Source organism: Papio anubis, chromosome 8 (genome assembly GCF_008728515.1).
Source record: "Papio anubis isolate 15944 chromosome 8, Panubis1.0, whole genome shotgun sequence".
Classification (NCBI taxonomy): domain Eukaryota; kingdom Metazoa; phylum Chordata; class Mammalia; order Primates; family Cercopithecidae; genus Papio; species Papio anubis.
The window spans coordinates 51,349,560-51,474,619 of NC_044983.1; the positions used below are offsets into that span (position 1 = coordinate 51,349,560).

General features: G+C 39.3%; 2 protein-coding genes across 11 annotated transcripts; one reads left to right on the forward strand and one right to left on the reverse strand.

The window, feature by feature from the left end:
- Positions 1–29,384: 29,384 nt before the first annotated feature.
- Positions 29,385–67,862, reverse strand: TMEM68 (transmembrane protein 68). 9 transcript variants are annotated; one of them, XR_002523807.2, is made up of 9 exons: positions 67,666–67,862; positions 56,708–56,752; positions 55,401–55,794; positions 48,715–48,882; positions 43,946–44,139; positions 42,524–42,657; positions 37,237–37,297; positions 34,223–34,362; positions 29,385–30,882 (listed from the first exon to the last, which is right to left on the reverse strand). XR_002523807.2 is itself a non-coding variant. In XM_003902765.4 (8 exons), exons 3-8 carry the CDS (start codon positions 55,723–55,725, stop codon positions 30,796–30,798), a joined length of 975 nt encoding a protein of 324 aa, XP_003902814.1. In that variant the 5' UTR covers positions 55,726–55,794; positions 56,708–56,752; positions 67,702–67,862; the 3' UTR covers positions 29,385–30,795. The 9 variants fall into 9 exon arrangements, 8 of the variants coding, with proteins under 8 accessions (XP_003902814.1, XP_009211313.1, XP_017817514.2 ...); XM_003902765.4 differs by lacking the exon at positions 42,524–42,657 and having other exon boundaries at positions 67,702–67,862; XM_009213049.3 differs by lacking the exon at positions 42,524–42,657.
- Positions 67,580–117,897, forward strand: TGS1 (trimethylguanosine synthase 1). 2 transcript variants are annotated; one of them, XM_003902764.4, is made up of 13 exons: positions 67,580–68,151; positions 77,517–77,581; positions 80,781–80,953; positions 81,295–82,123; positions 85,272–85,389; positions 87,682–87,768; positions 90,919–91,093; positions 93,569–93,875; positions 96,510–96,659; positions 98,932–99,075; positions 105,018–105,234; positions 107,268–107,346; positions 117,015–117,897. In XM_003902764.4, exons 1-13 carry the CDS (start codon positions 68,051–68,053, stop codon positions 117,135–117,137), a joined length of 2,568 nt encoding a protein of 855 aa, XP_003902813.2. In that variant the 5' UTR covers positions 67,580–68,050; the 3' UTR covers positions 117,138–117,897. The 2 variants fall into 2 exon arrangements, with proteins under 2 accessions (XP_003902813.2, XP_009211312.2); XM_009213048.4 differs by lacking the exon at positions 105,018–105,234 and having other exon boundaries at positions 67,902–68,151; positions 107,283–107,346.
- Positions 117,898–125,060: the final 7,163 nt, after the last annotated feature.

Consider the following 125,060-nt stretch of genomic DNA (forward strand, 5'->3'; position numbering starts at 1 on the left):
TCCTTTTTTTTTTTTTTTTTTTTTTTTTTTTTTTTTTTTTTTTTTTTTTTTTTTTGTAGCAGGGTCTCACTCTGTCACCCAAGCTGGAGTGCAGAGACATGATCACAGCTCACTGCAGCCTCGACCTCCCAGGCTCAGGTGATCTTCCCACCTCAGCCTCCCAAACAGCTGGGACTACAGGTATGCACCACCACACTCGGTTATTTTCTGTATTTTTAGTAGAGATGGGGTTTCACCATGTTGTCCAGGCTGGTCTTGAACTCCTGGGCTCAAGTGATCCTCCCACCTTGGCCTTCCAAAGTGCTGGGATTATAGGCATCAGCCAGTGCCCCTGGCCTGTTTTTTGCATATTTTGATTTGTTGAAGTTTCTTGTATGTGTAGGTATTGGCCCTTTGTCAATTTCAGACATTGTAAATAACTTCCCTCAGTCTGTTAACTTCATCCTTAATTTTGTTGTGAGCAAAACCTCTTTTTCTTTTTATCTTATGCTATAACCTTTTGAGGTTTTGTTTAAGAAGTCCCTTGCTACATTTTTTAAATTAACTTTACAGTTGTACTGTTCACATTTAGCTGTTTTATCCCTATAGAGTTCACCTTTGTAAGTGATGTGAGGTAGGAATCATTGCAAGTGATGTGAGGTAGGAATCAATTTTAGTTTTCTTCATATTTCTGCCAACACCTTTTACCCAACACCATTTACCAAAGTATCAGTTTTTCCCATTGATTTATGGTGTCTTTTATTTTACCTTGAGTACCCACGTATACATATGCCTTTCTGTGATCTTCCTATTCTTCCTAGTGACTTTGCTTGACTCTTCTTACGTCAACATCTTAGCATTTGGCCAAAGTTCATTTGACTTTACCTTGACCCAAGACTAAATAACTGAACACCTATCTGGCATCTCATGAATTTGTGTGTGATATTTTAGACTAAAACCTAATCAGTACAATAACATTAAGCCATAACAAAGACATTCAGATTTTGTATTGAAATATGCTATAGATTACATATAGTAAAATACATAGGTCTTAACTGCACAGCTTGATAACTTTCTAGACATGTATAGATCCTTTTAACCCATACCCAAATCAATATAGAGAACATGTTCAACATCCCAGAAGGCTACACCCATATTCTTACACTCAATAGACTCTAAAGGTAACCATCATTCTGACATCTGTCACTGTAGGTTGGTTTTGTCTATTTTTGACTTTCACATACATGGCTCATACAATTTTCAGCCTTTCATTTCTGACTTCTTTCATTTATCAGTAAGTCTGTGATATTTATCCATGTTGGTGCATAAAGCAATAGTTTTTTTTTTTTGCCACTGCTCGATTGTATAAGTATACTAAAACGTCCTTATACATTCTCCTATTGAGACACACTACTGTTGATAGGCAGTTTGGGGATTTTATGACTAAACTGCTATGAACACACCTATTGGAGAACATAAGCCCTCCTTTCCTATTTCAAGCAATGTGTGAATGTTCAGCTTTAGTAGATGCTATCAATGGATTTTTGATTCAGATATTCTCAATATCCAGATAAATATAGGTAACTATTTTAAATGTAACCAGGACTGAAAATTTTCTTTAAGTGCATTGTGAGTGGAAATATAAGTGTCTATTTTTATTGTAAGAGTAAAAGCACTTGATTTATGAATAAAAACTATTATAAAGAACTTTAAAATAGTTAAATAAATAAGGAAATCAATTGACAGCTAAGGAGAATGTTCAGAGACAGCACATCTACCAGAAAATTTTAGGAAAAACTTTTTCATAATTTGAGGCAAAAATGTTTATAAATATGTAAAATAAACAACAAATTATATTGAGTCTTATCCTTATAGATTATTTAGTGTACAAGTGCCATAACATTAAACAAAGTAACCGTTGGGAAATGAATTTATCTAGGTTAACCTGCTAAGAAATAAATCTTACAGGAGAAAAACATATTTGCAAAACATTTACAACTTGTAAAAGTGAATTAAAAACAGACCGTCAACTTTACAACCTTAAAATGGTATGAAGAGAAAAACTCCAAAATCATTTTTAACAATGCTATATACAATCAACTTCACTTTAACACGAAAATGCAGATTATGCTTCTTTGGCAGAAATACTATATAAATGATGTTGTGTTCTTTCTAGCACATCACATCACATCACATCAGGAGGCATATAATGTTGGTTTGTGTCATTAGTCATGGCGGTAACTTTGATCACTTAAGATGTCATCCACCAGGTTTCTTCCCTATGAAGTTATTATTTTTTCCCTTTATAATGAATAAGTACTTTATGGAGAGATTCTTTGAAGCTATGTGTATATCCATTTCTCATCAAACTGTCACTCACTAGTTTCTTTGTTCTTCAATGTGCAGGGCACAGGGAAAACTCGTAAGTCTTCCAAAGTGAGAAAGCTGCAGCCCCAGAGGGCAGCCACCCTCACATGACTCCACATGCTGAAGGGGGGCAAACTTCTTGTCTTAATCTTGATACTGGGAGACAGAAAGAAAATTCTCTTAGGATATGTAAACACGAATTGGCCTTAACTAGGGTTTTGGTTGGGTTGGGTTTGTTTTTGGGGAAGGTGGTAACATGAAGCAAATTGACATATTACATGTGGTCTCAAAAAAACCCAGGCTGAGAAATTAAAGTTGTTCCAGGATGGTAGTGTCCTCAGGCAATTGGCAGTAGCTAATCATCCATGGTGGAAAACAAACTTAAACTAGTCCTATCAGAATTCCTATAGACAAAGCTCCAAGGTAAGCTCACATTCAAAAGCATAAATCACCCGAGGAGGCCGGGCACGGTGGCTCAAGCCTGTAATCCCAGCACTTTGGGAGGCCGAGGCGGGTGGATCACAAGGTCAGGAGATCGAGACTATCCTGGCTAACATGGTGAAACCCCGTCTCTACTAAAAATACAAAAAACTAGCCGGCGCGGTAGCGGGCGCCTGTAGTCCCAGCTACTTGGGAGGCTGAGGCGGGAGAATGGCGTGACCCCGGGGGGCGGAGCTTGCAGTGAGCCGAGATCGCGCCACTGCACTCCAGCCTGGGAGACACAGTGAGACTCCGTCTCAAAAAAAAAAAAAAAAAAAAAAATCACCCGAGGAAACAAAGTATCATGAATTTCTCAACCATAACAATATTGGGCAGGATAATTCATTGTGTGGTGCAGTGCTGTGCATTATAGGATGTTTACCATAATCCTTGACCTATAGAGAGTAGATATAAGAACTACCCTCCCACCTCCCCAGCTGTGACAACCAAAATGTCACCAGACTTGGCTAAATGTCCCCTGGAGGGCAAAATCAAACCGGTTCAGAGGCAATGAATTAGAGCAATGAGATAAAACTCACAGTGGAATCAGACATTCAAAAACTTCAGATTTGGGGGTTTTCTGCATATTAAATTCAATAAGTGAGATGTTTCTACTAATTTAAAAGGGGCTTTGAAATATAATCTGGGTTAGCAGTCCCCAACATTTTTGGCACCAGGGACCAGTTTTGTAGAAGACAGTTATTCCATGGACGGGGGCAAGGGAGTTGGGGGGTTTGGCATGAAACTGTTCGACCTCAGATCATCAAGCATTAGTTAGATTATCATAAGGAATGCACAATCTAGAGTTCACAATAGGGTTCACACTGTTGAGAATCTAATGCCACTGGGGATCTGATAGGAGGTGGAGCTAGGGCGGTAATGCTCACTTCCTGCTGTGCAGCTAGACTCCTAAGAGGCCACAGACCGGTACTGATCCATAGCCCAGGGGCTGGGGACTCCCGATCCTGGAGCCTCATTCTGAAGGCTTCCGTGTATACACGTTAAATATATTTGTATCCCTTTTCTCCTGTTAACCAATCTGCCTCATGTTAGTGATTGTTCAATGTCTAGGGGGCCAAGGGCCTCAACCCCCACAGTTATGGTGCAGTAAGCAGGGTCACCAAGATTGCTCTGTTCTGAAAGGTACAATGAAGAGAATCTAACAAACTGGCAAAAAGGTAAGCATTTCTTACCAGTTCGGCTCCCAGACTCTCTCTCAGTGTAATCTGGTTGAGTGGACAGTAAAAATCAGTTTGTCTCCACTGCAAGGTTTTGATTAATGGGAAAAAAGGTTTCGTGTGACTTGTCCTGGGGTGTAGCTACTCTGGTGTACTTTTTGGTACTTTGTGTTATGGATATTCACATTATCTAATTCCTTTTCTCCCAGAAATAGTATTTTCTTTTGTCTTTGTCCTTCTGTGTCGTCCATAAAGACAGGTACCAGATAAAATTCCCCATTGTCTTGTTTTATGTCTTCGAGAGCTAGATTTGTGACCAAGCTAGATTTGTGACCACTCTCTCTTGGTCTCCACCATTCAGGGGATCTGATTTCCAGGTCATGTCAAGTGGCCAGCCTGAAAATGGCTAGGATCCTGAGATTATTTTTTGTTCTGAATGTGCCAAGCTCTTGGGAGAGTATGTCATAAGAAGTCCCATCCATAAGGGGGGATTTTGTCATCTCAATTTTTGTTGCCTAGTGAGTACTGAGAAAGTACAATTCAGGAGGCCCTACCCAGTGTCACAGATTAACACATCTATGAGTGGCAGCCTCCTCACAAATTTGTGGGTTACTGGAGGCAAGCACAATCCTTGACCATCTGTGGCAACAATTGTTTTGCTATCTTACCCTCTTTCTGGAAAATGGGGGCATCCTTGGGATTGCTTCTTCTCTGAAGAGGCTACTGGATTGGGTCACTATTGAAATTAAGTGCACCATGGAAAATCCAGTGGCCAAAAGATGGATCCTGTAAATTACACTCCTAAGTTTAAAAAAAAAAAAAGAGAGAGACCTCTAATTCCAAACAATTGATGAAAAGATCAAAATCAAATGATAGTGTCATAGCTAGTCTTAAAAAATATGTTCACTAATTAAAGAGCAAAAATATAATATAAAACAAAATTACATTTAAACTGCCCACTTTGGATTCCATGTGGGATTAATAAGGTTGCTCCATGTTGAAGTCCAGTAGTCAAAATTCCCGTTGTGGCCTGGGTACAGTTCCTGATAAGAGAATCAGTCACTTCTGGTTTTCATTTATTGATCCTTTTCCCTTCCATAAATAGCTTTTGATTGTGAGTAGACATTCAGCTGAGAAGCTGAGACCCTAGAGAATATGGCTGAACAGAAATGCGAGTTATACCCCATTTGTGGCTAGCGAAACTTTCCTTTCTTTGAGCTATCTTTGAGGTCGTTCTGGATCTTGTTCAAAAGCCAGAAGTATCATCTATTTGTCCTGGCTAAAATCTGGTAATAAGAGATTTGGGACTGGGCATGGTGGCTCATGTCTATAATCCCAACCCTTTGAAAGACCAAGGCAGAAGGTTTGTTTGCTTCATACTGTCTTTATTAGGTCTTATGATTGTTTGAGAAACTAAATCTCCTCTCTATCAAGGTGTAGGATTTTTGCTTTTTGAATTATTTAAATTTTCACTTTGGCTAAATGAATGGTTTCTTTTCCAGTTGTGTGGTTTTATTTTATTTTATGATATCATGTGTTTTAAACCTTTGATATTTTACAAACTCTCCAAAATCACACTTCAAATTCTAAATTGTTTTTTTTTAAACCACAATAAACTTTTTGAACATTAGGGCCCCTAAAAGTCCAAGAGAGACGTATTTGGCTTATTTGGTACATAAAATCATACAGGAAACATTGTCAAATGTGAAATTGTGCTTAACTTTCTTTGGGTTTTATTTATGTAAATGTCTTATTAACATGTGTTCCAAAATTGTATGAGATTCCTGCAATTCTGATATGTCTTAGTATATATTGTCCATAATAATTATGATTATTACATTAACTTGTTGTATGCCACAGAAATAACCGAATCTCTGTCAATTGTGTCTTTAACCATGGCTGTTCTAAGACTTTTGTCATCCACAGACAATTTTTGTGTTACTCTAATTCTTCTCAAAAAGCAGTCTATAATCAACTACAATCCAAAATTTGTTTTTTCTTTAAGGAAAATTACGGAAGAAATCTTACAAGTACTGTTAAATACAGGTTTCTGATAACTTCAAAGATCATACCATTGAACTAGGGAAAGAGACTTCCAGGACTCTAACTGAAATGCTGATGAGGATTGTTCATGATGAGGATCACTAACCCAACACTAAGCAGACAAGAGTTATTACATAGGACTGAATTCATACAGGACTGAAATAATTTTTTATGTCTTTTTTTTTGAAACACTGCTAATTATTTTTGTTTTGTTTTTCAGAGTGAAGAAAACTTTTTTCTTTTGAGCTATTTATAGCTTATGGTAAATTCGGTAATAGTATAGTTTTGTGAGCATATATATCCTCACAAAATATATATACATAGTATCGTTTTGTGAGCAATATTTGAATCATTTTTCTTTCTCTCTGCCTGCTTTCTCCAGAATTTGGAAACTGTGAGTATTCTTTTTTTTTTTTCTTTTTTTGGTCAGTGGAATTATTGAGTATATTTGTGAGTATTCTTAATTCACGGCAATATGGTTACATATTGCATAAGCTCAACATAGTTGAATATTGCATAAGTTCAATAAGAATCTGTTTTCATTTGTAACAGGACACAAATGGAGATGCTGGTTATTTTACCAAGGCTTTGAGTGGTTTGGCAGATTTTCAGACATAATCAGACTGCTTTGAGGAATTAAGGTTGACATTATAGAGCTGGTAAAAAGCCCCTTGGAAAGACTGGCCTGGTATCTTGTCTATGCAATTCCTTTACAAAGTTCCTGACCTGTGATATGTAAAGAATGTTACTTTCTGAAAGGCTCAGGAACCCCAAATTGTCTTGGGACCTCGAGAAGAGAGGAATTGATGCCATTCATACAGGTATCTGCAGACACAGATAAATCTTTGGCTTTGCTTGGGAAGCTTTCAAAAATCTAATCTGAGATTCCTTGTGGAAAAAAAGTTGCAGCAAAGCCAATTTTAAAAGAGCCTAATGAAGCCAATAACTGTTCTTGCTGTGGCTCACACCTGTAATCCCAGGACTCTTGGAGGCCAAGATGGGAGGATTACTTGAGTCCAGGAGTTTGAGACAAGTATGGGTGAGATGACAAGATCCTGTTTCTAAAAAAAAAAAAAAAAAAAAAAAAAAAAAAAAAAAATTTAAGTTAGCTGGGCATGGTGATGTGGTCTTATAGTCCCAGCCACTCAGGAGGCTGAGGTGGAAGGAGCCCGTGAGCCCAGGAGTTTGAAGCAGTAGTGTGTTCTGATTGTGCCACTGCACTCCAGCCTGGGTGACAAAAGAAGACCCCGTCTCTAAAATATATATATATATTTTTTTTACTTGCACTTTATACAAATAATCAGATATATAAAACTAAAACGTATTTTTGCAAGTAAATTGGTCTTGCTATGATTTATCCTTGGTAAAAATGGCAGCTGGAGAGAGAAAATTATATTTCAGAAGAAAATTATAGTACACCCATTATTAGATTCCAGTCTTGTTCATAATTTTTGGGTTTTTATTATCTGCCTTTGATTTGAACTGAATCCGTAATTCTTTCCTGGCTACAAGTCTCCAAACTACTGGTTTCACATTTTTCTGACTTGGATTCAACAAAATTGCTACTACCGAAAAGTTTTCTTGAGGCCCTGCAAGCTGAAGCTCATACCTTGTGATACAAGCAAGACAAACTAGTCAAATTGTCACTACCTTTTTCCAGTTTGACTGAAGATGCTTTTAGTCTAACCTCAATTGACTGCCCTCCAGACTCGAAGGAAACTGGCTTATAGATTGTTCTCAACATTAACCTTTGTTTTTATTATGTTTGAAAGACTAACTTCAATGACACAGATGCTTAATGGAACTGGCCTATTCCCAGAAATGGGAAACTGGTTTAATGGGATCCTTTACCATTCAGCTTTTAACTCAATTTTTCTCTCCACAGCCACCAACTCAGCTTTTAGTGCGTGACACTTCTAGGGAAGTTTCAGATGGGGGAATATTGGGGCTCAGAAACTGACAACCCAAAATATGGCGTTTTGACATGCTGGATTGAAGAAGCCTCAAAGTCCCTCTGATGTTACACCCCCTCAACCATACCACTGTCTCTCTCAAAACATAGGCCATTATCTGCCTAAGATCCAGACCCTCCAAAAAGAACAGTAATTTTTTCTTCGCCTCCTCATAAGACCAAGAATGTAACCACACCTGAAAAGCCTCTTTCACTGTCAGAAAGAGTGATTTACAAGTAAATCTCTGTTCCCAGATTCATGTATTCTCCCTAGAAATCCCCTCAACAGAATTATTATTCTTCACCCTTCCATAACCTGTTGTGCCAGGATGGTATATACACTTGTGAACCTCAGTGGGAAGTTGTGGGGCTTCATTCTGAAGGGTCCCATGTACATACACATTAAATAAATTTGTATGCCTTTTCTCCTATTAACAAAAATAAGTTTTCTAAAAACAAGAGACTATACATTCTGATCAAGCAGAATTTTTCTGAAAAAAAGCAAAAGGATAGAAATATAAAAGCAAAATATAATACTAAAATTATAAACTCTATAGATATGTTAAATAGAATGGACACTGCTAAAGCAAAAACTAGTAAACTATATAGCAGAAGAAACTGCTCAGAGTGAAGCACGGAGGAAAAAAATGGAAAATATGAAGAGGAAATAAAGGAGAATGGAGGGGAGAATGAGAAGGTTTAACCTATGTCTACTCATTTCTGGAAGAAGATAAAAGAAAAGAAGTAGACACTTAAAAATATTTGATTAATGCAAAAGACAACAGAAAAGAAATTAAGGAATATAAAATAGAAGGGAAAATTTAAAGGAAGAAAGTAACTTTACATACATAAGCCCAAATATACCAGTAATTATGTTAAATTTAAATGAATACAATGAAATACATCAGTTACAAAAAAAGACAAATTGTTAGACAGGACTACAAAACAAAACCTAACTATATTGCTTTCAAGCAATACAGCATTAATACAAGAATATAAAACAGCTAAATGTTAAATAATGAAATAAGAAGTTAACACTAACCTAAAGAAAGCTGGTATGGTTATACTAATAGCAAAGTTGATTTTAAGGCAAGAAATATAACAAGAGATAAAAAGTGATATTTCATAGTGATAAAAAAAACACTTCATTAGAAAGGTATACAAATTCTCAAATGTGAATGCACTAAAAACGTAGCTTCTAAATACATAAGGCAAAATGGAGCTAAAATGAGAAATTAATAGAAAGAGGAAATTGGAACAACACAGTTAACAAAAAGTTAATGACATATATAGAACATAGAACTAAATGACATATAGAACACTTCATTCAATTTACTCTTTCATTCAAGACTGAAAGAGTAAAAATTATTTGTAAGCGACCACAGAATATTTGACAATATTAGCCATATGCTGGACCATAAAGTAAATCTCAAATGATTTAAATCTTTCAAGTATGTTCATTGATCACAGTGGAATTAAACTAGAAGTCAACTAAAAACAAAGAACAATGACAACAAAACCCAGACAGAGGCACACACCTGTAGTCTTAACTACTCTGGAGGATGACCTGAGCCCAGGAGTTTAAATATAGCCTGGGCAACCCTCTGAGAAAGAAACAAACAACAATAGCCCAACAACAAACTAAAAATGTAATAATAATAATAAAATTTTTTTTAAAAAAACAGAAAATTCTTAAAGGTGTGGAAATTAAGCAATATACTTCTAAGTTACCCCAGTATCAAAGAAGGAAATAAAGCAAAAAAGAGAGACTATTATAAGAATTATATATTTTTAATTGAATTATTTTAAAAATGGCATAAAAATTTATGAGATACAGTTAAAGCAGTGCTTAGAAAGAGATGTATGACTTTAAAAGACTATATTATTGAATCCACCTATCTTAATACTAAAAAATAATTAGCGTGTAAAATATATACACATGTGATGAAAATAAATACCTAAGCACCCTGATGATTCTTTGTTATCTGTGTTTTTCTAATATTTTTTCATCTCCAGAGCTTCTACTCATGGTTAAGTGTTCACCTCTAGCCTAAGGAAAATTGAGTACAAATTAAACATGTCTAATCTGAAATTTTCACTACATTGAATATGATGGTCTAAAACATTAAATACTCATCACTGATAACTTTTGACATTAAACTGTATAGTTCTTAACTAGAAATGTCCATGTTTCCTATTAATCTTGACATCATAAATGTTTGTGATTACTAAATGTATTGTCTATGAAGAAAATGCCTTAAAAAAAACTTGTAACAAAAACATTTCTAATATTTTGATGTCAGAAAACACTTCAGTAAAATGGTAATACATTTTCAAAAGCTGATGGCATAAGAATACAGCCAATGAAAAGCTACTTTTTAATTTTTTTAAATCTGTATTTTTGACTTCAAGTATTTTATTTCTATTTCATTGGGTTCCAATCTTTCTATGTGTGGCTAAAAGACATCAGTGAATACAAACTAGCATTTTTATGCTTTATGTCTTTACTGAATAGGTTCCAATATGACGACATTGTTGGTGAGAAAACAAAAAACAAACATATAGCGGACAAGAAATAAGAGTCACCACAAACATCTTACTTTTTCAACCTAATGCATTTCAGAGTAAAACATAAGCAATTTTTACAATTTTAATTTAAACTTACAATCATTTTTGAATCTACCATACTATCAAATACTTGTGAAAATAAATAAAAATAAAATACAGAAAAAGAAAGAAATGTACAGCTTCAAATACATATATTAGAAAAGAAAAAAGGCTGAAAAATCAATAATCCAAGTGTCCACCTTTAAGAGTTATAAAGACAGGCTGGGCGTGGTGGCTCAAGCCTGTAATCCCAGCACTTTGGGAGGCCGAGACGGGCGGATCACAAGGTCAGGAGATCGAGACCATCCTGGCTAACATGGTGAAACCCCATCTCTACTAAAAAATACAAAAAAAAAAAAAAAAAAAAAAACCTAGCCAGGCGAGGTGACAGGCGCCTGTAGTCCCAGCTACTCGGGAGGCTGAGGCAGGAGAACGGCGTGAACCCGGGAGGCAGGGCTTGCAGTGAGCTGAGATCCAGCCACTGCACTCCAGCCTGGGCGACAGAGCAAGACACCGTCTCAAAAAAAAAAAAAAAAGAGTTATAAAGACAACAAATTAAACCTAAACAAAGCAGATAAAAAAATTATAGATAAGAGCAGAAACTACCGAAGAAAAAAATAAACATAAATAGGAAGAAAAACAACAATAGCAAAAAGTCTGAAAAGGACAATGAAACTAAATTTTCTACAGCAGAGATTGGCAAACAACAGCTTATGGGCCAAATCCACTCAATAACTGTTTTGAACACTTGTTTTTTTATGGTTCACGAATTAAGAATGGTTTTTACATTTTTCAATGTTTTGGGGTGGGGGGAATCAGAAGCAGAATATTTTGTAGCACATGAAATTCAAATTTCTGTATCCATAATATAGTTTTATTGGAACTTATGCTTATTTGTCTACATATTGTCTATGGCTGTTTTCATGATACAATAGCAGAGTGGTCACAACAGATACTGGAATGTCTAAAATATTCTCTATCTGGCTCTTCTTAGTTTTTTGACCCCTGACATATACCAATGCTTGAGTACATATACTTAAAAACAACCTACTGATTAATGACTTGAAAAATAAATAAATAACCAACCAATCAGTTTATAGACTTTGAACTTCACTGTATCAATTAAGATTAGTTTATAGCCCACAGCACTTAAAATATTAACTGTAAAGGACCACCTTTATAGAAGAAGCTTGACAGCCCCTGTTCTGTGGTATCAAGGCAGAAAGAGAAAGAAAAAGAGAGATTGAGACAGAGACAGAGAGACAAAAACATTACAAGACAGAAAGAATGAGAAAGCACAAATTACTAATACCAGGAATGAAAAAGAGGAATATCACTACAAATCTTATAAGATATCATGAACAGCTTCATGATAATAAATCAAAATTTTAGAGAAATAGATTCCTAGATAAATATCTTCTCAAACTTATCAGGAAGAAACAGAAAATGTCACCAAGAAGAAAAACCACATCTATTACAGAAAGTAAACTTGTAAGTAAAAACCTTCCAGAAAAAAAAAACACTCCAAGCACAGATTGCCTTATTGGTAAATTCTTCTATTTGTTTATGAAGAAGTATCAATGATACAGAAAAGCTTCCAAATTAGAGAAAAGTTCTTTTTTGTATTTTTATAAAATAATCTTGATACTAAAATCTGACAAAACATTAAAAGAAAAAAATTACAGTCAGATGTACATATGCATTATAGTTACATTGAGATAAATTACATATTTCACAATTTAATCATTTAAAGACTAAAAACAAAACAAAGTCAGGAATAAATTTTCAGGTTAAAAGAATCAAATAGTCATTTCATGTTAAAGAAGAGGTAATAATAGGATAAGCAAATAGTTGTTAGAGTCAATTAAATGGGATGACCAACACAGAAATATTTCATAGATACTGAACTGAGATTTAAGATCATCATGGCTGGCGGGAGGCAGGACTACATTCCTGCTCTGGACAAAGCAGTGTATGGGGGCCCGCATTGTGAGTTTTAGCTCCAGATCAACTACAAGAACAAACCAGCAGTCCCAAGGGGACCCACACACCCTGTGAAGGAAGCGGACTGCTCCTGCAGGACCTGGGAGACCGTCCCCCAAAATGTGAGTGCCCCAACCGCGGAAGTGGGCACACTTCCTACTGGAGAAGTTGAAGGTCTGTTTGCGGGAGAAGTTTCTGACTTTACCTGGAGCTGAGTCAATTTGGAGAGCTGAGCAAAATACAGGGGTAGAGGAAGCAGTAGATAGGCCCTGTGAGGGGAGCTCACTGGGTCCCCTAGCAGGCCATTCCTGCCTGACACCACAGGGATCCAATGGGAAAGGAGCAGAGGGTAAAACTACACAGGAACAAGGAAATGTCCAACTTGGTAAAAATTTGAACGGGGTGAGAAGCCTCCTGGCCAGAACTCAGGGGAGGGCAAAAACCCAGTGTGCAGACTCCACAGCAGGAGAAGAACCAAGCCCTTTTCTTTCACAGCTGGGAAGCAGAGAGCCTGGGGCAGGTTTTCAAGTCCATAATAGCTCTCAGCCTGGAAACAACTGGGGGCTGTTGGTGGGGGTTGGGGGTGGGGCGCTGTGAGAGTGAGACCAGCCCTTCAGTTTGTGTGGGAGCTGGGTGAGGCCTGGAACTGCTGGCTTTCTCCCACAGCCTGCATGCCTCAGCAGAGGCAGCCATAATCCTCCTACGTACACAACTCCTATGACCTGGGAATCTCACTCTTACTCCCCACAGCAGTGGCAGCAAGACCCACCCAAGGAAAGTCTGAGCTCAAACTTAGCCCTGCCCCCACCTGATGGTCTTTCCCTACCCACCCTGGTAGTGGAAGACAAAGGGCATATAATCTTGGGAGTTCTAGGGCCCCACCCACCACCAGTTCCTCCCCATACTACCACAGCTGATGCTCTTTGGAAAGCACTATCTCCTGGCAGGCGACCAACCAGCACAAAAATACAGTATTAAACCCCCAAAGCTAAGAACCCTCATGGAATCTATTGCACCCCTCCCCACTTGCCACCTCCACCAGAACAGGCACTGGTATCCATGGCCGAGAGACCCATAAATGGTTTACATCACAAGATTCTGTGCAGACAACCCCCAGTACCAGCCCAGACCAGGTAGACTCACTGGGTGGCTAGACTCAGAAGAGAGACAACAATCACTGCAGTTCAGCTCACAGGAAGCCACATCCATAGGAAAAGAGGGAGAGTGCTACATCAAGGGAACACCACTTGGAACAAAAGAATCTGAACAACAGCCTTTAGCCCTAGACCTTCTCTCTGACACAGCCTACCCAAATGAGAAGGAACCAGAAAGCCAACTCTAGTAATATGACAAAACAAGGCTCTTTGACACTCCCAAAAATCACACTAGTTCACCAACAATGGATCCAAACCAAGAGGAAATCCCTAATTTACCTGAAAAGGAGTCCAGGAGGTTAGTTATTAAGCTAATCAGGGAGGGACCAGAGAAAGGTGAAGCCCAGTGCAAGGAAATCCAAAAAATGATACAAGAAGTGAAGGGACAATTATTCAAGGAAATTCGTGGCTTAAAGAAAAACCATCAAAAATTCAGGAAATCTTGGATACACTTTTAGAAATGGGAAATGCTCTGGAAAGTCTCAGCAACGGAATTCAACAAGTGGAAGAAAGTAATTCAGAGCTCAAAGACAAGGTCTTCAAGTTAACACAATCCAACAAAGACAAAAAAATAAGAAGAAGAAGAAAATATAAACAAAGTCTCCAAGAAGTCTGGGATTATGTTAAATGACCAAATCTAAGAATGGTCAGTGTTCCTGTGGAAGAAGATAATTCTAAAAGTTTGGAAAACACATTTGGGGGAACAATTAAGGAAAACTTCCCCAGCTTTGCTGGAGACCTAGACATACAAATACAAAACGCACAAAGAACACCTGGGAAATTCATCTCAAAAAGATCTTCACCTAGGCATATTATCACCAGGTTATCCAAAGCTAAGACGAAGGAAAGAATCTTAAGAGCTGTGAGACAGAAGCACCAGGTAACCCATAAAGGAAAACCTATCAGACTAACAACAGATTTCTCAGCAGAAACTCTACAGGCTAGAAGGGATTGGGGCCCTATCTTCAGCCTCCTCAAACAAAACAATTATCAGCCAAGAATTTGGTATCCAGTGAAAGAAACTAAGCATCCTATGTGAAGGAAAGATACAGTTTTTTTCAGACAAACAAATGCTGAAAGAATTCTCCATTCCCAAGCCACCACTACCAGAACTGCTCAAAGGAGCTGTAAATCTTGAAACAAATCCTGGAAACACATGAAAACAGAACCTCTTTAAAGCATAAATCACACAGAAACTATAAAACAAAAATACAAGTTAAAAAACAAGAACAAAAAAAACAAAAAACCAAAGTACACAGGCAACAAAGAGGATGATGAATCCAATGCTACCTCACATTTCAATACCAATATTGAATGTAATGGCCTAAATGCTCCACTTAAAAGATACAGAACCACAGAATGGATAACTCACCAACTAACCATCTGCTGCCTTCAGGAGACTCACCTAACACATAAGGACTCACATAAACTTCAGATAAAGGGGTGGAAAAAGGCATTTCATGCAAATAGACACCAAAAGCAAGCAGGGGTAGCTATTCTTATATCAGACAAAACAAACTTTAAAGTAATAGCAGTTAAAAGAGACAAAGAGGGACATTATATAATGGTAAAATGCCTTCTCCAACAGGAAAATATCATAATACTAAACATATATACACCTAAAATGGGAGCTCCCAAATTTATAAAACAATTACTAATAGACTTAAGAAATGAGATAGACAGCAACACAATAATAATAATGGACTTCAATACTCCACTGACAGCACTAGACAGGTCATCAAGACAGCAACTCAACAAATAAATAATGGATTTAAACTATACCTTGGAACAAATGTACTTAACAAATATATACACAACACTTCATCCAGCAACAGAAGAATACAAATTTTATTCAACAGCACATGGAACTTTCTCCAAGATAGACCATATGATAAGCCATAAAATGAGCCTCAATAAATTTAAGAAAATTGAAATTATATCAAGCATTCTCTCAGACCACAGTGGAATAAAACTGGAAATCAACTTCAAAAGGAACCTTCAAAACCATGCAAATACACGGAAATTAAATGATCTGCTCCTGAATGAGCATTGGGTCAAAAAATGAAATCAAGATGAAAATTTAAAAATTCTGCTGGGTGTGGTGACTCATGCCTGTAATCTCAGCATTTTGGAGACCAAGGTGAGTGGATCACCTGAGGTCAGGATTCAAGACCAGCTTGGCCAACATGATGAAATACTGAATCTACTAAAAATACAAAAATTAGCTGGGCATGGTGGTACCTGCCTGTAATCCCAGGTACTTGGGAGGCTAAGGCATGAGAATCACTTGAACCTGGGAGGCAGAGGTTGGAGTGAGCTGAAATCACACGACTGCACTCTAGCCTGGGTGAAAGAGCAAAATTCCGTCTCAAAAAAACAAACAAAGAAACAAAAAAAAACTTCAAACCAAATGACAATAATGACCCAACCTATCAAAACCTCTAGGATACAGCAAAGGTGGTTCTAAAAGGAAAGTTCATAGCCCTAAATGCCTACATCAAAAACTCTGAAAGAGCACAAACTGACACTCTAAGGTGACACCACAAGGAACTAGAGAAACAAGAACAAACCAAACCCAAACCCATCAGAAGAAAGGAAATAACCAAGATCAGAGCAGAACTAAATGAAATTGAAACAAACAAAATACAAAAGGGAAATGAAAAAAAAAGCTGGTTTTTTGAGAAGATAAATAAAATTGATAGACCATTGGCAAGATTAACCAAGAAAATAAGAGAGAAAATCCAAATAACCTCACTAAGAAATGAAACAGGGGATATTACAGCTGACACCGCTGAAATACAAAAGATCACTCAAGGCTACTATGAACACCTTTAAGCACATAAACTAGAAAACCTAGAAGAGATGGATAAATTCCTGGAAAAATACAAGACTCCTAGCTTAAGTCAGGAAGAATTAGATACCCTGAACAGACCAGTAACAAGCAGTGAAATTGAAATGATAATTTAAAAATTACCAACAAAAAAAAAGCCCAGGACCAGATGAATTCACAGCAGAATTCTACCAGACATTCAAAGGAGGATTAGTGTCAATCTTTTTGGCACTACCACAAGATAGAGAAAGAAGAAACCCTCCCTAATTAATTCTATGAAGCCAGTATCACTCTAATACCAAAACCAGGATAGAGACCGATGTCCTTGATGAACATAGATGCTAAAATCCTTAACTAAATACTAGCTAACTGAATCCAACAACATATCAAAAAGATAATCCACCATGACCAAGTGAGTTTCATACAGGGATGCAGGGATGGTTTAACATATGCAAGTCAATAAACATGATATGGGTACGGTGAGGTGGCCCATGCCTGAAATCCCAGCACTTTGGGAGGCCAGGGTGGGTGAAGCACCTGAGGTCAGGAGTTTGAGACCAGCGTGGCCAAGATGGTGAAACCCCATCTCCACTGAAAACACAAAAATTATCTGGGTGTGGTGGCACATGCCCATAACCCGAGCTACTCAGGAGGCTGAGACAGGAGAATTGCTTGAACCTGGGAGGCGGAGGTTGTAGTGAATCTAGATCACGCCATTGCAATCCAGCCTGGGCGATGAGTGAAATTCCATCTCAAAATAAATAAATAAATAAATAAATGTGATACACCACATAAACAGAACTAAAAACAAAAATCACATGATCATTTCAATAGATGCAGAAAAAGCATTTGACAAAATCCAGCATCTCTTTATGATTAAAACTCTCAGCAAAAGCAGCATACAAGGGACATACCTTAATGTACTAAAAGTCATCCATGACAAACCTACAGCCAACATAATACTGAAAGGGGAAAAGTTGAAAACATTCCCTCTGAGAATTAGAACAAGACAAAGGTGCCCACTGTCACCACTCCTCTTAAACCTAGTACTGGAAGTCCTAGCCAGAGCAATCAGACAAGAGAAAGAAATAAAGGGCATCCAAATCGGTAAAAAGGAGGTCAAATTGTCACTGTTTGCTGATGATTTAATCATTTACCTTGAAAACCATAACCTTCATGGTTCATAAGCTCCTAGAACTGATAAAAGAATTCAGCAAAGTTTCCAGATACAAGATTAATGAACACAAATCAGTAGCTCTTCTATACACAAACAGCGACCAAGCAAAGAATCAAATCAAGAAGTCAATCCATTTTACAATAGCTGCAAATAAATAAATAAATAAATAAATAAATAAATAAATAAATAAAATACTTCAGAATATACCTAACCAAGGAGTTGAAAGACCTCTACAAGGAAAACTACAAATACTGCTGAAAGCAATCATAGATGACACAAACAAATTGAAACATATCTCATGCTCATGGATGGGTAGAATCAATATTGTGAAAACGACTCTACTGCCAAAAGCAATCTAAAAATTCAAAGCAATCCCCTTCCAAATACCACCATCATTCTTCACAGAATTAGAAAAAACAATTCTAAAATTCATATGGAAAGAAAAAAAAAGCCCACATAGCCAAAGCAAGACTAAGCAAAAAGAACAAATCTGGAAGCATCACACTACCTGATTTCAAACTATACTATAAGGTCATAGTCACCAAAACAGCATAGTAGTCATACAAAAATAGGTACATAGGCCAATGAAACAAACATAGAGAACCATGAAATAAACCCAAATACTTACAGCCAACTGATCTTTGAGAAAGGAAACAAAAACATAAAGTGGGAAAGGATACCCTTTTCAACAAATGGTGCTGGGGCAATTGGCTAGCCACATGTAGGAGAATGAAACTGGATCCTCATCTCTCACCTTATACAAAAATCAACTCAAGATGGATTAAGGACTTAAACCTAAGACCTGAAACTATAACAATTCTAAAAGATAACATTGGAAAAACCCTTCTAGACATTGGCTTAGGCAATGACCAAGAACCCAAAATGCAAAGATAAATACCTGGGACCTAATTAAACTAAAGAGCTTTTGCACAGCAAAAGAAGCAGTCAGCAGAGTAAACAGGCAACCCACAGAGTAGTAGAAAATTTTCACAATCTATACATCTGACAAAGGACTAATATCTAGAATCTACAATGAACTCAAACAAATCAGTAAGAAAAAAACCAAACAATCCCATCAGCAAGTGGGCTAAGGACATGAATAGACAATTCCCAAAAGAAGATAATACAAATGGCCAATAAACATATGAAAAAATGCTCAACATCACTAATGATCAGAGAAATGCAAATCAAAACCACCATGCAATACCACCTCACTCCTGCAAGAATGGCCATAATCAAAAATATCAAAAAACAGTAGAACAGGGAACACTTCTACACTGCTGATGGGAATGTAAACTAGTACAGCCACTATGGAATACAGTGTGGCTATTCCTTAAAGAACTAAAAGTAGAATAACCATTCGATCCAACAATCCCACTATTGAGTATCTACCCAGAGGAAAAGAAGTCATTATTCAAAAAAGACACTTGCACACGTATGTTTATAGCAGCACAATTCACAATTGCAAACTCGTGGAACCAACACAAATGCCCATCAATCAATGAGTGGTTAAAGAAATTGTGATATAATATATATATAAAAAATATATATCACAATTTATTATATATTATATATATCATATATATATGATAGAATATTATGCAGCCATGAAAAGGAATGAATTACCAGCATTTGCAGTGACCTGGACAAGATTGGACACTATGATTCTAAGTGAAGTAACTCAGGAATGGAAAACCAAATATTGTATGTTCTCACTGATATGTGGGAGCTAAGCTATGAGGACACAAATGCATAAGAATGATACGATGGACTTTGGGGACTTGGGGGGAAGAGTGGGAAGGGAGGCAAGGAATAAAAGACTACAAATATGATGCAGTGTGTACTGCTGGAGTAATAGGTGCACCAAAATCTCATAAATCACCACTAAAGAACTTACTCGTATAACCTAATACCACCTGTACCCAAATAACTTGTGAAAAATATTTTAAAAACAAAAAAAACTGCTTCATAGATATTGAGTTTAAACCTAAAATAATATGATAAAGTCTCTCAAGTACCAAAATAACCCTAATACCACAGCCAGCCTGATGTGTAGACGTTAATATATGCAATATGGAAGAGATTTATAGGTTCATATCTTATTATTTTAGTTACATTCACACAAATAGGCATCATCTCTGAACATAAAAAATGAGGCTGAGCATGGTGGCTCATGCCTATAATTCCTGTACAGGCTGAGGCAGGAGGATCACTTAAGACCAGGAGTTAAAGATCAGCCTGGGCAATATAGCAAGACTCTGTCTCTACAATAAATAAATAAATAAATTTTTAAAAAATTAATTAGCCAAATGTGGCATCTCTACAGCTGGAGTGACCCTAAAAAATAAATGAAAAAAAAAAAATGTGGTGGCACATGCCCATAGTATTAGCTACTCAGATGAGGTGGGAGGATCCCTTGAAACCAGGAGTTCAAGACTGCAGTGAGCTATGATTGTGCCACTGCTCCCCAGCCTGGATGATGGAGCAAGAGCCTGTTCTAAGCAAATAAAAATATAAATACATAAGTAAATAAAAAATAATCATATAAAACTAATTAGGTGTGTCTTCACCACATCTATTCAACAAATTATAGGAAGTTCTAGTCAGAGCTCATGAGGCAAGCATAAGAAAGAAAATGTATCCCGACTGGAAAAGAAGAAGTAAAATTGTTAACAAAAATGGTTTCCAATCCAGACCCCAAAAGAGGGGTCTTGGTTCTTGCACAAGAAAGAATTTGAGGCAAGTCTATATAGTAAAGTGAAAGCAAGTTTATTAACAAAGTACAGAAACAAAAGAATGGCTACTCCACAGGCAGAGCAGCAGCATGGGCTGCTCAACTGAGTATAGTTATAGGTTATAGTTATTTCTTGGTTATATGCTAAACAAGGGGTGAATTATTCATGGATTTTCCAGAAAGGGGTGGAGGATTCTTGGAACTGAGGGTTCTTCCCCTTCTTAGACCATATGGGTAGCTTCCAGACATTACCATGGCATTTGTGAAGTGTCATGGTGCTGGTGGGAGTCTTTTAGCATGCTAATGCATTAAAATTAGTGTATAATGAGCAGCAAGGATGACCAGAGTTCACTTTCATTGCCATCTTGGTTTTGGTGGCAGCTTTTATGCCATATTCTGTTTTATCAGCAGGGTCTTTGTGGTCTGTATCTTGTGATACCAATCCTGCCAACCTATCTCATCCTGTGGCTAAGAATGCCTAACCTCCTGGGAATGCAGCCCAGCAGCTCAGATCCTCATTTTACCCACTCCCTATTCAAGTTGGAGTCACTCTGGTTCGAATGCCTCTGACATATCCCACGCCAGCTTTTAAAAGGGGACCCTTAATCCCAAGGGTTGTAGCGGCATAAAGATCCATCTTCTGTGAATTCTTCAGGTTGAATAGGGGCAATGATATTCCTGCCTAACTACCAGGGTCTCTTGTATTCAGGGTAGAGAGGAGCTCAGTCAGCATCAGAATGGTGAGAGCCATTCATAACTCTGAGTCTTAACAAAAGGTGATATCTGGAAGATGAATGTCTGTTCCATTTAAGAAAACGTTTAGTAAGCTTATCCTGCATTCCTACACAAAGAGTACAACAGCAATATATTCCATAACAGTAAAGCAAAACAAGTAAAATTATCCCAAAGTAAACTAAATAAGGCTTTCCATGAGCTAGACAACTGATAGAACGAAGCTGATATGGAGTCACTAGCCAATTCCAATATGTGCCCAGAATTAGATTATTGATCCAGATTTTTACATTTCCCATCCCTCTTATTTCTTCTGAGCTGCAGCCAGAGATCACTGGTTGGTTCACAGGAATAAGCAGAGTCAGTCTAAAATGCAGAAAATCTCAAAATGGTTGAGACTAGAATCTAATTAAAAAAACCCATAGTTTTTGAAACATAATTTTTCTCTCCCCAGTCTCCATTTTTATTAAAAACAAACTGCAATAGGATGGATTTGTCTGCAAAATAAGTTTTAGTTTTATTATACTTGACCTGATTATTTGTATAAGGTGCAGCAAGAATAATTACTTGCCATGTAGGCTCTTTTTGAATTAGCTTTGAAGGAACTTTGTTCCATAAGGAATCTCAGATTGGACCTTTGAAGCTTTGAGCCCAGCGATGGGTTTATCTTTGCCTGCAAATACCTATATGAATTGGGTAAATTCCTCTTCTCTTGAGGTCTCAAGATAACCTGGGGCTCCTGGGCCTATCAGAAAGTGAAATTCTTTACTTACCACAGGTTAAGAATCCTGTACAGGGAATGCATAGGCAAGGTATGAAGCTAGTTTTTCCAAGGGGCTTTTATTGGCTCTATGAGTCAACTTTGATTCCTTAGAGCAGGCTGTTTCTATTTGAAAGCATGCCATTCCAGTCAAAGTCTTGGTAAAAATAAATACATAAATAAATAAATTTCTCCAATTGTGTCCTATTACAAAAGAAAACAGATTCTTATTGCACTTATGCAAATAACTGTATCGCCGTGCAAATACTCACAAATAGTTTCCAAATTCTGCTAAAATCAGGTGCAGTGAGATATGCTCCAAATTTTATTTACGGGACTATCCTTTACTTAACTGCTACATTTTAAGCAAAAAGTCATAAAAAGATTACTTTGACCTTTTATTAGTTTAGCCTTCACAGTTAACTCCTGTTTTGCTCAACATTTATGAATACATTGGTTTTCCAAGAGAATCTTGGAAGTTCTTTCCTCTTTATTTTAATAGCACACTTCCCAAAATTATCAGAGACTACATTTAAGAGTACTCATGACAGTGGTATAGCTAATTATAAACTGTCTTTGAAGGATGATCAAAATAAGGCAACAATTGTCTGTGGATGACAAAAAGTCTTAGAGCAGTCACAATCAAAGACAAAATTGATAAGAAAATTTGGTTACTACTTTGGTACACAACAATTTAACATAGTAATTATATTTATTACTCAAAACATATACCAAGTCATATCAGAATTACAGGATTTTCCCATAATTTTGGAACACATACCAATAACATACTTATACAAATACAACCTAAAGAAAACCAAACACCATTTCATATTTGACAATGCTACCTGTATGATTTTAATATACCAGAATAATCCAAATATGTCATTTTTGGACTTTAGGGGACTTAATATCTAAAAGATTAGTTAGGTAAGAAAAAGACATCACTTACAATTTGATTCTGGAAAGTTTGTCAAGTATCAAAGGTTTAAAATGCTTGTAAAATAAAATTCCATGTCACCATTAGTCATTTATTTAGCCAAAATGATGACTAAAAATTTTTTTAAAGGCAAAAACCTGTATTCATTGATAGAAGGAAGACTTCATTTTCCAAACCATCTCTTTTCTCCCCTCTTTTTATTGTAATTTATTCAAAAGGCAAACAGAAATCTTTCATTATCTTTTAATATTACACGAAAATTTTGTTTGAGAGAAAGCCAAATTTCACCTTTGCATTAGAGTACTATGAATGTCAAATCCGATTCTTAATAAAATCTTATAGACAAAGTATTCAACCTTTATCAGTTTGACCATGAGGTAAGATTATCATAAACCTTTTAGCAATTTTCTGCTAAACAGCAGATCAGGCCAGGTGTGGTGGCTCATTTCTGTAATCTCAGCACTTTGGGAGGCTGAATGGGCAGACTGCTTGTGCCCAGAAGTTCAAGACCAGCCTATGCAACATGGCAAAGCCCTGTCTCTACAAAAAATACAAAAAATTAGCTAAGACTAGGCACAGTGGCTCATGCCTATAATCCTACTACTTTGAGAGGTCAAGGTGAGTGGATTCCTTGAGCCCAGGAGTTGGAGACCAGCCTGGGAAACATGACAAAACCCCATCTCTACAAAAAATACAAAAATTAGCCAGGCATGGTGGCACACGCCTGTAGTTCCAGCTACTAGGGAGGCGAAGGTGGGAGAATCACTTGAGCTCAGGAGGTGAGGCTGCAGAGAGCTGTGATTGTGCCACTGCATTCTGGTCTGAGTGATACGGTGAGACCCTGCCTCCAAAAAAAATAAAAATAAAAATAAATTTAAAAAAATAAAGAGAGTAGATCAATATTCTTAAAAAAAAACCCTCTTGTGCTTTTATTTTGATGTTCAATTTATTTAAAAATTAAATAATATTCCTTTAACTTTAGTCAATAGGTTCATATACAGAATTTTTTTACAAGATTAACTTCACAGCCCTTCATTTCTAGTCTATCTAACTTAAAACAATCCTCTAACTTTCTAATATAGGCACATAGAAAAATTCCATATTCCCATGCCTTCTTATAATCTTGTACTAAAACACATTTTACTTTCCTTACCCACCTTGCATGTAAAACTATTTTGCTAGTAGTCTCAATTATATATGTTTCAGTATTAACTCTTAGCAACTTTTATTTTGGTAAAAACTCTGGCAAGTAAGTGATTTTATTTAGGTACCAGGTGTGGAGCCTAGGATACCAGACAGAAGTACAGATAAGGTCTGACTCTTTCCAGCATAGCTAGGGGGTATGGTTAACTCCACATGTCCCCTGCTTTATCTGGAATTTAGTGGCTCCAAGGCAAGTAATTTGAACAATTATCAAGTTAAAGAAGTAGTTTATGACATTAAGGCATTTATCAAATCTGTGACCTAATTTAGACCAAATGTCTAAATTTTGAAGGCATTTTTATTTTACTAATAATCTTTAAAACTGTCTTTATTGCCTAAAGATTGCTAAAGTCATATGAACTAAAAGGCATTAAAGTCTTTATTTTTCTGAGAAAATCTTTGATAAATAAGTGCTTATTTTTAAGGCAATTAAGCAGAGCTCTCATATATAAACATCACACACACAATACATATAAATACAGAAACAGAAGAAGATCCAGTACTTGTAAGATTTTTCATTTCCCAGTTTTTAAGTTTCTTAATTAGATTACTGGCTTCTGGGTACAGCCCTTCAAGAAACAGGACCAGGAAGCATGCAGTTTCTATGGCCAAATAAGAAGGCACAGCTGGAAGGCAAAAAGAGATTGCTGAAAATTAAGAGTTCAATTCTTATACCAGGTCCTGTATACCAAAAAGAGGGAATTAGCTTATCCTCCATGGGGATCTTACTTCTCAGTGGCAGTGGGTAGGGATGTATCCATACCTTCTAGGTGGCCAAGAGCATGCTTCCCTTATCCAAACATGCAAAAAGCTGAATTATCTCCCCATAATTGCCATTAGCCATCCCTAAAAGTATATTTTCCTACCTAGTTATTACCATTAAAGCTCTCTCATAATGCAAAGTAATTTCTGATACCCACCAACATCAAAGATATCAGGTAACTCAATGCAAAACAGAACAGAACCTTAGATTTTGAGAGGAATCTATTCACTTTCGATTCTTGGGGTTCCATGAGTAAATCAGAAGGTTTTCCCAAAATGGGGTCTGTGGCACCTCCTCTGCCTTTCTCCAGGAGTCCCAGGCTGTTAGAAATTACCTTAGGTCCTCTCATTTGGGTGTCAATAGTGGCAAGTCGATAAAATGGAGAAAAACAATTCAATCAACTGAGAAGAAAATAACTTTTTTCAGAAAAACAAGATTCAACCAGAGGGGGGGAAAAACCATAAAGACCTTTTAAATATATGTATAGCTTGAATAATCTGCTTTTACTTAAGCTGATGTTTAACCAGATCTCTTATTACCAGACTCTAGCAAGGACCTACAGCCAGTATTTCTGGCTTTTGAACTTTACTAAAGGTAACTTCCCAGGTGAAACAATAAGCCTTAACTAAGTTTATGACTTCACCATGGGTGTATGAGGTATTTTCAAAGTGGTGGTAAGCAGTTTTTACAAGATCTAGAAACTTCAAAGGTAGCTCAGAGAAAGGAAAATTCAAGCTGGAAAGTCAGAGGTTGTTGTTCATGAAGGTGAAGAGAATCAACAAATGGCAAAGGTCACACAAATATCAACCAGAAAGTACTCATTCCCTAAGCTAGGAATTGAACCCAAGTCACCATTGTGAAATGGCAAAGCCTTAGCTTCTGAGATACAGCACTGGGCAGTGTTTATTGCCCTTCCCAGAAGGAACCTAGAGTGGCCAATTCTGAGCTTACAAAGGCTTTTAAGAGCCCAAGATATTAGGTTGGTGCAAAAGTAATCATAGTTTTGGCCATTTCAATGGCCAAAAGTTTTGGCCAAAATTCAGTGGCCTATAATTTTTAGGGCAACTATTGACATGAACCCCAAAATTTTCACCCTCTAGATAGTGGAGACCAAGAAAAAGTTTCCCCATATACTCATATCCTGAAACAGCTACATGCAGTTATGTGCTACATAGTAACATTTCAGTCAACAGTGGTCCCATAAGATTATAATACCTTATTTTTACTGTACCTTTTCTATATTTAGCTGTGTTTAGATACACAAATATTGTGTAGCAATTGCCCACAGTATTCAGTAGTCACATGCCGTATAGTTTTGTAGCCTAGGAGCAACAGGCTGTACCATACAGCCTATTTGTGTAGTAGGCAATATATTTAGCTTTGTGTAAGTACACCTTATGATGTTCACACAATGACAAAATCGCCTGACGATGCATTTCTAGAATATATTCCCATCATTAAGCAATGCATGACTATACACAGTCTCAAAGAATCTCAAAATAAGTTTCCTTATTAAAAAGGGAAAAAATAGTAACTACAGAGAATGAACCTGGTGAATGCCATCTCAGCCAAGCGATCAAAGTTATTGCCACCACTAATGACACAAACCAACATATGTGCCTCCTGATGTGACGTCCTGGAGAGAGCCGCAGCATCATTCATGTTGTATTTCTAAAATAATGCATAGTCTGAATCAACTCATAATGAAATGTGAGGCAAAAACAAACTGAGGGCTTATCTGCAAAATAAATGGTCCCTCCTCTCCAAAAAGGTCACTATCATTGAAGACAAAGAAGGGCTGAGGAATCATTCCAGATTAAAGGTGACTGAAGAAATAGGAAAACTAAATGCAATGTGTGATCCTTCCTTGGATGAATCAAGAAGAAAAATTGATATAAATGATATTACTGAGACAACTGGTGAAATTTAAATACGGTCTATAGATAGTAGTATTATGTCCATCAAGATTTTCCTGATTTTTTTTTTAATCATTGTCTTGTGGTTTTATAAATGGATGATTTCACAGTCCAGGTAACAGTAAGGGGCATGGTATTTGCAATTTACTATCAGATGATCCAGGAGAAAAAGTATAGATATATATGTGGAGACAGCGAGGGCAACAGGAGTGTGAAAAGAATAAAACAAATGTGACATGTTACATTGGTGAATCTGGGTGAAGAGTATATGGGAGTACTCTGCACTATAATTGCAACTTTTCTGTAAGCTTCAAATTGTTTCAGAATGAAAGTTTTTAAAAATGAGTAAGAAAAACTTCCCATAAGTGGGCCACATTTACGCTTCTGGAGAGAGGCTCTTCATGCTTGCATCAGGTTCTGACTGTGAACACGCCTCAAAAAAGGGTCAAGACACATGAATAGAAGTGATAAGAAGGGAAAGAAAAATTATGGGAAAAAAAAAACGAATACACCTTCTTTCCATTACTTATGTTTCTTTTGTTTTTTCCTTTTTTTGAGACAGGGTCTCATTCTATTGCTGAGGCTGGAGTGCAGTGGCACAATCATTGCTCACTGCAGCCCTAATCTCTCCAGGCTCAACCTTCCACCTCAGCCTCCCAGGTAGCTGTAACTGCAGGTGTGCACCACCATGCCCAGCTGATTTTTGTGGGGTTTTTTGTAGAGACAGGGTTTCACTTAGGCTGGTCTTGAATTCCTGGGCTCAAGTGACCCAGCTGCCTCAGCCTCCCAAAGTGTTAGGATGAGAGGTGTGAGTCACTGCACCCAGCTTAAAAAAAAAAAAAAACAAGGCCGGGCGCGGTGGGTCAAGTCTGTAATCCCAGCACTTTGGGAGGCCGAGACGGGCGGATCACGAGGTCAGGAGATCGAGACCATCCTGGCTAACACGGTGAAACCCCGTCTCTACTAAAAAGTACAAAAAACTAGCCGGGCGAGGTGGCGGCGCCTGTAGTCCCAGCTACTTGGGAGGCTGAGGCAGGAGAATGGCTTAAACCCGGGAGGCGGAGCATGCCGTGAGCTGAGATCCGGCCACTGCACTCCAGCCTGGGCGACAGAGTGAGACTCCGTCTCAAAACAAACAAACAAACAAACAAACAAAAAAACTTATTTGATAAGGGGTCTTGTTATGTTGCCCAGGTGGTCTCAAACTCCTGGCCTCAAGCAATCCTCCCAAAGGGCTGGGATTACAGGTGTGTGCCATCATGCCCAGACATATTTCTATATTTAGTCATATTCTCTGACTCTTATAAATGGGAATTAAACTCAAATAGCAAAGATAAAGATCTGAAGCACTGACGTTAGTCTGAATATCAGGGTTTTAAAACAAAAAAGGTTTTAATTGCCGGGCACGGTGGCTCATGCCTGTAATCCCAGCACTTGAGGAGGCCGTGGGGGGCGGATCGCCTGAGGTCGGGAGTTCAAGACCAGCCTGACCAACATGGAGAAACCCCGTCTCTACTAAAAATACAAAATTAGCTGGGCGTGGTGGCACATGCCTGTAATCCCAGCTATTTGGGAGGCTGAGGCAGGAGAATTGCTTGAACTTGGGAGGCAGAGGTTGCGGTGAGCCGAGATCATGCCATTGCACTCCAGCCTGGGTAACAAGAGCAAAACTCTGTCTCAAAAAAAAAAAAAAAAAAAAAAAAAAAAAATTTTAACTAAAGCAGTAAAACTTAAATATTGTAAAAAATAATAGCTTTTGCCAAATTAGCAACAAATGCTGTTCTTTCTTTAGTCTTTATTAACAGAACCAGGGGCTTGCTCTATCACCCAGGCTGTGCAGTGGCACAATTGCGACTCACTGCAGCCTCGAACGCCTGGGCTCAAGCATTCCTCCCGCCTCAGCTTTCCAAGTAGCTGGACTACAGGTTCACGCCACCACTCCTGGCTAACTTCAGTCATTAAAACTCAATAGTTGACCCAAAACAAATTTCTCATTCATTTTATGATCATTTATTCATTCATTCTGAAATATTTCATCAATTTTGAACCAAACACTTCTCACTGCTGGGGGGAGGAAACTGCAAGTAATTATTAATTGACTCTTCTCATTGACCACAAAATTAAAATATATTTATTACACTGGAAAGTGAGGTTTCTTCATTGTGGTTACATAAAAGAATATGATTCTAGGTGAGAAATGTGTAAAGAGTACAAAAAAAAAATCAATTTAAAATGATTATTTAGGGTGGGTGCAGTGGCTCACACCTGTAATCCCAGCACTTTTGGAGCCTGAGGTGGGCAGATCACCTGAGGCCAGGAGTTCAAGACCAGCCTGGCCAACATGATGAAACCCTGTCTCTATTAAAAATACAAAAATTAGCCAGGTGTGGTGGCGCACTTGTGTAATCCCAGCTACTCAGGAGGCTGAGGCAGGAGCATTGCTTGAACCTTGGAGGCGGAGGTTGCAGCCAGCCAAGACGGCGCCACTGCACTCCAGCCTGGGCAACAGACAGAGCAAGATTCCATCTCAAAAAAGAAAAAAAAAAAAAAAGATTTTTAAAATGTCACATGTAATTTCACAAGAAAATTAATTGCAACTCAGGTTTATTTTCACATTGTTTAATTTTATACACATTTCACATATCATAAATACACACAATACAAAAAGCTATACAAAAACCCTAGTAATTTAACATTTAAAAAAGGAAGAGGGAGATACTGTATTTGATTTCTGACACTTTTCTGTTTAAATAATACTTAAATTCATTTTTCAAGAAGACAAATTGAAAATCATTAATTTTTCAGAGGGCTCTGTGTTCCCACATATTTATCATTCAGGCTGGGCATGGTGGCTCACACCTGTAATCCCAGCAATTTGGGAGGCTGAGGCGGGTGGATCACCTAAGGTCAGGAGTTCGAGATCAGCCTGGCCAACGTGGCAAAACCCCATCTCTAAATAAAAACAAAACAAAACAAAAATAAATAAATTTATCATTCAAGTATATTTTTATTGAAGCAATAAACCACTTCATTGGCCGCAGAGTCAAACTGGGTAAGCCTCAATAGTGAGCAAAAGTAGAGAACTCTGCTTTCCTCAGCTTAGAATCAGCTTCTAACACACGAAATGCAGAGCATAACAGTGATTTTTAACTGGCGTTATTAAGACCATAGTATAGGGGTGACAATGCACAGCACACCCTATATTGTTTGCTTATAGACTCTTGTTAAAAATATCATACTAAAAATAATAAGAAATTTTATTTTTCCTAATTTCTTTTTTATTCAATTTAAAAAATAATAATCTTTTTCATTGTGCTTGGCAACTGGACATGATATCTGAAGACATAATTTAAACACACAATGGAGAAAATATATACATAACTCCTAAAGGATTTTGACATTGTTTAAATTAATTATAATTTTGGTTCAATAGTTATCAATCACAGCAAATATAAATAACAAAATAATATCATTCACCATACGATCATGTTTTTAAAAAGTGAATTGTTGAGGCACAAAAACATTACATGACTTGCCCAAGGTCATGAAGGGAATGAGGCGCAGAAAACAGCACTTTTTTTCTAATTTAAACAACTATACTAACCCCTAGCTTACGCCATCTATCAAAATCAGCTCAGGGCAACAGATACAGAAATTTAATGCATTATCCAGGAATGTTTGTTTAACCTAAACTGCTGTTATTAATAAACTTAACTTTAAGAATCTATATGTTTAGCATACATTATTAGGAATTTACAAATAAAACATATTTTTCTGAATTATTAGGTGTGTAATTTGTTAGTATTTGACACAATAGCAAAAACAAATTTGACAATACAATTTTAAACCAATGAATTCTGTGAAAGATGCTTACTAACATGATTTTTTAAAAAAATACTAATTATAGGACCTACAAAATTCAGAAGACAGTACCTTAGATACAAACACTTAATATAAATATAAATGTATTAAATCATCTTCTAGTTGACCCTTTATTATCAATGAAAACGTTCTAACAAAGCACTCATAATGTTTCCTGGTATTCTCTGATGCTTATCAATCAAAGCTTGAACAGCATTCTTCGTCTATTAAGAAAACAAAAGTTATTGTTAGTAGATCTTAATATAGATTGATTTACCTCCCATCACCCCTAAGAATTAATGATTTCCTTCTCAGTATACCTGAAGCATATATATTTTTCTTTTTTTTTATAGAGATGGGGTTTCACTATGTTTCCCAGGCTGTTCTCAAACTCCTGGGCCCAAGCAATACTTCCACCTTGGCCTTCCAGTGTGCTGGGATTATAGGCATGGGCTACCGTGCCTAGCTGCAGCACATTTCTTATACTTATTTTATTAAGCCTTGAATTATAGTTGTTGTACACGTGTCTATTTTCTATACCACATTGTAAGCTCCTTAAGATACATCTTAGTATTTCTCCAGCATTAAGCACAGCAATATCTTGTACATGATAAACACTAAAGGGGACTTAAAGAAAAAATATTAAAAGGAAAAAAAGTAGAAAATTTTCAAGTAGGCAAATGGAAGACTTAGTTCTTTCCAGCTATTAGTAAACACTAATGTATATTTTCTTTTATCACCATATATACTGAATAATTATATCAGGGTCTCACTGTGTTGCTCGGGTTGGTCTCGAACTCCTGGACTCAAGAGCTCCTCCTGCCTTGGCCTCCCAAGGTGCTGGGATTACAGGCATGAGTCATTATGCCTGGTCAATTTTTATTTTTAAATTGGTTTATGGCTATTTAAAATTCTGATATATGTATTTACATAGTTCATGGTACACACATATATACTTTTTTAGACTTTAACCTTTAAAGAAGATTAATAAACACTAGGCCAAAGATGTATTTTAAAAATACACCCCTTTGGCTGGGCATGGTGGCTCACACCTGTAATCCCAGGACTTTGGGAGGCTGAGGTGGGTGGATCACCTGAGGACAGGAGTTCGAGAGCAGCCTGACCAACATGGTGAAACCCCATCTCTACTAAAAATACAAAATTAGCAGGCATGGTGGCATATGCCTGTAATCCCAGCTACTTGGGAGGCTGAGGCAGGAGAATTACTTCAACACAGGAGGCGGAGGTTGCAGTGAGCCAAGATAGCGCCATTGCAATCTAGCCTGGGCAACAAGAATGAAACTTCATCTCAAAACAAAGCAAAACAAACAAACAAAAAAATGCCCCTCTAAACCACAGTTTTCATACCTGTAAAATGAGAACTACTTCATACAGTTATAAGGATTACATGAAACTGAAGGGACATCTTCAGGTACTTAACATAGTGACTGGCACATAGGTTGTGTTCTGTGATGTGTATTAAGTGTACCTCTAGAATTTTATTCATTCATTCAAAAAATATTAGGTGCTTTGGAAATTATAATATTAGTGAAACAAGTCTCTAATCTCAAGGAGTTCATAACTTAAAAGGAAGAATCAAGTACAAAATAACTAAAATGTGAGATCATTGGTGATGGGTATCATCTGAAGTATGAAAAGAAAGTGTTCAGAAGTTCAGACCTGAGAGCCCACTGGGTGGGCAGTGAGCAGGGGAGGACACATGAACAGGGTACTGTTTCGTGCGGGTCTCCAAGGACCCATAATATTCTAATAATGGTAAAGGAAGGAGCATGAGGAGAAAAGAGTACAGGAAAACCACAGTAAGGAATGGCGAGTTAGCCAGTTTGGCTGGAGTTTCAGGTATTCAAAGGTGGGTGAGGTAAGGCTTTAAAATTAATTTCAATTAAATCATGAAGGGAGTTAAATACCAAGTAAAAAAGCATAGACTTTGAGTATATAAAGCAAAAAAGTATAGACTTGTACCAAGTAAAAAAGTACAAACTGGTGGCATGTGTCTGTAATTCCAGCTATTTGGGAGGCTGAGGTACAAGAATCACTTGAATCTGGGAGACAAAGGTTGCAGTGAGTCAAGATTGCACCACTGCACTGCAGTCAGGGTTACAGAGTAAGACTGTATCAAAAAGGAAAGAAAGAAAAGAGGGAAATCCCATCACATGATACAACATAGATGAACCTTGAGGACATTATGTTAACTGAAATCAGTCAATCACAAAAAGACAAACACCATGTGATTTCACTCATATGAGGTATCTAAAGTGGTCAAAGTCTTAGAAAAGGAGAATGTTGGTTGCTAGGAGCTGGAGGAAGAGGAAATGGGAAGTTGGTGTTCAATAGGTATAGCCCATTTTGCAAGAAGAAAAAATTCTAGAGATCTGTTGCTCAACAATGTGAATGTACTTAATAGTACTGAACTGTATACTTTAAAATGGTTAAGATAGTACCTGTACCTGTTTTCAGAATAATTTGTTTTACTATGTTTTACCATATTATGTATTTACCATATGTTTTACCATAATATGTGTTTTTACCATAATTTATATTTTTTTAAATAAATCAAACTATACATACACCAAAGACTATATAAAAATCATAATCAAAATATATTCATCCCATTTTATTTTTTGAGTGACAGTGTCTTACTCTGTTGCCCAGGCTGGCGTGCAGTGGCACAATCATAGTTCACTGTAACCTTGACCTCCTGGCCTCATGTCTTCCCACCTCAGCCTCCCAAGGTGCTCTGATTACAAGTGTGGGCCACCAAGCATGGCCCATTCATCCCATTTTCTAAGTGATTCAGTTAACATGACATGTATTGCATTTAACAAGAATAGGGTAAAAAAGAAAAAGAGGAGAACATGACATTTGTTGGATTTTTTTTTTTTTTTGTAATTATACTCTCTGAAAGTATAATTACAAGGTAGGCAGGCTTTTCTCCTCTTCATCTTCCTTCATCTCTTTTCAAAAACTAGTATTACTGACCATTCCCATTTTTTACTAAAACCTCACCTGCTGACTTCTGTCACACAAATTTACTTGTTCTCTTACCTCTCTGCCAGTTCCCTTTCAGTCAGCTCTGGCACTTCTTCCTTGGCCTTCTCCTTCAGTGCTACATCTCCTGCAGTCTGTTCTCAGCACTTTTCTTTCTCTCTCACCTGCCTTATAAAGCTCATGGCTTAAGTAACTGTCTCAGTGCAAATGACTGAAATCTCCATCATTAATTCTGACTTTCTCCCAAACTCCAGTCCAATATTTCCAAAATCATATGCATAGAAATATATTCCTATCCTATAGGTTACCATAAATTCTATCCCTGGCCCCCACCCATTAAATGTCTGTAGCACCCCCTCACACCCCAACTCCTGCCTGTAGTGACAATAAGTCTCCAGAGATTAGCAAATGTTCCCTAGCGGGTACAATCACCTCTGGTTGAGAACCAATGACCTAGACATGCTTGTAGAATATAAAAATAAATCAGCGACATTCAAAATATAATAATTGAAAATAAAAATCTGTCCTAAAACTAAAAAAGAAAAAGCAATTTACCTTTTCAGCTAATTCTTCCGCTGTTATCTTTGGGTCATACGGAATGGGGTCACCTAAATAGGTCCGTAACTTCACTGGAAAACCTCCATACATTGGAGCAAATGGATAGCGGAATTTTTCATAAAGCCACCTAAATAACCCTGTTTTAGAGTAAACACAATCATTTTAACTTGTTAAGTATTCTGATCATGTAATTGTAAACTTTCAAATTAATTATGTAGAATTTACAGGAAGGTGGCAAAAAGTATCATTTCTTGGCAATTCATACGATTTTTTAAAAAGAAGAGTTTTTCATCAATTATAACAAATATATCACACCAATGCAAGATATTAAAAATAGAAGAAATTGGGGGGTGGTGAGGAGATTTATGAGAACTCTCTGTACTTTCTATAAACCTAAAAATGCACCCCAAGAAAAGTCTATTAATTATTTTTTAATGAGCTTTTAAAAGTATAGAAATTTAACAAAAATAAGTAAAAATGAAAAATAAAAATAAAAATACAGTAATTTAAAAGGCAAACAAGTTACTATTATTGCAAAACAAAGGTTAAACTGCTACCAAACTACTAGAGGTGAAAAAGTCTAGAGACTCACAAATAAGAAACTTTGATAAATAAAAGACCAAAAAAAGGAAGAATAAATTTATGTAAATATGAGACTATAATGCAAAATAAACTAGGTAAAGACAAAACATTATTAATTAGGAAAAACACATCAAAGCAAATAACTACTAATACTAATGACCAAATATGAAATTTATCAGGATTAAATAAAAGTGGTAATAATGTAAAAATAAACTGATGGACTAAATTTTTTTTAAAATCTAAAATATCATCAAAGGAATCCAAAATAGGCAGGCCACATAGAACACACAGTCATGGATTGTACCAAAAGTTGAAAGTATTGCTTACACATCAAAACACAGAATACACCCTATCCTACAGGACACACACACACACACACACACAAAATCACTAGATACTAGTTTTTGGAATATTCAACTTTAAAGTGAAAAAAAGTGAAAAAAAAAAAAAGCACAGGCAAAATGAATAAATAAAACGTCTGGAATAATTTCTGATTTGTCACAAATTCTAAATAAATTAGCCAAGAAAAAATTAGAAGAAATAGGCCGGGCATAGTGGCTCACACCTGTAATCCCAACACTTTGGAAGACTGAAGCGGGGTGGATCACATGAGGTCAGGAGTTCAAGACGAGCCTGGCCAACATGGCAAAACCGTGTCTCTGCTAAAAATACAAAAATTAGCCAGGCGTGCTGGCACATGCCTGTAGTCCCAGCTACTCTGGAGGCTGAGGTGGGAGAATCACTGGAACCTGAGAGGTGAAGGTTGCAGTGAGCCGAGATCATGCCACCATACTCCAGCGTGGGTAACAGAGAGACTCTGTCTCAAAATAAATAGATAGATAGATGAAATAAATCCACCATGAAAGTTAAAGATCTCATCAATCTTCCTTTCCACTTTAAATCTGATAAAAAGGGAAAAAAATAAGACTTAAAAAACAGAATGCAGTATCAACAAAATAGCAATGTTATTATACATATAAGAAACAAGGGCAGTTTAAAGCTCTTCAGAAGGGGACTTATAAGTGGATAGGAACACTAATAATAATAGTGCTAGGATAAAAAGCAAAACAAAACAAATAATAATGCTAGGAATATGTAATACAATCAATTACATATAATATGCAAACCATAGGGTACAACAAGCTGAATATTTCAAAATAAGAAAACAGGTATTGCAAAGAAAAAGCACACCTAATCATTTTTTTATTATTATACTTTAAGTTCTAGGGTACATGTGCACAACGTGCAGGTTTGTTACATATGTATACACGTGCCATGTTGGTGTGCTGCACTCATTAACTTGTCATTTACGTTAGGTGTATCTCCTAATGCTATCCCCCCTCCCCCCACCCCACGACAGGCCCCGATGTGTGATGTTCCCCTTTCTGTGTCCAAGTATTCTCATTGTTCAATTCCCATATATGAGTGAGAACATGCGGTGTTTGGTTTTTTGTCCTTGCGATAGTTTGCCGAGAATGATGGATTCCAGCTTCATCCATGTCCCTACAAAGGACACGAACTCATTCTTTTTTATGGCTGCACAGTATTCCATGAGCACACCCAATCATTAATATTGCTATAACTATATTAAAATCTGATTTTTAAAATCTATAAATAAAGGATAGGTAAAAAGAACTTTCCAGTGTAAATGTATTAGGCTGCAAAATATTTTTAAAAAGAACAAGAAGTGACAAATAAACCAAAGCATATGCTATTTCCTTAGGTAGTTCATCTTAGTTCAATATCACATTATCATCCATTTTTAAAGCTGTAACTTCTGGGGTAAGTTAACGAGACTGTTGGGATAGTTTGTAAATGTATTCTAAACCTTGTCACCATGGTTTAAAACAATAAACTAGCTAATTCACTGTGAAGTTTTTTGTTTTTTTTTGTTTTTTTGAGACAGAGTTTCACTCTTGTTGCCCAGGCTGGAGTGCAATGGCACAATCTTGGCTCACCACAACCCTCACCTCCTGGGTTCAAGTGATTCTTCTGCCTTAGCTTCCCGAGTAGCTGGGATTACAGGCACCTGCCACCATGCCCAGCTAATTTTGTATTTTTAGTAGAGATGGGGTTTCTCCACGTTGGCCAGGCTGGTCTGGACCCCTTGACCTCAGGTGATCCTCCCGCCTCGGCCTCTGAAAGTGCTGGGATTACAGGCGTGAGCCACCGCACCCGGCCTCGCTGTAAAGTTTTTAAAAGCCCATTTGAAGAACTTCAGTATGTATATGATACTCTCAACAAAAATAGAGCATTAAGAACTGCCATTACTTAAAACTAGTTATCATTTGGACTTTAAACAGAAAAACGTCTAAACAGTATATCAATTTTCTAAAGATAATAATTCAAAAGGTTTCCTTGTAGGGTTCAACAGCCCAAATATTTTAAAAATTCCATTGTAATTCAAAACCATACAAATCAGAACTTACTTGTTCCTCCAAGTGATCTAAATCCTTCTCGAATATTTTGTGTAAACATAGGAATAATGGGCTAAAGAAAAGGAGAATTTGAATTAAAAAGTAAATAATCCATTCAATGTCTCCATTAAAGTAACTAATGCAAACTTTTTTTTTAAGAAAAAGAAAAGGCATCTATGGCCATGCCACCCTGAGCATGCCCTATTGCAGGATTAGGCCAGCAGCCCGTAATGCAACGGGGTTCTCTCTTTGTTCCCAGGCAGATCGGCAGGTCGAGAAATAATAGACACACACAAGATAGTGAACGCTGGGTCCGGGGCGTCACCGCCTTCTGGTCCCGTGGTGCCACCAATGCACTGGATATGCCAGCATTTATTATTAAGTTTATTGAGGGCAGGGGTAGTTTAGTGAGGGATTTAGGGTCATTTGATTATGACGAGAGATGGTCACATGGGGATGAAGTAATTCTTTAACATAACATCTGTATGCAGAAGTACAGTATACAGAGATAAGAATTTACAATATAGTGTGTGCATCAGTAATTTCTAACAGAGCACTGAAACAGAAACACAGTCTTTCTATAACCTATGATTAGCAAGATATTAATCAGCAGTAACAGTTGCAGCAAGAGCTGGTTACAAACAATCCACAGAAACAGGATGTGAAGCTAGACAACCGGTTAGACCAGAAATTCTCAGAAGGGAGTATGCCTTAACCCTAAAGAGGCCTAGATAAGCCGTGGCAAGATGAGGGTGTTTATAGCCCTATCTTATTCATATGGACAGGTGTCCCTCATGCATCCATTTATAGGCTTTCCACAAGGGTCACATTCCATTCCCTGAGCTATGAACATCTGCTTTTCTGGGATAGGAATCTTGGTGATGTGAAACCTCCCTGACTGCACGTCCATTCATAGGCTCTCTGCAGGGGGAAGTACATCACACGCTGTTGGCTCATTCTGGCAGTCCAGCCTGGCATTGTCTTTACACAATCCTGCATGCAATTTTACATTTACAATAATCAGGAGCATTTTATCTTTTATTCTGTAGCAATAGTTTCAGGGGGTCTCCCTACAATGCCCAATCTCGTCTGATCTCAGAAGCTAAGCAGGGTCGGGTCTGGTTAGTACTGGCATAGGAGAAAGAGAAAAGGCATACAAATGTATTAGCATGGGAGTGTGGGGGATCACAAAGTGATTATGCAAACTTTTGAGGGCCTGTTTGATATTATGAAAACAAAATATTTTTAAAATAAAAGCACACATGATTGGTTTATCAACTAAATTCAACTTGATCATTTGTAAAAATAGAAATTGGAAACACTACCCTCCAGTGGTAATATATATTTCATTGACCAATTTTCCTAACATTTCACATAAAACCTTGAAACTCAAAATAGAGATTACAGTAATCACTAATTTCACTAAATAAAATGAATGTGGTAAACTGAATTGGCTTTAGTGGGCTACTGAATAGTATGCTCACTGGAGAAAAGTTGCAAGCAGGGATTCTAAGGGGAATTTTTCAGGGGGAGTTGGGGACAGAGTCTCACTCTGTGGCTCAGGCTGGATTGCAGTGGTGTGATCATGACTCACTGCAGCCTCAACCTCCCAGGTTCAAGCAATCCTCCTACCTTAGTCTCCCAAAGTGTTAGGATTATAGGCGTGAGTCACTGTACCTGGCTCCAAAGGGAAATTTATGTATATTTAAAGGACAAGTTTTGGCAAGATGCTGTCATGGAATTGGTACAATTTTTTGTGAGTCTATTAAATCTAAAATACTCAACATCAATGAAAAGTAACTAGAAGACTCAACCACATAGACAAAAAGGAAAAGCACATATATTAAAGAATTTGGCCGGGTGCAGTGGCTCGTGCCTGTAATCTCAGCACTTTGGGAGACCAAGGCAGATGGATCACTTGAGCCCAGAAGTTCGAGACCAGCCTAGGCAACATGGCAAAACCCTGTCTCTATAAAAAGATGTAAAATTATCCGGGTGTGGTGGTACGTGCCTGTAGTCTCAGTTACCTGAGAGGCTGAGGTGGGAGGATTGTTTAAGACCAGGAGGCAGAGGTTGCAGCGAACCACGATCACACCACTGCACTCCAGTATAGGCAATAGAGCGAGACACCGTCTCAAAAAAAAAAAAAAAAGAATTCTCCATAATTGTTTGATGTTAGAGAATTTCTGCTAATAAGATGATTTTTATTTTCCAAAAATATCAATGATCCAGTATGTTTTTTAATAATGAAGACCTTAAATACATATAAAATAATGAAATATTGATACGTAAAGAGGTTATGTCACTGTGAATACTGAAGTAGATAAAAAATTGAAACACTTGAAAATATACATAAGATACTGAATTAAATGATACTTCAGAATAGATAAAATTTTGGTTGGGGGAATATTATATTACTTACAGTCAACCATGAGTAAATGCCTAATACCAAATTACCTGCTTAATGAGTGAGATATTTAAATAAGCTGATATCTGAAAAGTCATTCCTACTAAGCTTTGGAAAACAGTAAAATACAGTGGACCGAAGGAAAGAGACTACAGGCAAAGCGTTCATAAAACCTACTACACTTCACATATAACTAACCAATCATTTGATATCTCTCTCCTCTCACCAGAAGGAAGATGCCTAATATACTGCAGGGACATTGTTTTGTTCACTGCTGTATAGCACCTAGAACAGTGCCTGGAATCCACTAGGTGCTAAAAGAAAGTGAGACGGAGGAATTAAACAAAGAGATAATGCTGCTAAATGAAGTAATTTGTACTCTCTGAATACAAAAGTCAGAAGTAGACAGCAGCAATCTCAAAATCAGTTAGGAAAAGGGGAGAAGTTAGGTAAAGAAAAGCAGTCAGGGCTGGGTATGGTGGCTTACGCCTGTAATCCCAGCATTTTGGGAGGCCGAGGCAGGTGACTTGAGGTCAGGAGTTCGAGACCAGCCTGGCCAACATGGTGAAACCCCATCTCTACTAAAAGTACAAAAATTAGCCAGGCGTGGTGGCCGGCATCTGTAACCCCAGCTACTCGGGAGGCTGAGGCAGGAGAATCACTCGAACCCAGGAGGCAGAGGTTGCGGTAAGCAGAGATCACGCCATTGCGCTTCAATCTGGGTGACAGAGCAAGACTCTGTCTCAAAAAAAAATAAAAATAAAAAACAGCAGTCAAATGAAGAAATTAAAATTTGATGGATTTAACTCATAAAGCTAAAAACACAAGAAGATAAAGAAGATAAAATACACTGAATTATTTATACATATAAGTAAATATAGTTTATTTGCTTGTTTTTGTAGAGATGGGGTCTTGCTTTGTTGCTCAGGTTAGTCTTGAACTGGCTTCAAGGGATCCTCCTGCCTCAGCCTCCCAAAGTGCTGGGATTACAGGCATGAGCCTCCATACCTGGCCTTTAATAATAATAATAATTATTATTATTATTATATAAATATTATATAATAGTTATATAATTATATTATTAATTATTATTATCTGGAAATCACTACTAGTTTTGTAAAATAAAATTAGTTATGTAAAATAAAATATTAGGATGGCTGAAATCATAATGTTTTAAATAGTTATAAAATGTCTTTAGAGTTGAGAACCGAAAATGTCCAAGAAGAAACAGAAATATTTCAGCTCGTGCATATACCATTTGCCACTTCCAACCAGTATGGCTGGATTTATATCTACTGACTGGCATGATCCCAGAATTCTGTATTGATGTATGCATTTATAAAGACTTTTCTGTTGAAATATCATTCCTTAAATAGCTACCTCTCCAGAAGCTGGACATTTCTAGAGCCCACTAAATAAAAGAAAGCTTACCCTAGCAGGCTCAGTATTCCCCACTATAGTCTGGGAATATGGTTTCTACATTGGCACTCAAGCTTTCATCCTTAAAGCCACAAGCATTACTTTACCCCAACTTGATCTTGCAATATAATTATTCATTCCTCTTATTTAAGATGGAGTCTTGCTCTGTTGTTCAGGCTGGAGTGCAGTGGCATGATCTAGGCTCATTGCAACCTCCGCCTTTTGGGTTTTTAAGTGATTCTCCTGCCTCCGCTTCCCATGTAGCTGGGATTACAGGCATGTGCCACCACACCCAACTAATTTTTTTGCGTGTTTTTAGTAAAGACAGAGTTTGACCACGTTGGCCAGGCTGGTCTGGATCTCCTGACCTCAAGTGATCTGCCCGCCTCAGCCTTCGTTCCTTCTTTTATGCATACTTTGTACACAAAGGAGTTGCATCAGCAACCTAGAATTCAATTGTTTACATATATAAATGTGTCTATATGTATGTGTGTGTGTAAGAGCGGGGGGGAGAGAGACAGCGAGAGAGAGAAAGTATATATATATATTTTTTTGAGGCAGAGCCCTGCTATTGCCCAGGCTGGAGCACAATGGCACAATCTTGGCTCACTGCAACCTCTGCCTCCCAAGCTCAAGTCATCCTCCATCCTCAGTTATCTGAGTAGCTAAGACTATGCCCAGCTAATTTTTGTACTTTTAGCAGAGATGGGGTTTCACCATGTTGCCCAGGCTGGTCTCGAACTCCTGGCCTCAAGTGATCCTCCTGCCTTGGCCTCCGAAAGTGCTGCGATTACAGGCATGAGCCTCCATGTTCAGCTAAGAATGTATATTTTTAAAAACTATTATTGGGGTCTTGACATCTTAACTCTGTCACTAAAAATGTGGTAGCCATTGTACAAGTTACTTACCATGTTTAAGCCTCACTTTCTTCATGCAAAACATGGGGATAAATAATAATAATTATCTCTATCTCAAAGCTTTTTATGGATAAAGTGAGATAATTAATATAATTTTATTGAAACAAAATATTATTTTCTTTTATATCTGCTATTTATTTTACAATTAAATGGGCTAGTTTTCTCCTCAACTTATTTAGACATGAAATTAGCTAAAAAGTTCTTATCAAAGTCATAAATCTCAAGAATTCACAAAACCAGGGTGATTTGTATTATATCAAAAAGTCTGTCACTTTCAAATAAACCTTAATATTTTCTACCAATATTTTGTGAACTTGCCTTGACAATCAGGCTTTTTCCCCTTTAATTTCTATTACTATGTCACAATTTAAATGTGGTTAATCCTATAACAATAGCCTTAAATTTTGTTCACAGCTTATAATTTTGTGAGGTCTATTAAGGGATTTTCCAGATGGGATACTTGTGCCACTTACAACTATATATATATATATATTACTGAAAGGTTTCCCTCACGTATCTGGGAAGCCCCTTCAGTCTCGGATGTCAGCAGACTCACTGTGCAATGTAGTCAGGAATGGCAACAGTACCAGTTGCCTCGAGTTCTGAACTGTGTGCTCTGCTCTGCTGCTGCCTTGCTGAGTGACCAGATCCCTTCCATCCCTCCATCTCTCTGTGCCTGAGTCTCCTCATCTGCAACATTGGAATAATTATATGCATCACCTCCTTACTGAATAGGAGTACAAGATAGAGTTTAAAAGTGCTATGAGATGTTAGGGTAGCACAATATTTATCAAATGTATAAGATTTGTTTGTTTTTAAACTTATAGAAAGGTATTTCTTAAACTTTCTGAAGTTTTATATACAAATCTCAATTAAATTATTTAGATTATTTAAATTAATTATCTGGAAACTCGAGGATTAGAAAGAGTTCTTTTCTCTATATCATTTATCCCTTTCAGGCCTTCTTCCAAGCAATATGCTGTTGAAAATGTAAACTAAAGAATGAGGAATTAGAATCCCATGGCATATTTATGTGATTTTAAATCTATTTTTGTCATCTTTATCTTAAACTTTTGAAGCAACAATTCTTTGAAAATATAAACTTGAAAACTTAACCTTATCTTTGATTAGGATTTTAGCTTTTATCATTGTTTTCATATACATTATATTATTCTTAATTTTTGTATAACTGCATATATCCTTTTATATTCTCTATTATTCATATAGCCTAGGTTTTTGTTTTCTACGTCAGTGCTTAAGACTTTGAGAAATAAGTAAAATGTGCCATAATTCATTTTCTATACAACTAAAAAACTAAGTTACTGACAATATTCTTTAACTGGCCTGGAAAAAGAACAATACTCTATCAAACATAACTTCTTTTTCTGACAATCAAAATTAAACAGAAACCGAAGGAGAAACATCCCATAGGTAATAGATAAGTGTTTCATAGGCTAAAGTACAATATGGAGACCAAAAGGCTAGGAAATACTTTCCAAAGCCAAAATAAAAGAACAAAATGACATTCAAATTCTCCAGTCATGTTTTTTTTGTTGTTGTTTTTTTGTTTCTGAGAGAGAGTCTCGCTCTGTCACCCAGGCTGGAGTGCAGTGGTGTGATCTCAGCTCACTGCAACCTCCGCCTCCCAGGTTCAAGCAATTCTCCTGCCTCAGCCTCCCGAGTAGCTGGGATTACACGCATGCACCACCATGCCCAGCTAATTTTTGTATTTTTAGTAGAGACAAGGTTTCACCATGTTGGTCAGGCTGGTCTCAAACTCCTGACCTCGTGGTCCGCCCGCCTCAGCCTCCCAAAGTGCTGAGATTACAGACGTGAGCCACCGCACCTGGCCTATATACTAATTTTTAAAGTATTGCAGTGAAAGTGTCTAAGTTCTTATACACTTTGGCTCATTACTTAACCATGTATTTTAAATTTGACTAAGCTTTACTTTAATAATTAATTTTATACAACTTACCACTTTTGCATCAATTGCAACCTGAGCAAAGCCTTTGCGATGACCCCATACAATGTTGTAAGTTTCATCACTAATTAGGGCTTCTCGAACTCCACCTGGTGAGATAGCTAACAAGTGGCCACTCCTCAGAATTTCAACACATTTTTCTCTTGGTCCATGTAGAGCACAAAACACATCCAGTAATAAACTAAAGCCTGTAAGAAACATGAGTATGAAGATACGACATAATTATTTCTTGTTTGATTCTTCTAAAGCAAAAATCTTCACAAACTACATAGTTTACTATTTATACTTAAATCATAACTTTTACGTTTTAAAATCAACAAAAACTCGAAAGGTTAACTTAAGCTTGATATTGTTGGTTAAGTAACAGCTGCATCTTACTTATCACCTACCATTGATTACCATCTCATACTGACTACCTACTACTCTGGCTCAAATTCTTAAGTAAAACTCACAACAATCTTGACAAACAGGTATTCTTCCCCCACCTTTACAAATGGGAAAACTTGGGCTTACAGAATAATAGCTTGCTCAAAGTCACACATCTAAGAAGTGGCAGGGCAGAGACTCCAGAAATGGGATTCTGATGGGATTCAAAAATGATATCCCATCAGCAATCAGAAATCTAATCTTCCATTAACCCTATAAAAAAGAGAATCACTCAGGAGAATGTTAATCAAACTATGCTTAGCTCTGCCAAAAGTGGCAAGATCATGATCAAATCTATTTAAATTAAAAGTTAGATAATGCTAATTCTATAATTAAATTTTTAAAATAATAATAGCAAACATCATTAAAAGATTTTAATAAAGTGAGAGTGCTTGACTCAGGAACAGCTAATTCCAAGTCTTAATATTTTACTGCTTTTCAAATTACAACTATTTATGGATGAAAGAAATAATCCTGTTTGTAATTAAATATTTTAATCAAATCACATATTGGAACTTCTGAGGACTGATGTTAGTATACATTATTCCCTGACAATGGGAAATATAGGGATGCATTTGATGTTAAAAACTACACAGACTGGTCAGACACAATGGCTCACGCCTGTAATACCAGCACTTTGGGAGACAGAGGCAGGCGGATCACTTACAGTCAGGAGTTCAAGACCAACCTGGCCAACGTGGTGAAACCCTGTCTCTACTGAAAATACAAAAATCAGCCTGGCATGGTGGCATGTGCCTGTAATCCAACTACTCAGGAGGCTGAGGCAAGAGAATGGCTTCAACCCAGGAGGCGGAGCTTGCAGTGAGCCAAGATCAAGCCACTGCACTCCAGTCTGGGCAACAGAGCGAGACTCTCTCAAAAAAAGGAAAAATAAAAATTTGTCACTCCACATCATACTAAATGTTCGCTGATTCAACTAGATACATTCTGATAATGAATGAATGAACAGGGGAGGATTCATACATAATAAAACATAAATTTTCTATTTTTTTTTTGGAAACAGGGTCTTGCTCTGTCAACCAGGCTGGAACGCAGGGGCACAATAGTAGCTCACTAGAGCCTTGCTCTACTGGGCTCAAGCGATCCTCTCACTCAGCCTCCCAAGTAGATGGGACTCCAGGCACTGTGCCACCATGCCTGACTGATGTTTTTTTCTTTAACTTTTAGTAGAGACGAGGTCTTGCTATGTTGCCCAGGCTGGTTTCAACCTTCTGAGCTCCAGCAATACTCCACTTCAGCCTCACAACGTGCTGGAATTATAGCTGTGAGCCACAGCACTCACCCTAAAATCTCTCTTGTGCTGAGAATTATGATTTTATTCCTTCAGAAAGCAAAGAAGGACTTAAGGTAAATTAGTGTCAAAATATTTAAAAAATCATAAAGAGGGTAATTTTTTGAAAAAGGCAAATGCTAAAAATATTCACATTTTATTATTCCTAAAAACGAAAAAAAAAAAAAAAAAAAATAGAAGCAACCTAATGCTCCATAAGAGAAAAACAGTTAAGTAAATGTTCCAGTCATACACTAAACCTTTTTCTTATAAAACATGGTAAAAATGTTAATGCTAACATTAAATCTTAAAAAAAAAAACCACAAAATTGCCTATGTGACTGTAAGTAAAAAAAATAAACTAAATAAAAAATGATAACATTATGTTAAGATGGTAAAATTATAATGATGTTCTGTTTTTTAGTTTCCAAATCTACTGCAGTGATCATGTTAGTTTTTTACAGAAAACATAGCCAATACTGCTTATACACAAAGTACAAACGGTTTTTTAGTGACACACGGATACCCAAAGCATTAGCTGTTATAGGCAATGAAGTAGATCATTACTTAATTCACTGTTTGGTTGTGTTTGTCTGGTTGATATGTCAGCTTCTGCTTTTATTCCACAGAACATACTATCAACTCTCTTGGCTTGTTTCTGGTGATTCAGTGACAGAAGAAAGTAAGATTTAATCTCAATGAGTTTACTCAAGAATGATATTTGTAAAACTCTAAACCATTTGGTTAATTAATCTTTAAAAAAAAAAAATATATATATATATATATAAGGGTGGCCAGGCACAGTGGCTCATGGCTATAATCTCAGTACTTTAGGGAGGCCGAGGTGGGCGAATCACCTGAGGTCAGGAGTTCGAGACCAGCCTGGCCAACACGGTGAAACGCCATCTCTACTAAAAGTACAAAAATTAGCCAGGCATGGTGGCGGGAGCCTGTAATCCCAGAGACTTGGGAGGCTGAGGCAGGAGAATCACTTGAACACGAGAGGCGGAGGTTGCAGTGAGCCGAGATTGCACCACTGCACTCCAGCCTGGGCAACAAGAGATTCCTTCGCAAAATAAATAAATAAATACATAAACACATACACATACATACACATACACACACACACACATATGGCCAACCAGGCATGGCAGCTCATGCCTACAATCCCACCATTTTGGGAAACTGAGGCGGGTATATTACCTGGGGTCAGGAGTTCGAGACCAACCTGGACAACATGGTAAAACCCTCTCTACTAAAAATACAAAAATTAGCCAGGTTTGGTGACAGGCGCCTGCAATCCCAACTACTTGGGAGGCTAAGGCATGAGAACTGGTTGAACCCGGGAGGCAGAGGTTGCAGTGAGCTAAGATTGTGCCACTGCACTCTAGCCCAGGTGACAGAGCAAGACTCTGTCTCAAAATAAAAAATAAAAATAAAAAAATATATATACACACACACATACATACATATGACCTTTATAAACAGATTTTTTTTAATGTAATCTTCACGGCTGGGTGCAATGGCTCACACTTGTAATCCCAAACCTTTTGAAGGCCACAGTGGGACGATCACTTGAGGCAAGGAATTTGAGACCAGCCTGGGCAACATAGCAAGACCCCATATCTAAATAAATAAATATAAATAATGTAGTACTCAATCTTATTGTTATAAATTTTATCAGGCAAGTTACACATGATATATATATTCTTTAGGGTAGTATAATATTATGTGAAGACAAAAATACATCTTTTTTTTTTTTTTTTTTGAGAGAGAGTCTTACTCTGTTGCACAGGCTGGAGTGCAGTGGCACGATGTCAGCTTACTGTAATCTCCGCCTCCCAGGTTCAAGTGATTCTCCTGACTCAGCCTCTCGAGTAGCTGGGCCTACAGCAGGCCTATTAGCCACCATACTGGACAAATTTTTGTATTTTCAGTAGAGACGGGGTTTCACCATGTTGGCCAGGCTGGTCTTCAACTCCTGACCTCAGGTGATCTGCCCACCTCGTCCTCCCAAAGTGCTGGGATTACAGGCATGAGCCACTGTGCTCGGCCAAGACAAAATATATCATGACTTTTTATTTTTTTTAAACTAATTTTAATTTGCTATCAAACTGAGAGTTATCAAACTCTAATTATAACAAAATTAAACTGCAAAAATCAGTATTTCATGAAAAACTTCATTACATGAAAAATCAACTGAGCTCTAAATCAAAATATAAATTGGCAAAAATCACAATTTATGTTTTTAAAGTTACAGTTCAAGATACAACTTAGAAAAATAACAAGTAAATACCTGCTTAAAAAGGATAAAATTGGCCGGGCGCGGTGGCTCAAGCCTGTAATCCCAGCACTTTGGGAGGCCGAGACGGGCGGATCACGAGGTCAGGAGATCGAGACCATCCTGGTTAATACGGTGAAACCCCGTCTCTACTAAAAAGTACAAAAAACTAGCTGGGCGAGGTGGCGGGCGCCTGTAGTCCCAGCTACTTGGGAGGCTGAGGCAGGAGAATGGCGTGAACCCGGGAGGCGGAGCTTGCAGTGAGCTGAGATCTGGCCACTGCACTCCAGCCTGGGCGACAGAGCGAGACTCCATCTCAAAAAAAAAAAAAAAAAAAGGAAAAAATTACTAATTGGGTAGATATTCACTATGTAGTTAATGGGTACACTAGAAGCTCAGACTTCACCACTACACAATAGATGCATTAAGAAAACTGCACTTATACCCCCTTAATATATAAAATTTTTTTAAAAAGGAAAATTTAAAAACATTTTTAAAAAACATTATGCTGTATACCATAAAGTACAATTTTCACTTAAAAATAAACAATTTAAAAATTTATAAAATAAAAAATGAGCTAACATTTTTGGCCACAATGTCTTTATTTTTAGATATATTGCCTAAAAAGTTTCAAGTTTGTTACATACACCCTAAAAAGGCAAAAAGCTTTTTCAAATGACATTAGAGAGCTCAAGATAGAGATGATCACATAACTTGGTTTTGTTAATAAAACATTTTTACATTACTATCTACAGTGAAAGTTTACCTGGAATTTTAAAGACAAAGTGATCAGCTACTACTCGGCAAGTTCTGCCTTTGTGTATAAATATTTTGGCCATGAAATAGTAAAAATCTATAGGAATAGCTCCATGATAAAAAATTATAAGTGCTGGTCCATCTTCTGGTATTTTCTCCATTCCATGAACTTCATAACCTGTTCGAAAGACAAAATGCATACACTTAAGATAAATTCATTAATTTGTTTACACTAAAGGCTGGTTGGTAGCTCAGCCTTTTCTCACAAAAGTCCACTAGTCTTCCTGGTTCTCTTCCCCTTTCCCCCTTCTTCCCTCTCTTTCCTCTTCTCTTTCTTTCTTGAACAAATCAGTCCTACAGCCATTAGGTGGGCCACAGTGAAGCGGACACCTGTTTGGAGAGGTGGCCTGGAGTGTTGGCACCAGACACTAAGGAGGGCACCAACACAGGTGGCGTGGAGTGGGGAGTCAGCCAGAGCAGTCATGAGGGTACCACACAGAAGACAGCCTATCACAGGGTAGGGGGCTGCTGAGGGGGAGGAGAGGAGGCAAGGGTCACAGAAGCTTGGGGGTCACAGCTTGAGTGAAATGGGGGCATCCACAACCAGCAGCAGCCTGGCAGGAGGGGCCAGAGCCCAAAACAGGTGGCCTGGTGTGGGGCATCACAGCCTGAGCGGCTAGCCAGGGCACTGCACAGAGTGGTAGCCTGGCACAAGCAGGAAGAGGGCATCCATGAGTTGTAGGGGAAGGCAGCAATGATGGGAGATGGGTAACACACAGGGGCACTGATCAAATGAGTCAACATAGCAAGAATAATGGGAGCCAGGTTTCACTGTTAGAGGAGAGGGTTGAAAACATTAACAAGGAGAGTATTATTAATAAAAGAAACTCTGTAGCCACAAGGGAACATCACTCCCACCCTACTAATGAGAAAAAGCCTGGAATACAAATCTTTTTTCTTAAGCATATCAGAGAGCAGAGGTCATAAGGCAACCAGGCAAACTGAACTTCAAAGGGTGATAAACCCCTCTAAGGAAAGATAAAACCTGAGAATGGGAGGAAGAGGCAGATGCCATAAAAGTGGGTAAGAAGTGACACATTAAAAAATACTTAAAGTCCCAGGGTGGGCTAGTATTCAATGTAGAATCTCTGGAAGCCCCAGGTAGTCACTCTCCAACTTCTCCACAGACCTCAGTGTGTGCTCACAAGAAAGATTAGAGGTGAAGCTGGAGAGTAAAGAGAGCCCCTGCTAATGGTACAGGGAACAAAAAACCCCACTCACTTCCTGGAATTTTCTCTCATGGAAGCAAAATCTGTCAGACACTGGGAAAGGGGCAGGAAACCCTTTCACTCCTTCTGAGAAAAGGGTATATGCAAAAGGCATGTAATGCTGCGAGGGGCAGAGCTCTACTCCCCTTCCCCACACACTCCTCCACCCTCACCAGCCCAGTGTCAGGTAAAAGCTCACTATTCTAGAGAAGGGGTAGAAGCAAAATATCTACCGCTGCGCAGTGGGGGTGGGTGGCAGGAAACTCTGGGGGGCCCAGAGTCCTTAAGTGACATAAATCAGAGATCTACCACGGAGGCAGTGGCAGCAAACTTGCTCCCATGACAAAACCCCCAACACAAGGAGAAGGGAAGGGAACACAGAAAGCCTCACCCCTAAGCCCCAGGAATAAAGAACCCAATAAGATTTTAGCTAAACCTGAAAACTGAGGAGTGCTATACCTCAGCTCCCGGGGGAATGAGGGCAGGGGCATGAAGAAGGGGTGTGAGGAGTCCCCATGTACCCCCATGTGGAGTTATAAGCAAAGGCGACCTTTTCCTAGGGTCACAGGAGGGGCATGAAGAGACTCCTCCTGTGGCAAAGGCATACAGGAGTGAAGGTGGAGCAGAAACAACCAAAAAATCCCTCTACTTCAGGCCCTACACTATGCACAAGATAACAGTAGGAGTCTGAAGTCTGTGCTGAACTGAAGGTAGCTGCAGCGCAGCAATAAAAGCCAAATCCAGTTCAACCACTCAGTAGATTGAATCCACCTCCAACCAACCACCAGTGGCCTAACAGATTCTTAGTCATAAATACTATTTATGAGCCAATTCTCAGTCATAAATACTATTTACCCATTGTTCTTTTACAATGGCCATAATTGAATTAAAAAATGATGTAAAATAGCAAGAAAAAAAACCCACTGTCAAGAGCTAAAACAATTAACACACCCAAATGTTGAAACTATCAGATGGAAACTACAAAATAACTATGATTAATAAGTTAAAGGGGAATGCAGTGGCTCAAGCTTGTAATCCCAACACTTTGGGAGACTGAGGTGGTAGGACTTTTGAGCCCAAGAGTTAAGAGACCAACCTGGGCAACATGGCAAGACCCACCTCTGCAAAAATGTAAAAACATTAATTGGGCATGGTGGCATGTGCCTGTAGTCTCAGTTACTTGGGAGGCTGAGGCGGGAAGATTGCTTGAGCCCAGAAGGTGAAGGCTGTAGTGAGCTATGATCATGCCACTGCACTCCAGGCTGGGTGACAGTGCGAGACCCTGACTCTAAAAATAAAAATAAATAAATAAACTTAAAGGATCTAGTGGAAAAGGTGGATACATGCGCAATCAGATTAGGAATTTCAGCAGAAAGATGGAAACTATAAAAAAATAGAGTCAAACAGGAAGGCTGTAAACTTAAATGAGCTCTAAAGATTTGATGTTAGTAACATAATAATGTTAATTTTCCAATTTTAATGGGTTTACTGAAAGTATGAGAACATCCTTATTTGCAGAAGCCATCAAATAAGTTACAACTTCCCTGAGATAACATGACCTACAGTAAATTTAAAAATGAGTCATAAAATAATTCATCAATAAAAACAGAAACAGTAAGCCAGGTGTGATGGCTCAAGCCTGTAATGCCAGTTCTTTGGGAGGCCAAGGCAGGAGGATTGCTTGAGGCTAGGAGTTCAAGATCAGCCTGGGCAAATCAGTGAAATCCCTGTCTCTACCAAAAAAAAATAAATTTTAAGTAAATACAGGCTGGGCACAGTGGCTCATGCCTATAATACCAGCACTTTGGGAGGGTGAGGCGGGAGGACCACCTGCGGTCAGGAGTTCGAGACCAGCCTGGCCAACATGGTGAAACCCTGTCTCTACTAAAAATAAAAAAATTAGCCAGGTGTGGTGGCATGCGCCTATAGTCTCAGCTACTCGGGAGGCTGAGGCAGGAGAATCGCTTGAACTTGGGAAGCGGAGGTTGCAGTGAACTGAGCTCACACCACTGCACTCCAGCCTGGGACACAAGAGAGAGACTCTGTCTCAACACTAAGTAAATATAAATAAAAATAAAAAATACATATTTTTAAAACAGGAAAAATTATTAGTGACCCAATGTAAAATAAAATACCATTTACACTGTTACATATACACAGATGACACAATGCTGTAAACTTTAAGTTCATTCACAAACATAAGACTTCATTTTTATGTATTTAAACAATTTCTTAGAAATGTCCTCATTCTATTCATGAAAAAAACAAAAATGATTTTGTACAACCTTATTACATGTGGGGGAAAAACTTTAATAATAGATTTGAACTAGATTACAAGAAAATCTCTGTCCTGTAGTAGAAGCAAGATCAGAGGCTCATGCCATCCCTGCCCCTTCCTTCCACACTGCACGCCCTATTTTACGTCTCTGTAAACGGAAGAAAGGGTTTCAGCAGTGGGAGTAAACGACAGGATGAAAGGTGGTGGACCTGGAGAGAGGATGATATCTGGAAGCTTCCTGCTAACATATGCCCAGTTCCAGCCTGGCTGTTTGTTCTCCTCCCTTTGCTAACATTACCTGCCTGCTGTCCTCTATATGGCTACCAAGGCCAACAAATTTATTTCTTACAGCAGCACTGTGCTGTTGGCAGTTAGTAGGGAATAGAAAAGATTTAAGTAAGATCCACCTATGCCTCAGAGGAAAATATCCTATGTATTTGATCACAGAAGTTGGGAAGTCAAGATATTCTAAGGAGTGAATAAAATGGTGATCATGGCACTAGCCATAAAATCCACATTCCCTTCCCATGTCACCACTGTCAGACACACCATTACAGACCAGGGCCTCCACTGGTCCTGGCAAAAAGAAAAAAGTGAGCATCCAGAGATCAAGGGCAGAATCAGGGTCAAAGAAAAAGTGTGAAAAAGAAGGAAATCTAGAGTGGTTGTAATAGGAAAGTAAGTTCTTAGGGCCATATTCCTCCACATAGAACAGCTGTCTCTAGAAAGGCTGTCATTTGTATAGAAGACAAAACTAAAGTCCAGAATATAGAAATCTGAAAATATCAGTCTGTTTCTTTCCTTAAGTGTATTCCTGTCTGATCAGCTAAGAAAGAAACATTCAAAAAATAAAGACTTCAGTCTAAATTTCAGAGCAGGAAATACATTTCTAAAGTAGTTTATAAGATCTTCACAAAACAGATTAAATTAAGTATGATAACTGTGATTCTAGTATGAAATAAGCTACTCAAATGGACTTGAGAATGTTTTGAAAAACAATTTAATGATATTCCGAGATTTTATATGTTTCCATATTATATCATTTCTTTCCAATTATATAATTCTAACTCAAGTAATTCAATTTACTTTAAGCTCTACAAAACAGTCACTGAGTTTGTCTGAGGATCAACTGTCCCATCAAATACATTTTCTGAGCAATAAAGAAACTCCTTTGAAGGATTCTATATAGAATATTACCGAGGTTCTCTCTGGCTTTATAGAGTATTTTTTAAAATAATAAACAATTGAACTACTCACATAATACCAAACCACCTGGTTGAAAGCAGAAAAATCCAATTAATCAAATATTTTAAAAAAAGAAGTTTACTATAGTGCCAATAAACATGAAAACCTAGTACTATTTAACTGTGTCACTCTTAAAGCAGATGTGATCATACTACTCCCTGCTGAGAAAGTATCAGTGCAATACCACTCTAGTCCAACACTTTCAAGCCCCTTGAGGCCCCCATTGCCTATGAGGTGACATTACATTATTTCATATATCATATGAACTAACTGTGGCTCCCAGAGTACTTTTCCACCTTTGTGCTTCTGCTCACGTGGTTGCTATTACTTGGAGCACTTCCTGTTCATGTATCCCTGTCTAGCAGTAGAAATCTTACTGCACTTTAACTCCTCCTCCCTCAAGACTCTACATTCAGTCCCCAAGTTCTGTCTATTTTACCTCCAAGAGCTCTCTCAAATGTATACTCCCAGGTATCTGGCGTCGTAACCTGGCTCTATTCCTAGTATACCCTGGGCAAATAACAACCTCTCTGTGCCTTAATTTCCTCATGAGTAAAATCGGGGTACCACATAGACTCCATTATGTTATGAGACTTAAAGCAGTTAATTTATGTTAAGCATTTGACAGTGTCTGGCATAGTAGGTGCTCAAAAAAAATTTGTAGGTTCGTTAAATATGTATGTAGTATTAAAATGACAACACACATTAGTGTAATAAGCATGTCATTGGTGGTGATTTCTACTAATAGCAGCCTAATAGTTCAGTGATATATATCCTCAAGCGTCATTTTAAAGTCTGTGCTTCCTTCCATGTCCTCCTATGAAACCACTTTGATGCTCAACAACATAATACAGAAAGCCAATGTTTGTTACATGGCTATTGAACCTTCAGTATTTCTGTGTAGTCTAAAAACAAAAGAGACCAACAAACTAGGTATTGGTAGAATAATGAAGTAAAAGTTGGTAGAGTGAAACACTAAACACTTAAAAACCAGAGGGCAATTTTCATGATGGCCAAACAAAGAAGAACCACCAATCATTAAGTATACAACATCAAAATTTCTTGAGTAATAAAGAAAAGAATGACTATCCTGGAGAGAAACCTATTGCTATTTTATTTATTCAGAAAGACACACCAACCTCAGGAATGAATCAACAGAAAATGCGTAAATTTTGGTATGCAAATTATATTTAATGTAATATTATTTAATATTTCATTTTATTAAATCCACACTGGTAAAGTCAAACTTATTTTGAACAGAAGTAAACGCTAAATAATTGAAGCTTTTTTTTTTTTTTTTCTGAGACAGAGTCTTGCTCAGTCACCCAAGCTGGAGTGCAGTGGCACAATCTCGGCTCACTGCAAGCTCCGCCTCCCGGGTTCACACCATTCTCCTGCCTCAGCGTCCCAAGTAGCTGGGACCACAGGTGCCCACCACCATGCCCGGCTAACTTTTTTTGTATTTTTAGTAGATACAGGGTTTCACCATGCTAGCCAGGATGGTCTCGATCTCCTGACCTCATGATCCACCTGCCTCGGCCTCCCAAAGTGCTGGGATTACAGGCATGAGCCACCGCACCCAGCCAAATGAAGCATTTTTAAAGCAGTTTCTATAGCTTTAATTAGTCTCTTACTCTTTTAGATGTTTTAAATATAAATTTTCATATTTCAGCTTATAGTCTATAGTGCTGCATGGTTGTTTAATGGAAACTAATGTCTATGGGAAAACTCATTTTAAGAAAGACACATGCATATGTACAATGCATGCAAACAGATAACAGGGAATAGTAAATATCACTTCTATTGTATTTTTCAGGATCTTCTCAATCAATAAAATGGAAGGTAACACAGTTCCAATGCAACACATATGAATGGCAACACAGAGGTGAAAGTATCCTTGCTTACCATGCCAAACGGCTGCATGTCCATCCCACAGAGTTGCCACCGTTTTCCTTGCACCATCCCATAAATTATGAGAGTAGGCTTCTTTTAATACATTCTTTCTCTTATAAATGTGCAAGAAAATAATGGTAAGGTAGAGAAGAAAGATAGTAAAGTAAGGAAGTATTAAAAGTATTAGTGGTGTAAAAACCCACAAGAGATAGTTTGCAAAATTCAAATAGTCCTCCAACTGCTCCACACCAAACCATTCTTCGAGTATGTGAATCAGACAAAGCATATAGGGCACAGAATCCTGTCCTAGACCACAGGTTTGATTTTTGTCTATCATTTTTCTTTAGGTGAAAATGACAAATTCAGTTTCTTTCTTCATTGCCATAGCAGGTCGTTAATTTTGACACTAGAAGAGAAAAATAATCCAGCGTTATTTTCTCCACAGCTATAAAGTTAAATGTTTTACTCTACTTAAATAGTATATAGAGTCATTTCTTAATACCAAAAATGAGTAGATGGTTAATGGTTAACTTTGTTGCAGATTTAAATGTGAAAATTATAAGGTTTCATCTAGCTGTTCATGAAGTGTGTCATGTTTAGCTTTTGAAATAATTCACTATAATTGAGAGAAGAAAATAAAGCTATAATTAAGAGAAGAAAATAAAGCTGATGAGGATAACAATTTCAGATTGATTTTAATAATTTGACTCCTATCTTAACTGGATCATGTTGAAAACTTAGATCTTAAACCAGGTCATATTGAGATCACTTTTTTTTTTTTTCTTCTTTGAGATGGAGTCTCACCCTGTTGCCCAGGATGGAGAACAGTGGCACGATCTCGGTCACTGCAACCTCCGCCTCCCGGGTTCAGGCAATCCTCCTGCCTCAGCATCCCGAGTAGCTGGGACTACAGGCATGTGTCACCACGCCTGGCTAATTTTTGTATTTTTAGGAGAGACAGGGTTTCACTATGTTGGCCAGGCTGGTCCCAAACTCCTGACCTCAAGTGGTCCACCCACCTTAGCCTCCCGAAGTGCTGAGATTACAGGCATCAGTCACCGTGCCCAGCCATATTGAGATAACTTTGCACAAAAGAAAACATCAATATCTATCTAATTCAGTAAAAGTAACCCAATTCTTTAGGAAATGATGACATACATTTATGGATTTTTTTTTAAATAGAGAAACAGATTGACAAAAAAGTTCATTATGCAATAAAAATTTATCAGTACTGCTTTTATCTTAAATCTTAAATGACTCAAAATATAGCTGTATAATTATTTTACGAATTCACTCTCTAAAACAGTTATTTGACTTACCAGAAGTTAGATAAATATCTTGTCCCAAACTTCAATGTCTGTATTCTGGAAAGCACAGTAAACAAATGTAAGAAATAAATTACTAAGAAAAAAAGATAATCATTAATACCTAAAATTAGAATTTCTATAAAATCAACAGCAAGAGACATTCATAAATGTTTGGGAAATATGATCACAGGCCACACTGGTATATTACAATTAAAAAGTACATTCATGCTATCATTGCTTTGGTGAGGACAACTCTATACTGTTTAGTGTCACTATACAGAGCCCCACCTAAGAATTTTTTTTAAACAAAGCTTTCAAAAGCTTTGTTTCTTAGGAGAAAAAGTATGAAAATGTATAACTGACTATGATTCTTTTTAGTAACTTTGCCAGATAAGCTGAAGGTGAAACATAATAATCAATTACACAATTATATTAGCCCTATGATAATATTTTCCTACAAAAGATTTCCTTTCTCCATACTTTGATTCTATTCTTACAGCTATTTTATCATTATTCCATACTATATAATCTCACTGAAAATTATCTCAAGTCCTTTGTATCTGAGGCAAAAAGTGAATACGTGAAAGCAAAGGATGAAAGGAGAGGAGGAGATGTACATATAAGAAAAACTTATTGTTTTTATTCCAAGATTATCTTGCTAACTGGCTTATTAGGAAGGCAGGCACTGACTTGTTCTCTCAGGAATGAAACATTTCATCTAACTTCTTTGTAACCAATAGCATTTACTTGTGAGAAGTCTGGGTCTGTTATGGTAACGGGAGATGAACATAGCAAACATTGAGCCCACAACTTGGGCTTTATTTACATCATAATCTAATCAACCCACATAAAAAGCCAAATCACTGGCCGGGTGCAGTGGCTCACGCCTGTAATCCCAGCACTTTGGGAGGCTGAGGCACCCGGATCACCTGAGGTTGGGGATTTGAGACCAGCCTGACCAACATGGTGAAACTCCATCTCCACCAAAAATACAAAATTAGCCAGGAGTGGTGGTGCACACCTGTAGTCCCAGCTACTCGGGAGGCTGAGCCATCGCTTGAACCTGGGAGGCGGAGGTTGCAGTGAGCTGAGATTGCACCATTGTACTCCAGCCTGGACAACAAGAATGAAACTCCATCTCAAAAAATAAAAATAAAAAAGTCAAATCACTATAATTTACCCATGTTTGATCATTTAGAATGCAACATAGCAAAATCTAAAACTTTTATTTAATTATTTTTAATTTTATTTTTGAGACAGATTCTCGCTCTGTCGCCCAGACCGGAGTGCAGTGGCAATCTTGGCTCACCGTAACCACTGCCTCCCAGGTTCATGTGATTCTCCTGCCTCAGACCCTCGAGTAGCTGGGACTACAGGTGTGCGCCACCACGGCTGGTTAATTTTTTTTTTTTTTTTTTTTTGTACTTTTAATAGAGATGAGGTTTTGCTATGTTGGCCAGGCTGGTCGTGAACTTCTGACAGGTGATCCACCCGCCTCGGCCTCCCAAAGTGCTCAGATTATAGGTGTGAGCCACTGCACCCAGCTGAAATGTAATACTTTTTAAAATGAGAGCTTTTCCCACTAGGATAGCTACAGAAAATCACCAAAAATGGAAATTATCAAGTACTTGATGATGATGTAGAGAATTTAGAATTTCCTATACTACTCATGGGAATGTAAAATGGGGTCGCTGCTGTGGAAATCAGTGTGGCAGTTCCTCAAAAAGCTAAACACAGAGTTACCATATGACCCTGCAATTCTATACCTAGGTATATATCCACAAAACGATTGAAAATATGTATTCACATAAAAATTTGTACACAAATGTTCACGGCAGCATTATTCATAATACTCAAAGAGTGGAAACAACTGAGTGGATAAATAAAATGTGGCATATACATACAATAGGATGTTGTCCAGCCTCAAAAAAGTCACATACTGTATGATTCCATTTCTATTAAATACCCAGAGCAGGCTAATCCATACAGACAGAAAAATTAAGTGGTTGTCAGGGCTGGGGAGGGGAGAATGAAGAGTGACTGTTAATGGAAGAAACAGAGGTATCTTTGGGATAATGAAAATGTTCTGCAATTAGTAGTAATGGTTGTAAAATCTTGTAAATATACTAAAAACCACTGAACTATACACTTTTAAATAGTGAATGCTATGGTAAATTATAGCTCAACTTAAAAAGAGCTTTTAAGTGTTGTTAATAAATTAACGAAATACATAACCCCTCATATATGTTAAAAGCAGCTTTTCCTAGCCCTGAAAACCAATCAGCATTTTTATGATCTGACCCTAACTACTGCTTAATAAAATTTCCTACAATAATCTAGTCACATTTGCAAATTTTTTTGTTGTTTTTGAGAAGGAGTCTCGCTCTGTCACCCAGGCTGGAATGCAGTGGTGCTCACTGCAAGCTCTGCCTCCCGGGTTCACGTCATTCTCCTGCCTTAGCCTCCCGAGTAGCTGGGACCACAGGCGCCCGCCACCACGCCCGGCTAACTTTTTTGTATTTTTTCAGTAGAGACAGGGTTTCACTGTGTTAGCCAGGATGTTCTCAATCTCCTGACCTCATGATCTGCCCGTCTCAGCCTCCCAAAGTGCTGGGATTACAGGCGTGAGCCACCACGCCCAGCCCACATTATCAATTTTTAACAGGATAGTAAAATCCTGTGATTTCTCTTTCTTTTGAGACAGAGTCTCACTCTGCCACCCAGGCTACAGTATAGTGGCTCACTGCAACCTCTGCCTCCTGGGTTCAAATGATTCTTGTGCCTTAGCCTCCCAAGTAGCTGGGATTACAGACATGCACCACCACACCCGGCTAATTTTTGTAGTTTTAGGAGAGACAGGGTTTCACCATGTTGTCCAGACTGGTTTCCAACTCCTGGCCTCATGTGATCTGCCCACCTCGCCCTCCCAAATTGCTGGGATTACAGTTGTGAGTCACTGCACCAGGCCAAATTCTGTGATTTAAAAACTTTGTTTCAGACCTCCCCAGACAAACTGGTAATAGAATTACACCTCTTATCCTCCTAATCTACATTGTGATTGATTATACATACTTAAAGAACACAGTAATGGGAAGAGGGTCACAGTACAGGCAGAGATCCAGTGAGTGGACTACGTGGAAACTTTTGTTGAGACCTAGTAGTCCCTTAACACTGCTGTATGTAAGAACCCTGCCTACAAATGGCCATTCAAACTTGATTTTGATTTAAACCCTTTCAGAACAGAAACTCAAAAGGTGTCCCATTCAGTCTCCACAACCATCTATCAGAACTACTAAAAAGGTCTTCCTTATACTTATTCCCCGGTAACTTTTCCCTACTGGACCTAGTTCTATACCACAGACCCTCTTCCACCAAACAACCTTGTAAGTTTAAAAACAGCTGCCATGAGCCACAAAATTCCTTCTCCAGTCAGAATCCTTAATTCTTTCAACCACTTATCAGCCCCTGGTTTCTTAACCTTTCGGCACTCAAGACCACTCCGAGTTGCTGACTCCAGTTATCTGATACTGACAATACCATGTATGGTAACCCCTGTACCTCGGTTTGCTAAAACCTATAAAACTAGGATAATAATCCTATCTACCTCATGAGATTACTGTGATTAAATGGGCTAATCTGTGTAAAGATTGTTCTAGGCACAATACCTTACATGTAATCACTGTTACATGTTTGCTATCACTATCATTCACAGAATCACAGCAGCTTTTTTGGTAACTCTATCATGCTAACTCATTCGGCTAAAAATATGCTACTATTTTCTACATCTCTACAAACTGCACTTGAAAAAAACCTTTTTGAGTCCAGCAAAGATTATACATCTAATCTGCTTATTAACTTTCATGGGATGGGCTAAGACATAGCCCATCCTTTCAGTCTGTTTCAGGAACACAGTGGATGACATGAGTGGGCTCAGGAGCCAGACTGCACATACTGGAATACTGGCTTTACAACCTTAAGCAAGTTACACCTCTCTGTGTCTCATTGTTTCTCTGAAAATGAAGATGATAAATCATTCTATAAAGACCTATTTAGCAGCTATGTATCCTAATATATACCAAGCATTTCCTCAGAAGCAAATAAAGCAGTCTACACCCTCAAGTGGCTTACATCCTAGAGGGGGAAGATAGACAATAAACAAAGAACTAGTAAATACATACTAGGTCAGATGATGACAGGTGCTAGGGAGATAGATAAACAGCAGTGTAAGAAGAATATAGAGTTCTATGTCAGGCACAGGAATAGGGGAAAGGAGGGGGTTGCTATGTTATATAGGGCATTCTGGGAAGACCTCTCTAAAAGATATTTTTGAGCAGAAACCTGAGGAAGTAAGGAGGCAAACCGTGTGGATACTCAGGGGAAGAGATTCCTAGCTAAATGAACAGCAAGTGCAAAATATGTGCACTTGGTGTGGCCTGAGGAGCAGCAAGGATGCCAGGCTGAGAAAGTGACAGGGAGGGCACTCGGAAATGGACCAGAGAGGCAACACCGTAGAGCTTTCTATGCATGCTTTTATCTAAGTGAGATGGAGAAGGCATCAGAGGGCACTGAGCAGAAGGGTGAGGTTGCCTGGTTTGGGTTTCAAGTGGCTGCTGTGTTGAGAATATACTGCACAGGGAGCAAGTAGGAAGTTATTGCAATAATTGCGATAAGCGATGAAAGTGGCTTACATACATGTGGCAGAGGGAAGGCAGTAGGAAATGGTCAGTTTCTGGATATATTTTGAAGATAAAGCCAACAGGATTTGCTAATAAACTGATGTAGAATCTGAGATAATTATATGGTGTTTTGGCAACCTGGGTTTGTATCCTGGGAGACTCTGCCACTTACCGTGTCACCTAGCAAGTACTTAAATATCTTTCTGCCTCAGTTTCTTCATCTGTAAAATAAAAATAACAGCATCTACCTAATAAAGCTATCGTGAAGATTACTTGTTAAAAAACTCTTAGAGGAGTGCTTTCGGCCATATAAGCATTAACTATTGCTATCATCATTATTTGCTTGCTTCTAAAAAAACGGAGTTGCAGGAAGAACAGGTTTGAGAGTGGGATGGAGATCAAGAATTCCACTTTAAACATGTTAAGTTTAAGATGTCTACTGGACATCCAAATGAAGACATTAAGTAGGCAGCTGGACATCAGTAGTTTAGCAGAAGATCAGGAATAGGATATAGGGTATAAGTGGATGGCCCTGATATAAATCTAGGAATTGGTAGCATATAGACAATATTTCAAACCATGGAACTACAGAAAATCCCTCCAAGGAACAAATACAGAGTAAAAAAGAATTTCTGGCCAGGTACAGTGGCTCACACCTGTAATCCCAGCACTTTGGGAGGCCGAGGCGGGAGGATCACCTGAGGTCGGGAGTTCGAGACCAGCCTGACCAACATGGAGAAACTCCGTCTCCACCAAAAATACAAAATTAGCCAGGCGTGGTGGTACACACCTGTAGTCCCAACTACTCGGTAGGCTAAGGCAGGAGAATCACTTGAACCTGGGAGGTGGAGGTTGCAGTGAGCCTAGATCATGCCACTGCACTCCAGCCTGGGCAACAACAGTAAAACTCAGTCTCAAAAAAAAGAATTTCCAGGACTGAGTCTTGAGGCACCCAACAATTTAGAAATTGGGAAGACAATGACAAGCCAGCTTCCTCCTTGTAGCAGTAGTATCCTGGAAGTAAGAGCTTCAAGAAGGAAGGTATATTCTGCTGTTTTAAATGCTGCTGACAGGCCTAGTAAGGTAAGAGATCACTTCCTTCCTGTAGGAGATAGCTTTAAAAAAAAAAAAAAAAAAGAAACAAATGATAATTGATCACTGGATTTTACAACACAGAGGAAACTGGCAAACCCTGATAAGAGCTGTTTTGGTATCGTGGGGAACAAAACACTTTGGACAGGAGAGGACAGAAGCCGCTCCCCTTTACCCTTGAAGTTCAAGAATGAATGGGAGAAAAGGAATTGGAAACAGCAAATATAAAAACTCACAGAGGAAACAGGTGGGTATCTAGAAGGGAACACAGGTGAGTTGTTCCTTGCTGTTGCTGCTGCTGCTGCTGCAGCTGCTGCTTTTAAGATAGAAGCCAGGCATGGTAACTCACACCTATAATCTCAGCACTTTGGGAGACTGAGGCAGGAGGCTCACTTGAAACCATAAGTTCAAGACCAGCCAGGCAATACAGTAAAAACTCATCTCTAAAAAAAAATTTAGGCCAGGTGCGGTGCCTCACACCTGTAATCCCAACACTTTGGGAGGCCAAAAGGGGGGGCAAATCACTTGAGGTCAGGAGTTCAAGACCAGCCTTGGTAACACAGTAAAACCCCATCTCTACTAAAAATGTAAAAATTAGCCAGGTGTGGTGGTGCATTCCTGTAATCTCAGCTACTCAGGAGGCTGACGCACGAGAATGGCTTGAACCCAGGAGGCGGAGAGTGCAGTGAGCCGAGATCATGACACTGCACTCCAGCCTGGACAATAGAGTGAGACTCCACTCAAAAAGAAAAAAAAATTAAAAATTAGCCGGGCATAGTGGCACGTACCAGTGGTCCCAGCTACTTGGGAGGCTGAAGGGGGAGTATCACTTGAGCCTGGGAGGTAGAAGCTGCAGTGAGTCATGATCAAGCTACTGCACTCCAGCCTCAGTGAAACAGCAAGTGACTCTGTCTTTTAAAAAAAAAAAAAAAAAAGGCCAGGCACAGTGATTCATGCCTGTAATCCCAGCACTTTGGGAGGCCAAGGTGGGTGGATCACTTCGGGTCAGGAGTTCAAGACCAGCCTGGCCAACATGGTAAAGCCCTGTCTCTACTAAAAATACAAAAATTAGCCAGGCATGATGGTACATACCTGTAGTCTCAGCTACTTGGGAGGCTGAGGCACAAGAATTGCTTGAACCCAGGAGGCAGAGGTTATGTAAGCCGAGATTCTGACAGTGCACTCCAGCCTTGGGGACAGAGCGAGTCTCCTATCTCAAAAAAAAAAAAAAAAAAGGTAGGAGAAAACATAGCCATGTTCAATGTCAATGATAATTCATCAATGGGAGAGAGAAATGGATGATGTAGGAGAGGAGATAATTGTTAGAGCTCTGTCCTTGACTAGGCCAAAGGAGACAGGATACAATGTACAAGTGGATGGCCCAGAGAAGTTTGTGCCAGACACTATTCTAAATATATCAGTAAATAAAATAGATAGTTATCTGAGAAAACATACGAAAAACACTTAGAATACTTTCTGGCACATAGTAGGCACCTAACAAATGCTGGCTAAATATACAACTGAACTGTGTTCATCTAAAACTTTTTTTTTTTTTTTTTTTGAGACAGAGTCTCGCTCTGTCACCCAGGCTGGACTGCAGTGGCTCCATTTCGGCTCACTGCAACCTCCACCTCCCAGGCTCAAGCAATTCTCATACCTCAGCCTCCCGAGTACCTGGAACTACAGGCAAGCATCACTATATCCAGCTAATTTTTGTATTTTTAGTAGACATGGGGTTTCGCCATGTTGGCCAGGCTTGTTTGGAACTCCTGGCCTCAAGTAATCTGCTCGCCTCCACCTTCCAAAGTGCTCGGATTACAGGCGTGAGCCATGCCACTTGGCCTCATCTAAATCTTTAATAAAAATCTGGATCAAAATGGTATCCTAAAACCTGCTACTAGGGAACTATCACAGGAATTTGAATAAAAGGCTTTTCAGTAGGTAAAATGTAGCACTTACTTTTGATAATATGATAAAGTGTCTTTAAATCTCAACGAATGCAATCCCTTAATTGTGCAGATAACAAAAAAAGTAAATACAGAAAGCCAAGTTTGCTTGCTTAAAATTACTAAACTAATTCAGTAAAAGCCAAGAACTAAAATTAAGATTTAGTCCTCTTACCTCCTGGTCTGGCTTCCAATACACTTTCTTTGATATATCTCTCTTTTTCTCTCCTGACAGAAAGACTGAAAATATTAAGATTGCAATTTCTGTCTTCCCTATACTTCTGCCTGGCCCTTTCCCTTCCCGGTCAATTTATCTTGAGGTGTAACTGATTCCTTATCACTTTATTTCAATCCAAGAAAAATGACATGGGCCAGGGTGGCTCATGTGATTCCAACACTTTTCAAGGCCAAGGTGGAAGGACTGCTTGAGTTCAGGAGTTTGAGATCAGCCTGGGGGCAACATAGTGAAACCCTGTCTCTACCAAAAAAATTAAAAGTTCATCAGGCATGGTGGCACGTTCCTGTAAGTTGCAGTTACACAGAAGGCCAAGGCAGAAGGATTGCTTGAGCCCACAGAGTCAAGGCTGCAGTGAGCTATAATGATCACACCACTATACTCCAGCCTGGACAACAGAGCAAGACCCTGTCTCAGAGGGTAGAAAAAAAAACCCAAAACTCTATGTATTAGAAGATGTTTTGGGGGAAATACAATATTTTAGTTACCAAAATTCCAGGCTATTTTCTACTGCCCCCTGTCCCTAAAAATCTAAAATAAACATAGTCTAATGCATTATATATGAAGTATCTTAATTTCCCTATCTAGAAATCATGTAACTTTTGTAAAAACAAGTAGACAAGGCCGGGCGCGGTGGCTCATGCCTGTAATCCCAGCACTTTGGGAGGCATAGCGGGAGGATCCCCTAAGGTCAGGAGTTCGAGACCAGCTTGACCAATGTGGAGAAACCCTGTCTCTACTAAAAACACAAAATTATCCAGGTGTGGTGGCACATGCCTGTAATCCTAGCTACTTGGGAGGCTGAGGCAGGAGAATCACTTGAACCCGGGAGGCGGAAGTTGCAGTGAGCCAAGATCGCACCATAGCACTCCAGCCTGGGCAAAAAGAGGGAATCTCCATTTCCAAAAAAAAAAGTTGACAAGCTCAAATATCACCATATTGACACTGATGGTGAGGATATGAACCTTATAGATGGTTAAAATCAGAGTATTTCAAAAATTAATACATCAGAACAGAGAATTTTTTGGCTTTCAATAAAACCTTAAGAAAGTGTATCTATTTTAGGCTGGGTTCAGTGACTCATGCCTATAATCCTAACACTTTGGGAGGCTGAGGCAGGCAAATCACTTGAGCCCAAGAGTTCAAGACCAGTCTGGGCAATATGGCAAAACCTTGTCTCTACAAAACACAAACACACACACACACACACACACACACACAGTTTGGCGGGCATGGTGGCATGCCTGTAGCCCCAGCTACTCGGGAGGCTGAGGTGGGAGGATTGCTTGAGCCTGGGAGGTGGAGGTTGCTGTGAGCCGAGATCGCGCCCCTACACTCCAGCCTGGGTGACAGAGCAAGATCCCGTCTCAAAAAAAAAGGAAGGAAGAATGGAAGGAAGGACGGAAGGAAGGACGGACGGAAGGACGGACGGACGGACGGACGGAAGGAAGGAATATATATTTTGAACACCCATTACCAGTACTTTTCCATTTTACTTTCAGTACATAAGCCACATTGAAAACATTCTGAAAATGCCAATTAAAAGATATAGTCACTGAAACACAAGTTTTCCTGTTTCCTTTCTGCATATTTAATAATGGTTTAACAGAGGCAAGCACTGTTTTACTGAATAAGACTTCTACTTCAAACCATGAATAAAGCTGCAGTTTAATATTTGTCAAGATAGCTGGTAAAGCTAATCCGTTTAGCTTTAATACTTTTTTTATTTCAAGCTTTAAACTCGAGGTTGATACAAATGACCCTTCAAGACTTTTCTTTTTTTTTTAATCCTAGAATGCCCAACTTCTAGCTAAAATCTTACACTCTGTTTCATAATTACTGTTCTACCCTTATTATCGTAACCCAGCTACTCATCCCAATAATGCTGCACATCTATACCGGTGTATCTGTAACTGTGCAGCACTCTTATCTTCTTGAACCACCAAAATCAGTCCATCTCTGACCTCAAAGCAGGGCAGTAGTGAGGAGGTGGGCATAAACATTTGAAAATGCATACTTCCACTAACTAGTAAATGTGGCCAAAATGCTAGTGACCATTCAAAATGCCTGAATATTAGCTCAGTTTTTATATAGTTCTAAAGAAGTACGAATACTATTTTGGCATTTCGTAGCACCAACCACGTCCTAAGCGCTCCAACTTCTCAAGTCTGAGCTTGTCTCTGAAGAAGCTGCCAGTGCAGCCTCCATGAATACCACACACCAAATACTGCTTTTTACAGATCCAGCAATGCTGCTGTTTCCATTTGCTCCATCCTATTTATGCGCACATGAACGTTTTTTTCTTATTAGATAATTAGTAACTTGAAGGCAGAGACCTGTTTTACAGGCTGCAAACCCCAGGGACCAAGACAGCACTTGGCGCCTACAAGGTCCAAACCGACGCCAACGATTAAGAGCACAAAAGAAAGGTGTAACATACACCGTTTCGTTTAGTTCTCCCTGCAGCCTCATGTAGTAGTTACTATTAATCATCCCCATTTCACAGGTGATCAAAGTTAGGCTCAGAAAGGTGAAGTCGCCTGCCCAGGTCACAGGTTAGGACCAGGATTCCAAGCCTGATCGGTCTGGATACGAACGCTCTACCCACGCGGCCTTCCCCCTACACTCTCAGGATCACCACACACTTCCCCTCGGCTTTTACACTGGACGCTTGACCTGGGTCCCGGAACCAGCGAAGCCAATGGGCAAGCCTAGAGGCCTCTAGTGAGGCTAGAGACGCCTCGCCCCACCAGAAGCGTTAGGATGAAACTCGCCGAACCGAAGGTTTTAGAGCGCGAGGGGAGAAGAGGGGCGGGAAGAGCAGGCTCATTTGACCCAGAGGAGGAAGGATCTCCACAGCCGGCCACTCTGGCGACGGAGCCCAGCGGGAAGCCGAGCCTGCCCGCGCAGAGACTGGGGATTCCGAGGCGGCTTCTGGGAGACTGGACGCGCGCGGCCTCAGCCGCTCCCAGCCCCGCCAGACCCGACGCCCGGGCGGGAGAAGCGCGGGGGCCGACGCACCTCAGAAAGGCGGGGGCGGGAGCAGCTCTCCTTTACCCTAGAGCGGCGACAGAAGCTCTTCGGGGGCTCAGTGGCCAAGGGGGCGGACAGATTTGCGCGGCGGATTCCTCCTAAGCTACCCGTGTGAAAAAGTCAAGCGGAGGCTGCAGGCCGGGCTGCGATGGGGGTGACACCGCTCGTGGTCCCGCCCCTTCCCGTGGCGGCTCGGAGCCACTTCCGGCGGCGGCGTCCGGGCTAGCTCCCGGCGCGAGCGGCCCCGGGCCGGTTCCTAAGTTCTCATCCACGACTTGCCGGCGAGGCCTAGTTTAGGTCTCCAGTAACCGAGCCGAGGCCCGGCAGGCGCGACCCGGGGTGCGAACGGCAGAGCTGCCTCAGAAGTGGTAAAATGTGCTGCGAGAAGTGGAGCCGCGTGGCGGAAATGTTTCTCTTCATTGAGGAGCGGGAGGATTCTAAGATCCTGTGCCTTTGCTCCAGGGCATTTGTAGAGTAAGTAGAAACGAGAATCTCTTCATTTTCTGGCACAGTCATTACCTAGAAATGTAGGTATTGCAAACGTAGTTGTAATTTATCTCTGAAACCAGCCAGAGCATCTGACCCTTGGGCACGGTGATGTTTAAGAAAAACAAAACCCTCAGACATGACGGAGTGGTCGCCCACTGCCGTTGTTTTTAAGTGAAGGACTACATCTACTTGTTAGGCTGCTATGAAAAAATGTCGTAGGTGCTATATGCCATCTCACATTTGTAAATCGAGGGGACATTTAAAAATTGGGGGAAAGCTACATGTAAAATGAAATCTCTAGTGGATATGATGTCATAAAGTGAAAGTTTAAAGTTGAGTGACTTGCTTTGGTTAACGTCTTTTTTTAAACCTGAAAATCTACTTAAGCCCAAATGCACATAATTAAAACTTCAAACTAGTTGAGATAAAAGACAACTATATTTACATCAGTTTTTGTGATATCTTTATTTTGGGGAAATCTTTATATCAGGTAAAAATTGCCCTACATGGAAAAGAGCTAGTATGCAGGAAAAATACCGTCAAGAGAATTCTAGGAATTGTTTTCTTTATATTAAATGCGTGAGTTAAGCCACTTGAATCTCCATAACGGGTATATTAATCTCACATGCTTATTTTGTTAGAGTTAAATCTTGTGGAGTTGAATTTTATGTGATAGACTTTTAATATAGTTTAATATAGTAGGTTTTAAGTTTGAAGGAATTCATTTTTCTCGTGTAATTTTGTGGAGTAATTTGAAAACGCAAAAAGAAGTTAAGCGTGTTAAATTTAATGTAAAAAGTATTGTAGCCTTTTTAGTCAGGCATGCATGTAATCATACAATCATTCTGAAAATGTTTTTTGTGCTCTTGTATATCAAGTATGCTGGTAGGCACGGAGGTACAAGACATTCTGTCCCTACTTGTCTTGAGCTTACTTCCTAGCAAAGAAGATCAATATTAAGACAGTTGGTTACATTATTACTTGGTTGGTTATAGTTATAAGTGCCATGAGAGAGAAGTGCAGGGTGCTGTGAAAACAAGTAAGTTTTTCCAAGGGTCACAGAAGTTTCTTTGAGGAAGTAGCTTTTGCAGAGAGGTCTAACGGGAATAAATTGGCGTAAGTTTCAGTGGGAGGAAGCGTTCTCTGCAGGCTGAACTCAGTAAAGGCCTTGAGGGAGCAAAAGAAAGCCTGCCAAACTGAACAAAATGGCTGGGACGGACGGCGGGCACGGTTGTGCACGCCTATAATCCCAGCACTTTAGGAGGCCGAGGAGCGAGGATCGCTTGAGCCCAGAAGTTGGAGACTAGCCTGGGCAACATAACCACACCTCATCTGTACTGAAGTTTTTTAAAAAAAAAAAAAAAAACCAGCTGTGGTGGCACATGCTTGTAGTCCCAGCTAATCGGGAGGCTTAGGCCTGAGGCTCTCTTGAGCCCAGGAGATCCAGGCTGCAGTTAGCCATTGTCGTGCCTGGATGACAGAGCCTGTCCCCCCACCAAAAAAAAAAAAAGAAAAAAAGACTGGGAAAGAAAGAAGATAGGGTGTGCACGGTGGGCAGGGTCAAAACCTGCAGGACTTTGTAGACTCTAGGAAAACCTTAAGCTGGGGAATGACGCGATCAGATTTGCATATTTAAAATACTACTCAGGCCACAGTGTGGAGGATTGTTTGGAGGAAGAGAACCACTTAAGACCATTGTTTAGGCAAGAGATTATAGTGACTTGAATTAGGATAGATGGCAGTAGAAATGGAGAAATGTGGAAAGATAAGAGAAAACTTATTGGGAGTGGGGATTGAATTGTATTGCTGCCTTTCACTGAGGTAGGGATAACTGGAGAATCATGGGTTTTATTTTGGGTCAACGAAGATGAGATCATGAGTTTGATTTTATATATTTTGATTTGGGAGTACCTGTGAGATAACCAAGAGTATAAGTAGTTAGATATATTGATTTGGAGCACTGGAGAAGTCTGGGCTAGTTCTAAAAACTTGAGCCATTTAGCCTTAGATAGTAATTAAACCCATTAATGAAGTGTGGGGGAGTGGGATCCATCTTTGAGGAATTCCAACACTTTTTAAAGACAAGAAGAGATGGATTAACTAGGAAACAGACAAGCCGAAGTACACTGTCACCAAGTGTTTCAGTGAAGATATAATCAACATTGGAAAGCTGCCAAAATATCAAGCAAAATGAGGACTATATATCCACTAGAATTGACTAAATCCCTTGGATCAATTGATTGCAGCAGGAAGAGCTGCAGACAAAACCCCTCAGACACCGAGTTAAAGAAGGAAGGGGTTTATTTGGCCGGGAGCATCAGTAAGACTCCTGTCTCAAGAGCCGAGCTCCCCGAGTGAGTAATTCCTGTCCTTTTTAAGGGCTTCCAACTCTAAGGGGTTCCGCGTGAGAGGGTTGTGATTGATTGAGCAAGCAGAGGGTACGTGACTGGGGGCTGCATACACCGGTAATTAGAAAGGAACCGAACTGGACAGGAATCTTCACAGTGTCCTTTTCATTGCCTTTTTTTTTTTTTTTTTTTTTTGAGACAGTCTCGCTCTGTCGCCCAGGCTTGAGTGCAGTAGCGTGATGTCTGCTCACTGCAAGCTCTGCCCCCTGGGTTCATGCCATTCTCCTGCCTCAGCCTCCCAAGTAGCTGGGAATACAGGTGCCTGCCACTACACCCAGCTAATTTTTTGTATATTTAGTAGAGACGGGGTTTCACCATGTTAGTCGGGATGGTCTGGATCTCCTGATCTTGTGATCCACCCGCCTCGGCCTCCCAAAGTGCTGGGATTACAAACATGAGCCACGGAGCCTGTGTAGTGCCTTTTTTATGCAAATAACCGATTAGGTCTTCAACTACTAGGCCCAGGGTGTGGCGCTGGGCTATCTGCTTGTGGATTTCGTTTCTGCCTTTTAGTTTTTACTTCTTTCTTTGGAGGCAGAAATTGGACATAAGACAATATGAGGGGTGGTCTCCTCCCTTAGATGACTTATTAAGTGCCACCACTAATTGTTTTATATTTTGTACTGACAGAGGCGCTCCTTAACCAAACTTTACACAGGCTCCTCTGAGTGAGCTCTCCTTTTGATTAGGCCTTGTCATTTGGGACTTGTCTTCAACCTGTCTGGTCCAGTTTTAACAAGAGTCCTTCCAAGTCCCTTAGTTTTTTGTTTGTTGTTTTTTTTTTGGTGGAGGTGGGGTGGTTCTTGGGTATTTTTTGTTTGTTTGTTTTGTTTTTTTTTGGTCTTTGGAGGTTTATTTTGAGACTGGGTCTCACTTTGTCACCCAGGCTGGAGTGCAATGGTACAATCACGGCTCACTGCAGCCTCAACTTCCCTGACTCAAGCAGTCCACCTACCTTAGCCTCCTGAATAGCTGGGACCACAGCTGTGCACCACCATACCTGCCTGATTTTTTTATTTTTTGTAGCGACAGGGATCTCACCTTGTTGCCCATGCTGGTCTGAAACTCCTGGGTACAAACAGTTTTCCCACCTCAGCCTCCCAAAGTTTTGGGATTACAGGTGTGAGCCACTGCACCCAGCCTAGTCCCTTAGTTTTGGGTTTTTTTGGGGTTTTTTTTTTTAGCTAGAATCCTGCTAAGTCCATGTGGCAAGAATCTTCCCACCCTTAGTATCTGATCACTCTGGCCTGCCCTCAGCAAGAATCCTGTTGGTATAGCAACAATCCCCCCACCCTGGATGTCTCCCCTCAGTAATTTTCCATCCACTGACCACGCCCCCTGAATTCTGCCCATTGGCTATCTTCACCTGTCTTTGCTGTACTTGAAGTTAAGCAAAATTTCTTTCTCCATTGCCATTATCTTTTTTTTTTTTTTTTCTTCTCTCTTTTGAGACAGAGTCTCACTCTGTCGCCCAGGCTGAAGTGCAATGGCATGATCTCGGCTCACTGCAACCTCTGCCTCACAGGTTCAAGCAATTCTCGTGCCTCAGCCTCCCAAGTAACTGGAATTACAGGAGTGCACCACCATACCCGGCTAATTTCTGTATTTTCAGTAGGGATGAAGTTTTACCTTGGAGGCTGGTCCCGAACTCCTGACATCAAGTGATCCGCCCACCTTGGCCTCCCAAAGTGCTGGGATTACATGCCTACGGCTACCATTATGTTGATTACTATCACAGTTATACTAAATAAAGCCTTTCTTTTCCATTTTAACAAATGTCAGAATAATTTAAAAAATTTTTAAGCCTTCTAGCAGCCCCATGAGGTATCTTGTTATCCTCACTTTATTCAAGTAGAAAATTGAGTCTTGGCTGGTTGTGGTGGCTGACACCAGTAATCCAAGTACTTCAGGAGGCTGAGAGGCAAATCGCTTGAGCCCAGAAGTTCAAGACCAGTCTGGGCAACATGGCGAAACCCCATCTCTACTAAAAATACAAAAAATTAGCCAGGCATGGTGGGGCACTCCTGTAGTCCCAGCTATTCTGGAGACTGAGTCCAGGAGGTAGAGGCTGCAGTGAGCCGTGATTGTACCACTACACTCTAGTCCGGGTGACAGAATGAGACCCTGTCTCAGAGTCTCAGTAGTGGCCTAAAAAAAATCACATAGCCAGTAAATGACAGCCTTGGAATTCTACCCCACATCTGTATGACATGAGAGCCTTTCTACTATGCTACCAGTTGGCATAAAACACATTTTCATTGAATCTCCCTCATTAAGGTATTTAAGTAGTCTAAAGTCACTAGAACAACTGGTGTTCTGTTCAGATACTTTAACATTAATATAGATTCGTGGAGATAGAAGACTATTCTGGAAACTGAAGAGCCTGTATTTCCCTCTGATTATACTCATGTGACAGTGTCTGATGGTGATCTCTAGTCTTTCATATATGATACAAAAAAATTGTTTGATATGTTTTCCCCCCAACAGGTTCCTGAGTCAGAATTTAAAAGAGTAGTGACCTTATAGACAGCATATCTATCTGCTTTTATAAAACTCAGCTGTGTGGCCTTGGGCAAGTCACATATTACTTCTGTGATCCCCTTTTAACACTTTCAGAAAGGACTTCCTTTCCATTTTACTACTTGAAAATTAATCCAGCTGCGTGCAGTGGCTCACGCTTATAATCCCAGCACTTTGGGAGGCCAAGGCAGGCAGATCATCTGAGGTCAAGAGTTTGAGACCAGCCTGGCCAACATGGCGAAACCCTGTTTCTACTAAAAATACAAAAATTAGCTGGGCGTGGTGGTGCACGCCTATAATCCCAGTTACTTGGGAGGCTGAGGCAGGAGAATTGCTTGAACCTAGGAGGTGGAGGTTGCAGTGAGCTGAGATCACACCATTGCACTCCAACCTGGGCAACAGGGTGAGACTGTCTCAAAAAAAAAATTTAAAAAAAGGAAAATGAAGCTGATTCACAGTCCCTTTGCAAAAGAGGAATTGCTACTTGTACTTCAGAGATTTCCAAGAATCTTTTATTCAGCATTTATTTCAGACACCCAAGTGTCGGGTACTGCAATAGAAAGATGACTTAGGCATCATGGTGATGATTGCTGTATTCAGAGGTATGAGGATAAGAATTCAGGTGGCTGCTTAGGGCTCTAAGGAGAGCAGTATCTTGGTGGGATTACTGCAATCCAGGTTGGGTCTCCTGCTTTATAATTCAAGTCAGTAGTTAAGATTTATTTAGTCCTTACATGTGCCAGGTCCAGCAATTACAACAAATCTTCTCTCTATTTTTGAGGCCATCAGTTCATCCAGAGTCATTATGCTCTGTGGATTAAGTTACACTAATCAAACTCAAAGACGGCTTTATAGAGAATACTTAGCAAGCATAATGGAAATTCTTCAAATGCAAGGCATTAGAAATACATCATTCCCGGTGATGAATGCTCTTGGAGATACTTGAAAGTTTTAAGTAAGAAACAGTTTTCATAAAAATTTAAGAGCTGGTATTCTCTTGTTGCTGATCTTTCTGCCTCAAATTAACAGTAGCCTTGGAACATACTAGTAATAACCTTGGACATCTGATTTACCTCTCACCCATGAGGAAAGGCCTTTCTGCCGCTTTCTCAGGACCTGACCTGTTAAGCTGGGCCCATCCTCCAGAAGGCTTACAGGCTAGCACTGTGGTGGGACCAAGAAGCCCACTAGAAAAAAGTACCTGGCTCTATGTAGGAGATGCAGGCCAGGAAAGGAGAGTCATCTTGTAGTCAATGGCAGCCAAGACTACATGCTTAATTCATGGCCCACAGTATGATCAGGTACTGATGTTACGTTTAGGAAGCCCTACTTCTAAAAGAGAAGAGAGAGAGAATGTAAGTTTATGAAATATAAAAAGTTGAGAATATTTCACAACTCACACCTCCAGAAAATAATACACAATTGGATTTGAATCAGAATGACTTCTAAAACACTGTTTAATGACCATCTTATCAATTCCATTGAATTTAATCTTTTTGAACTGAAAGTATATGCTTTTCATTATAAATAATTTCATTTGTATTCTTTTTTTCCCTTTTTCTTTTCTTTTCTTTTTTTTTTTTTTTTTAAAGACAGAGTCTTGCTCTGTTGCCCAGGCTGGAGTGCAGTGGCAACCTCCACCTCCTGGGTTCAAGCAGTTCTCATGCCTCAGCCTCCCAAGTTGCTGGAACTACAGGCCCACACCACCACACCCAGCTAATTTTTGTTATTTTTAGTGGAGACAGGGTTTCACCGTGTGTGCCAGACTTGTCTCAAATTCCTAGACTCAAGTGATCCACCCATCTCTGCCTCCCAAAGTGCTAGGCTTATAGGCATGAGCCACCTTGTCTGGCGTGGCTTTTTTTTTTTTTTTTTTTTTTTTTTTTTTTTGAGTCAGAGACTCACTCTGCTGCCCAGGCTGGAGTGCATTGGTATGATCATTGCTTACTGCAGCCTCAACCTCCTGGGCTCAAGTGATTTCTCCCAGCTCAGCCTCCCATGTAGCTAGAACCCTAGGTGTGCACTACACCCGGCTAATTTTTTTTATTTTTTCTAGAGATGGGGTCTCACCTTGCATAACTTGGGTCTGTCTGATGTTTCATCAGGAATAGTTGGGTCATGGCTTAGCAGGAATGCCACAGAAATGATGGCTGTGCCCAGTTCTGTGTGGCCTCAGGAGGCACTTTTTGTAGATAGTATACCACCATGGGTGATGTTGCTGAATGCCAGGTTTTCTACTGTAAAGTCACAATGGTTCCCTTTGTATTAATCAGTATTTTGTGGGGGCATATTCCAGTGTTGTATCAGTGTCTTGTTTTCCAGTAAACCCACGAGCCTTGTCCTTCTTTGATAACTTCCACCTGAATCAGGTACCTCTGTTAAGGATGCCAAGGAGTGGTTCTTGTCTCCTTCGCTCCTACTGCATTTATTAGTTAGCATTCTGTAAGGAGCGCTTTCCCTTCTCTCCCCATGTATTTATTCATTTATGTTAACACGGAATCTAGATTCTTAGTTTACTAACAGGTTATATTCCATTGCTAACATCAATTTGGTGCTGATACTGTCTTTAATTTGGCCAGTGGGGAACTCTTTAAAGTGGCTCTGGTGTCCTTTTGGTATTTGTAGCGTTGAGTGCTTCCTAACCTTCTGGCATAAGATGACCCAGGTTTATCTTTTACAGTTCATGCTCCAACGTGGAACTGTCATTTCTCCAGGGCAACTTGGCTCCTTTAGTGGAAAATAGTATTTAGAAACCAAAAGCTGGGTGCTCATTGTGCTTATTGCTCCTGTGCCCTCTTAGTAGAGAGAGTTGAGCAGTGTATAGATGTGTGTTTTACACACATACATGAGTGTGTCTATATATGTGTGTATACATACATATATACACACATACGTAACACTTTTGAAAACTTTTTATGTCTGCTGTGTATATAAACTTAAATGCCATGAGTTTATAACAATATTTCTTAATATTGACCCAACACCTGAGGGTTCTTTCTAGCCTTCCTTCCTATCAGATGATGTCTTGAGCCCACCTTGTTTTTAAATAACCTTCATTTCTATTAAAAAAATTATTTAAAAACATTAAAATAAATTTTAAAATATTAAATAAAGTAAATAAGTAACCTTCAACAAGGAAAATCTTGGCTGACATTATCTTCAACATATTTACATATTTGCTCATTGTAACCAACTTGCAACCATACTGGTCCTCTCCTTCACCTGACACCTCAGTGCCTCATATCTTTAGGTGCTTTTGGGGAGACCAGTGATGCCCGTGTGCAGCTCCTGCTCCCCAGCCCCAATGCCTATGTTCTTGGGGACCAGTTGCTGCCAAAGCACATTTGCACATCACCCCCTTGCCTGTTCACCATCCTGCTAAGTCACCACCTACTTTACATTTCATATAGTATCTCCAAAAAAGAAACAAGAGGATGTGAAATAGAGCAAGTACACTAGAATTTTATTTAGTTAAATTGATTATAGCTCCATTAGAAAAGTTATGTTAACTTCCACTTGCAATTGGCCTTCTTGTGGCAGTTACAGTGGCGTTTATTACAACTGAATTTATAGTCAGGAAGATATTAAAAGCAAAATCTTTCACTTTTTTTTAAGTGTTCTGTTAGGTTTATTTTGGTAACCTTTGCTCAGACCATGAATACCTTGTCTATTATTCACTATGGATAGTTTGTCTTATTAGCAAATGGATTAGGGTGTGCATATTGATTTATGTGTATGTAAGCTAAATCTTTCCACTGTTAATTTTATACTCACAACAAAATTTAGAGAACACCCCATTGTTTATGTTTCAAAAGGAATATCAGATTCTTCCCCCAATGTCCAGGAAAAATTACCCTTAATTTTTTTTTTTTTTTTTTTTTTGAGATGGAGTTTTGCTCTTGTTGCCCAGGCTGGAGTGCAGTGGTGTGATCTCAACTCACTGCAACCTCCACCAGGATTTAAGCAATTCTCCTGCCTCAGCCTCCTAGTAGTTGGGATTGTAGGTGCCTACACTCGCTAATTTTGTGTTTTTAGTAGAGATGGGGTTTCACCATGTTGGCCAGGCTGGTCTCAAACTCCTGACCTCAGGTGATCTGCCCACCTCAGCCTCCCAAAGTGCTGGGATTACAGGTGTGAGCCACCGTGCCTGGCCTTAATTTTAGTAACTAGTAGTTATAGTAATAAATGCTACCATGTGTTAAGCATTGTGCTAAATATTTTAATATACTGTCAGTCCTTACAGCAGCTCCATGAGAAATGTATTATTGCCTCTACATTGTAAGTGAGGAAAATGTTAGTTAGCAGATTGCTTTTCTGTTTCATAAGCTTTTTATTAATTAATCTGTGATGGCTTGAGATTTCTTTCCCTCTAAACTTATGGCTTAATTCATTTCAAAATGAACTGCTTAATCTGCTTTGCAGGGATCGAAAATTATACAATTTGGGATTAAAAGGCTATTACATCAGAGACAGTGACAACAATTCAGGTAATATAGTATAAAATTATATAATCCTTTTTTGCTGAAATTAGCCATAATGTGTTTATTTATGTATAATTTGTTATAATATTGTATTGATTTGTTAGCATAAAATATAAATGCCAAATAATTCTGTAATCAGACAATTTTTATTTTCTTTTATAACGTGGTTCTGGAATCTCTATGAAAGCAGATCTTTTATTTTTCTATAGCTCCTGTGATGACAGTGCAGCCTCTTTTGCCCTGTGCAGTGTTCCTTCCTGAGTTGCCGCCATTAGATATGAGCAACCTGGAATTTAAAGCTTTGAAAAGTAGAGAATATGTGGTTTCTGGCTGGATGTGGTGGCTTATGCTTGTAATCCCAGCATTTTGGGAGGCCAAGGCAAGCAGATCACTTGAGGTCAGGAGTACAAAACCAGCCTGGACAACGTGGTGAAACCCCCGTCTCTACTAAAAATACAAAAATTATCCAGGTATGGTGGTGGGCAACTATAATCCCAGCTACTCAGGAGGCTGAAGCAAGAGAATCCCTTGAACCCAGGAGGCAGAGTTGGCAGTGAGCTGAGATCGTGCCACTGCACTCCAGCCTGGGCAACAGAGCAAGACTCCATCTCCAATTTAGAATATGTAAATTCTAATCATAATACTAATCAGAAGTGTATTATGGAGGTAAATGCTGCAGGATAAAAATTCCAGGTGAACATCTATAGTCTTTTGCCTGAAGTAAAGAGACTGTCATCTTCGTTAACTTTCCCAAATAACAGATATAATTTATACTGTACGTTGAGGCTCACTTTGGTCTATCAAACTTCCCTACTGCATTTGTCCTTCCACATAGGCCTTTTGTGTTTCTAGACACAGAGAAAATTACAGCATGGAGTTAGAAGCCAAAGTCAGCCCAAGTACAGTGTCATAGTTACCTTTGGAAATCCTTTAACTCTCATGGTGATGGAACAAATTACTGTTTCTTCAGTTGATCACTGGATGGAATGTTCGGTTTGTGTTTCAGTGCTATGCTGTACAAATAAAGTTCCTATAACACTAGGCTCCTCAAGCATAAGAAAATATGCATACTATGAAAGGAACGTAAAACTTAGTTTACTCATCTTCTCCATTTTGCTGTCTCCTGAGCTTTCGTAAGTATATTGAATGGAGTAACGAGTGGAATCCCCTTCATTATTTAGAAAGGTATCTTTCTCCCTCTTGTAGTAGAATTTGCACACATGAGATTTCTCTTTATCTGTTTTCATTTTGGCTGTGTCAGATTTACTGTTCTGTTGCCTGAGATCATCAAGCTGGAGTGCAGCCCGATGCTAATTGAGTATGCTAATATATAAAATGATTTTTGTTATCTAAATTTTAAACAGTTAATAGAGCACTTGAATGGCATATGTTCCATTAATGGTATAATTACTGTTAGATAACCATATTAGGGTAAAGTAAAACTTACTTTGTTGTAATAAATGGTTTTTCTATAAGAATTAGAGTCAGAGAGCTTAAAAAAAATATTCGAGTTCAGTGGATTTCAAACCTTTCTCTTTTTTTAGAGAGAGAGAGGGTCTTGCTCTGTTGCCCATGTGGCGATTGCTTAAGCATTCCTCTCGCCTCAGCCTCCCAAGTAGCAGGGACTATGGGTGCCACCACACCAGGGTAGTTTTGTTTTTGTTTTTTGTTTTTTTTGTAGAGACAGGGTCTCGCTGTGTTGCTCAGACTTGTCTCAAACTCCTGGCCTCAAGCAGCCTCTCAAAATGCTGAGATTAGAGCCATAAGCCACTGTGCCCAGCCCCAGGATTTCAAACTTCTGATAGCAGGATCCTTTCATTAAATCAGCTCTTCCACAGAATCCCAGAACCTAAGGCCCAGATGTATTGAAGTGTCTGTGAGGGGCATGAAGACATAATTCTCACCTGCTCTTGCTAACACCTCCTAAAATAACTTCACAAATCATTATTTTTAAATTCACTGACTTTGTTCAGTAATTTTGCAGGTAAAGAATGTGAACATATAAATATTTTCTCCACAGACCAGAGTTACATGGCCTGTTCTGTCTTCCTTCCATCCTCAGTATTTTGCACAGTGCCCAACGTAGAGCAGATGCCCAATAAGCGTAAGTTAAATGGGCAGCTGGATGAATAGTGGCAGGCAGAGCCCAACGAGAAATTGTCTCTTGATTCTTCATTGGCTTTTTTTGTTACTAGTCCATCAATTGGTTTTTTTTGTTTTGTTTTTTATTTTGTTTTGAGACTGAGTCTCACTCTGTCACCCAGGCTGGGGTATTTGTGGCACGATCTTGACTCACTGCAACCTCCGTCTCCCAGGTTCGAGCAATTATCCTGCCTCAGCCTCCCGAGTAGCTGGGATTACAGGCACCTGCTACCATACCCAGCTAATGTTTGTGTTTTTGGTAGAAACGGGTTTTCACCATGTTGGCCAGGCTAATCTCAAACTCCTGACCTCAAGTGATCTGCTTGCCTGAGCCTCCCAAAGCACTGGGATTACAGGCATGAGCCACCGTGCCCAGCATATCATCAGTTGTTTTTTGTTGGTTTGTTTTATTTTTTTCCTTTAAAAATTGTAACTTTGCAGGCCAGGCAAGATGGCATGCAACTGTAATCCTAGCTGCTTGTGAGGCTGAGGCAAGAGGACTGACTGAGCCCAGGAGTTCAGAGCTTTTTAGTGCATTATGATCACACCTGCAAATAGCTGTTATACTCCAACCTGGGCAGTACTGTGGGACCCCCATCTCTAAAAAATAAAAAATAAATATTGTAACATTTGCCTACCTTTGTTTTGGGCAGGTCCTGTAATCAGTCACTCTGGATCTCAGGGTTTTTTTAAATGAAAATAAGAAAACCTGCCTCTTAAGTTTTCCTTAAAACTAAGCTAGGCCGGGCGCGGTGGCTCAAGCCTGTAATCCCAGCACTTTGGGAGGCCGAGACGGGCGGATCACGAGGTCAGGAGATCGAGACCATCCTGGCTAACACAGTGAAACCCCGTCTCTACTAAAAATACAAAAAATTAGCCGGGCGTAGTGGCGGCGCCTGTAGTCCCAGCTACTCGGGAGGCTGAGGCAGGAGAATGGCGTAAACCCGGGAGGCGGAGCTTGCAGTGAGCCGAGATCGCACCACTGCACTCCAGCCTGGGGGCGACAGAGCGAGACTCCGCCTCAAAAAAAAAAAAAAACTAAGCTAATAAATGCTATCTATAGGAGACCAGGCGACAGAAGAGGAGGAAGGTGGTTATTCTTGTGGTACTGCGGAATCACGTGACAACAAAGGCATATGCCTAGATGAAAGTGAGCTTGATTCTGAGGCTGAACTCATGAGAAGTATGGGATTGCCACTTCAATTTGGTAGGATATCTGCACATAAGAATTTTGAGGTAAATATTAATTTACTTTTATTCTCTCTCAGTTTTCTTTATAAAATATCGCAGGGAGTTACTTTTTATCAGATTAAATGCATTCACAATCAGCACTCTCTGCCTCTTTTTAAATGTATGTATTTATAAATTAACCAGAACTGCAAGTTGTAATATGTCTCACGTGTGACTCTTCCTCCTCTTGGAAACTTAGACAGTATGTCACTTGTTTGTGGAGCTGAAAGCCCATAGTGGGACTTTGAGAGTAGTTTGTTTAATTTAATGTCAAAATAGACTTGGATTCTGCTTTCTTGTATAGTTTATGAAGTACATTTTATATTCAAATTATTTATCTGATGTAGGTATCTATGAATACTAGAAATAAAGTTAAAATAAAAAAGAAAAAGAAGAAACATCAAAAGAAATACTTAGATGAAATTATGCAAGAATCTTGGAGAAAAGAATATGAAGAAGAACACATTTTGGCTTCAGATGATCCATCTTCAATTGAACAGGATGAGAACACCAGAATATGTGAACTTCAAAGCAAAAAAGATACTGAGACAGAAAATCTTCCTATTGAAAACACATTATCTCCAAAGCTAGAAATTACAGAGAAATGGGAAAAGTATTGGAATGAATACGGAGGAGGACTATTGTGGCAGAGTTGGCAAGAAAAACATCCAGATCAAGCACTATCTTCTGAACCTTGGAACTTTCCTGATACAAAGGAAGAATGGGAGCAACATTATAGTCAACTTTATTGGTATTATTTGGAACAGTTTCAGTATTGGGAAGCTCAGGGTTGGACTTTTGATGCCTTGCAAAGCTGTGATACAGATACTTACACATCTAAAACAGAAGCTGACAACAAGAAAGATGAAAAATGCTTGAAAGTTGACTTAGTATCTTTTCCATCTTCACCTATTACAGTTGATAATGACAGCTCTGGTACAAGTGATAAGGATTGTAGTGAAATACTTGATGGAATTAGTAACATAAAACTAAATTCAGAGGAAGTAAAACAGAGCCAATTAGATTCCTCTACAAGTCATGATGGTCATCAACAGCTAAGTGAAGTTAGTAGCAGAAGAGAGTGCCCTGCTTCCGGCCAAAGTGAACCACATAATGGAGGAACCAATGAGGAAAGCAGCTCACCGGGGAATACAAGCACAGACCCACCAGCTCAGGGTAAGATTAACCAATATTTATTCTGCCATGTAATGGTTAGCAAAATGAATTCATTCAGCAAAATAACTACTAATCCTTTATTGTAGAGTTCAGTAATACCAACTACATTTCATATAGTAATGAAATGATTTAATCCATTCTATTTTCATATCACAAGTTGTTACCCTTTTCTGTTAATAAGAATATTTGCATACAGTTCTCAAAAACATCATTCCTTCTTGTACTTTGGTGGCTAATGAAAACGTGGAATCTCTTGAGAAATCTAATTTAGAGTGAGCTTGGAACTTTTAGTTTTTCAGAGCAAATGAGTTTATAAGAGGCATGTTAGAAAGCAATTGAGAACGTACATTTGACATTAGGCAAATGTCTTATGAGTCATAGTGGAATTCATGTAGGACAAGCAAAGTCTTGCTGTGAAAAAAGATCTCAGTGGGTCCCAGAATTAATTTATAACTGGAATAATTTCAGGATTCTCATCAATAAAATATCCAGGATAAGGAACTTGGTTGATTCCTGAATAACTGATCCAAAAAAAAAAAAGGCTCGTTGTGCAAACTGGTGCCACTCAGGACTAGAGAATGCCAATGAGAAGTGCTTTGAAAGGAGTTAATCGGAGTAGGGTGGGATGAGAATGTTTACTTTGCATTGCTGTAAAGGAATACCTGAGACTGAGGAATGTATAAAGATAAGAGGTTTATTTTGGCTCACAGTTTTGCAGGCTGCACAGGAAGCATAGCCTCAGCATCAACTCCTGGTGAGGGCCCCAGGAACCTTCCAATTATGGCAGAAGGTGAAAGCGAAATAGGCATGCCACATGGCAAGAGAGACAGCAAGAGAGAGGGGGGAAGTCCCAGGCTCTTGTTAGCAATCAGATATTGCAGTAGCTCATTACCATGGGGAGGCACTAAGCCATTCATGAAGGATCTGCTCCATGACCCAAACCCTTCCCACCAGACCCCACTTCCAACATTAGGGATCACATTTAAATATGAGGTTTAGAGGGGACATTTAAATATGAGGTTTAGAGGGGACAGTCATCCAAACCATATCAGTGTTCTTGCTAAGGAGAGGGTTCTGCCAATTAACAGCACCAGGAAAATGAGAGAGGAGGAAATTTCTGTGACATCTGCATATCCTGAAGTTTTGGCATCCTGATGTTACATGCTGAGGACATCTAGTGTAGAGGAACTTTCTTCTCAGCCTTACTCCTTTGTGAAACAAATGGTTTTGACCTTTTACTTAACCATCAGATTTGCTTTGCTTATCTCAGATTGCTGATAATACTTCATCTAGCTGAGAGTTTCTAAAGAGCTCTGCCAACTTGCTTTTTTCTCTGTATTCTTAGATTCTTATAGTGGAGCCTACCTCAGCATAATATTCTCATAATATTCTCATTCCTTTCTATTTAGGTGATATATTTTCACCTTTTTTTTTATTTTTTTTTTAAGATGGAGTCTTACTCTGTCGCCCAGGCTGGAGTGCGGTGGCATGAACTCAGCTCACTGCAAGGTCCACCTCCGGGCTCAAGCAGTTCTCCAGCCTCAGCCTCCCGAGTAGCTGGGACTACAGGTGTGTGCCACCACTTCCAGTTAAATTTTTTTTTTTTTTTTTTTTTTTTGTAAGTAGATACGGGGTTTCACCATGTTGGCCAGTCTGGTCTCAAACTCCTGACCTCAGGTGATCGTCCCACCTCAGCCTCCCAAAGTGCATAGGCGTGAGCCACCATGCACAGCCATCCTTTTTTATTTGAAGATTTTATATTAATATTCTGATACTCTTCTATACTCTCCTGATACCTTTCTGTACATATTTTGACCATAACGTTTATAATATACACATGGGGCATTGTTTTGGCCTCTGACTTACTGTCTCATTTACCCTCTTTGGTTCTCCTCCCTCATCTGCCTGCTTTTTTCTTTGCCAAACACAGTAATTCTCACAGTCGCTGCCTTCTGTTGCCTGTTCCCTTACTTATGTTTATAGATTGTCCATTTCTGTAATAATTCCAGTTTGTCTGCCATCAGGATGAATATGAGGGTTTTAGATTTTGATTTGTTTTAGATCCTCCCATGAGTTCAAAATTTAAGGTATAGGTTATGCTTCTATGTAAGTATGTTTTCTACTCTTTGTGGATGGTGCTTTTCTGAAAAGAGTCAAAGCTTCCCACTGTCTACCCTGCAGACATCTTTTTCCTCCTGGTCTCAGCTACCCGCTTTCTTCCAGTCTCACAAGATAGAGAACAAAGACAGATTTGTGCCTCAGTTTTTGTCACCATAAGTTAAAGAACTCTTCTTAAAGATAGTATTGTCTTTGTTACTCTCATTACTAATGTTACTTTCATACTATATTAAAGGCAAATGAAGAGAAATTCTTCTTAATCAATGTGATTATGCCCCCTTTATAGTCATTTCAATTAAAATTCCATAAGAATGTGACTGCTAACAGCTACACAAAGGCAGCTTTGTGGGTTAATTTGTGTAGATTTGGGCAGCTATGAAGTAGTTTTAGTTTGTTGTTTTTTTTTTAAGTAGTTAGATCATGAACATTTTAAAACCTGTTAAAAACTTTAGACAAATTAAATTTAATAGAGTTTAATTGAGCAAAGAACGATTCTCGAATCAGGCAGCTCCCGGAACCAGAATAGGTTCAGAGCAACTCCAGGGTTGCCACATGATTGGAATAACATTTATAGACAAAGAAAGAAAAATGATGTACAGAAGGCAGAAGTGAGGTACAGAAACAGCTAGATTGGTTACAGCCCAGTTTTTGCCTTATTTGAACACCATTTGAACAGTTGGCTGCCTGTGATTAGCCAAAACTGTGCTTGGTACAAGAGTAGGTTATAGTCTTTTTATACAACCAATTAGGTTACAGTTCACTATGTGTGGAGAAACCTTTAAGCTGAGCTTAAAATGTGTACATGGACAGCTTTAGACTAAATTTAATTTAACAAACCTTATAGTTAGGATTTTTAAGATGCTCAGACTCTGCATGTAGACACACAAACAGGTAGATGTGACCTGGTACTTTGATGCACATGTACAGTTCATTGCAGAAAAGGTGCTAAAATATTTTGATTGGCTTTGCAAATAGCAGAAAAGTTGTCAAACCAAGGGGGAAAACCTATGCAATATTTCTGCCTCTTTAGATTCACAGAAGTCTTCAGGAACAAACACAAGCAAAGACAGACCACATGCCAGTGGTACTGATGGAGATGAAAGTGAGGAAGATCCACCTGAGCATAAGCCAGGCAAACTGAAGAGGAGGTAAGTTGCATGAGACCCCTCTCACCAGAGCGTGTTAGAGTAAGCATTTGTATCCATAAGCAAGTGGTTATTAAATGATTGTTACATTCACAACACTGGTAATCATGTAAGAAGAGGCAGGGTCTACTGGTAAGATTCTGAGCCTTTGGACCTAGACCTGTGGTCAGAGCCAAACTCTGCCACTCAGAAACTCTGAGTACATTTCCTTCTTTTTTTTTTTTTAAGACACAGTCTCGCTTTATCGCTCAGGCTGGAGTACATGGCACGATCATAGCTCACTATGATCTTGAACTCCTCAGCTCAATTGAACTTGAACTTCTCACTTCAGTTGATCCTTCTGCCTTGAGTAGCTGGGACTACAGGCGTGTGCCACCACTCCTGGTTAGTTTTTAAAAATTTTTTGTAGAGACAGGGTCTCGCTGTATTGCGCAGGCTGATGTCAAACTCCTGGCCTCAAGTGATCCACTTGCCTTGACCTTCCAAAGCACTGGGATTACAGGTGTGAGCCACCACACCTGGCCTAAGTACATTTCTTAATTTCTCATCTATAAGATTGGACTGATGCCTTTTTTGTGATCGTTGGGTGGACAGGAGCTAGCATATAATATGTCTGACACTTAGTAGCTATCAATGGATCATAACTTTTAACTAATAATTAGATTCATATCCTCTCTCTCTCACCAGTTCTAATGTTTTTCAAGTCTGTATATATCTTATCCCAGATTTGTATTGCTGAAAAAGACCTCAAGGTCATGCTTTCATTGTATAGATAGGAACACTGAGGCAAATAGGAGTGAGTATCTTTCTTGCTCAGTTTCTTCATAGCAATGGCAGCTCTAAAGCCAGAGCCCAGACCAACTACTCAAAGCAGTGCAATTTCTGTTTACCACTGTGAAAGTTGTAAGAGTCAAAACAGAGTCACTTGTGTCAAACACTGGTAAAATGTCTCCAGGGAAGGCCATGAAAGACTCTCATGCACTATTTGCCTGGTAACAGGAACTGTCACAAGAAATTTTTCCAAGCCAAAACATCACACAAGAACAGATAGCTGCTTATACAGGAACATGTGGCTGACACAGTCTCACAAGCCCAATTCAAAACTACAGAGGCCTAACCGTAACTCTCAGATTGCAAGTTCCACCTAACAACCTCTGGCTCTCCTAATCAAAGCTCACCAGCTGTTTGTTGTAAGATGCTGCAAATGCCAGTGAACTAACTTTCTAAACAACATGCGTGACCTCTTTCCTCAGTGAAACTCTAACCTTTTCCTTTCTTTGGACATTTCATGAGGCCACCTCATTCTGTGCTTATGTCCCAAACTGCAGTTCTGTTTTTGTGTTTTATAACCAAATAAAAGTTCTTTGTTTTTTTTGGTGTTCATCCCTACATTTTTTTCTTGGAGGTTTATACCACTTCTACACATAATTAAACACGTAGAGAATAATGTAAGGTGGGATATAGTCAGATGCTAACGCTGTAAGTAACAAGGAAAGGATGAATCATTACTGAACTTGGAAGTTAGCTGGACACTTCATTTCTCTGACAGGATATGAGGTGCTCCATGTAAGACGCTTGTACTCCAAATGGCTTATTTTTGTACTCCAAAAATAAGCGTGCCTCTACTATGCTCCCTCTATATGGTAGACATTGCTTGTTAACTCCCCAGTTCCTGCTAGTTACTGAAGGCAAAGATCGTGTGTGTTCAATGAGCATAACTTATTTTTAAGGACAAACTTTGTAAGAATTATTTCTCACCATTTTCCTTTACTTGGAATTATGGCCAGCGATAGTCACTGTTTGCTAAAAGATCTCTGGTAGGTGGATTCTCCAGGGTTACCTAACATCACTTGAATCACAACATTATTCTTTTTAATATTTTTTTTCTTTTAAAATTTTTTTGGATTGGATTGATACTTACCAAACCTTTCCTTGTTTGTTTTTAAGGGAAACCTCTGGAGAAATCACTTTGGAAGATTAATTTAAGGCTGCAGCTTTTACTGGTGTTTTTCCAAAGGAAAATTGAGAGATGATATTTGTACCATACCTAGGAATAGAAATCATTACTTGACATGGATTAAGATGGGAGTACTTACCCAAACACTCCTGGGTACTTACCTCATTTGGAAAATTCTAATTATTCTTTTTTCTGGTTTCCTGGATCTGTGAACTATGGTTGATTATGGTGACGGGAAGTTTCATGTGTCGATTATATTGCCTTTTTTATATTTATCTGAACTGGTGGGCTCTGGTAGTAATGGCTGATCACTGTTTACCTTTTCTTTATTTGTTTAGCCATGAACTGGACATCGATGAAAACCCAGCTTCAGACTTTGATGACAGTGGTTCCCTTCTAGGATTCAAGTATGGCTCAGGACAAAAGTAATTATTCATAAAAGCTATTGTTTTCCCAAATTCCTAACCACTTCAGCTATCTTAGAGCACTCTGATACTCAGATAACTAATAAATGATCATGTGTTGAGATGTTATCATTAAAGCACTTCTTGTTAGAATTGTGGTAGAGATATCCCTGTACATTTGATGTGTTCATATGCTTTAACTCAGGTGCCTTTTATAGCAATCCAGTGTTGTTACTCCATTTCATAGATAAAGCAACTATAGCTCACAGAGGCTTTGACTTGGTCAAGATCACATTATTTACTGGAGAGGGAATTTAGGCCCAGCTCTTGTGACTTCTAAGCATGGTTCTCTTCTCACCTAGTATCTCACGTGTGTACATGTGAAGACCATAGCAAACATGCCATGAAAAGTTGAAATCTGCAATAACCTGTTTTTATTATGAAAGAGTAAAATTAAAACAACCCAAATAACAAGTAAAAAGTAAAAAATATTTTGCTTCCAGTCATTCTCAGATGTAGGCAGTGTTTTAAAGAGTTTGGCACTTTGGGAGGCTGGGCAATATAGGGAGACCCCGTCTCTACAAAAAATTTAAAAATTAGCTGGGTTTAGTGGTGCATGCCTGTGTTTCCAGCTCCTTGGGAGGCTGAGATGGGAGGATCACTTGAGTCTGGGAGGTTGAGGGTGCTCTGAGCCATGATAATGCCACTGCACTCCAGCCTGGGTAACAGAGTGAGACTCTCAAAAAAAAAAGAGTTTGGCATATGTCCCTCCAAATTTATTGTTGTGTGCTATGACTACATACAGGTACACACATTTTTTGTTTGTTGGTTTTGTTTTGTTTTTTGAGACAGTCTCACTCTGTCACCCAGGTTGCAGCGCAGTGGCGTGATCTCTGCCCACTGCGACCTCCGCCTCCTGGATTCAAGCGATTCTCCTGCCTCAGTCCCCCAAGTAGCTGGGACTACAGGCATGCGCCACCATGCCCAGCTAATTTTTTTTTTTTTTTTTTTGTATTTTTAGTAGAGACGGGGTTACACCCTATTGGCCAGGCTGGTCTCAAACTCCTGACCTCAGGTGATCTGCCCACCTTGGCCTCCCAAAGTGCTGGGATTACAGGCATGAGCCACTGCGCCTGGCCATGTACGCGCATTTTGCTTCTCTTTGTGTAAAACAGAAAAATTAGATCATATTATAGATACTCTTCAGGTTGCTTTTCTCCCTCAACAATGTACCATGGACACTTGTTGGTAGAAACATTTAGCTAATTCTGTAAATGAGGGCTTTGTGTTTTATCAATTGCCCTAATTAACAACATGTAAATTGTTTCCTAAGATCTAAGCATAATCCCTCCAGGTTATTACGTGTGCCTGCCTGCCTTCCTTAGCGTCTCACTCTGTAACACAGGATGGAGTGCAGTGCTGTTTTAAGTTTTTTCATAGAGATGGGGTCTTGCTATGTTACCCAGGCTGGTCTTAAACTCTTGGCCTCAAGTGATCCTCCCATCTCAGCCTCCTAGAGTGCAGGGATTGCAGGCATGAGCCACCATTTATTCCTTCTTATTGCTGAATAGAATTCCAGTGTATGGATGTACCAAAATTTGTTCAACCATGCAACAATTGAAGGGCATTTGGATTATTTCTGGCATTTTGCTCTTACAAATAAAGTGGCAGTGCAGGTGCAATGGCTCACACCTGTAATCCCAGCCCTTGGGGAAGCTGAGGTGAGAAGATTGCCTGGAACCAGAGGTCAAGACCAGCCTAGGTAACATAGCAAGGCAGAAAATTAAAAAATAAAATGAAATTTCAAAAGTCAACAAAGCTGCTATGAACATTTGTGTATAGAAGACATAAGATGTCTCTGGGATTAAATGCCTAAGCATTAAATATAAAGGAACATGTTTGAATAAGTGGGTAATTGTGTTAGAACAACTAGAGATTTTATCGCACATGACATGAAGACTAAACTGAGTAGGTAAGGCCTGATAAAGACAGCTTCCACCAGTAATCTAAACCATGACTGGGTTCTTTGATGTTTCTAAGGGTTGAGATTTCAGGTCCTACTTATCTATTTCATAAGTTGTGAAATACAGATACCTACACATTATGAAATCAGCAAGAAAGGGACATGAGGAATGCCTCAAAATTGAATTGAATTCAAATTAGTTCAGAAGTACATGTTGACTCTTACAGTTTCTAAAGATTATCAGTTTTTCTCCCTTAGGTATTTCAAAGCAATTATAGTTCCTATAATCAATAGTTCATATAATCATTAAAGGCTAAGATCATAAAGTTTAGCAATGTAAAAAGATTCTTAAATTCCTGGCAGGATTTATTACTATGCACATGTAGTTTTATTGAGGAATCCTTGGGTTGATTTTGGTAGTATACTCTTGTAGAGATCTATTTCTTTTCTTGCCTGAGATTTAACTTAACTACTCTTCTATTTAGAGCACCCAATTCTACTTAAAAGAGAAGGATAAAATATCCTGTTTTTTAAAAGAAGTTTATAATATGGCTACAAAGTAACACCTGATGTTTAAACTCAAAGTATTCTGGATTTTATAAATACTAAAGTGTATGTGACACTCTTAAGTTCCTAACAGTTTGTAGGAGAGGGAGTTATTTGAGGCTTACTATAATCAAAGGAGGCTTCATAACAGATACATATCTTTTAGGACTGGAAAATTTCAGATGGTTAAATCAGACATTCTCTAATTATTTAGATACTAAGGTTTTGCTTATTTTGTAAGCTCAGATTTAGATAATTCAAACACATTCAGAAATGTGTTAAAGAGCTTTGACATCACCCCACCTTGAGAATATTTATATTTCGCTAACAAGGGGATAGGGTTTTATGTATATATATATATATACACACACACACACACTGTTTATTTATTGCAGTCTACAATGTAATTTATACTTTCTGGTCTATATTAGATATGTTGCGCTTCCCAACTTTGGTGTTACACATTTGCTTTAGAATTAACATAAAAGTTAGACCATCAACTCTTCTGCAAGTTGAACTTGATTTTCTCACTTTCATAATTTTAAAAAGGGAACTAAAATGGTGTAAAAATGAGTGAAAATGTTAGTTTCATTCTCTTTTCCTCTAAGGAAATATAATCCTGGAATTTAAGGTGTGAATCACTTGTTTTGATCTGGTCACAGATATGGTGGAATTCCAAATTTCAGTCATCGGCAGGTCAGATATTTAGAGAAGAATGTGAAGCATAAGTCTAAGTACCTGGACATGCGCAGACAAGTAAAGATGAAAAACAAACACATCTTCTTTACCAAAGAGTCAGAAAAACCATTTTTCAAGAAAAGCAAAACTCTGAGTAAGGTATGTATAAATTTTGTTGTATACTTGTAGATAGAATCATGTTTCGTAAGTTTGACCTCTTAAAATTGTTGTATTCAAATAGGAAGCATGTTTCTACGCAGGTATCAAGGTACATAATTTTTTTTTTTTTTTGACTTGCTTCTTGAAGACATATATTATGTAAACTAAATCTGCAAAAAGGCAAGTTGAGGTGGGGTGAAAAGGAAGTGTTTGAAAGCTATAAAGTAGTAGTGTCTGACATGATTTTTAAAAAAGCAGCTGCTGGGCGTGGGGGACTCATGCCTGTGATCCCAGCACTTTGGGAGGCTGAGGTGGGTAGATCACCTGAGGTCAGGAGTACCAGACAAGCCTGACCAACATGGAGAAACCCCATCTCTACTAAAAATACAAAATTAGCCAGCATGGTGGCGCTTGCCTGTAATCCCAGCTACTCGGGAGGCTAGGCAGGAGAATCGCTTGAACCTGGGAGGCAGAGGTTGCAGTGAGCTGAGATCGCGCCATTGCACTTCAGCCTGGCTGACAGAGTAAGACTCCATCTCAAAAAACAAAAACACTGCCTTACCTATGTAGTAACAGACAAGAACAAGGAGCAATTTATCTTCTGTTTCAGGCTAAGTAGGTATATTAGTCTGTTCTCTGGCAGCTAATAAAGATATACCTAAGAGTGGATAATTTTTGATGGAAAGAGATTTAATTGACTCACAGTTCTGCAGGGCTGGGGAGGCCTCAGGAAACTCACAATTATGGTGGAAAGGGAAGCAAACAACTCCTTCTTCACGTGGCAGCTAGAGAGAGAAATGAGTGCCCAGCAAAGGAGGAAGCACCTTATAAAACCATCAGATCTCATAAGAACTAACTCACCATCACAAGAAGAGGATGGGAGAAACCGCCCCCATAATTCAACCATCTCTACCTGATTCCTCCCACAGCACGTGGGGATTATGGGAACTGTGATTCAAGATGAGATTTGGGTGGAGACACAGCCAAACCATACCAGTAGGATCCTAATAGTCCAAATTCTGATACAGCTTAATATCATAAGCTTTAATTCTGAGTTCTTCCAGAAGTGATCAGTCAGTTTATACCTGTAACAAGTTCACCCTGATAGCATGAAACACAAGTCCAATTTATTGTTTGACATTATTACCTGAAATATTCATATTCCCTCTCTTGGACTTTGCTATATCTACCATCCAAGTACCTGGGAAACAACATTAGTTAGGAAATTGCTTTGTGTGATGAATTACCCTTCTTTATTCAAAGGGATAAAAAACACTTTCTAATGAGCAGAACCTTGATGTCAGTCACATCTCCAGCAGCTCTTTGGGACAGTAGACCATAATCTTAGACTCCATGATGACTCTGTTTCTGTTGTCCGTTTTTAAGGCTAGTCAGATGACTCTGGTTTCCCCTCAAGAAACATTGTCCTCTCTAACTTAAGCGTACTTGTAAAATATGCTACATATATGTAACTGGTTTTATTTTGTATTACATTTCAGGTTGACTGGCTGCTGGTGATATTTTAATAAATATGTTAGTGGTGCTAGTTATATCTGAAACAGACTGCCTAGTATTAGTCCAGTCAGTGCCGTAGGACTTTCCATAATGTGTTGGATATAATAGCCCCCATGCATTCATCTATAGATGAGTGCAGAAACATAGCTGCTAGGCATTGCTGAGGAAAAAAGGTATGTGACTGCTGTGTCTAACTTAGATACCTAATTTGTTTATAGGCATATTCCCTTAGAGGAAGATTTTGGGTTGTTGCTCATCATGTCCACCACTTCCTTTCTAATTTCCTCACTCTTAGAAAGGTCATGAAGACAAGATCGGAAGAATATTCATGTTACAGAAGATGCAAAGAAGTATATGATCTTATGCTGAGCCTTGTTCACATTTCAAAGAACAAACATTTGCTAGGACATATCTTACTAGCTCTACTGTTGCGTTAAAAGGCAACTTTCATTTTTTTCCAAGATACACTGCTTCTATTCTTACAGAAAAATTGGCCCTAAAACTGTAGGGTTCATCTTTGATGCTAAATAACATTTACATAGATTGCAGCTTGAACATTGCAGAAAAGTCTATATAATTTGAAAAACTAAAATTAATGATTCAGTAGTAAGTAGGTACATTTGTAATGTAGCTGTTGCACACAGCACAGTTAAATTGTTAGGAATCCTTATGGAAAAACCACTGGGACAATTTGGCTTTATCCTCTTAGTGTTTATTGATAGCAGGAAGTGTTTAATCTGATACTTTTTTCCTTTTAAAGAAAACTTTAATAAGGTCATAGGATGCCCAGATAACATTCTGATTAGGTCAGAATTACTTACTATTAGCTTGTGTGATGCAGTCTACTTTTCAAAGCCAATAATTTTGACACAGCTTGTCAGTCAAGTCACAGATGGTAAAAGGTAGGAAGATTCTGTGTAGTTTGGAATTCCTGCTCATGATGTCATCTTAAAATTTAAGGTAGAAAAATTCCTCACATGGGTTAACAAACCAATGGATGAAGAAGCATCACAGGAATCGTCTTCTCATGACAATGTGCACGACACTTCCACAAGTAGTGATTCAGAGGAACAAGACATGTCTGTTAAAAAAGGTGATGACCTACTGGAGACTAGTAATCCAGAACCTGAACATTGTCAGACCGTATCTTCAGCTGGTGAACTTGAAACAGAAAACTGTGAAGGAGACAGCTTGGTAGCAACTGTTCCAGATGAGCAGGATTGTGTTATTCAAGAAGTACCAGATTCCCTCCAGGCAGGAACTAAAGGTAACACTAAATATACTTCATCTTGCTAATGAATTTAGATAAATTTTTTTTCATTAATATGTTTTTTCTTAGTTTTCACTTGTTAATCTTCTGTACCTAAGGAGTCACTGCTATTTATTTTTAAGTGAGAGAAGTCATATTAAGTGCACATGTTCTAACTGGCTATGACTTAGCACCCACAGCACTCCTCACTCTTGGCTGAGCGAACATGATCAAGTTGAAAAGGAAAGACTGTTGGGAGCATTGTGCCTACAGACCACTGTCTGCAGTTCAGCTTGGCCTCTGCTGCTACTCAGTTCCATGTGCTAAAGGTGACCATCCTTTGCCCTCTACACATGTGGTGTAGCTTTGGTTTACTTGTTCCTTTTTTTTTTTTTTTTTTTTTTTGGAGACGGGGTCTCATTCTGTCACCCAGGGTAGAGTGCAGTGGTGCGATCACAGCTTACTACGCCTTGACCCCCAGGGCTCAAGCAGTCTTCCCACTTCAGCTTGAGTAGCTGGGACTACATGCACATACCACCATGCCTGCCTAATTTTTTAATTTTTTTTGTAGAGATCCAGGGTCTCACTATATTGCTCAGGCTGGTTGCCAGAGGTTCAAGCAATCCTCCCACGTTGGCCTCCAAAAGTGCTGGGATTACAGACATGAGCCACCGTGCTCGGACTGTTTTCCTTTTGATATTTTTTTATTTTGTGTGTGTGGTTGATGATGGTCATGTGTTTCTGATGGCACATTAATTTAAAAAGTATTCAGAGTAGTTGGCTCTAATGAATGAACTGAGTAACATCTTCAATTTATGCACTTTTGTATTAGAATTTTTATAACAAAAGCTCTTACATAGTTTAATAATGGTATTATGAAACATTATATTTATTGTGATCATCATTTTTCTTAATTTATTACTATGGAAAATAACTTGAGTCTTGACTTTTTTTTTTCTTAGTGCAAGTGTGGGTGCGTGTGTATCTCTGATCTTTCTATCACTTATTTCTTTACATTCTAAACAGCATACATATAGTAGTTTACATTTCTTTTATTGTCAATGTTATAATAACTGATGTTCATATGACATTTGTAGGTTTCTGAAATGCTTTTATGTGCCTTATTCTCATTTAATCTGTAAGGTAGCCCAAGGAAGTAGGTAGAATTATTTTCCCTTCAGGAAATACAGAAAGAAAAGCTGAGAGAAATATAAAAATTAACCCAAGTAAGTGGCATAGCTAGGACTCATTACCAGCTTCTCCGATTGCTAAGTCCCATTTTCCTGCACTACCCCACTTCCATAAACACCAGTTCTCATGATGTTGGTTGTTCTTACCTGGGGTAGTACCACCTTCATAGGGGCATTTGGAAGATGCTGGTTGTTAGAATGACATTAGAAATTCTGGCATTTAGTACTCAGTTACTTAATGTTAGGTCATGTACAAGATGGTCTTGCACAACAGAGAATTATTCCACCCACAATGTCATTATACTCCCTGTTGAGAAATAATCACCGTACTTTGCTATTGGTGACACTTTTGGGGATGGGAAGATCTGACCTTACTGACTCATGATGACACTTTTTACTATTTACAATGATAAGATAAATGTATTAGGACATAGCCCAATCCTTGAGGACCATTTGAGTGTGTAATGGAGTCTTATTATTTGTTAGCCATCACCTCTTGTTTTTGTACTTAACTCTGAAAAAAAGTCTCATCTGTCTATGTTGTTGCTTCTAATTTGCTGAGGACTGAAACCAAATAACCAAACTGATAAAAATTAATTAAGGAAAAAATCAGTCTCTGAATGAATGAGATCATTTTCTGTGGAATGGAGCTTGGTGACCCTTGTTTCAGGTTCTCAGATGCCAGGTGACTTTGATGTGGCTGAGAGCTAGAGCCTAATCTAGTCCTTGATAGAAAGGAAATGTTTAGATTCTGTAATTCACCACATAAAGCAGTATCTTGGCTAACAGAAGTAATAACTTTTATGTCTATAGCAGTATTTCTACATATTTCCTATCATTGCTGGGAATTAAGTTGGTTAAATACCACTCCCTAACTAATTCATTCTTTTTTTTTTTGGAGACAGAGTCTTGCTCTGTCACCCAGGCTGGAGTACAATGGCACATTCTCAGTTCTCAGCTCACTGCAATATCCGCCTCCTAGGTTCAAGCGATTCTTCTGCCTCAGCCTCCCAAGTAGCTGGGATTACAGGCGCCTGCCACCGTGCCAGGCTAATTTTTTTTTTTTTTTTTTTTTTTTTTTTTTTTCAGTAGAGATGGGGTTTCACTATGTTGGTCAGGCTAGTCTCAAACTCCTGACCTCAGGTGATCTGCCTGCCTCGGCCTCCCAAAGTGCTGGGATTACAGGTGTGAGCCACCGCGCTCTGCCCATTCATTCCTTTTATAGGAATTAATAATTGGAGCTTAAAGAGCCTCGGTTACTTTTCCAAGCTTACAAAGCCAATAAGTAGCAAAGTGCTGGCAGTGATTGAAACCAATGGCATTTCCATCAGGCTTTCCTGTTTCTCTGGGCGTGTCATTATATACATCTTCTGCTTGTAATTATTTGGTGTGGCTTCATTTTTAGATAAACTCACCTGTGATACTAATTTTTTCTTAGCATCTCTATTCTTTATTATTTTAGCTGAAGTTAAAAAGAAGAAGAACAAGAAGAAGAACAAAAAGGTGAATGGTCTGCCTCCTGAAATAGCTGCTGTTCCTGAGCTGGCAAAATACTGGGCCCAGAGGTACAGGCTCTTCTCCCGTTTTGATGATGGGATTAAGTTGGACAGAGGTAAAGTATATATGTATTTTTTAGCTTTATTTTGAAACCATTTCAAATTTACAGAAAGTTGTAAGAATAATACAGGGAATGTTCATATCCCCTTTCCCAGATTCAGCTATTTTCAACATTTTGCCCCATTTACGTTCTCATTCTGTCTCCATTTGTATGTGTGTGTATCTTTTTCTGATCAGTACTTAACACACATCATGCCCATATTCCTTAATACTTTAGCGTATATTTCCTAAGAACAAATATATTGTTGTTTAAAACAGTAAATTATCAATTTAACATTGTTCCAGTATTATAATCTACAGTTTATATTCTAGTTTCATCAGTTGTCCTAATCTTGTCCTTTATCACATTTTTTTTTCCTTCCAGTATAGGATCATTTATTGCATTTATTTTTCATGTTCTTTAGTTTCCTTTAACCTGGAATCTTTCCTTAGCCTTTTTTGTCTTTCATGACTAACATTTTTCAAAGGATCAATGGCCGTTTATTTTAGGAATGTCCTTCAATTTGGGTATATATATGTGTGTGTGTATTTTTAAAACTTCAGATTTGGGTTTAATCTGTATTTGTAGCACCTTAGGATAGATAGCAAAAGCGATTGATAAGTTATTAAATGGAAAACCCGATCAAGAAATACCTAGTGCAGAAAGACATAGTTTAATTAATTAACTTTGCAAGTTTTGAATTCTTTCTCCAGCTTTCCTGCCATGATCTGCAACAACTTACTTAACTCAGTCTTGCAGACTGATGCTCATTTTCATGTTGGGGTTACCTCAATATTGGTTTTTATTAACTATCAAAATCAGAAGTTCTTAATCTATGATGGAATTTCAGGGGTTCTCCAACCCTTTTAAAACAATTTGCAAAATGCTGTGTATTGGAAGAAGAAGTACATAGGAATTTGTAAGGAGAAATAAGAGTGGAAAACACTTGCAATTATATAAAAGTGTATATTCTTATTTTTCCAGTATCGAAGAGCCATTTAAAGTTTTGGTAAGGGGAAGCAACAGGAAAATTAACACACATTATTTTTATTTCTTTTTCTTTTCTTTTATTTTTATTTTTATTTATTTATTTATTTATTTTTGAGTCAGGGTCTCACTCTGTCACCCAGGCTGGAGTACAGTGGCACAATCTCGGCTCACTGCAACCTCCACCTCCCAGGCTAAAGCAATCCTCATGCCTCAGCCTCCTAAGTAGCTGGGATTGCAAGCAAGCACTATCATGCTTGGCTAATTTTTTGTAGAGACAGGGTTTTGCCATGTTGCCCAGGCTGCTCTCAAACTCCTGGGCTCAAGTGATCCACCACGCCCAGCCCAGTACATCATTTTGTTCAGATAAATGTCTTTCTGAAAAAATGTGAATTTTTCCTACTAGGAAAGAAGGAGGTCAGTATTCTGTTTCCTCTAGAATGGACACAGGACCTCATTTCTGAAAATGATGAGGGCTCTGCTCTTCCTATACTTCTGCAGCCCTGTTGCCTTTTGCTATCAGCTCCTGCTTTTTCTGACCCTTTAAAAACATGCAGTTTTGGCCAGGCATGGTGGCTCACACCTGTAATCCCAGCACTTTGGGAGACTGAGGCAGGCACATGACTTGAGGCTAGGAGTTCAAGACCAACCTGGCTAACATGGCAAAACCCCATCTCTCCTAAAAATACAAAAATTGGCTGGCTGTGGTCGCTTGTGCCTGTAGTCCCAACTACTCAGGAGGCTGAGGCGTGAGAATCGCTTGAAGCCAGGAGGCAGAAGTTGCGGCGAGCCAAGATCATGCCGTTGCACTCCAACCTGGGCAACAGAGCAAGACACTGTCTCCAAAAAAAAAAAAAAAATTCCTTTTTTTCTGGAGTGTCCAATACAAATCCAGGCTATTGCTTCAACCTTAGGAGTGAAATTATTGGGAAACTCAGTGGAGTGTGGGGAGCTAGCCAATTAGAGCAGCTTGTTCTCTATTTTCCACAGGAGTCAGTAGTTAAAGCCTCAAACAGAAACATCAAAATTGTAATTCAGTTATTGCAGAGATGGAGGTACACAGTGTTACAAGAGAATTCGGTTAAGAATGAGGTCATCATTTCTGTGGAAATTGGGAATGGTGCTGCTTTTTATAACAAACTTTGAAATTTTTTTCGTTAAAACTGGGTAATTTATAATTTTTTAAAAAGGGAAACTAAGCTTTTTAAAAGTATGTAAGATATAGTAATGTTTGCTATGTTTATGCTTGCCTTGGCTTCTTGAAATTGAACATGTTAACACAAATATTCTTCCTTTGCAGAGGGCTGGTTTTCAGTTACACCCGAGAAGATTGCTGAACACATTGCTGGCCGTGTTAGTCAGTCCTTCAAGTGTGATATTGTAGTAGACGCATTCTGTGGGGTTGGAGGAAATACCATTCAGTTTGCCTTAACAGGAATGAGAGGTAATTAGCCATCAATGGGAGAGAACTATTTTATGTCCAGTTTATTCAGTAAATGTTTCAATTTTGCTACAGCCTATCTTACTGAGATTTAATATATAATTAATAATTTAATATGAAATGATATAATAGCTAGCATATATTAAGCATATACTTTGTATTGCATACTGGTGTAAATGCTTCCTACAGTTGACACTTGGACAATACGGGGTTGAACTGCATGAGTCCATTTATACCCAGATTTTTTTCAGTAAATAAATTGGAAAATGTTCTGGAGATTTGTGACAATTTAAAAAAAAAAAAAAATGCAGGTGAATCCCCTGTAGCCTAGATACATTGAAATAATTTAAAAGTTAAGAATGTCATGAATACATCAAACATATGTAGATACTAGTTTGTTTTATCATTTACTACCATAAAATATGCACAAATCTGTTGTAAAAAGTTAAAATTTGCCTGGGCACGGCAGTTTATGCCCATAATTCTAGCAATTTGGGAGTTAGAGGCAAGAGGATCACTTGAGGCCAGGAGTTTGAGACCAACCTGGTCTCTAGAAAAAAAATTTAAAAATTGACCAGGCACAGTGGCTTATGCCTGTAATCCCAGCACTTTGGGAGGCTGAGGTGGACAGGTCACCTGAGGTCGGGAGTTCGACACCAGCCTGGCCAACATGGCGAAACCTCGTCTACTAAAAGTACAAAAATTAGCTGGGCGTGGTGGCATGCACCTGTAGTCGCAGCTATGGGAGGCTGAGACAGGAGACTCACTTGAACCCAGGAGGCGGAGGCTGCAGTGAGCTGAGATCATGCCATTGCACTCCAGCCTGGGCAACAAAGTGAGACTCCATCTAAAGAAAAAATTTAAAAATTAGCCAGGCATGGTGGTGTGTGCCTATAGTCCCAGCTACTCAGGCTGAGATGGGAGGATGACCTGAGCCCAGAAATTGCAGGCTGCAGTGGTGCTGGAGTGCACCACTGCATTCCAGCTGGGGCAACAGAGTGAGACCCAGGCTCTTAAAAAAAATTATAGGCTGGGCATGGTGGCTCATGCCTGTAATCCCAGCAGTTTGGGAGGCCGAGGTGGGCCGATCACTTGAGGTCGGGAGTTCGCGACCAGCCTGACCAACATGGAAAAACCCCATCTCTACTAAAAATACAAAATTAACCAGGTGTGGTGGCGCATGCCTGTCATCCCAGCTACTCAGAAGGCTGAGGCAAGAGAATTGGTTGAACCCGGGAGGTGGAGGTTGCAGTGAGCCGAGATCATGCCACTGCATTCCAACCTGGGCAACAGAGCGAGACTCCATCTAAAAAAAAAAAAAAAAAAAAAAAAAACCTACCTTATCAATAAATACAGTACTGTAAATGTATTTTCCTTATGATTTACTTAGTAACAGTTTTTTTCTCTAAGTTCCTTTATTTTAGGAATACTATGTATAATACATACAACGTACAAAATATGTGTTAATTAGCTGTTTATTGATGAGGCTTCAGGTCAACGGGAGGCTATTAAAAGTTAAGTTTGGGGAGTCCAAAATTATATACAGATTTTTGACTTCACAAGGGGTCAGGGCTCCTAATGTCCATGTTAAGGGCCAACTATATGTATTAATTTATTTAATCAACAATCTTGTGAATTATGTCTTACTATCTGTGCTTCACAGATAAACTGAGACATAAAGAGATGAAATAACTTGCCCAAGATTATACTGACACACCTACTAACTTGAAGCCAAGATCATAATATTTTATAAAACCAAAAATACCAAAACGGGAGAGTATTGAACAGTAGACAGGGAGTCCCAACCTTTGCACTCACTATCTTTATGACTTTGGACATCATTTAACCTTAATTTAAAGGAGACATTGAATTTAGATGACCACTGTGACACTTTTCAAAAAGCTTTAAATTTCAGAGACTACAAATTATTTAAATATTACCTCATTGTCATATAATATTTGTTGCTTGACTTTGGGATCACAAGAAAGAAAACCCCTACCACTGTGTAACTGCCAGTAACTGTGTCAAGTAGGTAATGTGCTTTTCCCCAGGGGAAAAAATGGGTTGAAGAAGTTGAACATTCTGCCCAAACTGATATAGCTGGGTCATAAAACAGGGGGGTTTTTGTTTGCTTCTTTGTTTCTTTGTTTTGTTTTTAGACAGTGTCTCACTATATCTCCCAGGCTAAAGTGTAGTGGCATGATCAGGACTCATTGCGGCCTTGACTTCCTGGGCTCAAATGATCCTCCCATCTCAGCCTCCCAAGTAGCTGAGACTACAAGCATGTGCCACCATGCCCTGCTAATTTTTTTAAAATTTTTGTATAGACAGGATCTTGCTGTATTCCCTAGACTAGTCTTAAACCCCTGGCTTTAAGCAGTCCTCTCCTTGGCCTCTAAAAGTCTGGAATTACATGAGCCACCACAGTGAGACAAGAAGCAGAGTTTTTATTTAGTTTTCATTCTGAAGATGCATATTTTTAAATATCTTCATATTATACATATCAATGATAGTTTCATTTCAACAGATTTCTACTGAATCTTATTAATTTACATGAAGTTAATGTTAAGTAGGAAGCGTAATATGATTTTGGAAAGCACGTAGTAGCTGTAGAAAAAAACAGACTCAGTCCTTGCTCGGTCTAGTCAGAGAAACTGACTTTAATCAAGTTGCACTGAAAATGATCTTACCGCCTTGCCATTACATAGATTTTTAAAGTCAGTGCTGATGAAATGTGGCCCCTGTTTTAATACTCCTATGCTCCAAGGCATGATATTTGCTAACTTTACATGGTCTCCTGATAGCCTAGAGATAAACTACTTTCATGTTTACTAGAGTAGTGGTTATTTTCTTTTTTCCTTGAATTTACTATTTACTACTAAAGTTCTTCTCAGACTTTGCCAGATAAGCCATTCCTATGGGCTAAAATCAATATTTATTGCCTAAAAAATGGTTTTTCCTTAAAAGTTGTAAAATGTATCTTCATTTTGGCCTTACATCATAACACAATGATTGAAACACCTGCTCCCTGATAAAGTAGCAAAGAGATGTGAAAATTTTCTCAGATTTATTACTCAGACCGTCTATATATAGGTATGTATTTCTTTTTTTTTGAGATGGAGTCTCACTCTGTTGCCCAGGTTGGAGTGCAGTGGCGCAATCTTAGCTCACTACAACCTTTGCCTCCCGGGTTCAAGTGATTCTTCTGCCTCAGCTTCCCAAATAGCTGGGACTACAGGGGCCTGCCACCACGCCCAGCTAACTTTTTTATTTTTAGTAGAGATGGGGTTTCACCATGTTGGCCACCCACCTCAGCCTCCCAATGTGCTGGGATTACAGGCGTGAGCCACCGCCCTTAGCCCATAGATTTGTATTTCTAGGAGTATAGATCTTTTGCCAAGGCTTTCTGTATTTAGTGCACATTTACTAAAGGAAGATGTCTAATGTGGGTCCCGAGCTAAAGGGACTAACCCTTAGAGATTGCCAGCCTCTGGGGAAAAACGGAGGCAGACAGCAAACCCCGTGGCCTTCCCAGTGCTGTCATGACGTAACTTCTGCCTTTGCAGCATGTGGTACTGGAAACTCAGGAACCCTCCAGCATGTTCAGGGTAGTGGAGTCCCATAACTTGCCTCCCGAACCAGAAGTGGTAGTTCACAGGTGTTCCATGAATGTCAGTTATCAGTACTCCTCCTAGTATCCCCCTAGGATGGTTGAGCTAACTACATTATGGCAGGGAATTCAAAACAATTAAAGTATAATTGATTTAGTGCGTTTGTGTGTACATATGTAAATATACACATATAATCAATTACACTTGACTGTTTTGAGTTCCCTATCATAAATGTATGTTCATGTGTGCTCATATACATACTCATATAATCAGTTATGCTTGAACAGTATGTGCGTTTATACATTTACATATATATGCAACATACATACAAAAAGATGGCATTGCATATAGTTGAGATTATCCCTTTGTGCCAGATTTATTTCCACTCAGATAGTTGCTGTCTGTGCGTAACTAAAGAGTTAGGGAATCTGTAAAGTTTTGCATGTTACTGTTGTTAAAGATATCTTTCCCCTTTGTATGTGTTCCAGTAGTTTAGCAACAGTACTGCCTGGTAGAACTTTTTGCGATGACTTATATGTTCTGTAGGTGTGCTGTCCAATATGATAGCCACATGTGGCTATTAAGCAGTTGAGGTGTGCTAGTATGACTGAGGATTAACATTTGTCAGCTTTTTTTTTTTTTTTTCAGTTGTGGGGTGGAGGTGTTTCGGTCTGTCACTCAGGCTGAAGTGCAGTGGCACAGTCTCAGCTCACTGCAGCCTCCTCCTCCTAGGCCCAAGTGATTCACTTAAACCTCCTGAGTAGCTGGGACTGCTGGCACATGCCACCCCACCTGGCTAATTTTTTGTGTTTTTGATAGAGATGAGGTTTCAAACTCCTGAGCTCAAGGGATCTACCCGCCTCAGCCTTCCAAAGTGCTGGGATTACAGGCATGAGCCACCGTGCCCAGCCAGCACTTCTTTTATGTGATAGATTGAATGCTTCCATTCTTATTAGGCCTAAAAGTCTGCCTTCAAAAGAAATACAGATGAAAATAGGATTAACTGAATAGATTTGATGTTGAAAGTCACTTTTTCTTTTGAATTTTTAGTATTATCAGCATATCTTTCCCTGTCTCTGAACTATAAATATAACAGACTGAGCAGCTGAAAAGGATCTTTTCTCTTACAAATGTGAATGTTAGTTTATTTAGAACAGGAAAAACAGCATCATAAATGTATGATTTTGCAATGCATTATAATTGGTGCTTATATTTATTGTTCAAGTGATTTAGCACATTATTTCTCAAAAACGTTAACAAATTTGGGAACTAGCATTTTCTGGAAAACAACTACATTTCCATGACAACCACGCTGTAAGCGTCACTGTTCCACTTAGCCCTTTCAAATAAAGAATACTGCCATTAACACTGGTGCACATGCAAGTGTACTGAGTAGTTTACTGCAAAACATGGATAGGCTAAAATTAAATTATGTCTATGTTGCTAATTATAAAATTGGAATAAAGTAAATGAAAGTCCATTTGGTGAAAATATTATCTGTTTCCTCTACCTAAAATGTCTCATTCAACATTATCGGCAGGTGTTTTTTTTTTTTTTTTTGAGACGGAGTCTCGCTGTGTCTCCCAGGCTGGAGTGCAGTGGCGTGATCTCGGCTCACTGCAAGCTCCGCCTCCTGGGTTCACGCCATTCTCCCGCCTCAGCCTCCCAAGTAGCTGGGACTACAGGCGCCCGCCACCACGCCCGGCTAGTTTTTTGTATTTTTAGTAGAGACAGGGTTTCACCATGTTAGCCAGGATAGTCTCGATCTCCTGACCTCGTGATCCACCCGCCTCGGCCTCCCAAAGTATCGGCAGGTGTTTTTACACTTCTTCTTCATCACTTGGCTATATAAGTTTGTAAAAATGTGTTTTATTTTGGTTTTCCTTAGAAGTTGTCGAATTTGTGTTCATTTGGGCATTGCTACATTTTGAGGAAGTTTGTCTTTTCCAAAACCTAGCATTATAGGCTGTCCATACAGTGACCTTTTCAAGTGTTTCCTGCTCAGGCTGTAGCACAGCACAGTGGTGGCCACATATTTGGCACTCAGTAGATATTTTGTGGCAGGTATTACCACTTGCTTAGGAAAAGCTGTAGAATGAGACAAGAAAGCCAAGACCTTCAGTCACATTTTCTTGGTACAACACAAGTGAATCTTTCTAATTTAAATCAAAAATTTAAACGGAAGTCTATATATTGGGTATATGTGGCCAAATGTCTCCTCCTCTTTAAAAAGAGTTCTTATACAGAAGATGACAGACTATTCAAAAGATAAACTATCTTATATAAGTAATAATCAGTGTCAATTAACTCATTTTTTTCTTTTCCCATTTTTAGTGATTGCCATTGATATCGATCCTGTTAAGATTGCCCTTGCTCGTAATAATGCAGAAGTTTATGGGATAGCAGATAAGATAGAGTTCATCTGTGGAGATTTCTTGCTGCTGGCTGCTTGTTTAAAGGCTGATGTTGTGTTCCTCAGCCCGCCTTGGGGAGGGCCAGACTATGCCACTGCAGAGACCTTTGACATTAGGACGATGATGTCTCCTGATGGATATCCTTTGGAAGTCTTAAGAGTTTACTGAAACAGTGATTGTGGAGAGAAAGGAGCATGAGAGTGAGAGAAACAGGGAGTGTGGGAGGGTGGACGGGGTGGCTCACATTTGTAATCCTAGCACATTGGGAGGCTGAGGCAGGTGGATCACCTGAGGTCAGGAGTTCGAGACCAGCCTGGCCAACATGATGAAACCCCGTCTCTACTAAAAATACAAAAATTAGCCGAGCGTGGTGGCACGTGCGTGTAGTCCAGCTACTCGGGAGGCCAAAGCACAAGAATCACTTGAACTCAGGAGGCAGAGGTTGCAGTGACCTGAGATCGCGCCACTGCACTCGACCCTGGGGAACAGAGCGCGACTCTGTCTTAAAAGAGAGAGAGAGATTGGCCAGGCACAGTGGCTCACGCCTGTAATCTCAGCACTTTGGGAGGCCGAGGCAGGTGGATCACGAGGTCAGGAGATCAAGACCATCCTGGCTAACACGGTGAAACCCCGTCTCTACTAAAAATAACAAAAAAATAGCCAAGCATGGTGGCACGCGCCTGTACTCCCAGCAACTCAGGAGGCTGAGGCAGGAGAATCGCTTGGACCTGGGAGGCTGAGGTTCCGGTGAGCTGAGATTGCGCCACTGCACTCCAGCCTAGGCGACAGGGCGAGACTCCCATCTCAAAAAAAAGAGAGAGAGAAATTAGTGAAGAGGCAGAATATTACCTAACAGCATTTGGTAAATTCTAGTTTATTTTACATAAAAAGCAGGTATGTAAAAATTATGTGGGGGTCGATCTCCAAAAGTGATGACAAATAGGAGGTCATGTTTCCCTTGCTTGCTGTTCAATTTTACCATTATAAAACAAGGACTAGAACACAAAGATTGGACTTATTGTCTTGTGAATTGGGAATTTCCTCAAAAAATATCCCTGGAGTTTGTCGGTAACCATTCTATAACTCTTCAGTTGACACTGATGCTGGCTAATTTGCTGTATATCTTCCCATTTTTCCTGTTACTCTTCCAGGATGTCAAAGCAAAACCTTATTTCATGGAGTAACATTTGTTATTTGTCCCTTTTGCTACCTGCCACTCCACAGTAATCATCTGTTTGACTCTTAACAGGAAACATTTCTAAATTGCTATTAAAATTTAGAGTGTACTCCGGGGTGTGGTGGCTCACACTTGTACTCCCAGCACTTTGGGAGGCCAAGGCAGGCAAATCACTTGAGGTCAGGAGTTCAAGACCAGCCTGAACAACACGGCTGAACCCCGTCTCTACTAAAAATATAAAAATTAGCTGGGCATGATGGTGTGCGCCTGTAATCTCAGCTACTCAGGAAGCTGAGGCAGAAGAACCGCTTGAACCTGCCACTGTACTCCAGCCTGAGTGACAGAGCAAGACTCTGTCTCAAAAAAAATAATAATTTACAGTGTAAATTAGCTGGGCATGGTGGCACATGCCTATAATCCTGTAGTCCCAGCTACTCAGGAGGCTGAGGCAGGAGAATCACTTGAACCCAGGAGGAGGTTGCAGTGAACTGAGATTGCACTACTCTACTCCAGCCTGGGCAGCAGAGCCAGACCCTGTCTCAAAAATAAATAAATAAGCAGAGCCAGACTCTATCTCAAGAATAATAAATAAAATCAAAAATTAAAAAATAAAATTTAGAGTGTAGACTACGATGGCCCTGGTTACTTTATTCTTTACTGGGAATACGTGGTATTGTGCTTTCCTATTTCCTATTCTGTTTTTCAATCATTAGGAAATGACAGAGAAAGGATCTGTATTTCTGACTCTTGCCTAGTACCTACCACTAGGATAATTGAAATCGATTTAACTATTAGTCTTTGAATTATCGATACAGTATTTTGCTGAATTACAAAATTTTGTATGTAATTCTCTTTTAGGTTCCATTAAAGGGTTTAAGTTTTTGCTTTTTAGTTATATTTTGAAATACATTTGAGTTATGATAAGTAAAACATACCTCTTTCTGATTAGAAATTAGCTGCTGTTTTCATTATTTTTCCTTAACTGCTGTCCACCTTTGAAATTTTCAGACTTTCCAAGAAGATCACTAATAATATTGTTTATTTTCTTCCAAGAAATGCTGATATTGACCAGGTAAGCCATTACTGAAAAACTTCTATGAGTTTCTGTCTTAACTGTTACAAGTACAGTAAAAGATACAGGACGTTTCCTTACCAGAGAATGTGTTTTTGAGTAGTCCCTGACTCACTGACTGTTCTTAGAAAACTGGAAGTATCTGGAGGTTATATTAAATGTAGACAGGCTCATTTGAGTACTTGAATAATGAGAGGAAATCACTGTTTATCATGCAATTTATGCTGATTAATTTTTTCTAGTTACATTAACACTTTCACAAAGAGAAAGTTAACTTTTTCTTTAACTTGTGTTTTTGGTTTATTTCAAAAACTTTCCAGAATTGGAGTTGGTGATTCATGTTTTTTGCCTCTAGAGGGAGTAATGACACTAGGGAATAATGAAACCAAGAAAGACTGAGATTTCAAGTGTATTATTTTATTATTATTATTTCAAGTGTATTTTTTTGCTATCAAATTTAGATCAGATTACAATGGGAAATCAACTTTTTTTAAATGAAGAAAATGTATTCATATGTAGGAACTTTTTAATGACAGTTGCAAAGAAATTGACTTTTTTTTGTTAAGGAACTTTTAGAATGTTACAACAACCTGAATTTACAGATGGTTTGGGTTCCCAAGTGTGTCACAGTCTGCTGTTTGAAACTCAGGCTGTATTTTTCTCATAGAAATGTCTGTGAAGGATAGTTAATTTCCCATCCAGGGAGATTGTACTCTTAGATAATGTTTATATCATCCTAAATAGCATGGACTCAATACAAATACAACTTATCTCAAATATTTCCATGTAAGAGATGATGCTAATTGTTTTCTGTATCTAGTGAAATGTTTTTCTAGGTCCCTTATTACCTCAATCTTCTATTCCTTTTTTCTCTTCGGAGATGATTCCAAGACATGCATTTCTTGCTAAGAACTCTAAGAACTGAGTAATTTAGAAAAATATCTTTTTGTGAGAGGCTCTTTGGAGGTAAGGTGTATACCTTACTGTTTGAAATTGCTGTTGAAACCCAAGAACTAATATTTATTTATTTATTTAATGGAGATAGGGTTTCTCTCTGTCACGCGGACTGGAATGCAGTAGCATGATTGTAGCTCACTGCAACCTCAAATTCCTGGGCTCAAGTGATCCTCCTGCCTCAGCTTTCTAAAATGCTAGGATCTCAAATCCAATTCAGAAAGCCCAGAGTAAACATATTTTATCTGCTTGATGCCTGTATCTTGCCATGCTTTCCTTTCTTTCTTTCCTTGGACAGCCGGAGAATTCCAACTAATTCTAGCTTTGGATTTACCATGCTTCGCAAACATGAAAGGTTTCTCTTTTAAGTGGTAAACCTATTGAATATATTAATAGATAAAAATCTCTGAACAGACAAGGACTTAGTCCTTCCCAAAGGAAGATGCAGGCAGCAATTATCAAACACCACCTTTGTGTGAAATCCTTGTGGGTGGAATCTCTGACATAAGGAGTCTTGTCTCTTAGCCCAAGGCAAGAACGAAGAGAGGAAGTCTGCTGGTCTATTTGATATGGCAGCTCCTTATCCTTGTTTAATTTTATAATTAGACATAAAGTATTTAGTCTCAGAAGAGTGATAGCATTTGTACTTTCCAGGTAAGATAATTTAAGTTACTTATCTTTATGTTATAATATGTATCTTGCCAATACAGAGAGCAGGGCAACATTAAGCAACATCCCTAAGAATTATGTTTAAAAAATGAACTGTATTGTGTTAATTCCTGGCCTTTGTCTAGCAGACACACTCTACCCTTCCATGGCTTCCCCAGGCACATGTCATGGTAACATTTGGGCCAGGCAAACCCTACCTACTTTATTTCCTCATAAAGTGGAGAAGTTTACAAATTAACTAATAATTAAATAAACCCTAAGTATAAAATTGTTGTTAGATTTAATAATGGGATTCATCTCTCTTTTTTTTTTTTGTTTTTGTTTTTGTTTTTGAGACAGAGTCTTGCTCTGTCACCCAGGCTGGAGTGCAATGGCACGATCTCGGCTCACTGCAACCTCTGCCTGCCTCCCGGGTTCAAGCGATTCTCCTGCCTCAACCTCCCAAGTAGTTGGGACTACAGGCGCGCACCACCACGCCCAGCTAATTTTTGTATTTTTATTAGAGACAGGTTTCACCATGTTGGCCAGGATGGTCTCGATCTCTTGACCTCTTGATCCGCCCACCTCGGCCTCCCAAAGTGCTGGGATTACAGGCATGAGCCACCGCCCCTTGCCCTCATCTCTCCTTAGTTGGCAGAGTACTTGAAGCTCCAATTGTCTTTTTATATTTTGTTCTATAATGTCTAGGAAGGGAAACGTTCCTCATTGTAACAGTCACTTCTAATAGTTTATTTTGGTAGATAGGTAGGTAGATGGATAGATAGGTCGATAGGAATGAGGTACTTATAGGTAATACTTCTAAAACTTATCATAAGAATAGAATTGTAAGTATTTGAATAATGAACTGTTTGTAAATATGAAAAACTATTAAGTAATATTGTTATGTGGAAAATGTTTTAAATATAACTAAATTCAGTTTATTAGCATTTTTGGTGGTTTTGGCTAAATACAATAAAAATGTATCACAGATTTATTTGCAAATATTCTAAGTAATTATAGTATCTGTGTACTTAATAAATGGAAGATTGGGCCCTAACTGGTTTCTAAATACTCGATTTTTTTAATTTGTGTCAAATTTTTCTGAATTAAGTTAATATAGTGGAAATCTAATCTAATGGTAGCTCTCGTATAAGTAGAGAACATTAGTCCAGGTTTAGGAACCAGAAGCATGAGAGAGTAAAAAGAAGGCTAAGAACTGGATTGGGCTTCTGGTACATGTTGGAATAGTAGACTCCAAGCTAGTTACTTGAAAATAGCCTTTACAGCTCATAGCACTCCACAGTGCGTTCATTCCTACCACACTAAGAATACCCTGCATTCATACACTATACATCTACAGCATAGGAGCTGGCATACATGCTTAGGTAGGGTGTACAGTGTCCTCTTAGCCATTTCATTGACTCATCATGAGATTCTGGAGCAGTATGTTTCTGAAGCACCTGATCTCATTGGTGGCTAAACTATGGAGGTATGGGGATTTGCCTGGTCATTCTGCCGCACAGCGACAGTCTTATTACACCTTGCTGTCTCCCACTGACACAGTGTTTGTTACCAAGAAGAAACAGATTTATCTGTTACCACAATATTAGCTCACCATGAGATTGGAGCAATAAGTAGAATTTGACTCTTTCAGTAATTGGTTCCCAATTTTTTTTGAGACAGAGCCAGGCCAGAGGACAGTGGCATGATCACGGCTCTCTGCAGCCTCCCAGACTGAAACGATTCTCCCACCTCTGTCTCCCAAGTACCTGGGACTACAGGTGTGCACCACCACACCTGGCTAGTTTTTATATTTTTTTGCAGAGATGGGGTTTCGCCATGTTGGCCAGCTATTCTTCACCTCAGCATCCCAAAGTGCTGGGATTACAGGCATGAACCACTGCACCCAGCCTGGTTCCCAGTTTTTTTGTTTGTTTGTTGTTTTGTTTTGTTTTGTTTTGAGATGGAGTATCTCTCTGTGGCCCAGGCTGGAGTGCAGTGGCGTGATCTCAGCTCACTGCAAGCTCCGCCTTCTGGGTTCACGCCATTCTCCTGCCTCAGCCCCCCGAGTAGCTGGGACTACAGGCGCTCACCACCACGCCCGGCTAATTTTTTTGTATTTTTAGTAGAGACGGGGTTTCACCGTATTAGCAAGGATGGTCTTGATCTCCTGACCTAGTGATCCGCCCACCTCAGCCTCCCAAAGTGCTGGGATTACAGGCGTGAACCACCGCGTCCGGCCCAGTTCCCAGTTTTCTAGACCAACTCGATTCTTAGTGAAATCACTGCTTAATCATACACTGCAATTCATGATAAATACGTGATCAGTTCCTAATATTTACTAGCCAGCTTTTCCCTTGGGAAGTTTGCTGCTGCACAATTAGAGCAGAATCGTTTGCTCTTAAACCGTATATATTGTCATGCTCTAGAGGGGTTGTGGAACTGATTGGCCTCATAGTTGACTTGGGAAGACACAAATGCAGTTTTGCTGAAATGTTTCTAAATATAGCTTGTATCTCCTTCACTTCTGTGGGTAACTTTTCTCACTAAATGATGGAGATAGAAATTAGAGGGATACCCAGCTCTTCTGCGCCACACAGTGCTATCTGCCAGTCCTGTACTGATAGCCTGTGCTTCCTGTAATTTGTTGAACAGTCTTCATGTTTCCGGTATCTGGTTCTGAGAATGAGTGAAGGACAGAACTTAGTGAACTGGTTGTTTTTGGGTTTCGGTGGGGTTTTTTCCTTCTTTGGAGGCAGAGCCTCGCTGTATCCACGAGGCTGGAGTACAGTCACATGATCACAGCTCACTGCAGCCTCAAACCCCAAGCTCAAACAATCCTCCTACCTCAGCCTTCAGAGAACCATATGCACGGGCCACCACGCCTGGGTAATTTTTTTATTTTTTGTAGAGACAGGGTTTCACCACGTTGCCCAGGCTGGACTTCTGGGCTAAAGCAGTCTTTCTACTTCAGCCACCCAAAGTTCTGGGATTACAGGCATGAGCCACCGTAACTGGCCTGGTAGCCTCCTTTTAGGACACCAGTGTAAGTTAGCTTGTGATGCCTTTGTTTTTTTTTTTTTTGAGACGGAGTTTTGCTGTTGTTGCCCAGGCTGGAGTGCAATGGCCTGATCTCAGCTCATCACAACCTCCACTTCCCGGGTTCAAGCCATTCTCCTGCCTCAGCCTCCCAAGTAGCTGGGATTACAGGCATGCACCACTATGCCCGGCTAATTTATTTTTAGTAGAGACGGGATTTCTCCATGTTGGTCAGGCTGGTCTCGAACTCCCGACCTCAGGTGATCTGCCCGCCTCAGCCTCCCAAAGTGCTGGGATTACAGGCCTGAGCCACTATGCCCGGCAGCCTGGAAGAATTTTTTTTTGACCTATCACCAGGTGTTCCTGTTGATGATGGTGGCTTTAAGATGTATTTACTTAAGCATAGAAATCTCATTTCTGTTTACCATGTGCAGAGAATGGAACTAATTTAATGAATATTTTTAAGTTTGAATGACGCCTGATTTTCTGCTGACTAAAAAATATTTTCTTCTTTCACCTCCCAGAGAACTTTTAATTACCAGAAATGTTTTCTCAACTTTGTTTTATTTTCGTGTGATTATTAGTTGGATCTAGCAAAAGAAAAGAGGACAAAAAGAACTAGTGGTAAGGCACTTACTTGGCCTGTGTGACATTAGGTTTGTAGTCACAGCCAGTATTTCAGATGCTTGCTGCTGCTAGCATTGTATTTGACACAGATCTGAAGGCCACATAAAATGGTCTTTATCTGGTACAATTATCTTCTACCCACATTTCTGCATATCATAGATACAATCTCTTCCATGTAGTAATAGGGCATTTTTCAGTGCTCTGATGTTTCTGTGTCTTTCTTGTAGTAAAGTGTATCTATGATTAGTAATTATTATATATTCTTCCAGTAGGATGCAGTTGGGAGGTTATTTTCTCTCATTCAGTTATCATGCACTTTTACTTTATTCAGTTTCTTTTGAAAAAATGCAGTTTTGCTCCGGGCACAGTGGCTCATGCCTGTAATCCCAACACTTTGGGAGGCCGAGGCAGGTGGATCACCTGAGGTCAGGAGTTTTGAGACCAGCCTGGCCAACATGGTGAAACCCCATCCCTAATAAAAATACAAAACTTAGCCGAGTGCAGTGGTGGGTGCCTGTGATCCCAGCCACTCGGGAGGCTGAGGCAGGAGAATCGCTTGAACACAGGAGGCAGAGGTTTCAGTGAGCCGAGATTGTGCCACTGTACTCCAGCCTAGGTGATAGAGTCAGACTCATCTCAAAAAAAAGAAAAAAAAATGCAGTTTTGAATGTATATTTGATGCTTAAATCTTCTGTACTTTAACACCTTCATTGTGATCTTTTCTGTTTCTCCTTTCCCAGTCCCCAAATAACTTTATTGCCTGATGTCAAATCTAGTCGAGAGTTCAGTCCTTAATTCTAGTTTTGTTCCAAATTAATTGGGATTTATTTTAGTAAAATTAATATATTTAGGTAATATGCCAAAAAGTGGAAAGTAATCCAGAGCTGCTAATCTTTATCTGTTTCTACCTGCTGTTATCCCTCTCTGCGTCCTTCCTACCCTCTCTTCCTCTCACAGTTTACTAAATTCTAAGAAAGGGGAGGGAACCAAATAACATTTTGCCAGCTAAACCTTCTAGTGAAAAATAAGGACAGCTAGAAAATGGCATTCATTAAATTTGTCTGAAGCAAGGTTATTTTGCTTGAATTACTAAATTTTTAGTCTTTCCAACTGCAAAATTCTAACTTTTAAAATATATGTAGTTGTGAAAATGTGAAAAAGTACAAAAAGGCTAAAGTTAGAAATTATTTGTAATCAGAACACATGAAAGTAACATGTTAAGTTAAAAAAAAATTGTTTCTAAACACTAAGTAGATAAGAGTTTTCTCACTATATTTTGTCACATAGGTTCACCCTCTTCTTCAGTATTAGGAACAATATTTGTTTTATTTGTCCATCATCTGACTCTCCCAACTAGAATGTAAAATTCATGAAGGTGGGGATTTTTGTTTGTTTGTTGCTATACTACACTACCTAGAACAGACACCTGTAAGCTCTCAGTAATAGTTATTGAATAAAGTAATTTATGAACTCTTTTGCACAGACTTCAGAACTCAACGATTTCTGAGAAAACTCCCATCTTACCTTCATTTTTTATTGTAATCCCAAGCAGCCACATCTAGACAACCCTCTGAAAGGTATTAAGAGATACAAAAAAAATTACCCTATCTTCTCAGAAATTGGTTTTTGTGTAATCCTATTTATGGCTTATATAAGAAATAATAATTATATTTATAGTACCTTTTTTTTTTTTTTCAAGTAAACCTCAGAAATGATTTTTCTTTTCTTTAAAATGCTCTTTTAGGGAGAGAGACAGTATTCCTATTTTTTGGATTTAGAAAGCCAAAGCCTATTTTAATGGCTTTCTTAACAACAGCAAAAATGTTTTTTTTTTGTTGTTTTTTTTTGTTTTTTTTTTTTTGTTTTTGGTTTTTTGTTTTTTTTTTTCCTGGCGATGGAGTCTCGCTGTGTAGCCCAGGCTGGAGTGCAGTGGCACAATCTTGGCTCACTGCAAGCTCTGCCTCCTGGGTTCATGCCATTCTCCTGCCTCAACCTCCTAAGTAGCTGGGACTACAGGTGCCCACCACCACACCCGGCTAATTTTTTGTATTTTTAGTAGAGACAGGGTTTCACTGTGTTAGCAAGGATGGTCTCGATCTCCTGACCTCGTGATCCGCCCGCCTTGGCCTCCCAAAGTGCTGGGATTACAGGCATGAGACACCACGCCAGGCCTAAAAATGGCTTTTTAAATTAATGCAGCAAATTATTGGTAGAACTGGGGATTTTTAAGTTATTTGTTAAAAGGCACAGCAGAAATGCTACATTTGAGTTATATCTCAACTCAAAGAAAAATTATTGTGGAAAAGTGATAAACTGTTCAAAATGGCTTTTATTGGCTAAAGACAAAATAACTTTTTTTTTTTTTTTTTTTTTTGTCCTTTCTTGTAAAAATATCAGACTGGCATAAAGATACCAAAAAAGAAATTAATAAATTCTTATATATTTCTATTTGAGTGTACTTTGGTTTTTTTTTAATTTTATATTTACTTTTAAAATATCCCTTACAAAAAAAAAAAAAAAATAGTAGGGAGAGTGCATTTAATCATTATAAGGGATACTGTATTTGACTTATTTTCACATAGTGTACCATGGAATGACTGGTTGATTATTCCCTATTTCTGTGTCTGTGACTTTTTACATACTCACTGGAAATGCATAATAAATCTTCCCTTCTACCAGAAGCTGGGGTGGTATGCATAATACCACTGAGATTACATTCTCTCAACCCTTAAAACCAAACCAGACTGACTGAACACCTCTCTTTACAAAATACACAACTATAATTTTGCTGATTGCAGTTACAGAAAATGCTTGTTTCTTGTTGTTTATGCCTGTCCCTAATACTTTGGGTGTGCTTTTTTCTATTGCTGTGTCTTCTATTCTATTCTATTCTCTGATTGCCAGGGCTCCCCACTGCATTCTGCCTTCTCTTGATCTTTCCTCTTACTACCCTGAAAAACTGATCTCTGGTGAAATAATCATGAGTTACAAAGTAACATATTTGCTATTTAAAAGATTTCTGAGAGTTTGGTTGACAAAAGTACTGAACAAAAACAAAACCTTACCTGTATAAGAACTTAGGGTAAAACATTACTACTTTATAATGTACCAAGGTGAGTGCAAGCATTACTGTCATGGAACAAAAGAATCTTTAGCAGCTAACTGCCCCATTCCACTGTCAAATGCTGGTCATTTGGCTAGCATCCTTTTGATGCTAACTGTGGAGGTGGGGAAGGAGCAGTGCTTTCAGCTTCCTAATAAAGGAGTCAGTCACTGTATTCTGGTAGACCTCAAAAAGAGCAATGTATTTTACCAAAATTGTTGTAGAAAGCATTTAAAATACATAAAGGGGCAACAGGTAGAAGAGGTGGTCCAAGGTGAGAGAAAAGAAAGGAGATCAGTGAGAGAAGGAAAAGTCACTAGAGGCTAGACTCCTCATGAGAGTAGGGATCCTGGCCTGGATCAGAGCTAGGATTATGTAGCAGGTACTCAGTAAATACTGTCGAATGAATAAGAGGGTGAGATGCAGACAGTAAGATGAACAGGACAAAGGCTTTCAGGAAAGGGAAATACTCTTTAAATATTTTTGTTAAGAAATAAACCTGGGGAGGAGGAGGAAAAAGGGTGAGAAAAATAGTAATAATATTTTAAAAATAAACCTAGGCCAGGTGCGGTGGCCTGTAATCCCAGCACTTTGGGAGGCTGGGCCGAGCAGATCACCAGGTCAGGAGTTCAAGACCAACCTGGCCAACTTGGTGAAACTCCATTTCTACTAAAAAAAAATACAAAAATTAGCTGGTCATGGTGGCATGCACGTGTAATCTCAGCTACTCAGGAGGCTGAGGCAGGAGAATTCCTTGAACCTGGAAGGCAGAGATTGCAGTGAACCGAGACCGCACCACTGCACACCAGCCTGGGCGACAGAGTAGGACTCCATCTCAAAAAACAAAAAAAATAAATAAACATGACTTTGGGAGACAGAGGTGAGAGGAATGCTTAAGACCAGGCATTCAAGACAAGCTTGGGCAACAAAGTGAGACCCTGCCTCTAATGTTTAAAAATAAAAATAAAAATTTTTAATAAATCTGATGTTTGGGAAGGATTTGTTCATTTTTTTTCTTCCTCTGAGTTCTTTAGCTATGGCGTTGGAGAGATCAAGTCCTATACAACAGCGTAACACTATGAACTTTCCTATAATATCAGAAGGACCTGAAACAAGTATTCCTACCACCAAATACTGCATCGATGCCTGGGAAGTAGCAGTGAACATTTGAGATGCCTCGTTATTCAAAGGACTTAAAAGCCAGAGTCTTCCTATTATTTGACAAAACAGTACAAATGGAAGACTTTTGAAATTATGCTTATGTGTGTGTGTGACTTTCTTCTGTTCATCTTTTTAGGTGGCATCCTTAGCTGGGCCTGGAGGGCAAGTGGAAATAGAACAGAACTTCCTTAACAATAAATTGAAGACAATCACTGCATATTTTGGTGACCTAATTCGAAGACCAGCCTCTGAAACCTAACTATGCAGCAGTGTGAGAACCAAAGATCATGGAGTGGTCAAAACATTCAGATGAGACATTTGGCATGTCTTCCTTTATTCGCTGATATATTCTATCCATGGTCTTATATCACTGTATGAAATGGAAACTTACAGGACTCAAATATCAGTGAAATATTTTGAGATCTTTGAATAATTCCTTTAGAGGAATTATACAAAATTAATATATATGAGTTCTTTGTAATTTTTTTTTTTTTTTTTTTTTGAGACAGGATCTCACTCTGTCACCCAGGCTGGAGTGCAGTGTCATGATCACAGCTCACTGCAGGTTCAACCTTCTGAGCTCAAACAATCCTTCTGCCTCAGTCCCCCCAGTAGCTGGGGCTTTAGGTGGGCACTGCCACACGAGACTAATTTTTGTATTTTTTATAGAGACGAGGTCTCACCATGTTGGTCAGGCTGGTGTCAAACTCCCTGGGCTCAAGTCAGTCCGCCCACCTTACCCTCCCCAAGTGCTGGGATTACAGGCATGAGCTACTGTGCCCAGCCTTACGGACGTCCTTTTGAAGTATCTTTTTCACTCATAGAATGTGAATACATTTATTTAGACTTTTTCTAGAACTTTCCTGTTTTCATGTCTTTGCTTCATCTGGAATTGGCTTCTTGACACCCTTTTATAAAGTCTGTGTTTGTAAAATTTCCATTGCGACATCAATACGAAATATATTTTGTAATATAGGAGTTTATATTCTTTTTTTATTAAAATGGCAATGAAAGCAAAAGGGATATGTGTTGCTTAATTATTCATCTAAAAAGTGTGTTGGGGCAAAAAAATAGTGACATACAACTCTGTCCATTGAAGGTTAGACCTGTGACTTCTATATTTTAATAATATGAGCATGTTAAACATTAAACAGAACATGATATTGGCTGGGATGAGATTAGAGAATTGAAATAAATTTGGGGAATTTCCAAGAAATACTGGAAAATTAGACTAGAAAAATATCTGTTATATAAATAACTTTGTTGGAGTATGCTAATTTTAGTGTCTTGAAACTTTACAGTACAGTAGTAACTGAGCTGATCATTAAAGGTGAAATTACTTTTTTCATTAATTCACACCTTCAAAATCTGTCCAAATGTTCTTGGTTTTTAAACTTTATGTAGCATTCTTAAAGTCACTAGGGAGATGGCAGGTGAAGTAAAGGCAGATTTCCAAAATCAATTTTTTTTAGTTTTCTGTCACTTCCACAACTAATTTTCTTACTTGTATGTTAATAAAACTAACTCATCTTCCTGAACATACATGATCTTATATGAGAAGAACAGGAAGCTTAGCCTTAGTTAGCTAAAACTAAGATACTCTTGCCCACTAATCACACAGGGATAAAACTAATTAATAGACTGTTAAGATTGTCAGTACCCAATAGGATTTCAGAAGCGTTCTAGTCCATTGTGTGAATCAGGTTCAAAAAAATCTTATTAAGAAGACAAATACATAAAATGGATAAAAAGACTGGGTGCAGTGGCTCACGCCCAGCACTCTTGAGAGGCCAAGGTGGGCGGATCACCTTGTGGTCAGGAGTTCTAGACCAGCCTGGCCAGCATGGTGAAACCCCGCCTCTCTAATAAAAATGCAAAAATTAGCCGGGTGGGGTGGCACACGCCTGTAATCCCAGCTACTCAGGAAGCTGAGGTAGGAGAATTGCTTGAACCCAGAATGTATACGTTGCAGTGAGCCGAGATCATGCCACTGCACTCCTGCCTGGACAACAGAGCAAGACTCTGTCTCAAAAAAAAAATTGTGAAAGTACTCCCCACCTGCCACATTTTCTTTCCCCGTGAGACCCCATCTCAAAAAATAAGTACATAACCATAATTTGTTAATTACAGCAGTTCTCATATATTTGTTCCATGTCTATTAAAAATGATAGTACAGGTTGATATCTACGTATTTGGAGATGGGGGCTCACGCCTGTAATCCCAACACTGGGAGGCTGAGGTGGGCAGATCACCTGAGGTCAGGAGTTCAAGACCAGCCTGACCAGTGAAACCCCATCTCTAGTAAAAATACAAAAATTACAGTGGTGATGCAAGCCTGTAGTCCCAACTACTCGGGAGGCTGAGGCAGGAGAAATTCTTGAACCCAGGAGGCAGAGGTTGCAGTGAGCCGAGATTGCACCACTGCACTCCAGCCTGGGTGACAGAGCAAGACTCTGTCTCAAAAAAAAAAAAAAAATGCTTTTAGGCGAGGCTGATGGCTCCAAGTACCAATCCCAGCACTTTGGGAGGCGGGCAGGCCCGGATCCGAGGTCCAGGAGGTCGAGACCATCCTGGCCTAACACCGTGAAACCCGCGTCTCTACACCTAAATACAAAGAAAAATTAGCAGGCGAGGTGGGGCGGTAGCCTGTAGTCCCAGCTACTCAGGGAGGCTGAGGCAGGGAAGAATAAGCGTGAACCCGGGGGCGGAGCTTGCAGTGAGCGAGATCGCCACTGCACTCGACCCTGGGGCACAGAGCAAGACTCTGTCTCAAAAAAAAAAAAAAATGCTTTTGATTTTTGTGTCTTTATATTCAGTCGTCTTACTGAAATCGTTTATTAGTTCTAATAATCTTTGTTTGTACCCCCTCCTTTCCCCCCCATAGTTTTTAATTGATACACTTTGATTTTCTAAATAAGCAGTCATGACATCTACACATGAGTTTTTCTCTTTGCAAAAATGTAAGCCTCTTAATTTTTATTTTCCTGTTGCATTGGTTCGGACTGCCAGGAATGTTGTAATAGCACTTGTTCCTTCTTATTTTGCAGTGAAAGGTTAGAAGCATTTCTATTAGATGTTATTGTAGCTCACATCAAAATTAAGATATTGCCTCTCCTATTTTTTTTTTTTTATTTTAGGCTTCCTCAAATCAGGGGGTTCCACTTTTTTATTTAATGTAGGAAAGTCTAAATGACCTTAAAATTTTCAAATTATTTAACCCTATCTGTGTTCCTTTAATTAAATCCAACTGTATCATAATGTATTATATAGTTCACTACTGGGTTTCATTTGATAAATTTACTTTGTTTTGTTTTGTTTACGTTTGCTTTTGAGCACTTCGCCTGGTTTTGGCATCCAAGTTAAGCTATTCCGGCAGAATGCTTTTAGTAAGTGTTTCATTTTTTTCTTTCTACGCACCCCCCCCCGCCCCGCCTTTTTTTTTTTATAATTTTCATTTCACAGGTACATGTGTAGGTTTGTTACAGGGATATGTTACCTGATGTTGTTGACATTTGGGCTTCTACTGATCCCATCACCCAAATAGTGAATATAGTGCTCAATAAATTGTTCTGTGTCCTAAATAACATTGGCAATGTCTGTTCACTAAACTCTTGGTGGAACTGCCTCAAGATTGGGCCGGGTAACTTTCTGAGCAAGATGTTTTGATTGCAGCTTTTTTTTTGTTTTGTTTTAAAGACAGGGTCTCGCTCTGTCACTCAGGCTAGAGTGCAGTGGTGCAGTCTCCACCTCCTAGGCATAAGCAATCCTACCACCTCAGCCTTCAGAGTAGCTGGGACCACAGGCATATGCCACCATGTCCAGCTAATTGCTAATTTTTTTTTTTTTTTTTTTTTTTTTTTTTTTTTTTTAGAGACAGGGTCTCACTATGTTGCCCAGGCTAGGAGTGCAGCTATTTTTTATTTTAAACTTACTGTCTATTTGTTTATTATTCTGATTTAGTCAAATGCCAGCATTTTTTTAAATACTTTTTTTTTTTTTTTGAGACAGAGTCTCTGTCACCCAGGCTAGAGTGCTGTGGCATGATCTCAGCTCACTACAACCTCCACCTCCCAGGTTCAAGCAATTCTCATGTCTCAGCCTCCCAAGTAGCTGGGACTACAGGTGTGCACCACCACACCCAGCTAGTTTTTTGTAGTTTTAGTAGAGATGGGGTTTCACCATGTTAGACAGGATGGTCTTGAACTCCTGGCCTCAAGTTTTCCGCTGGCCTTGGCCTCCCAAAGTGCTAGGATTACAGGCGTGAGCCACCACGCCTGCCCAGAAAATAGCTATTTATTTAGATTTTGACAATATAAAGTTAATACATTATCTCATACTTGTTTTAATTCTTTTTTTAACTTCATTTTTGAATAATTTCTGACTTGTAAAAACCTGAAAAATAGTACAAAGAATATCTCCAGCTACTCAGAAGTGAACACGGTCGTTATCCTGCCATCATAATGTTGCCATGTCTGTGTCAATATATCCTGTTGTTTACTTAATTTTTAAACTTAAAAGTGATTTGTAAAGGAATTACAAATACTGCCACAAATGAGAAATCACTATCTCTTTTAATATTTGCATATTAATATGAAAAATGTTCATTAATTTTTTACCTAAAAGAACACTGCAGGCCAGGAGCAGTGGTTCACACTGCAATGCACTTCGGGAGGCTGAAGCAGGTGAATCACCTGAGGTCAGGAATTTGAGGCCAGCCTGTTCAATCTGGTGAAACCCTGTCTCTACTAAAAATACAAAAATTAGCCAGGCATGGTGGCATGCGCCTATAGTCCTAGCTACTCGGGAGGCTGAGACAGGAGAATTGCTTAAACTAGGAGATGGAGGTTGCAGTGAGCCGAGATCACACCACTGCACTCCAGGCTGGGCAACAGAACCAGACTGCATCTCAGAACAAAAAAGAACACTGCATACCACACTTCAGGGAAACTTGGAATGGGTGATGAACAATAAAGATAAAGACCCATATTGCCCCCTCCAGGAGCGAGGATGTGTCACATGTTGTGCCGGTGTACACGAAAAGGCTGCCCTTTGAACTGTATGGTACGTTATCACAGGAGACACAGTAGAAATTTTCCAGATTAAAAGGTTGGGACAAGACATTCCAAGGAAAGAAACAGCATTTAGAAGGCACAAAGGCAAATGAAGGCTGAGCATATGTGGGCATCAGTAAATGCTGAATTTACCAAGAAGTCACTGAAGTTATGACTGATGAGGTAGCAGGGTCTCCTGTGCTGAACTGAGGAGTGAAGGCTGGCTGCATCCTGAAGGCAGTGGGAGCCTTTCAGACTTTGAAAGCTTGGTAAAGCCTAAGGGCTCCTCGTCAGAAAAGAAAAAAATTACGGCGTGGTGGCTCAGGCCTGTAATCCCAGCACTTTGGGAGGCCGAGGCAGGTGGATCACGAGGTCAGGACTTCAAGACCAACCTGGCCAAGATGGTGAAACCCCATCTCTACTAAAAATACAAAAGAATTAGCCGGGCGTGATGGCGGGTCCCTGTAATCTCAGCTACTCAGGAGGCTGAGGCAGAGAATTGCTTGAACCTGGGAGGCAGAGGTTGCAGTGAGCCAAGATCTCGCCACTGCACCACTCCAGCCTGGGCGACAGAGCAAGGCTCTGTCTCAAAAAAAAAAAAAAGGTTTTAAATGCATAGAATAAGGCCAGGCACGGTGGCTCACACCTGTAATCCTAGCACTTTGGGAGGCCAAGGCGGGTGGATCACTTGAGGTCAGGAGTTCAAAACCAGCCTGGCCAACACGGTGAAACCCTGTCTCTACTGAAAATACAAAAAAAATTATCCGGGCATAGTGGTGGATGCCTGTAATCCCAGCTATTCAGGAGACTGAGGCAGGAGAATTGCTTGAACCCACGAGGCAGAGTTTACAGTGAGTTGAGATCATGCCATTGCAGTCCAGCCTGGGTGACAGAACGAGACTCCATCTCAAATAAAATAAATTTAATTTAATTTAATTTAATTTAATTTAAATGCATAGAATAAAAGCCTAGAGGCCGGGCACAGTGGCTCACATCTGTAATCCAAGCACTTTGGGAGGCCGAGGCAGATGGATCATGAGGTCAGGAGTTCTAGACCAGCCTGACCAACATGATCAAACCCCATCTCTACTAAAAATAAAAAAATTAGCCAGACGTGGTGACGGGTGCCTGTAATCCCACCTACTTGGGAGGCTGAGGCAGGAGAATCACTTGAATCCGAGAGGTGGAGGTTGCAGTAAGCAGAGATAGCGCCATTGCCCTCCAGCCTGGGCAACAGAGGGAGACTCCGTCTCAAAAATAAATAAATAAATAAATAAGAATAAAAGCCTAGAATTACAGAGCAATCCCACTATATCAAAGTGGCTATGAAAATGTCAAGAAAATATGTGTGGTATAATAAATGTGTGCTTTTTCATTAACACATTAACATCTACTGGAGGGTCTACTAGTACTACAATTTCAGTGGTGGTATTGCAGCAGCTAGAATATTACATTAAAATATCTACCTTTCTGTCAGTGGCAAAGCACAGATACTGCTAAAAGCTTTTTTTGTTTGATGTGTTGACATCCACGTTCACAGACCGCCTAAATCCTGTCCATGATCCTCTTAGTGGTTTGCAGTTTCCAGGTGAAGAGCCCCCTCTTAGAGAGGTCGCTCTAACACAGAAGAATTAGACCAGACAAGAAGCAGGGAGACCATATGCACCTTGAGGGGTGCTCGGCCAAACCTGGGGACAGAGGGGAGGGGCAGATTTGACAGAGGTTCTAGAGGCAGAGCTCACAGGACAGAGGCAAATTAGCATCAGCCCCATGGGCAATGCCTTACTCTTCCCAAACCATTATCAGTTTCTTGAAACCCGGTAAAACAAAGTTATCTTTTCAGCAAGAGAAAATAGGTTTATTCTCAAGCTTTGAATGGGATAGGCATTCTGTAATTAAGTGAGATCACTTGAGGTCAGGAGTCTGAGACCAGCCTGGCCAACATGATGAAAACCCATCTCTACCAAAAATATAAAAATTAGCTGGGTATGGTGGCACCTGCCAGTAGTCCCAGATACTCGGGAGGCTGAGGCAGGAGAATTGCTTGAACCAGGGAGGTGGAGGTTGCAGTAGAGCCAAGATTCCACCACTGCATTCCAGCATGGGTGACAAAGTAAGACTCCATCTCAAAAAAAAATAAAAATAAAAAGCAGATTAATGGGAATCATCTATATCTGCACTGTCTGATAGGGATATAATGTGAACCACAAATGTAACTTTGAATTTTCAAGTAGTCACATTTTAAAAGTTAAAACAAGTGAAATTAATTTTAATAATACATTTAACGCTACCCAAAATATCATTTCAACATGAAATCAATATAAACAATTATTGAGAGATTTTTACTGATCTTTTAAAATAAATTTTCGATATCCACTATGGGTTTTTTTGTTTTGTTTTGTTTTGGTTTTTGAAACGGAGTCTCACCCGTCACCCAGGCTGGATTGCAATGGCGTGGTCTGGGCTCACTGCAACCTCGGCCTCCCAGGTGCAAGCCATTCTTCTGCCCTCAGCTTCCCAAGTAGCTGGGATTACAGCGTGCACCATTACACCCAGCTAGTTATTTATTTATTTATTTATTTTTGTATTATTAGTAGAGAGGGGGTTTCTCCATGTTGGCCAGGCTGGTCTCAAACTCCTGACCTCAGGTGATCCGCCCACCTCGGCTTCCCAAAGTGCTGGGATTACAGGCGTGAACTACTGAGAGGTGACAATGTGCTAGTAGCCCTCACTCTCAGCACCTCCTCAGCCTCAGCGTCCACTCTGGCGGTGCCTGAGGAGCCCTTCAGCCCACCAGGGCACTGTGGGAGCCCCTCTCTGGGCTGGCCGAGGCCGCAGCCACCTCCCTCGGCTTGCGGGGAGGTGTGGAGGGAGAGGCACAGGCGAGAACCAGGGTTGTGCCAGGCACTCACAGTCCAGTGTGAGCTTCCGCCGGCGCGCACGAGGCGGGCGCACACTCGGAGCGGCTGGCAGGTGCCGCCCGCCCAGGGCAGTGAGGGACTTAGCAACCGGGCCAGCAGCTGCAGTGGGAGCACAGGGTCCTCCAGCGGTGCCGTCTCGCTGGCCCTCAGCTGCCTCCCCGAGGGCAGGGATCCGGACCTGCAGCCTGCCATTCCCGACCCTCCCCCTCC

Bases quoted from the DNA above. Each gene is read 5' to 3' on its own strand.
- TMEM68 (XM_003902765.4), bottom strand. From the start codon at position 55,725: ATGATAGACAAAAATCAAACCTGTGGTCTAGGACAGGATTCTGTGCCC. The intron at 48,883-55,400 runs GTAAGCAAGGAT...TCTTTCGAACAG, and splicing joins ACATGCAGCCGTTTGGCATG to GTTATGAAGTTCATGGAATG. The intron at 44,140-48,714 runs GTAAACTTTCAC...TGTTTCTTACAG, and splicing joins CTTTGTCTTTAAAATTCCAG to GCTTTAGTTTATTACTGGAT.
- TGS1 (XM_003902764.4), top strand. From the start codon at position 68,051: ATGTGCTGCGAGAAGTGGAGCCGCGTGGCGGAAATGTTTCTCTTCATT. The intron at 96,660-98,931 runs GTAAAGTATATA...CTTCCTTTGCAG, and splicing joins TGGGATTAAGTTGGACAGAG to AGGGCTGGTTTTCAGTTACA. The intron at 107,347-117,014 runs GTAAGCCATTAC...TCATCTTTTTAG, and splicing joins GAAATGCTGATATTGACCAG to GTGGCATCCTTAGCTGGGCC.